The following is a 144,179-nucleotide window of genomic DNA, read 5'->3' on the forward strand; positions in this document are numbered from 1 at the left end:
GTAGCCGCTGGGGACAACACAATGCGTGAGCCGTTATCGGACTTAGCAAAGTATCGAAATCCATTGGTACTGCTGATGGAAGTGAAAGACAGATATCCAACACGCACTCATCTCCGCATAGCATACATCGTAGTACAGGTAAGGTGCAATTTTGCCATATCGGTCTGAATGAAAGGAACCAGGTCATGTTTAAATCTCTCAGCCTGGCCAATCCAAGGACTCTAGTTATTCTGTCCCGGTAGCGGATTGCTAGGATTGTCTCTTCCATTCCCATAGGAGTCATGTCTGAGCTGTGGCTTGCCATAACGAAGCAGGAGGGTCAAAAATAAAATCCCTGCTACAAGTCCCAAAAATAGGGGTATGCCGCCAAAAACAGAGTGGACAAAATTTGGAACGATTCCCAGAATTGCTTGAAACGGTGTTAGCAGTCCCGTAAAAATCATCTTAAATATGCCTGGGATGCCTGTGGCACTACACATGTTAAGGAGTTGGCTCAACATTTCTATGAAATGCACGGGGCAATTTGTTGATAAAAGGTCATGAACCTCCGTAGCTGTCCTTGCAACTAGGAGATCATATGTCTCTTTTGATGACGTTATGGGCACTGTTGTCTGCAAAAGCACAGACTTCATTTTGTTTAAAGTATCAATTCGTATAGAATAGAGATTCAGACGAGGCCAGATGGGAGTCTCTATGTCTCCAGGCCCGCTCGGGAACAATGCTTCCATACAGCATTTGACCATGGAAGTCACGCTTACGAGATAACTTTTCCCTTGAACAAGGCCACAACATCTGTGATCCGTTCTAAGAATGTAACTCCCATTCGCAAGTTGCATAAAGAAAGGCTCTATTTGAGTTGCAGGTGTGACAAGCTGGTGGCATGAAAGGTTGTTAGAATTACCTTCACAGGCGCCGTGTAAATTAATACCCTGACACAAAAGTATACCGCTCAGTGAACGTTTACAGTTTTCACCACTAAGAAATAAATTTTTGTCGCTGTCACTATAGCATGAATGTGTGTATGGTAATTTCCATGCTGATTTTACATATCCTTTACCCAATCGTTCATACTGGCCAGTCGGTATGTATTCAAGGCACTTTTTAAATCGGAAAGTTGTTATCGGAATAGTGATAATTCCGTGTATTATCCATTCAATGACAGGACTTTCTGAAATTGTCAATGGTAATCTCTCAAGTTTTTCGATGCTCAGGATTGTATAGTCTGCTCCTTTCTGTGCCAAACTGATTTGTTTATCAGTAAGGTTAAAAATGGAAAATAATGACGTTGTGTTGATTAAACGCCAAGGCACATAGCCTGAACGAAGATTTTGCAGCGTCCAGCCTAATTGTACATTAGAACGTAATTGAGATTGGCCATGCTGTAACATTAGCAAGTCTCTGTCTATTATGTCAAAGGCAGAAGATACAATATTGTCCAACGAATATATTCTGGAGGACAGAGTCATTAACCCATTGTCCACTACAGAAAGTGATTTTTCCAAATTAATACGATCAATTTCTCGTATTTTTTCTGCTGTTTCAATTTATGTGACTTTCCAAGCCTCGTTGTACGCAGCATAGATGCTGGCCCCTATGAAACGCTTTTGACGCTATTTGCGTGGTCCAAGAATGAAATCGCGCAAATCAGCACCCTCTTTTAGTAAAGACAAGTGTTGCTTAATTTCAGCCAGTGTGGATGATCCTAGCCATTCGAGGCAGAGTTTCCCTACACTGTATGTTGTTACTATCCCTGGATGTTGTCTCTGGGAGTATCTAGGGTCTTGTCTGGACATTTTTAACCCCTGTGTTTTGTTCAGGAATCTATCTTGACAGTTGTTTGTGTCAGTAGGCCAGATTAACCAATTTTTCCAATCAGGATGTGTTCTGTTAAAATGTAACATTTTAGTTACGTCTATCTCAATATCTGTTGTTGCATTATCAGGTATTGGCTTCGGAATAGACGGTTTGTTAAGGTCTTTGATCTTAGCTAGGCCAAGACAGGATGTTTGGTGAATTGTGTCATTTAAAAACATCATTTGTTCTGGTATCATGCAGGTTCTGAATAGTGCTTCAAGACCTTGTACCTGCCAATCTTTTGTACCCCAAATGGTTGTTGTTTCAATGTTATTTTTCCAATAATCAAAACCAAATGTCATCATTTTTTCATAAAATGCTTCTGAATATATTAATTTAGTGTTTGTCAGCATTGTTTTCATTCCTGTTTTATCTAACAGTTTGTAATAAAACGTTTCTGCATCACTGGTGTTAAACCCTGAGAAGTACTTGAATTTCTCAAAGAATGTTTTAGAACTGCTTTTTGGTGGTGTAGCACAATGTTCCCATTGATTATACTTAAAAACATTTCTAGGCTGTGCAGATTTATGCAAATAATGATCGCCATAATGTGTAAAACAGAATAACTCTTCATAACTAGACGAACCTTGTAAATAATCATGTTCTGTAAATCTAGCTGACATTACTAAATCAGACATCATGTCATTAATACTGTTAAAGTCCCAATCATCAGAGAATGTACTAGGTTTTACAAAGTCACTTAAGGAAACCTTCAGTTGATGAGGATACTTCAGGATCTCGACCGGACCATAGATCTCATAGTCAGTTTTCTCCCATACTACCCCACCAGGTATTGGAATGGCTGTGACATTTACTGTTGACAGTTCTCTTTTCTTCACGTGGGATGATTTGTGTGGTTTGAGGACTAGGTTGATGTTCTGACTTGCTGTGTCCATTGTACTATATTTTCCCTCAATGAATTTTCCCAAACAAAGTACCATGATGAGCCAAAGCAGGAGGAAAAATACACCTAGACCGAACCAGAACTCTAACCAAGGGGATATAAGGTAGATTTCCTTCAGTTGATGAAAGAGTACCGTTGCTTTTTCTTTAAAAGTCATTTTTGTTTCTGGCATCACTTCGGGGTTACTTTGATCCTCGGAAAAGTTGTCGAAGTCGATGAAATAACCAGAGGCAGTTCTGTCAATTGTTGGGATTGTTCTTTCAATCTGTCTTTCGGTAGCACTTTCTGATGCCACATTATTGTAGACTGGTGTTTCTTGACGAACTGTTTCAATCTGTGTCTCAAGAGGCACGAGTTCCATGGCATTATTGCATAGTCCTTCTCTGTGCACTGCAGGCTGATCGAATGTGATTAGTCTTTCAGTTTGAACCTCTTGGATTGTTGCAAGTTTGGGTATTCTGTTGTTTCTTGGGAGTCCACTGGGCCTACTGTTGATTATAGGCCACATGTTTGTGGTTTTACCAGGTCGATAGACACAACTCTGTTCTCCTTTTTACCAGCAAGGGGCGGTAGTACAACTGATCTTGTTCTGGTGACTGCCAAGACAGGTACTGCTTTTCTGTAAGAAGGCCCAAATTCCTTCTTCACCGCGATTTTTTCTCTGACTAGATCTCCAATCTTTGGAATCCAGACAGGCCTTGCTGGGGCTGTTGCTTGTGGTGCCTCGTCAGTGGTATCTGGCTGTTGCTTTAACTTTATGTTGCTTAAGGATTTTCTTGTTTCATTCAGTTCCTGTAAAACAGCCAAACGATCTTTGATGTCAAATTCTGTTTTCTTATCTTGGACCACCGATACCTGACTGTCTAAGTCCTGAATTCTCATTCTAATTCCGAACAATAGTTCGTATAGGCTGAAACCTTTTAGAGAATTTCTTGGCAAATTGTTAAGACTGGTCTGGACACTTATTAAATGTTTGACCCACCCAGCGCCTGAACCTAATACCTTCGCTGTTATAGATCGCTTTATGTCCCGGTTTTTTCTTTCTACCACACTATTCCCTTCGGGGTGCGACGGACTAGAATACCGCAACCCAATTCCCATGCTGGCCATGGCCTCCTTATAAGCTCGAGAGCTGAAAGCAGGACCCTGGTCAGAATGGAACGTGGTAATTGCGTATGTGCCGATAAAGACTCGCAGATCTTTTATAACCGCTCTAGCGTCAGCCGAGCGCTGGGGGCCACATTTTTTAAGTGTGTTTAGCCTTAACGATGTACAATGGGACGCGTTTCTCTTTTTTGATAGCGCGGATAGATTGCCTGATGCTTTCTATCATGGTTCTGACACTAGGTATGGGCGGAAAATCCGTTTCGCTCGCGGATTTTGCGGATTTTCGGGAAATTCGCAATCCGCGAGATTCGCGAATCTCCCGCAAAATCCGCAAATCCGCGAGCAGCGGATTTTGCTCGCACTGCTCGCACTGTTCGCTTGAGTTCGCGGCTTCCCAGTACAACTTCGCGCCCCGCGAATAAGTGCTAAATTGCAGAAATACGATCTTAGCAAAACTGAAACTACTTGCCAGGTTCAAAAGTTCAGGCTCATCATTAGTAGCCATTTCCTGTAGTGCTTCCTGAGGGGCCCCTCCAGAGTTCAGTTGCCAGTTGCAACTATTATGTGACCCTGCTCTGAGCCTCAGAATAGTTACACATATGCCACAAAGGTCCTGAATTACAGCTAAGGGAGACAAGCAGGAGCCAGGCTGGAAGTTAAAATCCATTAATCAGCCCCTAATTCATTATTGTCAGTTGGGGCAGGGCAGGTGTTGTAACTAATTTTGCAACAATGAAAGCACTTAGCAAGTGCAAAAGATCACTAATCAGGGCGCACTAAGGAAGCAGGTGCCAGCTAAAAAAATATTCTGTGACACATTAATCAGCCCCAAATTAATTCAGGTCACTTGAGGCAGGGAAGGTGTGCTTTGCTTTGCCGAAAATAATGTACACTGGACAACCAGAGGGTGTGGTGATGAAACAGAGGGTGACATGGGTGGGCCAGAGGGTGGCATGAGTAGTCAGAGAGTGGCAGTGGTGACAGAGAGTGGCAGTGATGAAGAAGAGTGTCCCAAACAGGCTGGACACGTAGAAACAACAAGTTCGCAAAACTTGCGACCCGACAGGTAAGTTCGCAAATTGCGAAATTGTAAAAACCCTCGCGAACTGGCAGAAACACTGGCGAACACAAAAAAAAAAATCCGCAAATTCGCGGGAATTCGCAGATATTGCGGATTGCGAGTTCGCAAATCCGCAAAATTCGCGAACGCGAGATCCGCAAAATTCGCCCATGCTTATCTGACACTACACTGGCCGGTTCTCCACTGCGATCTCTGTTGCAGTCTTCACAGTTTTTTGTAAACTCATGAATGCCTTCACTCATTTCCGGCCACCAGTACTCTGATTCCAATTCTCTCAGAGATTCCCTGATTGTTTGGTGTCTCAGACCCAACCCTATATGTGCTTCCTGTAATAGGAAGCCCCTCCGGTCCCTGTTTGGAATTACCCTATCCCCCACTCCATGGATTCGAGCAAAAGGAACGGAGTTTGCATCAATTACGTATGCATAATTGAGTGAATAGTTCACGGGTAGTGCTTGACAGTCGCCTTTTACGGTCGTTTTTACTGCCAGCATTGTTTCCCCGTCTATGTATTTTTCTGTACGCTTTTTTGTAGCTACGGAAGCCGGTTTAGTTGCTTCCGCTATGGCTGTATTAGCCAATGAATTCCCTGTAACGTGAACACCATCACTTTGAAGACTCTGTGCGTGTGTCACGTGAGTCTTTTGTAGTTCTTGTAATGCTTTATTGTGGCACCTGTGTCATCTTTGTAATCGTTTTTAATCCAACTCTGCAGTTTATAATTGTAAGAGTTGACGCATAAATGAGAATCGCACACGATAAGTGTGGGGAATTCACGTTCTGCATTTTCAAGCGCCATCTTTAAACATCTGATTTCAGCTCTCTGAGCCGAACAGTTTCTTACTGAATCAGTTTTTGTTACTTTCGGTCTGAATTTACCGCACAGCCAACGACCTTTAACAATCGCACAGGTTGCATCATAGGATTTGCTCTCTACATTGAAATGCTGTACAAATCTATCTGTATAGATTATACAGGGGTATTGTGGGAGAGGCAGAAGTTCGATTGGCAGAGGATATTCTTCTTCATATTCTAAATCATTCAGTTCTATGATTTGCGGGGCGAAATAGTATTTCACATCTTCCGCTCCTAGAGAATCTACACACTGTATCCATTTTGGATTCAGTGACACTGTAGGCAGGTTTACTGGGCTGAATAGCGTCTCGAAGGCGGATTCCGCTGTGAGGATATTAATCCTTTTACCATGTGCTAATTCTCGTTCATTTGCTAATGCAATTTGCACTGCTTTCACAGTTCTTTCTGTGTGACTGAATGTTTTTTCTACTTGTGTATACAAGTGAGATTTAATTGAAATTGGTACCTTTTCTCCCTCATTGGAGGTCAGGTACGTGAATCCGCATCCTCCTGGGATGACTCGGATTACAAGATTGCGTGTGTTGTCACGTGTATCTAATTTTGTTTTAGCTAACATGTCTGTTTGCAGTGATCTCAAAATTTCTGTGTGTTTTTGAGTCCAATTGATTTGTTTAAAATCAGGTTTAATTAGTTCGTAGAGAGGTTTAACCCTCTCTGCGTAATTTAGAATGTATGTTCTTCCGAAATTCAGAAAACCTAGTATGGATTGTAAATTCTTCAGCGTTTTTGGAGATTGGAGTACAGCCCACTTCTCTAAGAAGTTGTCCGCTAGGCTTTTTCCTTCACTTGATAATTCGTATCCTAAGAATAGTACTGTCAGATGGGCAATTCGGGACTTTTTAAAGTTGAATTTGTAACCCTCTGCTGCGAACCCAAGTATAATGGTGTTCACTCTTTTCAAGTGAGTATCCAAGTCGTTGTCTGTGAGATAGATATCATCTGCGTAAGATAATGCCTCATCATCATACATTTGTAGTAACTCTGGGGCATATTATCAAGGGGGTTTATCTCCGCTTTTTTGGCTTTAAAAGCCAAGAAAGCGGAGATAAAATTATCTCCCTATTACCTAGCTGCCGCTAACACCAGTTAGCGACAGCTAGTAGGAGATAGCAACCATCTTGGGCCCCACTTTGCATGTCAGTGATATTTATCACTAATGAGATGCAAAGTGGGCGTGCCAAGATGTTAGAGACTGAAAACAGTCGCTAACATCGCTATCTCCTATTACCAACTTTTGGAGATATTCGCGCTAAGCGGGAATATCTCCAAAAGCTAACACCTGCCCTGAGCAGTTCTTAGCCATGTTATCCAATGGGAGGTGGATAACATGGCTAAGAGCATTAGCTCGCTAATGCATGAATATCGCTGACTTTTCAGCGATATTCATGCTTTGCGGCGATTTGTACCGCATTTGCGTTAAACCTTGGTAATACCAAGGTTTATTTGCGGTAAAAATCGCCGCAGCGCTGCGGTAAATTTTTGTCTCTAAACAAGCAATAGCGATAATTATCGCTATTGCTTGGTAATATGCCCCTCTGTTACCCTAGGTGAGAATAGTCCTGGGCTGTTCTTGAACCCCTGTGGGAGTCGACAGAATTTTTTCTGCGACCCAAATGCTGAGAAAGCGGTCAAATATCTGCTTTCTGGTGCAATGTTTTGACAAAAGAAACCATTAGATATGTCTAATGTCGTTTTTATATTTTTTCCTAACTATGTTATTCATTAGGGCTGCACTATGCGAGTTTTGTACTGCAAAAGTTTTGCAACATGCATTAAGATGTCTGTAGTCCAAAACTAGACGATATGAATTGTCTGGCTTGGAGACAGGAAACAAAGGATTGTTCATTTGAGAGGTGCATGTTTCAATCACCCCCTGGTACTCAAGTTGATCTAAGATCTCCCTGACTTGTTTTTTAGCTTCTTGCTTAATGGGATACTGCCGTTGGGCAGTTGGTTCACTTTTTAACTGGATTTTGTGAGGAGGTGAATCCTCATCCCATCCTACATGATTTTTATATAATGCCGGTGCCTGGGCTACTGCCCATTTCCTTGCATAAGTATATTTTTTGTGAATCGGAATGTGATTCTAGAAGGCAGGCATAATCATTTCTTCGCCACGAGGGCACTCCCTGACAAAATCTGGGGGCCAATCCTTTAAAGCTAACAGAATATCATAGCCTTTTGAGAGTTTATCCCAAAATAGACCCTTTATTTTCCTAGTCTTATCACCCTCTATACGCAATGTTATTTCGTATATTTTATGGGGCTCGCTAAGTCTGGTGTCGGCAGTTTCAACCTGAATTAATTCATTCGTGTCCACTGTCTCCAGATGACTCATCAAGATCTTGCGGGCTATAGTGATTTCTGCTGCACTGTCTAGCATTGTCTGTGCCCACTCCCCGTTTTTCAACTGTGTCCTCAGTATTCTCGGCATGGTTGATTACTCTAATACTGGCTACCTTCTTTTTTGGAAATTGAGATTTTTTACTCTGAGCAGGTTCCTTGTCTTTGGACTTGGTGTGCTCTCCTGGGTCTGACCGTCCTCTTCTTTCCGATTTCTGCGAAAAAGATCGAGAGGGACGTGTATCAATACTTTGATATCTATCAGTTTTTTTCAAATTATCCCTATTTCTAAGGTTATATCTTTTCTCAGAGGGCTCCCTCTGGGGAGACTGGTGTTCTCGAGTCGGAGTTCTTTCCCTCCGTCAAGGAGACCTTCCTCTGGACTGGAAAACTTTTTCCTTGGGAGTGGATTGTTTATTTCCATCCCAGCTCTTTTTAGGAGTGTTTAAATTATTTTTAATAAATAATTTTTCAGGATTTTTCGAGCAGTTGGGGCTTTACTGGTTTTCCACCCAAGCTGTCTCTACCTAATTCTTCATAGCACTTTTCTATGATTCTGGCAAGCTCAACTGGCTGATCTGTTATATCTGTTTCCTTCAACTTCTGGCGGATCGCCCCAGATGCTGCTTCTCCCTTTATGTTGGCTAATAATATAGCCGAGACCTGCTTGAAGTCTTTCAGTAATTTCATACCAAGAGTTAAAGCAGGTTCTGGACCGTATTCATTTTGAATCTGTCTTAGTACATCTGGTATTACCGCCATAGACGGAACACCGTGTGTTTTGTGTAAATGGAAGCAAAGACTGTACCCCAAGTGTCACAGTCCTCTATGTGTGGTGCGATTCCCATAGGAAGGCAAATGGTCAAGATTCTGTGTTTCTCAATAGGGGTAGTATCCGGAAATACTGCCTCTATTTGAGTGATTTTCTGTGCTAACCAGAAAGGAATTTGTTCCCGTTTTACCGGTGTTTTACCAAGACATGACTGTATGTTCTGTGGTGTAATTTTATTAGTGTTCCCCTGATGAGGGGTCAGCTGTGGTACATTAACAGCTGGTTGGACTGTTGCAGTCCGCATTACATATTGCACTAATTGCCTATGTATTTTTATTAATGTTTTTAGCTGTACTAACAGCTCTTCTCTAGACATTTTTTCAATGTCCGGATGTGGTGTGTAGCTGGCTAGAACCGGCCACGTTGCTCCTGGTCTCCCTAGTGGACCGAGCCTGGTAATATGATCATTATGTTTTAGGGCGCCATTAAACCAGAGCAGGTGCTCTTGGAATTTTAGTGGGATTTCAGTCTCCTCGAAAGGAGCGTACTCATCCGGAGGTTTCTCTATTTTGTAATAGTGAAACTCTTTTGTTCTAGCGTTTGCCGCTGGAAAGTTTATCCATGAATAGAATACCTCTGTCTGCCGATATTCGTGTGCCTCTATCACGAAAATTTCTGTACCACCTTGTGGTGTCAATCCGTTTTCTATAAGTTTTAACGTTATAGACTTTCTTAAATGTTACAGGATGATAATTGCATCCGGGTCAATAGTCCCGTCGGGACCCTGCTGAGTCGCATCTGCTGCGGCATCAGCTTCGTTGTTTTCTACTGACATTTTATAAATGCAGGCTTTGCAGAGTAGGTCTCCAAGGAGACAAAGATTAGGTGCACAATATTTTGGAACACTGTATCCTTCAACGTTGAATAAACCAGAGCTTTACATAGGAATCTCTTCCTACTGAGTTCGGGCGGATTTTAACCTTTCACCCACTCCAGACGTCTATTGGAGTATTTACGGGAGAAAGGGGTCTGTGTGAAAAATGCACGACTGAGTTACTCTAACGTCTTGCGTTAGTTTATCGCCTTACCAAACGTTGGGCGCCATGTAGTGTAGTTCCTATTTTCCCAATAGGCCCTGCACATTGGAATAACATAAACAGTAGTATCGACGTAGAAGTGCGGATCTTCCAGGCCTCCACTGACTATGCTAAACTTAATTGGGTTTGTTACCAACTAGCTCAGAGGTCACTGGAAACTTTCTTGACTGAATAGGAAGTGATCAGCTTCCCTGGCACAGACAAGAAGGGATTCAGTTTTCCAACAACCGTGCAACATGACAACTTTGCTCCTCAGATCAAGACTCAATCTCTAGGGTCGTGTGAAACAATAGACAGTTATTTTACTCAGTCAGTGGTTGTGCAGTTTACTTTCACAATATGTAGAGAATAGAGAGACGGGCGTTGTCAATAAAAGGTAACATTTATTGAACAGTCTTTCTTCTCGTACAAGAGAAATGAATTGCCACAATTGCAAGACTTGTTATTATAAAAAGTACGTACAGTAAGATAAGTATTGCGAAATAATACTGTAAAAGCATTGATATGGTTTCTTAGCCATACAATGGTTTAAAAGGAATAAAACATATATACATTCATATATACATTAGGCTAAAATACTCAACTGGTGCTTCTAACTACGCCTACCCCAGTGTACCTGACCTAAGCCTAATACTTGGGAGGGGAGTAAGTAAGTAGCTTTAGTTTGAGTTGGTTTTGCCAAGGTTTGCTTCAAGAATTCTCTCTAAGGGTTTAGTCAACACCATACCTCTGGAATAGAATGATGGAGGTCTGGTATCTCCCTCAGGACTCGATATCCCAGTCACCCGCAAGGGTAGACTAGAAACGCCGGAGCTGGATTTCTCTGCAGGAGAAAGACAGCATCTCTTCTCAGTGCGTCGAGAAGGAGGAGGAGGGGCAGCGTCCGCGGGCAGCTTGCATCTGCTGGGCTCTTGCAGGGGACGGCTGTTCAGCTCCTAAGTTCACCACCCCATTGTTCGCTAGTTAGCAGCGATAGCAGTAGCGATAGCAGCTATGATATCATCAGCATGACAGCTTCTTCAGCAGCAGCGAGATAGCTGGCAGCATCAGCTTCAGCGATGGCATTAGCGTAAACAGCAGCAACATCAGCGTTTGCTTAAGGCAACGTTGGTAATATTTATACCTGAAAGGTGCCTTGTTTGACGTAAGTTTTTGGACATAAGATGTCAATAAAGATGTCACTAGGAAGTGATCGTTTATCACTTCCTAGTGATAAACGATCATTAGAGTTCTATTACTAATCAAAACACAGCAAGCGGGGATTTCCAGGTTGCTGAGTTTTTATCTTGTTGAAGAACTCGGGGTGTTAATCTAGGAATCTCAAATAGTAACTTCTGCTATGTCATTGCACTAATTGGTTGCAAAGGAAGTGGCAGAGAAAGCTATTCTGAAATGTGGCTCTGTTCGTGTGAGGCCAGAGACGAGTTTCTGAATATTGCACTTGAACGGTTATGCCAATATAGGGAATAAATGGATTTATAGCCGAATAGGGGCATAAGGTCACAGTATCGATCAGGGTCCTAGATTAGAACGCTACAATAGCCATGTCTGAACTGGGGTGGCAGAGTGGGCTAAAGAACGGTGATGGATTAAACCCGGATCTTTTGACTGGGTGTGAGTGTTTGATTGATTCAGATGCTCCGTCCATCACCACCCCCTTTTGTACCGCTGGCGGAGACTACAGCTGCTATGGAAGCGGCAGACATTTTGGCAGGAACAGCAGCGGCGGTGGGGCTGCAACCATTTCTTTACCGCTTACAGCTTCAGAGAAGTCTGAGCCACAGCTCGGTAAGAAAATATTTTGTGCCCCACTCTTTGTTGTCACAGATAAAGCCCTGAATGCGAGGGTCAGTGCCGGGAATAACGTGACTGCTGGAAACAACGTTGCTCTCTGCAAGAATCCTGGCAACAGTTTTGCACCATCTCTAAACAAAGGTGAATCTTGTAATAACACCTCTGACAATGCTAATATTGACAATGCTAATACTGACAAAGGGGTCAAGTCTAGTGGGACATGTTGTGACCCGATCTAACTTCTAATGGGCCGCCTAGTTATAGCAATATGGAACATATGGAACATGTGGAACCTGATCTTAACCTGTGTGCAGAGAAAAGTCTAGAAACTATTGGTGGAGTGATCATAAGTGATTTCTGCGCCCCTGAGAATGCAGCTATATCAGCCGAAAATGCTAGAGGAGCACCCGAGCTCTCACAAAGTGTCGATCAAGAGGTTTTTACAAATTCTAAGTCAAATTTAGAGAATTCTAGAAAGACTCTCCCACTGATACTGAGATGGTCATATTGGCAGGGAGCGCTGTAGTTAATAAGGTACCAGATGGCATGGGTGACACAACGAATAATAATGCTGTCATTATCGATGGGAGTGAAGAATGTTCTAATGATGAGTACAAGGAGCTTTTAGAAGAAGAACATCTAACTAGCTCTCCTGCAGACTCGGTCAAGTACTCCGGGCGTAAAAGGGGGAAAACAAAAGCAAAAAATAAATTAAAGAAAGGGAGGAACTCTAATGCTTCTATTCTTTCCACTTCGACTTTGACCTCGAGTACACGAGGGAAGCCTATCAGCGATGAGAGCCCTCTTCGAAAATGGATCCAGGCAAAGGGGGGGTTAAGAGCATGGCATTAAGTCTATCAGGCACTAGCCCTACGGAAGGTGAATCTTGTAAAGATTGTTCTGTAACGGCCGGTCGCAATATACCCCCACCCGTTCTACCTGCAGCTTCTCTATCACAAGCAGGTCTTAAACTAATCTCACCAGTTGAGGCTAAATCTCTTTCACAATCCAGCTGTGCTCTAACAACAACAACAACAACAGGTCCTGTCTCAGGGGCTATTCTGCCCATAACTTCAAGTACAGCTGCAGATAATATAACTAACATAATTGACAACCTGGCTCTAGCTGTCCCAGACGACCTAGAGGCCAATCTCTCCCCCTTCAATTTGATCTTAAAGACTTTAACTGACCATCGACAGGAAGCACAGCACCACTTCCTACAGCTGAGGGAGGATAACAGCAAAATGCAAAACTCCCGATTAGAGGTGACCAATAAGCTCGGAGGGATCACACAAGAATGGTGGTGGGTGTTGAAGAATCATCTGCTCGCACTGAGGTTTTAACCCAACAACATGATACACAGATCATGAGTCTTCAGAACAATCTAGAAGACATGGAGAACCGCCAAAGGAGGCAAAATCTTCGACTTTTTGGCATACCAAAGGATCAGAAGGATCAGAACCGAGGGCTTATGTAGTCAAATTATTTCAGAGGGCCTTTCCAAGCTTGTCAGACTGGGACTGGGACTCACAATTCCAAAGAGAACACAGTCTGCCAATAATTCAAAGAAACAGTGAGAGCAAATTTCCCGCCCCTTTCTGATTTAATTCAGGAATTTTGTACTTAGGCAAGCAGTATCTTTCAAAGCTAGGCCTAATTCCCCTTTCACAATATAGAATGTCAAATATTTTGTCATATCTGATTTGAATAAGGCCACAATGGAAAAACGGTGGAAGCTACGCCAGCTTATTGACCCTTTTAAATCTCTGGGGTGACAGGTGTTCCTCCAAGAACTGGCCAGTCTTAAAGTAATTAAGGGTGTTCGCACATATTTTTTCACTGATGTTAAGGAACCGGAGCTAGCACTTTCCAAATTTGGTTAAAGCCTATTAATGCTGCATTAAGATATGTGGCTTACATGAAAGGGGGTTATAAAATGTATGAGCTCTGGTTCTTTCGGAGTCTTTACTTAATGAGGGTTCACATGGTATTACTATCATAGGGGTCGCTGCTTGTTTTGTCTTTATACTATATATATATATTTTTTTTTTCTCCTATCCCCCTCTCTGCTTATAGCTTTTTGATTAGCATAAATCATAACTGATTGAAATCACCAGAGAAACTTTGTTTTTTTCTTCTTTCTTTATATTTTCCTTTTTGCATTTTTTCTTCTTCTCTTGTTTTTTAGTTAGTAGGTGGTTGTAGGGGCGGACCTCGAGGCTACCTCTCTGAAAGGGTTCCCCAAGAGCGGCAGCAGGAAATACAGGGGTGTTTCCCCCTAGGGGACAAATGGGTGGGGGGATGGGTGGTTGGGGGGAGGGGTGGTTGGTTTCGCGAGGTGGGTAAAAATGTTAAAAATGACTACACGAGAACGGGATTTGCGAAGATGACCATGGAGAGATTTCAATATTTGTGCTCAGAGCAGAAGGGGACAATGCACTTATGAGATGTATCGATTGAGATGCTTAGCCTGGAATGTTGCAGGCCTTAACAGTAGGAATAAGAGACGGTTAGTCCAGGAGGAACTCAAAATGTATAACCCCCATCTAGTGTTATTAACAGAGACTCATATTTGCTATAAAGATAGGAAACTACTAGGGCAACTGGGTTACGAGGTAATAGCCTGCTCAACATTAAATGCCTCTATTGGAGGGGTTGCCATTTTGAAGCAAAAGCAATTAAGTTTAGAAGGTACCAAAATAGCTGTGGACAAGGGGGGTAGATGGGCAATCGCTCAATTAGACTTAGAAAACTGTAAATATGTATTTTGTGTTGTATATGGACCTAATATTGATGATCCTTTTATTTTTGACTGATTAAGTATTGAGTTGCTGGATTGGGAAGGAGAACTTATAATTATGGGAGATTTCAATTGTATGATGAACTACGAGTTGGATACTACTAAGCGGGGTGCCTTCCAACGGATGCGCAAAACACGAGCTGCCATATTAGAATTAAGTCGCTTACATAATATAAAGGATGCCTGGCGAACTATTCACCCTAACTTAGCAGGTTACACTCACTACTCAGCACCCCATAAACTATGCTCGCATATAGATATGGCTTGGGTATCTGACAAGATTCTAGATTCGAGTGCTTGCGGCGAACTGGTGGAATGCTCTTCCTTTTCATATCCGGGCTATTGATGACCTTCTTCAGTTCAGACGCACCATCAAGACCTTCTTTTTTGCTTAGTTCTTATTTTGTTCCTGTGGCTTTCCTGTCTTTTATTGGCGTTGTGTTGTGTTTGCCTTGTCAAAGCGCCAGGACGCCCCTTCACTGGGGCAGCTGTGCGCGGTATAAGTAAAAATAACATAACATAACATAGCACTATAGAGATATGCCAAAGGGTCACTTCAGACCACAATCCTATCCTTCTTGTTTTTAACATCTTATCAAGGAAACAAGGCCTAAGGCTATTTTCATTTCCCAGATATTTACTATCAGAATCAGTATTTATCCTACAACTTAAAGAACACATCACAGAATTCATAAAATGCAATTTTAACTCTATCTTACCAATTTTTGTTTGGGATGCTTGTAAGGCCAGTTTAAGGGGATTTGCCCAACGGTTTATTTTGAGACAGAACTTAGAGCGTAGAAAAGAGATTAAAAGTATGACCTCCAATATTTTGTCACTAGAAAACCATCTGGCAGAAGCCCTTTGCAAAGGCTCACAAAATACAACTGAATTAGGATTAAAATTAGTGAGCCTCCGGTCTGCTATGACAAGCACTCTCAGAGAGAAAAGTAGTGTCAAACTTCATAAATACCGATTATCTCAGTACGAGAGTGGTGATAAAATTGGGAAAATCTTGGCTTACAAAGTTGCTGACGACAAGGCTAACACACGAATCAAGTCCATCAAGGGACCTAATAATACCATTTACAATCAACCTGCACAGATAATGGAACAATTAGTTAATTATTATAGAAATCTGTACACTCCTGAAAATTATCCTACCATGAATAGTATACAAACATACATTGATAATAATATGATAAATAATAGAGAAATAGAAGGAAGGGGGCAATTGGTCGAGAATATCACTACTACAGAGCTCAGACTCGCAATTGCTTCTCTTCCTTCTGGAAAGGCTGCGGGGGAGGATATGCTTCCTATAGAGCTTTATAAAATTTGCATTGGTGAATTACTCCCTCTTTTGTGTCTAGTGATTAACTCGATTGGTGAAAGTGGAAGGGTCCCTAACTCCCTAACCACAGCTAAGATAGTGTTTTTAAAAAAAAAAGAATAAACCTGCTAATGAGTGTGGGTCAAATAGGCCCATCTCACTCATTAACGCGGATGCAAAAGCATTCACGAAAGTTCTTGCCACTCGATTGGCTCCTCTTATGCCAAAATTAGTCAATCCACAACAACATGGATTTGTAATGGGCAGGGATATAACAGCCCATGTAAACATGGCGATAACCGCCTTTGATGTAGCGGCGAATATTTCCACTCACCCGGTATGATAATAGTGGACGCTAAAAAAACTTTTGACCGAGTAGGGTGGGATTATCTGTGGGCTGTGATGACGATGTATGGTTTTAAGGGCCAATATTTATGGCGGGTTCAGGCTTTACATGACTGTCCTACAGTGAATTACAAACCACAGGCCCCTGTTCAAGGAATATGCAGGGCTGGTACATATCTGGGTGTAAAAATCTTATCTAAAATAGGGGAAATAATAACACTTAATTATGATACTTTATCAAAGGAAGTGTCAGTTCTAGTAAAAAAATGGCATAAGGTTCCCCTAAGTCTTGTTGGTCGGATCAATCTAATAAAAATGAAGGTACTGCCAAAATTTCTTTATATATTTTGATCAAATCCTTTACGCGTTAATAACTCTTTTTTTTAAAAACTAGATGGGATTCTTAGTAGTTTCATTTGGGGGTATAACAAAAAGCCTGTAGATCGATTGCCTTACTTAAACTTCCATTCAATAAAGGTGGGCTCAATTTCCCCGACTTCAGATTATATTTTTTGGCAACCTTCTTTGGTCGCCTTCGTAGTTTGCTCAATTCCAATAATCCATTTTATTTTCATCAATTTATGCTGGGCATAGACTCTAATCAATTCCTAGCAAGAGTAAACGACCCCAACTACTTTAATAGGGTAAAGTTTAAGACCGCAAGGGAGACGGTTAGAATATGGAATTCCATACTGATTATCTGTAGGACTTCTTTTTTTCATTCTAAGTTACCATTGTGGGGCAACCCGGGACTCCCCGGAATTTGTAGTGATGGAGTAGGGACTACATGGGCTAACTCTGGTATTAATACTTTAGGGGATCTTCATGGTCCTGATGGATTTTAGGATTTTGCAACACTTAAACTTCTCTATAAATTGACTGAACCTATGCAGTTTAAATATATGCACATTCTGGACTTCTTTATGCGCAAGATGAAGCTGAGGGAAGTCTCTGACTCGAACATCTGGACTTGCCTTTAATCTGAAAGGATGAAATCTTTAATTAGTGAGGGCTACAAATGCCTTAATAATTATAAGGCTGATGATTGCCTGAAACTTGCTAGGAAATGGACCACAGGATTAGGTACTAACATAACTGCTAATAAGATCTCCACTGCACTTTGTAGCATCAATGATGTAGTACATTCATCAAGTTTAAGGCTTCAATTATATAAAACAATATGTTTTTTGTATTATACCACACAAAGAATATCAAAGTGGTCTCAAAATAGCCCATCAAGTGAACGCTCCAAGTGCCCCAAATGTGATCTAGCAGCGGTGGATCTTGAACACATGCTTTTTTCATGTCCAGCATTGTTTGAGTTCTGGTCTGGATTGGAAAATATTCTGAACCAAAAACAAGTCACTTTTGCTCCTTTGTCAGTAACAAGGTATTATTAGGCATACAACCATTGAACAGTCCACATAAAGATTTAATAACTATCTTACTCTTGTGTGCCAGACTGAGTATTGCTAGGGTATGGGTATCCTCGAAACCTCCACACATTATGGAATGGTGGTCTCTGGTGAATGAAATTTACACTATGGAGTCCGCATTAGCTAAAATAGGGGGAGTGCGATCAATGCTGAAATTAGATAGAATCTGGGGAACCTTTCTTTAATTTTATTCTAAACATGTTATGTGCCTAATGAATGTTAAGGCTTAATGAATGTGATTGCTAAAAGTCTATCTTTTTTTTTCATTTTGTCTAATGCTGTTTCATGATTGATTGCCTTCTTCTGATCTGGCTAAATTCTTATTTTTGTATGTTAATACTTTATCGCTTACCTCTCTGATTGTATATGTTACCAAAGCTACTTTTCTTGTATCGTGTTGTCAATAAAAATATTTAAAAAAAAAGCCAGGCTGTCCAGGAAAAAAAAAACATTAATTATTGTTAAATCAATGTAGAGTAAATAATAAACAAGACTTTTAATATCCGAAATCAGACACTGCTTTAGGTTGCGATAAGCAAATGTAAAAACCTACAGACTAACAACTCTACTGCTTGACCAACAAATACTATTCCCTCCTTTAACCTCCATCCTAAAAAGAGCTCTTTGTCCTACTAATATAGTATGGCTGCAAATGATATTGCCCTGGACAGTTTCGGACTTAGGAAAATTGGACGATCGTCTGTTGAAGCCATCTTGTCAGCTGGTGGTAAAAACCAACCCGTGGGCAATCAACATGGCCCTGAGCCCAGCCCCTGTTGCTGCGCTCAGCTGACTACGTCGTCTAACAATAGGAAGAGTATCAGGATGGCTCGTGCTGCTCATTTATTAAACCTTTCTTTTACCTAGGAAACCCACAATTTTTTCTAATGTTGGGTACCAAGACGAAGAGAGCACCAAGGTCCCTGTTGCCGCAGCAAGCTCTCCACCAGCACCCACACTAGAGCCAGTGGGAGCCAGCATTTTATGGGGCACCCACCCCACTATCTAGATAGTTGGGGGGCATGGGCAGAGGCCCAGTACCCCAAGCAACTCCTTCTGGCTCCTCAACCAATTCCATGACAGGAGGTGGGCTTTTAAAAAAAAATTTGAATGTGGGTGCCCCAGTACCCACCGAGTGCACCTACTACACTGCCTCATTGGGGACAACTGTGGTCCCCCACAGCCACTACCAGCTCCCCGTCCTGCACTCATTGGGGTGCTGGCTGAAGCTGGTACATTCTCCTTTGCTCCTTTCCTGGAGGGAGCAGCTGATTTCACTGTTCCCGCCTGGGCAGGATCAAAGATGTGTTTTCTACCAGAGGGAGTGTAGGGTCTTCAGGACACTTCTTAGAACTGGCTTTAGGTAACAGGGTCATTAGGCATAATCTGCATCACAGGGAGAGGGGTTGCACTCCCCCTCCCCTTATTTTAAACATACAGCCCTGGGTATGGGGTCCCTGGGGTCTCATGGAGGCACTGGGAGGGAGGGGGGGGGGGTCGCGTACCCCTTTCCAAAATTTTAAATATACAATGTGTTTTTTCACAAATGCATTTTTGATAGACTATTGTATTGGGCGTAGTTCAAAAACTGCTAAATAGATTTACATGAAATTTGTAAGGATTATACATTATAGTGCGCAGATGACCATTTTTGGGTACTGAAGAAAGAGATTTCCTAAAAAATACAATACGTACTAGGTACTAGAACAGTACCTGTAAGCATATCAACATGGCTACCTCTAAAAACAGACAGGCTTTACCCAATTAGATTCTGGCTTGTCATCTCCATGTACCACAGTATACCCAAAGTTACTGTGGTATACCGTGGCCAAAAATATAACTAAGTTCTAGCTGTATTATTATATTGCTGTAGCCTTGACACCATGCATGGTGTGGCATGGTCTGTGCAATATATAGAATTGGACACCAACGCAAGGCTACCATGCAATTTGCTGTTTGCATTACTCTGCACACCATAATCTACATTGCTGCTAAATTTCCCATACATTCATACACCACTCCACTGATTGTCACTACACCTTTCATCACTCCACTCTATGGTATTCCAGTATGCGCTACTTTAGGTGAACCACTCCACTCAATTCCACTCCACTGTACGCTACTCCATTATATGCTACTCCACTCTACGCCACTCTACGCCTCTCCAATGTACGAGACTCCACTCTATGCTACTCCTTTTTTTGCTCTTGAAGTGTACGCAACTCTATTCTATGCCAGTCATCTCTATGCTATTACACTGTGCGCAGCTGCACTCTACACCACTATAATGTATACCCACTCCACTGTTTAGCACTCTGCTATAAGCTACTTCACTATATGCTTTTCCGCTATACGTCATTACACTCTATTCTATCACACTGTATACCACTCCCCTGTATGTTATTTCACTGAACTCCACTGTATGCTACTCAACTCTACGCCACTCCAGTGTATGCCACTACACTCTTTGTCACTCCATTCCATGCTATTCCATTGGATACCAATCCACTGCATGCCACTCCACTGTATACTGTTATACTCTACCCCAGTCTAGTGTATGCCACTTCAGTCTACACTACTTCACTGTGCACCACAGCACTGTATGCTACTCTACTATGCACTATTCCACTGTACACCACTCCACTCTATGCCATTCCATTCTATACTACTCCATTGGACGCTACTCCACTCTACCCTACTCCACTGTCTGCTGTGCTGCTCTAACCTTCTCCACTGTACACTAGTCCACTGTGCGCCACTCCATTCTATGTTATTCCACTCTACGCCATTCTACTCTGCGCTATTCCACTCTACTCCACTCTGTGCTATTCCACTCTACTCCACTCTACTTATGCTACTGCACTGTATTCAACTTAAATCTTTTCCACTGTACTGGAGAAGTGTGGCTCAATTTTTAGAGGAGGCAGACCTGGAAGCAGAGGTCAGCCCGGGACCAGGGTTCAATTCCCGGCTCGGCGGGGTCTTGAGTCCTAAAATGTCCATGGACTCGACAATTCTCGCTCCGGTGACTACTCGATTCACGGGTTCACACTCTGCGACTCTGGGCAATAGCTTGCTTAATCTCCACAACGGCCCCTCGTGGCGGGATGCCTGGCTTTTACCTTGCGGATACCCTGCCGGGGTTATCTCACAGGGGAATACCAGGACGGGTTCCCTAAGCAAGCGCTTAGAAACCGCTCGGTGATTTGCGCTATATAAATTCCTGTACATTTACATTTACTGTATGGTTTTCAACTCTACCCTACTCCATTGTACACCACTTGTCTCCAACACTACACTGTACGCCACTCCACTGCATGCTACTACACTATAAACTATCACACTCTATGCAACTCCACTGTACAACACTCCACTCTACGCCACTCCACTCAACACCACTCCAGTCTATGCTACTCTACTGTATGGCACTCCACTGTTTGCTATTCCACTATATGCTAATCCACCTAATGCAACTCCATTCTACACTATTTTACTGTATGCTACTCCACTCTACACCACTCCAGTGTACTCTCCTCCACTATATATGACTTCACTCTCCACAACTCTACAACACTTTATGCAACTTTACTAGATTCTACTCTAACCCCGCACACTCCACTGTCCAAACTTGTTCTCGGCTCTATGTCGGTACAGTTTATTGTACAACACTGTACTCCACTCTACTGTATAAAATGCCACTCCAATTTACAACAGTTTCCTCAACTCTACGCTACACCACTTCAACATATGCCACTCCACGTCACTCCCCCCTTGTACACTCCACTGAATGGTATGCCACTGTATTTATTTATTTGTTCATTTATTAGGCATATGAATCATCCCTAAGGGGATCACAAGGTGGGGGAATATCACATTGTAAGAGAGTAAGATTATATGGGTGAATACAGAGGTTTTCAGGATTTTTTTTTAAAAGAGTGAAATTGGAGCATGCACGAATAGACAAGGGCAGCTGATTTCAGTGATGAGGGGCAAGGTATGAGAAGGAATGGCTCCCAAACCTGGTTGTTCTGATACGTTTGGGGTGTAAAAGTAGTAGATCTCTGGATCTAAGCTGACAAACTAAGATATATGGCTGAAGTATCTTCTTGAGGTAAAGTGGGATGTTTCCATCAAGAGATTTACAGACCAGACAGAGAACATTCAAGAGGGTGACTTTTTTTGATCAGCAGCCAGTGAAGGGAGCGAAAAGAGGGCTCTGAAACAAGGCATGCAGATGAATTCTGCACCACTTAGAGCCTAGCTTAGAGGCTTTCATTTGTTCCCACCAATAAGGCATTACCATAATCCATGAGACTTATTATCAGGGCTTGAACAAGGATAGGAGGTGGACCCAACTCCGATGGCCACCAGTCTGCTGACCAGACTGAATGGGATGTTCTGAATAAAAGGATCTCCAATGTATTTGTATGGAGCTGAAAAAAGTTGATGGTCATCCATGTGAAAATTCTTAATAAACAATCCTTGAATTTACCTTTGGTAAGCGTAGGGTTGTGGGCCATAGTGATGACCAATTGAGTGTCATCGTGATAAGAGATGGTTTCACACCCGCATGACCTGATAAGTTTTGCCAGTGGGGCCACATAAACATTAAACAGGGTAGTGCTCAACATTGAGCCTTGAGGCACCCTTTTGTCCAGGACCATAGATGCAGATGAACCAACTTGGTACCTTCAGACAGGAAGTTCTTCATCCATTCCAAGGCTTTACATGTGACACGAATCTCCCCCAATCTTTGTACTAAGATTTGATGGGAGATGGTGTTGAAAACCGCTGACAGATCGAAGAGAACGAGCATGGCTGAGGCTCCCTGGTCCAAAGTTACGTCTGGACTGTTGTATTAGAGGTCTCTGATGGACCGGAAACAAGCATCCTGAGACCGGTTTCGGGCTACCAGCCAGGCTATCTAGAATCCAGTGGAAAAGTGAGCAAGGGACCCACATTTGGGCATAACCTGCAAATTTAGGGCAAACAAAGCAAACACAAGGAGATGATGGATGAGTGCTGAAACTTTTCAGACACTCACCCCAAGTCACAGATCTGGGTTGAGTCCATCATCATTCTTTAGTTTACTTCTCCAACCCAGTTCAGACACAGCTATATGCAAATCAGTCTTGACCCTGTGCCTCATGGGAACAGTCCAACCCGAACTGCCAATCCATGTCTTTCATGGACCGGAAACAAGCATCCTGGGACTGGTTTTGGGCTAACAGCCCTCATCAGCCAGGCTAGCTAGAATCCTGTGAGTGAGTGTTTGGAAAGTTTCAACTTTTTCATGATTCATCATGAGGTCGGGCTGAAAGCTGTGGGCTACTTTATACGCCAAAGAAGCATTTAGGAACTAAGACACACTGAAATGTTGATGGAAATGATCGAGCTATGTTTATGGAATAACATCTTTCTCTTCAATCATCAAGTGTATACCAAAAAGTGCGGGACCGCCATGGGCGTTTTCATTTGCTAACCTTACGATGGGTTGGTGGGAGAAGTTTGTGGCATGGAATGAGGAAAATGAAAAATACACATCCGAAATGGAGCGATGGTTAAGATACATAGACAAACTTTTTCTGATCTGGAATGGAAGTATGAAGTATTTAACAAAATACTTAGAGATCTTAAACAACAACAATATGGGACTGAAATTTAGGTATAACATGAGTAAAAAACAAGTCCAATTTCTAGATGTATCGGTGTATATTGATGAAGATCAGATCCCCACGAAGATATATCATAAGCCCACTACCACAAACAGTATACTCCACAGTGCTAGCTTTCATCCGGCACAACTGAAAAAGAGCATCCCATAAGGGGAGTTTATCAGGATGAAGAGGAATTGCTCGGAGATAGAAGTTACAGAAAGACATCTAAAAGAAACAGAACAGAGATTCATAACGAGAGGCAACAAGTATAGAGATGTGAAAGACGGCTTGGAAAAGGCAAAGAAAATCCCCAGAGAAAAAACACTTGCAAAGACAGACAGAGAATCAACCACTGAAGCAGACAACACAACAAGATTAATAACAAGGAAAGCTACAAAATTATCAATATTCTCAAGACGTATTGGAATGTCCTGGTGAAAGATCCTGATATCGGACAAAAAATTGGAACAAAACCAATGGTTACATTTCGAAAAGTGCCATCCCTAAGGAATAAACTGGTGAAAAGCAATTTTTCCATGCAGAAACAAACAACATGGTTGCTGGAAGAACAAAAAGGCTTCACACATTGCAATAAATGCAAAGCGTGTACGATCGTCAAGAACACTAAAATGATCAAGGACTTCTGAGGAAATGCATTCCTAATCAATGAAAATTTAAAATGTGAGACAACATATGTTGAATATATGATTGAGTGCACGTGTGGCCTACTGTACATATAAGGTACGGTCTGTCCTCTGCAAAAATGGATCCTCGAGCACCTGAGAGCGATCCAACATGGAGACATGAACTACGCAATGTCGAAACATCTACATACTCAACACAAAATCAATTGGCAAGACATACAATATTTTGGAATTGCAACAGTCCCTTTTAATGAAAGAGGATGTAATCGGACACTAAAGCTGAGGAGACTAGAGTTGCGTCTGATCATCAGATTTAAGACCAAGACTCCACATGGTCTGAACGGAGACGAGGAGGTACACATTAATTTATATGGAGCACCCATTTACAATGCAAGAACAGTAAACCTTGTTCAGAAGCAAGAAAGACATGAGCGTAAGGGTACTAACCCTGAATTATTCATAAAGGAAGTGTATAATAATGTCCAGCTTGTATGCTAACATTAGAAACAGGTACCAACCCAAATAGGATTACCTATAGACAAATTGGGAGTAACATCAAACACAACTGATTACAAGCCAGTACAGCGAAATAACGATTACACTAAACTAAATTGTAATGAAAAGGACTCAATGATCAAAAATAATGGAAGAGACACTTGTGATCTGCATTTAAATACAAGTCCCATAATGCCTCATAATGGGCTAACATGGCCAAGCTATAAAGCAGAAAAGGGAGGATGGACTTATGTAAACCGTGAGAAAGACCATTTCTTGGTTGAAACATCAGTGATAGTGGTGGTGGAGATTTTGCTTTATTAAAAATAAAGCAGTTACTCAAGACTACTGGAGTGCGGTGCAATTCTTTGTTTGGGAACATATTGTGAGGTATTGTTCGACCTCGACATCTGGCACCTGCTGTGCGAGAGAGTCCATTGTTTGTGGATTGTTGAGTGAGAAGAATATATATATATATGTGTGTGTATATGCACTGTTTGTGGATTGTTTGGTGAGAAGAATATATATATATATATATATATATATATATATATATATATATATATATATATATATATATATATATATATATATATATATATATATATATATATATATATATATGTATATATGTGTATATGTGTATATATATATATATATGTATAACTGTATATATATATATATATATATATATAAGTCTTAAGTCTGGAAGAATTTAAATTTCTAAAGAAGGATTTTCCAAAAACACCGGTAATATACTTTATACCCAAAATTCACAAGAATAAGGAACAACCTCCAGGTCGCCCGATCATCGCGGCCTGTGATGGACCACTTGAAAATGTGTCGAGGTACATAGATTTCTTTCTTCAAGAACATGTACAAGGTCTTGAATCTTATGTGAAAGACACTGGAGATTTTCTGGGTAAAATTGGTAAAGTTAAATGGCAGGAGGGATACAAGTTGATTACTCTAGATGTAACGTCATTATATACTTGCATAAGAAACATTGATGGCATCAAAGCAGTAGATTATTTTTTGGCAAGGAGACCTATAGAATATACTATGCATAACAAAATGCTTATGGATATGTTGGTTTTCTGCCTTGAGTATAATTTCTTTCTCTTCAGAAAGCAAATGTTTCGACAGGTACAGTGTGTTGTGATGGGGGCCAGCTTCTCCCCCACCTATGCATGTTTGTTTATGGGTTGGTGGGAGGAGCTGGTCCTCAGGAGACATCATGGCAACACCTATAAGGACAAAGTTATATTGTGGCTACGGTATATAGATGATCTGATGATCATATGGAATGGGACTGAGGATGAAGCAGAGGAATTCATTACAAAATTAAATGACAATGACATAAATCTCAATTTTACTTCACAGATCAGTAGGGAGCAAATCCCGTTCCTAGATGTCCTCATTAAAATAGAGAATCTCACTATTAGCACTACGCTATATAGGAAGGAAACCTTTGGGAACACATTACTGCACGCAGCAAGTGCTCACCCAGCTCACCTAATCCAAAGTATCCCCTATGGGGAAATGCTTAGATTACGCAGGATATGCAGCAGTGAGGTAGAGCTATTTAAGAATCAGCAGGCAAGTAAATTGAGATTTATTGAACGGGGTTACAGTGCCAAAACAATCAAAAGCGCAATTCAGAAATCTAGGGCTAGACCTAGGGAGGATTTATTGGTACAAACTAACATAGAGTCAGAATCCCAGGAACCTAAGACATCAGAAGTAGATGGGAACCCTAGGCTCATATTAACGTACAATCGCCAACATAAATCTTTGCGCCAAATAATCAAGAATAATTGGCACATTGTAAAAGATGATCCTGTCATTGGTAATTCCCTATTATGAGTATCCTGCCATAACATTCAGAAAGTCAACATCGATGGCGGATATTCTAGTCACCAGTAGCCCAGAATGCAAAAATACCACAGACTGGCTTAGTGCAAGGAAAGGGTTTTACAAATGTATTAGCTGCAAGGCTCGTACATTTGGAACGAATAGAACATCGTATATGACAGCCTTCAGCCCAAAACCCCAGATGATCAAACAGCATCTAACATGTAGAAGCGAATACGTAGTATACATTTTAGAGTGTAGCTGCAATCTCAGATTTGTGGGAAGCACAAAGTTGCCCGGATACCAAAGAATATTGCAACATATCAGGGCAATAACTAATAGCGACCCTAGTTACCCAGTAGCCCGCCACTTCAAAGAACACCATGGTGGAAAACCCAAAGATCTAAAGTACTACCTGATAGATAGTGTCCCCATTCAAAGAAGGGGAGGTAACAGGGAAGGTGCATTGCGTCGCCTTGAGACCCATTACATACTGCTATTAGATAGCAAGCAACCCAATGGGTTGAATATGGGGGAAGACTTATACACATATCTGGATTAGAGGGCAGTATATGGTCTAATGAAATAACTATTTATTTATTTATTTATTTATTTATGGGCTTGTTACGCGCCGGCATCACACCCGAAGGTGTATCTCCGCGCGGTGCTGTGAGGTGGACAGGTCGAAAACTCCTCCTAGAATAGTACAGTCTTTAGACGTTTCCTGAAAACTGAGTGACTCTGGCAATCTCTGAGAGAGAGGGGGAGGCTGTTCCATAGACGAGGACCCATGATGGATAGGGCTCGGCCTCCCTGTCTGGTCTTATAATGTCTAGGGACTTGGAGCAGCTGTTGGTTGGAGGACCTAAGGATGCGGGATGGACGGTGGTAGACAAATTTGTCTGTGAAGTAATGTGGTCCCAGATTGTGTAAGCTTTTATGTATTAAACAGCTGATCTTGAATTCTATCCGTTTCCGGATAGGAAGCCAATGAAGGGCTTTAAGGAGGGGGAGGGACGGTGTTCTGGGGGGGGTATTGGTCACCAGCCGTGCTGCGGTATTCTGCACCACCTGTAGTCTATTGAGCACTCCCTCATTGGCTGCTAGGAGTAAGCCATTACAATAGTCCAGGCGGCTCAAAACGAGGGCCTGGACCAGGGTCTTCCGGGTATCGTCAGGTAGAAGGGGGAACACCTTCCGAAGGAGACCGATAATGTGGAAGCAGGACCCTGCAGTGGTGTTGGCGTGATGAAAAAGGGTGAGGTCCTGGTCTAGACGCACCCCCAGGTTCTTTACTACTTGTTTGGGGGGCGGGGCCTGTCCCAAGCTAGGAGGCCACCAGTCTGGGGTCCACAGGATTCTCGCCTCTCCGAATAACATGACCTCAGACTTTCCCACATTGCACTGTAGAAAGTTTTTGGCCATCCAGCTGGCGATTGCAGTCATGCCGTTAGAGAAAGTTTGTCTAATCTCAGGCGTAAAGGTCTTAAAAGTAAACAGCAGCTGCGTGTCGTCAGCGTAGGAGATAGGCATGAACCCAAAGGACCTTATCATGTCGGCCAGAGAGGAGACATATACGTTGAACAACGTAGGGCTAAGACATGAGCCCTGTGGGACTCCTCTAATGATGTTAGCCGAGGTGGAACTGAAGGAGCCCATGTTCACTGTCTGAGTCCGCTCTGACAGAAAGCTGGTAAACCATGCCAGGGCAGATTTGTCGATGCCTATCTCCTTTAATCTGGCAAGGAGAATGGCATGGGATATGGTGTCGAATGCTGCGGACAAGTCCAGCAGCACCAACACCACAGACAACCCTCTATCAAGGGACATGCGTATGGCATCCGTAACGGAGAGGAGGGCGGTCTCAGTACCATACCTGGGCCTGAACCCGGACTGAGAATGGTCTAAGCTGCCAGTCTGCTCAATAAAGGTGGAGAGATGGTGATTGACATGCTTCTCAGTCAATTTGCCGATGAATGGCAAGAGGGAGATAGGCCTCAGGTTGGTCATGTCTGACCAAGGGATGGCGGTGTTCTTTCTGATAGGTTTGACTATGGCCTCCTTCCACCTCCGAGGGACCAGTCCCTCAGATAGGGAACGGTTAATCACCGTCCGAATGCAGGGGCTGAGGACACTCCCAATGAGGTGCATGACCCGGGCAGGTACGAGGTCTACTGGGCTGCCTGATTTAATGGTCCCAATCAGAGAGTTGACCTAGTCTAAAGAGATCTCAGGTATGAATGATAGTGAGGCTGGGGCAGCACAGGCTGTTCCAGGCTGGGAACTGGAAGAAGGGGCATTCTCATCCACGGATGTGTTAGATTGGGAGATTTTTTGGTAAATGGCATCTATTTTATCACAGAAAAAACCGGCCGTGTCATCGCACAGTTTTTGGGTTAGTACTTCTGCACTGTCGCAAGCGACCGGCTTGGTAAATGTGCAGAGCACCTGGTACAACATTTTGGGGTCGTTCCCGGCCCCAGAGAGTTGGGAGATAATATGGGACTTACGGGCAGCTCTGATGTTTTTATGATAGAGTCTCATTGCTGAGCTATACCTGTCTCTATCGACAGTGCTGCGCGAGAGTCTCCAGGCTTTCTCCAGCTTTCTGCAAGCTCTTTTCTCCGTGCGTAGTAGGTCTGAGTACCACAGTTCTTGTTTACGGTCCGACCGCTGGTTACAGCGTCTTAGGGGGGCGATCATATTGACCGCTGTGCTTAAAGCATTGTTGAATTTGGACAAGGCCAGGTTGGGGGAGTCTGAGGGAAGGAAATCAGGAGGAATAAAGGCAGTTCTAAAAGAGTCAACGGACACCTTGTGCCACTGTCTGCGCCAAAGCGGCAGAGGGACAGGGTTGGGGCGTTCCTCCGAGAGCGTGGGGAGGAGGAAATGGATTATAAAATGATCAGTCCATTCCACCTGTAAAGGGGGGTGACAGGTCAAGGAATGGGAGTTAGATAGGATTAAGTCGAGGGTGTGCCCGGCCTGATGAGTCGGACCCTGGTTATACTGTTTGAAGCCTAGGGCAGATAGGTCAGTCAGCAAATTGCGAGTATCAGCGTTATCCGATAGTTCGCTGTGAACATTGAAGTCACCTAGGAGGACAAAATTAGTTCCAGCTCTAATATGGGGGGCTAGAGTCTCCAGGAGGATGGACGAAGCCTCAGTGTAGGGGCCCGGAGGACGGTACACTAATGCTCCCTTCCAATGAGATAGGGGTGAGCAACCAATTTTAAAAACCAGTATCTCAATGTCGTCAGTGCAGCATTGATCGAGAAGAGTGACAGTGAGAGTATCCTTGTAGATTACCGCAACCCCGCCGCCAGTTTTAACAGGGCGGTCAAGTCTAAGAATCTTATACCCTGAAGGGACCCCCAAGGTGATAGCAGGGACTGAATGGGGTTTAAGCCAGGTCTCGGTACAGAAACAGTAGTCGGGGCGGTTAGAGTGTATTAGGTCCCAAACTTCTGAGTGGTGCTTAGGGAGAGATCTGACATTACATAGTATGCTATTACCCCCGGGGGGCAGAGGGTTAAGGTCCACAGGGGTTGGAATGTCAACAATGGGAGGACCAAACAGTGACTGGAAATGGCAATGTTTGCAGGAAAAAGGGCCCCCGGGACATGGCCCAGAGTCCTGTGCGCAGCCTTTCGGTGGCGGATGCCACACATTACGTAGGTCTTTAGAGGAGTAACTTAGTCTATCCGCTACTCTACAGGTGGACGCAACAGATGTAGGGGTCATGGCCCCTGGCCCCGTTCGGTCACGGACGGGCACAGACGGGCTCCTCTCTGGCTCGTCTCAGGCGCGACTAAGGCGCCCCCTGCGCGCAACCGCTGCGCGCTTGGGCGACGAGAAGGCTTAAATGCCCTGCCTGAAGTGATAGCTAGAGCGCTAACAGCGCGAGAGTGTGGGTGGGGTCACTGGCTCTTCCTGTCCCGCCCTCCGCTCAAGCGGCACTGGCTGCCGTGTCGGACCGGGGCGGGGCAGGGGAAGAAATGAGCACAGGCCCGGAATCAGCGCGGTGATAGAAGTGAGTGTGCAAAAGGTATTTAAAAAGGATTATTACAATTAAAAGCACAAATTAAAATATTACTGAGCGCAAGAGCGCAAGCACAGCAAACAGGTACCGGCTAGCAGAAAAAGAGATAACATACTACGTAATCACTGCATTAGCCTACATACACAAGAAATTGTCCGTATACAAAAACGAATAAATGAATGTGAGACATATAGAAACTTGTTATATAAGGTGGATCTGCAAAATATGAAAATCTATGAAATTGTTTAAACATATTTTTAACATGTTGGGAATATTAATTGTTGAATTTTTTGTCTTATTTTATATGCTCTAAACATTAGGTTTTACAATTTTAAATGGACCGGAATTTTTACTGTTCAAACATGAAATTGGTTTTTTAAGCATTTTTTAACAAAGATGTTTTTTTTAAACTAATTGTGGGAATCATGTTTTATAATTCGAACCTAGTGAAGTCCTTGTCCATTTGTCCTGTATTCCTATTGGAGTGAAAACTGCTGACAGATACAAAATTTAATATGAAAAGAAAAAATATGCAACCGCACAATGGAAATAATGAAATATAATTTAGTCACACTTGCACTTTACTATTTTTAGCACTCGTAAGCACTTTTAGGTGTAATACACTGATAGGGCGATTCATGGGTTGTTCCTGGGGATAAGCACAATGCTACAAGGTTTAGAAGAGAATTCAACACATGTAAATATAATTATAATACAGTAGCTGCAATCCATAAGTGAAAATGTAAAATAGGGCAATAAGGATGTATATATCCATATATATAAAGCACTATTTTGGATGTATGTATTTATACAAATCATTGCAAAAGTAGAAAATTGTATTTTACATGTATTATTTCTAATTGCTTCCGAAGTATGAAATGTGTTTATTGCTGTAAATAACTATTTTAACATTACCTACCGTATGTATTTCTGGTAGTGTCTTCTAAGGATTGCACAATGTATTTTACATATAATTACTAAGTTGGAAAGGAGCGGTCAGAAAGACAGAGGAAAAAAGAGAGACTCCGATAATGTGTAAATAACTCTTCTATTTTTATTAATGGACACTTGAACTTTAAAAGGAAATGTGCTTCACTGACGTGTTGTCATGTGATCAAGGCAGGGATCTGCCGAAACGCGTCGTGAGGACTGGTGAAAATAAACTAAAACTGCACCGAGATGGGTCTGCCTCGTTTTCTTTTCTAACCCTGCTGGAGTTGGTGGCTGAAGCGAGCAACAGCCATCCTCTGACTTATCTCTGATCATTCTGGTGTTGAATCTGCCACTCAGTCTCAACTTCTATATACCACGTTTACACTCCTCTCGTTTCCTCCTTTTCTCCAAACCTGTCTCCTCGTTAGAATCATATGGGTACTATACCTCGATGCGTTTGTGCGCTATTTTTTCTGAGTTGTAAATTGATTGAGTATTATCAATGATTTAAAACCAAACATTTGGGAAATGTGCATTATTTGTAACTCTAAACCAGTTTTTTTTGCTTTAGAAATTGCACTTTTGAGTAAAGTTTCCGTGTGATGTCTGTAAACACGGAAAACTTTCTTCCCTTTCTATTATTTTTTCACTATTTAAATAAGGTTTAAAAAAATGGTGGTCATGTGACCAAGAGCCCGTGAGCTCGAAACGCGTCTTGTTTATGCCCTGAAATAAACAACTTTTCCGGTACCTGGTGGTGTGGCTTGTCATCCTTTTCCTGACTCGAAAGGAATCCGTGGATATATATATATATATATGTATGTATGTATGTATGTATGTATGTATGTACGTATGTATGTATATATATATATATATATATATATATATATATATATATATATATATATATATATATCCAACCTACTGGCAGTCGCCAGTAGGTAGTTATAGTTAGGATTGTTTTCCATAGGGAATCCGCAAGATTCTATTGGGAATAACTTTGGCGCCGGTTGAGGAATCTGCCTGACAATTTCCTGAAATTTTCCTCGCTGCGCTCCGCTCCTTTCCTGAAAGTTTGGGGGGGATTCGTCAAGCGGGGCCGAGATAAAAGGGGGGTCCCGAAACGTGTTTTCCCCATGTTAATTTCCATAGAGCGGTTGGACTCACCTTTAGCCCGAACGGCTGAATGGATTTCCACCAAACTTGGGAAAATTGTAGGGACTGGTAGCCCGATGTGCCTTTGCTATGTCTCAAGATATGTGCTCCAGTGGATTTTGAGTAATTTAGGTTCAAAAAAATATATATATCTATAAGCGCGCCCCGGTATGTGCACCGGGGCGCGTACCAGCGCGCTACACGAGTTCGCGCGCGGAAAGCTGATTGGCTCTCGGGTGTCTGTCAACATTCCAAACAGTCCAGAGCAGCCACCATCTTGTGTCTCGGTAGGATCGAGACACAAGAGGTGGCAAAAACAGTGGGGGAAATGACCAAAAAGCGGCAGGGAAGACCCCCGCTGACCCCCTAGGTTTGATGTGGGGGCCATAAAAGGGCCCCGCGGGGCACTTTTTTTTTTTTCGATTTGCGCGGGGGGAGCGCCCGGTACGCGCACCGGGGAGCGTACCGGGGAGCGTACCATGGGGAAAAAAGAATGACAGAGTTTTTTAAACATGTAGCATTTTTTTATAAATTGGAGGTAGTTCTAAAAAGAACTGTTTTTTTTATTCTTTTTGTTGTTTTATATTTTTTTATTGTTTTTTTGAACATTTAGTACTTTTTTTGGCTTTTATGAACAATGTTATATTTTTTTTTGAATTTTTATGGGGACAAACAAAAAACAGGGAATTGTAAACGGCTCAACTGGAGCAAATAAATCAGGAAAAAATTATGGTTTCTTTGGGCACTTGTGGTTGTCACCAGCACGGTTGATGAGTTTAACACTTTGCTCACCATGGCAAATTGTACGCCCACAAAATATGCACACTATTTCGAAATTTCCAAACTGGGTTTGGATGTTTGGGACCATCTCCCTTGTCTCTGGTCCCAATGGAGTGGGTTGGGTACTTTGGGAGGTGCTGGGAGAAGATTGGGGAGGGTTTCTGGTCAGTTCTCTGACCTCTGCGGCACTATAGTTGTTAGGGTGCCGGCGTTGCATGTGGCGAATCAAGGTGTTGTTGCCAAAAGAATATTTTTTGGCAGGGTTCCCCCTGAAAAGTACAGTGCCACAGATCAGACAAGTCACCTTTGGCGCATTTACTTTCTTGAGGCCCCTTGGGATTTAAAAAAATTCCCACACAATGTGCTCCTTTGGCTTGTAGGGGGTAGTATCTTCTGGCAGGTAGCGCCGCCTCTCCTCCTCCTCCTCCTCCTCCTCCTCTTCTTCATCTCCACCATTCTGGTGTTGTGGTGGTCCTTGTGGTGGTGGTGGTGGTGGCTGAGATGCTCCTGCTGCTGCTACTGTAGCCATTTCTCAGTACAAATAGGTACTAATAGCTCTGGAAACAGGTCTTCCTCACTCAAAGTACAAAGTGAGAATGAGGAAAAAAGGTGGGGGCTTTCATCATTAGGAAAACAAAACTGTCCTGAACCAATGAAAAGTGTTATTTTCAGGTCACATGACCCGGGCTTTCATCATTTGGAAACCAAAACTGTCCTGAACCAATAAAAAGTGTTATTTTTAGGTCACATGACCCGATGCGCTTACGCTACGCGCCCCGGGGCGCTTATGTAGCGCGATCGTATGCGCTCGGGTGCGCTCACGCTGTGCGTATCACGCGGACGCGGCTACGCGATACGTCACAATGATGTTTTCATTCGCGGCAATAGCACTAACGGGACGCTCACCGGTACGCGCACCGGGACGCGCCGCAAGACTGGGCTTACCGCTGCGCTCACAGGTACGCGCACCGGGAGCGCTCAAGGGCAAAAAAAAATATACATATAAAAAATAGTATTACATAAATATTTAATATAGGATTCATTATAAAAAATATTGTATTTGATAGCAATAGAAATTTGCTATTAAAAAAACTTTGAAATTCACTGAAAAAAACATAGGTTTGAGGCCCTATATATAGTTAGGAATTAGCATTTAAAAAACCTATGAAATTCACTGAAAAAACCATAGGTTTCACACCAGTTATAGTTAGGAATTTGCATTGAAAAAACCTATTAAATTCACTGAAAAAACCATGGGTTTGACACCAGTTATAGTTAGCTGGAAATTGTACTGACATAAAACCATTGAAATTCCCACGTTATAGTTAGTTGGACTCACTATAACTTGCGCGCCTGCAATTCACTGCTGATGACATCACATATTACATCACTCATGACATGGTCAGTGACAATTAATAATAATTTGATACCTCTAATGATCATTCAGTCATACTCATAACTGTTTTATCGTTGCTAAGCAGTGGAGGTTAGTACAGTAGGTATTAGGAAGATCAGAAGAAAGTGGCTCCTAATGATGGCTGTGGTGAAAAGTCCCGCTTCCTAATCGTAAGGAGAAAGTAGAGGAAAGAGATATTTGTTTGCTGGATATTCAGAGCGAAAAAAGATCTATCTCTAACATCTACATTCAATCATTTGAAAAACTATGCTAAAAAAAAACCCTGTGGTACGATGTGTAATTAATATGTGAGAAAAAGGGGGTGTGAGGGTGTGCGGGAAGGGAAAGATAAATACAATATGTATATAGTGAAGAGTCAGCTCTGTCTAAGTGGCAATTCTACTGGTCATGCCATCTATTTTATTCTTATAGATGGGAATGTAGTTCCTCGTCCATATTTAGACCGTCAGGAAACATGGTCCCCCGCCAACAGAATCAAACGTGATTCTAATTTGTGTAAAGCACCCACTCTATCTCCACCTCTGATGTTACTCTTAATCGTGCCATCCCTACGTAGCTCGCTTTGGATGGATCACGTTGATGGAATTGGCAAAAGTGCCACCCTGTGCTGTACGAGAAGTCTTGATTAGTGATCGCTCACAAATGTTCCAATATTCGTTTCTTCACTGGAAATGTAGTTGAGCCTATGTACCATAAGTTGCAAGGGCAACGAATGAGGTAAACTACAAATTCCGTGGTGCATGTGATCAGAGCGTTGATTTTCCATTTTATTTTCGTTTTAGGTAGGATGATGTCCTTCATATTCTGGCTAAACTTGCACGCCTTGCAATTACCACATTTCCTAAAACCCTTGGTAGTTTGTAACCAATTGTTTTCTTTTGGGGGTAAGTGACTCTGAACCAGAATGTCTTTTAAAGACTGGCCTCGTCTATATGAGATGCCCGGGACAGTATCAATGACATTCCTCAGTATAGGATCCTGTCTCAATATATCCTATCGATTTTTGAGAATTTTCTGTATGTGTTTCGACTGGCTACAATACGTAGTTATGAATCTCACTTTCCCATATTTTTATGATGTCTCTGGATTGATAGTGCTAGTTTTAGGAGTCAATATCTCTTCTCTTGTCAACCGGTCTACTCTAGACTCGGCTTCTAAGAGTGATTTGTTTAGATAGCCTCTAGCTCTAAATCTCTCCATCATCTTTGCCTTTGTTTTTTTGGAAATCTGACTCAATTGAACAGCTGCGTTTGGCCCTAAGAAACTCGCTGAAAGGAATTCCCCAACGGAAACTCCGATGGTGTGAGCTGGTGGAATGAAGTATGGAATTCCCTGCTGTTTCTTTTTGAAAAAGTTCTGAGGCCAGTTGATTATTTACATTGGTGACTTTAACGTCTAAAAAATCCACTGAATGTTGACTATAGTGTCTGGTAAATTTCAAATTTACATTATTCATATTTAGACAATCAACAAAGTCATTCAAATCGTTCTCAGACCCTCGCCAAATAAAAAAGACATTGTCAATATATCTAGTCCACTTTACCACATTTAAGGCCCATTTTTCAGTAAGATCGTTCCAGAGCACCTGCTTCTCTTACCAGCCAACCATCAGGTTGGCATAACTGGGGGCGAAGCAGGTACCCATTGAAATCCCCTGTTGTTGTTTGTAGTGTACATTGTTGAATACAAACACATTTTCATTCAGGCATAATCGGATCATTTCTAACAGCATAAGGGTATGCTCTAAAAATTCCAACTTTCTTTGTTTCAAAGAGAACTGGCATGCCTTGATGCCGTCGCCATGTCTAATGCTGGTATATAGAGACTCAACATCAAGACATACCAGCCAACAATGCTCATCCAATTTAATCTCTGAGATTTTATGAATAAAGTCGGTGGTGTCTTTCACATAGGATGATAGTCCCTTAACATAGGGGAATAGAAAATAGTCAATATAAATACTGGTATGTTCAAAAAGGCTGTCTATAGAGGAAACAATGGGCCTCCCTGGTGGTCTTGTCATACTCTTATGCACCTCTGGCAATAAGTAGAACGTTGGTGTCTTGGGATTTTCTTTGTGAAGATATCTCTCTTCGTCCCATGTCAGTAGCCCCTTATCTCGCCAGTGCTCAAGTTGTTTGTAATATGTTTCCTGGAGGTGTGTCAGGTAGCGTTTGTCTACTTTACAGTAACATTCTTCATTGGTAAGTTGTCTGTTTGCCTCCTCTATATATAGGTTCCTAGGCATGAGGACATTGTTTCCACCCTTATCTGAGGGTTTAATTATAATGTCCACGATTTGCTGAAGAGTCCTAATGGCACTCCATTGATCCTTGGTTACATTTCTACAGGGCGTCCGAGTTTCTAATAATTTGTCTAGGTCCCCTTTAACTAAGTCACTGAACACATCTATGTTGTCTTGAGGTGTAATGGGCACAAATTTGGATTTCTTGCAATTGCAGCTTGTTCTCCATTTCAGGCTTCGTGCGGGGCGGTCGGAGAGTCTCCTTCGACACTAGCGACTCCCATAACACTTGCGGAAGGGTACATCCTCGCGTGTTAGTGAGACACGCTTTTATTTCCAAGGCTTCCTCTTCCAATGAAGACGAATGAGGCGACACCAAGGGGCTCAGGAAACACCTTTCTTTATTAATAAAAACATTGGGCATGACGCGTTTTGGAGGGTTGCTTTTTCAAATGCCCTTCTGTTTAAAATTGCCGCTGTTGCTCGTAGTCCTTTTTTGTAGTCCTTTAACAGTTCCTATGCACTGAAGTAGTGCTGGTCGCCAGTAGGTAGTTATAGCTAAGACCTAGTTTCCTTAGGAAAATAGTTTTTTGTTTTCTCAATATCTTTGGTGCCAATTGAGGAATCTTTGCAAATTTTTCAAAATGAGTGGCCCGCTCTGGTCAGCTCCTGTCTTGAATGTTTTGGGGTGATTCGTCAAGCGGGGGCTGTTAAAAAAGGGGGGTCCCAAAACGTGTTTTCCCCATGTGATTTTCCGTAGGAAACTTTAGACACAGCTTCAGCCCGAACTGCTAAACGGAATTACACCAAGTTTGGCAAAAAAATTAGCCCTTGGTTCATAAAGAGACCTTTTTGTTAAATGGTGTAAATCCGTTCAGTAGTTCCTGAGAAATTAGAAAAAGAAAAAGTTTTGATATCTAGGGCAGCGGTGGGTCCGCGAACCCTCCGGAGCACGAGCTTCACTGTGATTGGCTGCAAATACTCCAATCCAGGAAGTGTTGGCAGCCATCTTATGACTTGGTAGAACTGAGTCACAAAAAAAAACAGTGAAAAGGGGCAGGGTAGAAACACCCTGACCCCCTAGGCCTACCCACAGATATTATTTTAAAACGGCCGAATTTGCGCTGGGGTTGCGAATCCAACTGAGAAAATTTTAAAAAATGAAGCGCGGGCTCCAGCGCTTCGTTGTATTTAAGCCCCCGGGTGGGCTAGGTCCTGGGGCACTGAAAAAAAAGCATGGGGGAACCTCCAGTGAGTGCCACAGAGCTGCGTCGCAGAGAGGTGTAAAAAGGGACGTGGCCTTGGACCACCTCTCTGCAACGCAGCTCTGTGGCTCTTACTGAAGGTACCTGCTGGGCTAGTTGGCCCCCAGGGACCCTCAGGATTCAAGGGGATTTAATCCCCCAACTTAAAACCTGCCAGGGGGTGTGTTTGCCCCCAGGAACCCTCAGGATTGAAGAGGAATTCATTCCCCAACTTAAAACGCACCACAGGCTGTGTTTGCACACATGTCACCTCAGGCCTGCACCCTTCCTTCACCTTTGTGCAAATGCGCCCCGTGGCGCGTTTTAAGTTGGGGGATTAAATGCCCTTGAATCCTGAGGGTCCCTGGGGTGCAACTAGCCGACCAGATACCTCCATTAAACACCACAGAGCTGTGTTGCAGAGAGGTGTATAAAAGAGCGAGGCCTCAGAACATCTCTCTGGAACGCAGCTCCCTGGTGCATACTGGAGGTTCCTGGTGGGCTAGTTGGCCCCCAGGGACCACCAGTATTCAAGGGGAATGTGTTCCCCATCTGCAAATGTGCCAGGGGGCACGTTTGCAGAGGGCTGCAGGGAGGAGGTGGGGCCTCTGGCGCGATGCTGACGTTACATTTTTTTTAAGAAGGGGGGCTGTGTGGCCCCCCTTTGTTTCCTAACTTATTGGCCCATCCCCCAGGACCTGACCCCAATTTTATGTTTTTTGTAAAAACAAATTAGGAAGGGGGTCATGTGGCCCCCCTTCCGAGGCCATAATCGCCATGGCCATTTTTTTATAATTGCGGCCCCCCTCCTCAGGCCATTTACGGGCCCGGGGACTCCATCCCGAGGGGCCGGCCTTTCCTTATTTTTTTTTAATAATGGGGGAGGGGGTCGCGTGGCCCCCCACCCGGGCCACTTAAGGCCCCGGGGACCCCATCCACCGGGCCAGCAATATTCGTTGTGGAACGTAAGGTGGGTCCCTAATCCCCCCACGGTCCCTCCGACTCCCCGCCTCTTGCGGGAGCAGGCATTGTTTTTCCACACGGGGAGGTGCTAAGATGCAGCTCTCCGTGTGGAAAAGCCATCTGCTTTGGAATTTGGAAGAGAGAGCAGATTTCCTGCTCTCTCTTCCAAATACCAAAGAAGAGTTTGCAATGGCAGGGCAGGAATCGCGAGGCTCCAGCTCTGCCATAGCAAACAGCAGTGTCCCGGGAATAGGCACCCCGGGACACTGCAGGAGCAGGCCCTGGGGTACGGCGGTCCCCAGGGCCATCAGAGGGCTCCAAGAGGGGGGCCGCATGCCCCCCTCCCAACATTAGCAAAGCCCCATGGAGGTGGTGGTCCCCGGGGCTGGGTGTCCATAACGGACACCCCAATTTGCATACTGGAGGTTCCTGGTGGGCTAGTTGGCCCCCCGGGACCCCCAATATTCAAGGGGAATTAGTTGCCCATGTGCAAACGTGCCAGGGGGTACGTTTGCACAGTGCTGCAGGGAGGGGGAGATGCCTCCGGTGCGATGCTGGTCTAAACATTTTTTTAAGAAGGGGGCTGTGTGGCCCCTATTCGTTTTCCTACTTTATTGGCCCTGGGGACCCCATCCCCCAGGGCATGACCCCAATTTTATGTTTTTTTTGTAAAAAAAAATGAGGAAGGGGGCCGTGTGGCCCCCCCTCCTGAGGCCATTATCGGCCCCAGGGACCCCATCCCTGGGGCATGGCCATTTTTTATAATTGATTTATAATTAGGAGGTGGGCTGCGTGGTCGCCTATCAGGCCATTTATGACCCCGGGGACTCCCTCCCCCGGGGCCGACCTTTCCATATTTTTTTAATAATGGGGAGGGGGGCCACGTGGCGCCCCTCAAGGGCCACCTATGGCCCAGGCACCCCATCCTCCAGGCTGGGCCTATCTGTTGGGGATTGTGGGGGGTACCCAATCCCCCTACGGTCCCGCCGGCCCCCCGTCTCCTGTGGGAGCCGGCATTGTTTTTCCACATGGGGAGCTGCTAAGATGCAGCTCCCCGTGTGGAGAAGCAACCAGCTTTGGTATTTGGAAGGGAGAGCAGGTTTCCTGCTCTCTCTTCCAAATACCAAAGCAGAGTTTTTTATGGCAGGATGGGAGCCGCGAGGCTCGTCCAAATTTTTTTTAAGAAAGGGTGCTGTGTGGCCCCCATTCGTTTCCTACTTTATTGGTCCTGGGAACCCCATCCCCCAGGGCCTGAACCCAATTTTATGTTTTTTGTAAAAAAAATGAGGAGGGGGCCATTTTTTATAACTGATTTAAAATTAGGAGGCAGGCTGTGTGGCCCCCCTTCTCAGGCCATTTATGGCCCTGGGGACTCCATCCCCCGGGCCGACCTTTCCTTATTTTTTTTAATAATGGGGAGGGGGACCACGTGGCCCCCCTCCCGGGCCACCTATGGCCCAGGGGACCCCACCCCCACGGTCCCGCGGGCTCCACCCTTTTGCAGGAACAGGCATTGTTTTATTGTTTTTCCTCACGGGGAGCTGCTAAGATGCAGCTCCCCGTGACAAAAAAAAAGCTTAGTAAAAAATTCACTGTGTTTTTCCAATTAAATGAAGATTATTGGATAATCTGGGCCCTGAGTGACTAGTAGCTTTTGTGTCTGTCAAAGTCATTCTAATAGTAATCAGTATTGGCACCTTCTGTTGTTCTGTTTTCTATGGGCTCAGCCTTACTGATTAGAGCCATACCCATTGTAGTTTGTTGCTCAGTTCTACCGAGGCACAAGATGGCTGCCAACACTTCCTGGTTTGGAAGTGATCATTGATGTCATTTGAGAAGTCATCAGTGATGTCACAGACCATGTCATGAATGATGTAATATTTGACATCATCAGCAGTGGATTGCGGGCGTGCGAGTTATAGTTACTACAACTAACTATAACGGAGGAATTTCAATGGTTTTGTACGAGTGAAATGTCCAGCTAACTATAACACCCCTAAAACCTATGGTTTTTTCAGTGAATTTGTAAGTGTTTTTAAATGATAATTCCTAACTATAACATGTCTGAAACCTATGGATTTTTCAGTGAATTTCAAAGGTTTTTTTAAATGCTAATTCCTAACTATAACATGTAAATGTAAATTGATACTTGTATAGCGCACTATGCACCCGCAAGGGTCTCAAGGCGCTTGTACGAATACGGCTGTGGAACTCGTCCTGGCTTTCCCTGTGGGGGCCATTGTGGAGATTAAGCAAGCTATTGCCCAGAGTTGCAGAGTGGGACTCTATGATTAGAATAGGCACCGAGGCGAGAATTATCAGGTCCGTGGAATTTTGAGCCCAAGACCCACCAAGGTGGGAATTGAACCCTGGTCCCGGGCTATACCTCTGCATCAGGGTCTGCCACTCTAACCATTGAGCCACACTTCTCCACATGTCTGAAACCTATGTTTTTTTAGTGAATTTCAAAGGTTTTTTCAATGACAATTTTTATATGTATTAATTGTTATATTTATTTTTTAGACTGATTTATTACATTTTTTCAAACTATTTCTTTTTATATATTTTATTTTTTAAATAACATTACATATTTTTAATATAAATTGAAAACAAGGTTATTAAAATTGAAATTCTAATATTGTCTTTTTATTTTATATGTTTTTTAAATATTTTTTTATATATTTTATATAGCAGGCAATGATATCTTATGGAAGGAAATTCAAGTTACTGGTAAGTACGGTTAAAATTACTTTTGAGGATCAGTACTGGGCTCAAAAATACAGCATGAGGTCTCTCCTGATAATAGGTGAGTAAATCGGAATTCGTTAGTTCAGATGATTTTAGAGGAATATTTGTAAGTTCCAAAACTCCACACTTAGAAGAATTTTCAAGTGAAACCAGTCAATGTTAGCCTATGGAAGGAAATTCAAGTTACTGGTAAGTACGGTTAGAATTACTTTTCAGGATCAGTACTGGGGGCTCAAAGATGCAGCATTGAGGTCTCTCCTGATAACAGGTGAGTAAATCGGAATTCGTAGTTCAGCTGATTTTAGAGGAATATTTTAAAGTTCCAAAACTCCACACTTGGAAAAATTTCTAAGCGAAACCAGTCAATGTTAGCCTATGGAAGGAAATTCAAGTTACTGATAAGTATGGTTAGAACTACTTTTCAGGATCAGTAGTGGGCTCAACGATACAGCACTGAGGTATTTCCTGATAACAGGTGAGTAAATCGGAATTCGTAGTTCGGCTGATTTTACTTCAGTCCAGTATATATAGAGCCACTTTTCTACACCATACCCTCCCTTCACCACTGTGCAAACACACCCTGTGGCACGTTTTAAGTTGGGGAAATAATTCCAGTTAAATCTTGAGGATCCCTATGGTCCAACTAGCCCACCAGGTACATCCAGTCAGCGCCACAGAGCTGTAAAAAGGAGCACGGCCTAGACCACCTCTCTGCAACGCAGCGCAGTGGTGCTTAATGGAAGCACCTAGTGGGCTAGTTGGCCCCCAGGGTCCCTCAGGATTGAAGGGGAATTATTTCCCAACTTAAAGCGCGCCACAAGGCGTGTTTGCACACGTCACCTCAGGTCCCGTCTCCTCCCTTCACCACTGTGTAAATGCTCCCTGTGCCCATTTTAAGTTGTCTGGTTAAGTCCCTTTGAATCCTGAGGGTCCCTAGGGTCCAACTAGACCACTATGTACCTCCAGTAAGCTCCAAATAGCTGCGTTACAGAGACGTGTAAAAAGGGTCACGGCCTAGACCACCTCTCTGCAACACAGCGCAGTGGTGCTTACTGGAAGCACCTGGTGGGCTAGTTGCCACCCCCCCGAGCCCTCATAATTGAAAGGGAATTTTTTCCCCAACTTAAAACGCGTCACCTCAGTCCGTCCACTCCCTTCACCACTGTGTAAATACGCCCTGTGGCCATTTTAATTTGGGAGATTAAGTTCATTTGAATCCTGGGTCCCTAGGGTCCAACTAGCCGAAGGTACCTCCAGTAAGCACCAAAGAGCTGCGTTGCAAAGAGGTGTAAAAAGTGCCACGGCCTGGACCACCTCTCTGCAACGCAGCACAGTGGCGCTTACTAGAAGCACCTGGTAGGCTGGTTATCCCCCAGGGACTCGGGATTGAAGGGGATTTCCCCAACTTAAAACGTGCTATAGGGCGTGTTTGCAGGCCATTTATGGCTCCGGGGACCTCATACCCGGAGCCGGCCTTTTTTAATTTGATTTTTTTAAAGATTTTTTTTTCAATTTTACATTTTGGGGAGGGGGTGTTTGGCCCCCCTCCCGGGCCACTTGTTGCCCTGGGGGCCTATTCCCCCAGGGCTGGACGTCTCTGTTGGGGACCTTGGGGGGTCCCCAATCCCCCCACGGCCCCTCTGGCTCCCTGCCTCCTGTGGGAGCCGACATTGCTTTTACACACGAGAGAGCTGCTAAGATGCTGCTCCCCCTGTGGAAAAGCAATTTGCTTTGCTATTTGGAAGAGAGAGTAGGTTTCCTGCTCTCTCTTCCAAATAGCAAAGCAGTTTGCTATGACTCGCGGCTCCTGCCCTGCCATAGAAAACTACAGTGTCCCACGGTGGGGGCCCCAGGACACTGCAGGAGCCGGACCTGGGGGGTGGCAGTCTCCAGGGCTTGGGGGTGTTAGAGCCCCCCAACATTTTACTAACCAGCCCCCGGGGTGCCAGTACTCGGGGCTGTGGGGGTCAGTGTGCCCCCGCAATCAAAAATTAAATCAAGCCCTGGGGGGGTGGTGGTCCACGGGGCTTGAGGGGGCATTAGAGCCCCCCCCAACATTTTATCTACCAGCCCCGGGGGGTGGCAGTCTCCAGGGCTGCAGGGGGGTAGTGTGCCCCCACAACTATAAATGCTTTGCCCTGGGGGGTGGCGGTTCCCGAGGCAGTGTGGGGGAAATTGGGCCCCGTCCACACTTTTTTTTAACATGCCCACGGGACTTGGCATCCCCGGGGGCATTGGCTAATTACCAATGATGATTAAAATTGTGGCCGAAATTCGCGCTTGGTGTGCGAATCTCGCAGATTTTTTAAAAATCCTTGTGGGACCCCCTGAGCAGGCCTAGGGAGTCAGGTTGTTTCTACCCTGCCCCCTTTTTGCATTCTGTGCGTTTATTTTTCTGCTTTCTTGTGCCTTGGTTCAACCGAGGCACAAGATGGCTGCCAGCACTTCCTGGTTTGGAGTGTTGACAGCCAATTAGCATATTTATTTATTTATTTATTTATGTGTTTTTATATAGCGCGGACTTTACCCGAAGGCGTCAGAGCGCTTCACACAAGGAACAGAACTGTTACATGAGGAGAACATTACACATGAACAAATTACAAAAGCAGACGTTAAGTTACACGAGGCAAAAGTGACAATTGTGAGCAAACAAAATACATGAGATAGCAAAGGTGCCATGAGGAAAAAGTGACAAGTGTGCAGGTTATAAAAGAAAACAAAGTACAAATAGAGGTATAATACTGCAAAATATGCTAGACACTCAGGCACAAGAATAAACATAACGTAGGCAATGGTGGCACTTGTGCAAGTATCAAAGGTAAACAAAATGTGAGAGTTAGAATACTGTGTGTTACAAGGGAAGGTGGTGTGTGCAAGTTACAAAAAGGTACCAAACACAAGTACAAGGATAATACAGCAGTGAATGTTAAACACTCCAACCACAAGAACACACTGGGAAGGCACTTCCATAGTCAAGGAGAATATAATTTTCAGTAAATGGAGGTCTTCCTTCAGATAATAAAGTGGGCGTGGACTACTTTAGGAGGTGTTTTTGGAGGAGGACTTTGAGGTCCATTTTGAAGCCCTGAGAGGAGGCGGTGGTCCAGAGCTGCGGTGGAAGGGAGTTCCAGATTCTCACCGCATTGCCTGAAAAGGATTGTGCCATCGTTCTTTCCTTCTTGAAAGTGGGAGGTTCGAGCAGAAGATTTTCCGCATTACGTGATGGTCTAGAGCCTCCAGAGAGTTTCAGTTTATTCGCCAAGTAGCGAGGAGAGGAGGAGTGCAAGGCAAGGCTTTGTGGGTGATACAAGCAGTCTTGTAGATAGCTCTAGCCTCAATTGGAAGCCAGTGGAGGGAGGATAACATCGGTGTGATGTGGTCGCTTCTTTTGGCCCCATAAATGAAACGAGATGCTGAATGGAAAACAGATTTAAGGGGGTACAAGTGCCCGGCAGGGTGTGCGGATCCTGCGCTGCCATAAATATAACCAAGGGCTACCTCTTTGCCAAATTTGGTGTAATTCCGTTCAGCAGTTCGGGCAGTAGATACAGTTAAAGGCTCCTATGGGAAATTGCATGGGGGATACATGTTTTGGGATCCCCTTTTTTCTCGGCCCCTGCTTGACGAATCACCCCGAGACTTTCAGGATAGGAGCGGACCAAAGCGCCCCACCAGTTTTGAAGATTCGTCAACCGGCTCCAAAGTTATTCCAAATAGAATGTTGCGGATTTCCTATGCAAAATAGGTCCTAAATATAACTACCTACTGGTGACCGCCAGTAGGTAATATATTTCCCAATGGCTATTGCCACTGGTTAGTTATAGTTAGGTCAATGTTTCCGTAGATAATTCCTTCATTGTTTTACTTATAACTTTGCAAAAAGAACAATTAATGGACAGAATGCAGAACAACGTCATACATTAACCCCAGTACAGAGATCTGGGCCTTAATCCCTCATTTTGTGCTCACCGTGCAATTCCAGTTTGGACCCAGCCATATGGGCTCACTGTGCCACTGGAATCAAGCTATCCTGGCTGAAGAGGGGTGAAACCTCGAAACCGGTCTTAGGTTGCTTGTTTCCGGTCCAGTGAGGACCTGGCTTGGCAGTTCGGGCTGGACTGTTCCCATGAGGCACAGGGTCAAGACTGATTTGCATATGGCCAGGTCTAAACTTTGGTGGCATGTTGAGCATAAGAATGATGGGTTTAACCCAGATCTCTTGCTGGGGGTGATTGTTTTAAAATAAACTTTCCCCAAAATGTACTCTTGTTTGCCTATTTTGTGCATGGAAAGTTTCAAATTTTATACAAGCATCCAATAGTACTAACAGCCAGATTCATCATCCAAAATTGCGATCGCAATAGTTGCGAATTAGCTATTGCGATCGCAACCAAAAGAAAAGCAATTCATGATTGGAAAAAGTACAAAATTGCGAATTTGCAAAAAAAATTCTGCGAAATCGCAAAATAATTCGCTGAATCTAGGAGGAACCCCTATAGCGATTCGGATTTAGCAAGAATCCATCGATTCTGCGAAATATTTTGCAAACTCGCTAAATAATCGCTAACGCAATTCATGAAAAGTCGCAAATTGCGAACAATCAGAAAATCGCTATTTGCGACGCGCATTTTAAGGAGAACCCAAACCAGGTGGTAACCATGAAGAAAATAAATAAATAAATAAACTAGCCACAGGTGCAGGCCTGACCAAACACATTTAAGGAGACACAGTAGGAGCAGGAAGACTCTCACAATGCCAGGACTTTACATGGTGGTCAAGTGGCGAAGGCTCCCGGCTGCAGCAAGGAACAGACGCAGAATCCAGGAGCGAATATTCCGCCAGCGGATCACTCTTCTGGGCCAAACTGCGGAGCAAATCTACATCAAGTACCGCCTGAATGGGGCAATGATCACTAAACTGATCCGTGACCTAGACCCCCTGATGCAGCACCCAACAAGGAGGACCAATGCCGTGCCCACCCATGTCCATGTTTTGTGCAGCCTGCACCTCCTGGCCTCCTGAAGCTTCCAGGGGGTAGATGCCGTTGCAGGGGGGGATCTCCCAGAGCACCATGTCCCGCTGCCTAAGGAGTTTCCTGGAGGCAATGCTGACCCGGCTACACCATTACATCACATTCCCGACCACCCAACAGGGCTTGAATGAAACCAAGCTTCATTTTTACAACATTTTGGAATAGGATGCATTGACTGTACCCACATCCACATCTGCCCACCTGAACAAAGAGAATACATGTACCGGAACCACAAGTCCTACCACTCTTTGAATATCCAGATGGTGTGCAACGCTAAGACAATCATCACGGACATAGTGGCACAATACCCGGGGAGCACACATGACTCCTTCATATTCCGGCACAGCGGCATGCACACACGACTGGCCAGGGGAGACTTTGGCGAAGGACACCTACTAGGTAAGTACACATGCCACCAAATACTACATTGTGACCATGTATCTGCGCATCACAGGCACTCATCCTCTGCTCCTTTCATTCAGGGGACAGCGCCTTCTGTCTCCGTGAGTACCTCCTCACCCCATACCTCAACCCTGAAACACCAACGGCTTTACAATGCTGCACACATACGCACAAGAAATTGCATTGAGAGGACATTTGGCGTTTTGAAGAGCCGATTCCGCATACTTCACAAGACTGTTGGGGCCCTCAAATACGAGCCTGAGGTCTGTTGCCGTATCGTGGCCGTGTGTGCAATACTCCACAACATTGCTACAAAGTACAGGATACCTGTAGAGATCTCTGGCAGTGAGTCGGAAGGGGACAACCGCCAACCTGCACATGTGCGTCAATGCACGCGGGGAGAATCCTGCTGAAGGACACAGGCGCCGCAACCAAATCACAATTAACTGTTTCTAGTGCACCCATTCTCCTCACCCAACACTTCACTTATGCATGACAATTGAAATAATGACATGAGTCAGATGAACTGGTACTGAAAATATATTATTGTTTTCTTCACAATAATGTTGCATTGTTTCTTACAGTGACATCAGAGTCGTATTGAGTCATATATCGCCATGTATGTGTGGAGGGCATGCTTGTCTCATCAGCATGGCCCTGCATGGTACAAAATAAATTGTCGATGGCGCCTCCGGGCGGACGCCCCAAGTCGCCTTTCCACCTCTTCCTCAGCATTTGCCCGTGAGACAGCAGTGGGCCTGGTGTTGCGGCAGGGTACTGTCACCAGTGGCAACGATTGGCTGCTGTGGCTTGAATTGGCCTCACTTCTGTCATCCCCCCCACCTGCCTGGCCATGGCCAGTCACCTGCCGACCCTGCACTGCAGTGGTGACTTGCTCCAGTGCCCTAGCGACATCCTGGCAGCATTGCACCATTTGAATTTGCATGGCCAAGGAGCGTCGTGTGAGTTGGGAGGTGGCATTCCCTATGATGTGGTTCGAGTGCGTGTACGCAGACAGGCGGGTCAGCAGCTGGCGGTGGCGCCGCGGGTTGACGTCCCACTGGGTCAACATGGCCTGGGTGTTTGCCTCCACTGCAGCGGTCATCTCTCCATTCTGTCAGACAGCTGTCCCACATTGCTTGCAGTCTTGTGCAGCTGTAGGAGAATGGCTGCAAGATGACGTGCCTGCTTCTGTTATATGCGGAGCATACGGCGCTCAATTGACGGGCCAGGTACCCGCACATTCACCCCCCTGCCTGCGAGTGGTGGTGTTGTCTTGCACGGCTCCCTCACCAGTCCGCTGGACTGTGTTCTCACAGTGGCTGTGCGCCGTGTTTGTTTCCGTGCTGCAGCTGTTGTTGCCACTGCCACTGGCATGGGTGTCACACAGTGCCGTTGTGGCGCGCCTGTTGTTGCTGAGGTGGCCCTGTCCACAGGGGCAGGTGGTGGTACTACTGATGGTGCTGCTGCTTGCCCTGATGGTCCTGGTTGAGGGGCAGGATGGACGTCTCCCTCGGTGTCCTCAGGATTGTTATCTATTTGCCGGGCCTCACTATCAGTGCTGGGTTCTTCAGCGCCACCTGTGATGTAAAGTGGACATTGAGTAATGACATGTATCTTGAACATGTAAGGTTGCTACATGCATGCAGGCTAGCATTCCCTGACTGGCTGTAGGATTGACTCTCAATGGACAGGTCTGGCTGTATGGGGCTAGATTTGAATTTGTGGTCAGTCTACATGTCCCACAATGCAATAGGGCTTTTCTGGTGTGCATTGCCTGCATGACTGGGGTTTCTAATGGGTAGTTCTGGGTTCATGGCCATTGTTAGGGGACAGGGTCGCAGTCGCATGGCACTTACCTTGGGATTCTTGGGTGAGTCGGGAGGAGTCCAGCCGGGTTACCCCCAAGCATGCCTCTGGATTCAGGGTGTCCTCCACGAGGTCCTCCCGTGGGGTGTTGGGTGGTACAGTGGGCTCTCCTCCTCCTGTTGCGACACGCTCCCCCAGCCTCTCTGCAATCCTCTCCTTGGCACGCCCTCTGAGTTCGTACCACCTCTTCATCATCTGTGGAGCGCTGGGTAACTCCCACGGAATTTTTTTGGGAGCGGATGCGCAGCCAAATGCGTCTTTTGTCCGCCTCAGGCACCCTCCTTGAGTCCTTCCAAAAGAGCCAGTCATGGTCTTTGCTCACTCCCTCAATTAGGTATTCCGATTCTTGCTCTGAGAATTTGATTTTTCGTTTCCTTCCTTACGAACTGCTGCCTGCTGCTTCCTTGGACATTTTTTGCAGTTGGGTGTCTCCTGATTTTCAGCTGGAGGTGGTCTGGAGTGGAGCTCTGTACAGTGCTGCTTCCACTTCAGGCTCAGTATGCAGAATGAGGGAGGGAACTGCCTGTTTCCTGGTTGTGATGTCATCACTGTGCTCAAAATGCAACTTCCCATTTTTGCGCAATTTCAACATGGGAAGCGGCTGATTCTGCGAATTTTATTGAGATTCACATTTTTTATTCGCATTTGTTCATGAGTCCCATTCTGCGATTTCTAAATTGCGATTCGGTATTTCTCGCAATTTAGAAATCGCAGAATTTGGGTTTGATGAATCACGGGGTAAGGCTCTATTCAAGATCGTTAAGGACCTCTCCACTCTGACCTGTATGAGCAATATAGTGATGGCATCACAGAAACTTTGTGATGAGATCTCCTCCTATTTTGAAGATAAAATCACCAAAATTGTTGGTGGCCTCCACCCCCACATTATTGACAATCAGTATACTCTCATGCAGGGGGTAGAAGAGGAGCTGCGGGTGACAACCTCTCTGGACAGTTTTCAAACTCTCCCCAATACTTCTTTTAACAACCTGGCTCATAGTGTTTCCACTGGCTCTCCTCTTGATCCTATCCTACACAAAATTTGGAAGACATATGGTCAAGACACCTTCACTTGGTTGCGACTGATCTGTAATCAATCCTTGGAAGAAGGCACGGTCCCAGAATGTTGGAAGCAAGCTGTGGTGACACCTCTTATTAAGAAGCCCTCATTTGACCCGACAACCCCAGCAAGCTTTAGACCTATCTCCCTCCTGCAATATCCAATTAAAATCTTGGAAAGGGCAGTAAGCAAGACTTTGTCTTGCTTTTTAGAGGATAATCAACTGTTGGATAGGGACTAATTTGGGTTCTGCCCATGTCATGGGACCGAGACAGCGTTGGCAACTATGCTGGATAATCTTCACCTGCGAGCCGACCACGGGAATGCTACTATTTTAGTGCTTCTCGATATTTCGGCTGCATTCAACACGGTGAGCCGTTCGAAACTGGTGGAGAGATTGAGGAAAATAGGGGTGGAGGGACGGGCTCTGCAGTGGCTACGGTCCTATTTATCAGGGAGACAGCAGATGGTGACCATGACACCGTTCACCTCTAGCAAATCCCTGGTAACTTGTGGGTGACTGCAGGGCTCTGCGATTAGCCCTATCCTTTTTAATATCTATCTGCAGCCCCTGTTCCCCATCATTAAGTCGTTTGGAGTTGACTTAGTCAACTACGCTGATGATACCCAACTGGCCTTTTCCCTGAAAGGGAAACACGTAGTCTCCATGGACACGTTCCAGGAGTGCATGCGTCAGACCGCTGGCTGGCTGAGGAGCAACTCTCTGCACTTTAATGGTGATAAAACAGAGGTGGTGTACTGCTCCTTGGTTAAAATGTCTAAGCACTTCCCACTGGAGTTTAGGCTCACTCCTGAAGAAGAACCTCTGGTCCCTGTCAACACGGTGCGTAATCTGGGGGTTCTGATGGACGATAACCTACAAATGGAGTAACAGGCAAACAAAACCGCCAGGGTGTGCTTCTCTTTGATGCGCATGCTTCGCCAGAAACTCCCATTGTTACCAAAGGACTCGTGCTCTCTTGTAGTGAGAAGCAAAGTGCTAAGCAGGCTGGATTACTGCAACTCCCTGTACTTGGGAGCACCTCAATACATCTTTCAGGGGTTTGCAGAGAGTCCAGTCTGCAGCAGCAAAGCTGGTGCTAAATATGCAACGTAGGTCTTCCACCACCGTGGCGTTAAGAGACTTACACTGGCTGCCTATCAAGGAAAGGGTCTACTTTAAATCGCTCTGTATGGTGCATAGAGCGGTACATGATCGGGGCCCAGTTCCACTGCAGCATAAATTCACCTGGTACCTCCCCAAGAGCCAGCTCCACTCCTCTAGTGCTAATTTGGTGACAATTCCTAGATTTAAGCGTTCTAGGATAGGGGGAGGGCCTTTAGTGTGGCTGCTGCACATCTATGGAACGAACTACCACAGAGCATCAAACAAATTGATTGTCTGACCGAGTTCAGAAAGAGCCTGAAAACCTGGCTCTTTCCCAAGGACTGATCTTCCTTTTCACCAGCGACACTCTAGATCTGCTCACCTCAAATGTCTGCTTTTCTATCAAAGTCTTTAGGCATAGGATTAGCACAGTGCTATCCACGCCGAGATAGAAATGGACAAAGTCTTTTGCCATTTCTACAGCAAAGTTTTTAAGCATAGGACTAGCACAGTGCTGCCCTTGCCGAGCTATAAAATGACAAAAGCCGTTTATCACTCCAGGCAAGTATTACAGCTTTGAATTGGTAAAATACCAACCAAACCAACCTGAAATGAATAAAAGCAACCCCTGACACAGTGTTTCGCTCTAATTAGAGCTCTTCAGAGAGGTATAGCTTTGTCCAGACACAAGGGAGCACCCAGTATAAGTAAAAAAAATACCCTTTCAGGCATAGAGTAACGAATAAATTATGCAAAAAAGAAGCAGAGAACTCTGAGTAGTTCTCAAGTTTAGGTGGAAAGCAGCTCCTGTATAGAGCACTCTCAATACCAGCGACACTCTAGATCTGCTCACCTCAAATGTCTGCTTTTCTATCAAAGTCTTTTAGCATAGGATTAGCACAGGGCTATCCACGCCGAGATAGAAATGGACAAAGTCTTTTCCCATTTCTACAGCAAAGTTTTAAGAATAGGACTAGCACAGTGCTGTCCTTGCCGAGCTTTAAAAAATGTATTTATATATATTACCGACTGGCAGTTGTCAGTAGGTAGTTATCGCTAGAACCTAGTTTCCATAGGAAAAGCATTTTTTGTTTTGCCAATAACTTTGGCGCTTTTTGATAATGTTCGCGAAATTTTAAAACAGATGGCCCGCTCCGATCAGCTCATGTCTTGAAAGTTTCAGGGTGATTCGTCAAGCGGGGGGGGAGGGGGGAGGGGGGAGAGTGAGAAAAAAGGGGGGTCCCAAAACTTCCCCATGTTAATTTCCATAGGAACTTTAGACAAAGCTACAGTCCGAACTGCTGAACGGAATTACATCAAATTTGGCAAAAAGGTAGGTCTTGGTTCCAAACCATGAAATATTGGCAGTCATCTTGTGACTTTGTTCCTGAGTCCCAAGTAAACAGTGAAAAAAACATTAGAGAACAAGAAAAGGGGGCAGGGTAGAAATACCCTGACGCCCTAGGCCTGCTGAGCCAAAAAAAGAATGTTTTTTTAAACTGCAAAAAATTTGCTCTGGGTGTGCGAATCCTGCAGATAATTTTTTTAAAAAGTAAGTAACTTCGGCATTGTAAAAAGGGGGCGTGGCTTAAGACCACCTCTCTGTAAACCAGCTATGTGGCGCTTACTGGAGGTACCTGGTGGGCTAGTTGGCCCCCATGGGCCCTCAGTATTCACAGGGACACTTCTCGCAATCTAGGTGTGTGGCACTTACTGTCAGTACCTGGTGGGCTAGTTGGTTCCCAGGGACCCTCAGAAATGAAAGGCACTTAATAGCCCAACTTAGAACGCGCTAGGAGGCACGTTTGCAGAGTGGTTGGCAAAGGGGGCATGGCCTTTGTCCACCTCTCAGCGATTCCACTGTGTGGGGTTTACTGGAGGTAAGACTTAGGCTAGTTGGCCCCAAAAGGATCCCCAGCAGCGAAGGGGACTTCAATCCCCATCCAAGAGCGCGTCAGGGAGCGTGTTTCCAGAGTGGTGGGCAAAGGGGGCATGGCCTGCTGTGAGAACTTAGCAATACTGCTGTGTGTGACTTACTGGAGGTAATAGGAGGGGTAGATGGCCCCCAAGGTTGTCGTTGGGGCCAACTACTCTCTTGTTACCTGCAGTAAGTCCCACACTGTGGGACTGCTAATACGTCTAAGGAGGACATGCCCCCTTTCTCTACCATGCTGCAAACGCGCCTCCCGGCCGACTACGGGATGGGGCATGAAGTCTAATTTACTCCAGAGGGACTTTGGGGCGAAGAAGCCCTCTTGGTACCTCCTCTAAGTCCTATGCCTCAGAATTCATGAGGGCTGGTCGGAGGCCCAGTGCCCTTTCTCCACCACTCTTCAAACGTGACTACTACTTAGAGAAGCATCTTTCTGCATCTCTGACTTAAAGGTAGTTTTAATCCCCCTGTTCTATTAGGTACAGGGTCCTTATAACGTAGGTCATGCCAATCCCAGGGGTACCCCAATGCATAGTGTTCCCTAGTGTATGTAGGTGTTTTCACTGTATTCTAAGTGTCTTTCAGCATAGCACTGACTCTAGGCCTGGTTATTCAGAGTCAGTTAACAGTACCCATTAGCAAAAGGTTGGGGAGACAGGATGACTTTGCAACAAGGCCTCTGTCTGCTCCTCTGCTGGTTCTTTGTGCACATCTTTTGCGTCTTTCTGCACCTTTCTTCGTCTTTCTGGTCTTCTGTTGCCTCTTTCTGCATTTTTCTTGCTTCTTTCTGCACCTCTCTTCCTCTTTCTGCATATATCCTACCTCTGTAGGCACAGTTAGTAATAAGTATTTAAAAAAAGTTTGAAATTCACTGAAAAAACCAAAAGTTTCAGGGATGTTATAGTTAGAAATAAGCATTTAAAAAACCTTTGAAATTCTCTGAAAGAAACATAGGTTTCAGGGACGCTCTAGTTAGAGATTAGCATTTAAAAAAACATCGACATTTTCTGAAAAAATCACAGGTGTTAAATAGCATCTACATGAGCACCACCTGCGATTTAGCACTGAACAGCAGACAGTTTAAAGGACTGAAGCATGGAAGCAGCTGTTAAGCCCCCTTACCCAACACTGCAGCCAGTGTGTGAGACAAGGCTCAAGGTGCTCGCCACAGTCTTGTGAGAAATACTGATTCACGAGTGTGATTAGCAGGCACTGGTGAACGGAGCCTGTCCCTGCTTGCCAGAAATTCAAGGTACTATGGAGCGGGGCTCTGCATGAAGCAGTGAAGTGGAGGGTCAGTGGCACCTCAAACAAGGAGGAACAGAAGATCTGGTGCATTGTTTTTCACTTTAGAACTGTCAACATGTTTGTTTGAGCACTACGTTGATATCGACTGTACGCACTGTTCAGGCTAGGACACTTTTCGTTCACCACAATGCCAGCCTGATGCAAGGAGTTTCAAAACAATGTGTGCAGTTCTCATTTTTACTGAAATTAACTCTTACTTGTAAGAACCTTGAAACAATCACGTTTTTCAGATTGATTAAGGCAACATAGATCAATAAAGTTGTTTTTAAAAAGCCCAACCATCACTGGAGTGACAGTACTCATTTTTTGAATTGCAGAGGTTGGAGGATATATATATTTTGCAATGTAGAGATGATGCATGTCAGGTGCTTCATTTTCCGGCACTTGCTATGATTGGCCTTACCTTAGTGATTATGTACTGGGTTCGGTACCTTTGAAATTGTGATTGTGAAAGTGATATTATTTGCACTTTGTAATTATTGAATTTACCAGCTGCTAACTGCACTTTGCACTTTATTTATCAGTTACTGTATTGCTTATACTAATGACCGCTAGAATTGCCTGAGTCTGTTGTCTATGTTCATTGTAAAGAAAACGATTAGCTCATTTTTTATGGCTGATTGTGCACATACTTCACTTTAAATACTTCATGTTAATGGAGACGCATCATGTGATCAAGCTCCCAGGAGGAGCGAAACCCGTCATGGAGGACGCTGGTCCATGTTGAACTTTGCCACAATAAAAATTGTACTGCTTACCCACTAATCCTGTGTGGGAGTTTGTGAATTTTTCTTGAGGAGTTGGGAGGTCCATGCCTGTGTTTTCTCACCTTTGCTACTTGGGCAGACAGAACGTCTTCAGTATTGATTGTTATGGGAGCTGGCTGTTTCCGATTTCTCGGACCCTCCCGTTTGCTGAGGCACAGCTGCAGTACAGCCATCTGCGTTTTGGCACATTGCTACTTCATCTCTGAAGAGATCGGCGTTTGCTGTGCCCCCGCCGTACCTGTGAAATTATCACTGGTACCCGTAGAGCTGCCCGACGGTGGGAGGCTGCGGAGTCCGTGCGGTCGGAGGACCGAGATGAGCTGCAGCGTCAGACCCGTTAAGGCGTCCTACGGCTTTGGTGATCTGAATTGTGGATTAGCGGGTTACGGGATCAACTCCAGCATTTACATCCAACGGACTGTTTGTAAGCAGTGACACGGTGGTTTGACTCACCGGGATATACTCGTTAAAAGGCATTATGTTTTCCAACGATGCAATCCGTGACAGAGAAACAGCGGCAGAAGCCCTCTTTCAAAATCTTCCCACAGTCACAAATGAGCTACGTAATTTTAACAATGAAATACACAGTAATGTTGTCAAAACTCATCTAAAGACACTAGAAGAACTACTAAAAAATAAACTTTCAAAATGGTGGGAGAAAAAATCCCTGGAAATATATAGAGACGCCAATCGAGTGCCGAGAGGGCTACGAGTGTTAATTGCTCCTACCTTCGAAAATCCAAACCCTTTAATGTTACAGGAGTGGGTGGAAAACAATCTGCAGGCATCCATGAACATGATAATTGACCGCAATGCTTTGCTGATTGAAATTAAACGCATCAATGGTCTATTAGATGCTACAGTGATTTTATCATTAAAAGTAAAAAAAAAATTGATCTGTGCATTAAAAAACATGAGGAGGTCATTAAAGAACGTAAAATATACAAGTTTGCACGCGACCAATACGATGATGCTACCGGAAGGATATTCACATTCGCCCGCAAGTATGACAATTACAAGCGACAGGCACCAACCCGGGGGCAAACCGCAGAGCAAACAAGCAATCAGTGGAATTGAGACGAGGACATTAGAAGGTGATTCTGACTCTACCTCTTTGACATCCAACAGTGATTCAGAAGACAATAGACCTGGCACTTCAGCCACGAGCACATCAAGTATGATGAGCTTTTCCCTTGCAGAGGAATTTAATTTTGTGAGCGAGGACCGGTGGTATACCTTGCGCCCCCGCAAACCTCAAGATGTGCAAGGAGATCAGCAAACAAATGAAGGAGGGAGAGGAGGGTCAGGCACCGACAAACCTTCATCAAGAGGCAATACAAGAAGGACCTGGAAAAAACAATAAAGACGATGGAAAATACTGTCATCAACCTGACTGACACAGTGCTATCTAAAACTGAGGAACAACTTCTCTCACTGGGGTTGTCACTTTGCCCCAAAAAAACATTTTTCATACAATCAGGCACGAATCAGCGTGTTCAAATTCATTCGAAAGATCAAACTTATCAAACATTTTCAGTTGAACACGTTCACATGGAAATCAACAGAAAATACATCTGGTGTCATCAATACTGAAGGTGCCATGCAAGTTAAAGACATTCCTGACTTACAAACGATGTATGATGTGGTACATGAGAATAATTCTGAGGAAGCACCTACGGTCAGTCAAGTCATTTGTGTGAACAAATCAGCTCCTAGTCCTTTTCGCCCAGTTTCTACTTTTTTGCCTCTAATGCCAAAAGACGCAATAGATGTTTTTAGTGACAGAATCATTACTGAGCTCTAAACCCTCAATAGAACTGTGATGTCGTAGACACGTCAACAAGATTTCAGGAATAGTCAATACCATCTACTGATTAAAAAACTTCAAGGGAACTCCGACTTCATAATCAATAAATCAGATAAAGGCGGGAACACAGTCTTATGGTCAAGGGTGGACTATTTGGCAGAATCAGAACTACATCTCTCGGACATATCATGTTACAGGAAATTATCTAAATTTGAAATGAGAACAGCAGAGGATAGAACCCGCAAAAAAATACACCATTGGCGGTGGAATGGGTTAGTGACCAGAGAGCATTTCTGCTCAGGGAAGCATAAACTAAAAGCTGTCTAAATATGTTGATTTCTTTTTTGCAGCCGCATGTGGTCATTCTACCTTCCTACTTAAAAGATACTACAGACTTTCTGAATACAATCAGTAATGTCACTTGGTTCTCAGACTTTATGCTAGTTGTAATGGATATCGAATCCTTGTACACTAGTATCAATCACTGTCATGGAATCAATGCTACCAAACACTTCCTAGACAATCGGGACTTAAATATGAGAGAACATAACAACATGCTATTAGAGATTATTGAACTGTGCCTTTCAAACAACTTCTTCCAATTCCAGAATGAGATTTACCAGCTGGTGCTTTGTGGTGGAGATGGTTCATGCTTCTCCCCCAGCTATTCATGTTTACATGTTGGCTGGTGGGAGAAGCATGTCCTCAGAACCACTCACCACCTCTGGTGGAGCCATATAGTACACTACTGGCGGTATATTGACGATGTTTGTCTCATCTGGAATGAGTCCAAGGATGAGGCTTTGAAGTTTGTAGAGGACATCAACGTTAATGATTTAAATTTAAGGTTTACTGCCTCCATTGATGACTCTATGGTTGCATTTCCTGATGTTTTATTGTATGTTGATGGAGGTATCCTTCACACCAAGTTACACAGAAAATCCACCGCTGGTAACTCGATCCTTCATGCCAACAGTACACATCCCGCACCTTATTAATAGCATACTGTATGGGGTGTTCATTCGTATCCGGAGAATTTGTAGTTCCGAGTCAGTCTAAAGAATGTCAGATGGAAGCCTTTCAGAGATTCCTTAACAGGGGTTATAACAAACAGCAACTAACTTCAGCCCTAAACAAAGCTAATGATATGCAAAGGGAGATTTTACTTCAGTTTCATTCTAGTAAGGAGAGTGATATGGCTATATCAGAGAAAGATGTGCACCCAATTCGACTTCTAACTACCTTTAGTACACGAAAACAGGATATTCACAGGATTATTTATTCGGAATGGCCAATCATTCAGACCGATAACATTCTTGGTCCTATCCTGCTGAATCTGCCGGCCATCACCTTTAGACGGTCACCTCTATGAGGGATGCTCTCGTCAACCTATTCCAGAGGTGAAACCTAAAAATACCTTGCTTACTAAAACCTTTTGTTTAAGTATAGTTCCTGTTCATGCTTGCACGTTTGCTAAAAATAGCACCCACTATAAAACTGCTTTTAGTGATAAGAAGATTGCTATCCAGGAACATCTAACATGCCAATCTGAATATGCTATTTATAAGTTAAAGAGCACATGTAATCTAGAGTACATTGGCAGCACTAAGCTCCCAGTGCATAATCCAGACGAAAAAATGAAAAAAACGATGGGGCGTATTCTCACGGACTTATCATTGAGTTATCGCACTTTAGCGCAGCAAAAGTGGCGAAATATTTATTGTCCCATTCTCAACCTGGTGCAAACTGCTGATACCGGCAGTTTTACAGCGATAGCTTCCGCAAAAAACATCGCCACGGATGAGAGTGACAGCTAATGCTAATGATATGCAGAGGTGGCGTTCCCATGAAAAAAAACATGAAAACACCACTTCCCGATATATTCAATGACCAGCCAAATCTGGGATGCGATCCAAAAACGCAATAAGCTGCGTTAGCAGTAGGAATTTAACACCTGCCTTTTACTGGTGTAAAGCAGGACGATTACCTACAGTAGGAAAGGGAACCCAGCCCAGAGCCACATCTGAAGACCAACACATGTCATGGTGCTACTGATCATGCAGCTCCGACACCCAAGAGGGCCACAACCCTCACCGCTACCACACCCAGGACCCCCCTGACTCCCACCGAGGCAGCGCAGAACAGGACAGCGGACGTTCTGAAAATGGCATGGCCCCTCAGCCAGGCAATAGCTGAATGTGGGAGAGGTGGGAACTAAATATGTGTGCAGGAGGCAAGTCACCCATGAATAAGAATGCACGCAATGCCAAGTGTGGCGGTGATGTGCGGGACAAACCTTACTATTCAGAGCACAGACCTCTCCATGTCGACATATACTGCTGGTGCTTGTAGTGTTGTGGACAGTGGATGCAACCATGTTACCTCAGGCAGTGGAGAAGATCTCGGTCATGTAGTTGTGTCGTTCCTCCCTGTAAGCATAAGCGGAGTGGGCTGGCCGACGTATGCCACTCCAGTGTAGGAGTGTGAATAAATAGGCCGGGGCTCTGGGCATGGTTCACTTCCGGGAAGACCAACACATCTGCCAGGGTGGCGGCCCTCACCCTCCCACGAGGCCACCACCATGACCGTCGGCCTCCTCGACGCAGGCCCCCTGTGAACCCAGCGGCACAGCAGCACGCAGTTATGTCTGTGCTAACTACTGCCTTCGAAATACACTGCAGATAGCAGGGGTCACAATTCAGATCGGGTCCCGATTGCAGATGATGCAGTCCAATAGGCAACAGACATTGCTCCCAGTGCGTCCTAGCCGGACCATGCATCATCGGGGGGCGTGTCTAAAGATATAGGCTATGGGCGGCAGTGGGAGGAGCACAGGTGATGGTGGTTGTGGGGCTCCTGGTCGTTGGAGTCCCGCTTCGCTCCCTCTCTCCCTCAATGGCCAGGCAAAGCAGGTAGGAATCCCAAAGTCAAAGCAACTGCTGCGAGCGGCTCCCGCGAAGCGGGGGCCTAGAGCAGTTTTGAAGGCGGCAGGTGAGGAGCACAAGTGATGGTGGTTGCGGGGCTACTGGTCGATGGAGTCCCGCTTCGCTCCCTCTCTCCCTCAATGGCCAGGCAAAGCAGTTAGGAATCCCAATGTGACAGCAACTGCTGCGAGCGGCACCCCAGTGGTATTTACGGCAAGGTGAAATTATACAAACATAAAATGATATTACCCTGGAGAACATGGATTGGAGTAAATGGGTTCACAACTGCTGGTCACCTCCTGTGGATACCTAAAAGATGTAAATCCACGCGCTTTAAATCATAAAAGTACATATACGACCGAACATAGCTTTGTGAATAACGGCCTTTGGTTTTTGCTCTGCCTTGGTAGCCAACAAACAATTTCCTGTTAGGATTGTTCTTTAACTGAGACAGATTATCCAAGTAAAGTTTATTCTAGGCCATTGACATCAGCCAAGAACTCCGACAAGAGAGCGCGGGCCAATACTTCGAAAAATGTATTTCTGCACGTCAGCCATACGAGGTGAAACCAGACAAAGCACGTCTGCGTGTCTGCTGCAAATCATGTCTGAGTGTGCTTTTGCAAGTGGGCTTGTAGAAAGTAGTTTAGATTTGGACTGAGCCATGACACCCCACGAAGGGAAGACAGGCAGCTCCAAAGAAGGAGCTTCATGGTCACAACAAAAGCCTAGAACTCCATACACAGCAATCTATCACAACGTACAAAATATCGTAACTACTCATGATTTCATTCATTCAGCACACTTTAGTGCACTTGCATTAACCCACTTGTATAATAATCACACCCAACGCCTATTAAGTTAATACACCAACACTTACAAATTTGGTGGAAATTACTCCGTTTCCTTAGAGCACAAGACAAACCTAATAATATACGAATGTAAAACAATAACCAATTAATAACAGGATTGAGCACTAATTTGGGGCTATGGATTATGGTTCTATCTCTCATATAGCGCGCTTCGACGCCTTGTTAGGGTGGTAAATGCTATATGCAATACCTTACTGGCAAGACAATGTTTCAGTGCAAAAGTCCTGTAGATAAATGCAATGAGCGCAAATTGTTTGGCTGGTGTGCAGCCGCATATGTGCATCAAGTAAAGAAGAGTACGAGTTCAGGTTTGTTGTATCCATCATTGCCAGAAAAGAAAATCAGAAAGGCCCGGTCAAACGTTATGACTTTTGGTATTCACAAAGACGACTTTTGGTATTCGCAAAGGGCATTTACTAGTAGTAAATGCTCTTTGTGAATACCGAAAGTCGTAAAGTTAGACTTTTGTCTCACTTTACCTTTGTGAATCCGGCCCAAAGTCTTTACTGGTCTTTTTACTACACCTAACGCAAATTAGTGACATTTTGACAAACTAATTCAAAAGGTTTTTTTCAGTACTGCAAAAAAGCGAAACACCCAAGAATGTTGGAGCTTAAATTGTTCACTAATCTGAATTTACAAAGGTCCCAGGTAAAATAATAATAATGAATGAATTGGCTGGTTTTAACGAACATTTCTGAGCCATCAAAGTAAAATTTAAGCTGCACATCTTTCAAAAAATCTTGATCCTCATCTGTGCCGAGAAATAAGAATGTTAATATAAAGGGGTGAATAAAAAAGTGAATTTTCGGCAAAATAATCTAATGAGTACGTTCTGATTTATTGAAACCATCCTTTGATCCGCAGTCAACTTTAATTTGCTGCATTCAGTGCGGATTTTCCCATCGTGTCGCTATGGTAAAGCATCATCTTGAATGGAAACCGGCAGCCTCATTACCTGGGTCCTGGATTAATATATTTCTTTGTCATCTGTTCCCTGTTTAAATCCTTTTTGTCTCGGATTATTTGGTTTCAGACTCCTTGAGAACAAAACTAGAAGTGAAACAAACTGACTGAATAGACGTATTCTTTATTGTATATAAAGCTCATTCATATATCTTGTCTGAGATTTACAAGATTAATTAGCTGGAGTTTTTTTTTATTCCTTACATAAATATATACATTTCTTAAGCGTGTTTTATGTTTTTCCTCAGTGTATTTTATAATTGATTCTACAAGTGAACTTGGGTTGTTGTTATAATTGATGGCCTGTGATAATCACAGCAATAACTGAGAAACACATGAGCTGCTGCCTTCAAGATGATCCAATGTATATGTTTGGAGTTAATATACAGCAGCCGTATCTGTATAATTCAGGAATGTTGCAGGCAAACTGAGATTAACACTCCTCTGTCTGGCTGAGAATAAAAAACATACATTTCTGGTAAAGAAAGACTATTCATTTCAGATGTGAAACTAAATCTCCGTGCATAAAAGATCAAACAGTGAGGGGCCTACAGCAGACGTTTAAGGAATCCGAAGCTTCTGTATAAATCTAAAGGTTATGACATTACAGCGAGACTTTGCCTGGGTCAATTAAACTGAGACCAAGAGGAGGAGAGGGAGAACTAGTCACACCACTTGAGTTCTAAAAAGTAAAGCATTCTAACTTCAAATTTTATAACTGACTTCAGAAAGCTGCACTAAAATAAAAACCTTAACCAAAGGCTTAAGTTGCCATTTTCAAAATGCAGAAAATCTTACTGAGGAGCAATTTCCCCCAGTGTCTTGCAGCCACTGTGCCACAGTCAGCTTTTAATCAGTGGGAGACACCAGCATGATATTAGTGTTACTACAATCATGAGTCTTTTGCAGCCAGGAACCCTACAGTCCCACCAGTGGAATGTGTGTATGGTGGTGGCCTGCCACAGTGTGTTCAGCTCACCTCATGTCTTAGGGATGCCTGGGAATTCCTCCTGTGCATGCCCAGTTGTACATGACAACTGGCACTGAGCTCATGAGTTTCCCTTGAGTGTTGTAGACCAAGAGGAATCTTTTGACATCCTACTGGCCATCGTGCACCATGTCTTAGAAAATGGAATTTAAGAGATTGCCTGCACACTCAGGGGCTTATTTACAAGCCCCTTGCACCACAAGTGTGTCACTGTTTTTGACACACCTGCAGTGCAATGGGATTGCCCATATTCACAAGGCCATGTAAAGTCAACCTGCATGACTTTTCATGGCCTAGCAAATATGGGCCAGTTTCACGCATTACTCTGCGTGAAAGGGGCATTCCATGGGTGTTGCTGGGGTGTTCCCATACAACATCTATGGAACTCGATGAATTACCAGATCCACAAAATTTTGTAAAACTGGGAATGCATCAGAATCCCACACCTACCCAGGGGAAGTATAGAAATGGTGCAACAAGGAGAAAACCCCATGTGTTAGGGATGCCTGGGAATGTCTTCTGTGCTTCTGTGCATGCCCAGTTGTACATGCCAAGCGGGATTCCAGGTATTCTCCTGGCCCTGAGCTCATGAGTTTTCCCTTGTGTGTTGTAGGCCCAGAGAAATCTAACCGGTCCCCGTGCACCTTGGCTTAGGAAATGGATTCTAAGAGATTGGCTGCACACCCAGGTGCTTATTTACAAGCCCATTGTGCCTCAGGTGCGTGACTTTTGTTTGACACACCAGCGGTGCAATGGGCTTGACCATATTCAAATAGCCACATAATTTCAGCCTGCTTGACTTTTCATGGGCTTGTAAATATGGGCTACTTTCACACATTACTCTGCGTGAAAGGGTCATTCGACGGGTGTTGCTGTGGGTGTTTCCACGCAACATCTATGGAACTTGATGCATTTCCAGATCAACAGCATTTTGTAAAACTAGGAATGCGCCAGAATCCTACACCTTACCAGGGAAAGCTTAGGAATGATGCAACGAGGAGAAAAACTTTTATTTCTTCTCGTTTTTTTTTCTTTCCATGGAAAGAGGAAAATACAATTAATGATTGTTTTTGTGATTCCTGCACAAAAACAATCATCCCAGCAATGCAGGCACCCATTCAAAATGATGCAAGGTTGCCTGCGCTGGTGCATGGCAGCCAATTGTGCACCAGTGCAGGAGAAATCATAGGGATGCGTTGTATTGTTGTTAATACAACACATCCCTGTGCTTTGAAAACGACGCAGCAAGGCACAGCTAAATGGCTTGTGGCGCAATGCTGTGTCATTTTCTTGTAGATGAGGCCCCCTGGATTCAGAGAAGATGGAGTTACTGTAATACTATACTGACCCTAGAGAGTTCAGGTCCTCCCCTGTGCATGCACAGGCCCATCCACACATGCAGCGCATGAAATGGGGGCCATCCTAGGTCTTTCTGAAGCCTATTCCATAATACAAATGGGCTACTGCCTGCTCGAAACACACTAGCCATGGCACCATTTGCCTGATCCTTTCCTTGTAACTCACTGTGTTAGAATAAGCTTATGATGATGACTGCCCAAACCTAACATAGCAAGCAGGCTACCAGCAGTCCACAGGTAGTAGCCGAGGTAGCGACTGCACTATGAATATAGCAAGAGCCTTATTCCTGCTTCTAAATCATGTGTGTGTGTGTGTGTGGGTGAAGGATGTTTCAGAAGTTTAAATGAAGGTATATTTGACAAATCTTTCCATTTTCATTCATTCATCCATTTGGGTGTTGTAACACAACCTACCACTGTGCATGCTATGTCACCTGTGCATGCTAAGTCACTTGTGTATTTGTTGCCATCTGTGCATTCTATGTCACCGGTGCATTAATCAATCCATACTTGCAAAGTGTGACTTATCACCTGTGAGGGTATCCAGACGCTGGGTTGCTGGGCTTAGTCAAAGAGCCAGGTCTTGAGTCTCTTCCTGAAGTTTGTCAGATAGGGTGATGTTCAGAGGTGGAGGGGGAGGGCGTTTCAGGACTTAGCAGCAAGGTGGGAGAAGGAGCGGCCCCTTCTGTGGCTACGGTGGATGCATAGTATCTGTTTGAGTGCGAAGGAAGTGGAGCGGAGGTTTCTGAATCATTGGTGGAAGTTCAGGTGGTGGTTCATGTATGTTGGTCCTTGGACATGGAGGGCTTTTTTTTTTAGTCATGTGTCAGCAACTTGAATTGGAATATTTTCTAGACGGGGAGCCAGTGGAGGTTTCTCAGGTGTTGGGTGCTGTGAGTCAGTTTGGGCAGGTTGAGGATCAGTCTGGCCGCTGAGTTCTGTATTATCTGGAGCTTCTCATCAGTTTGGGGGTGGTTCCTGAGTACAGTTCATTGCCTTAGTCCAACTGACTGGTGAGGCTTGCGTGTCTGTTTTCCTTTTGCTGATGAGGATCCATTTGAACATTTTTCAGAGCAAGGGGAGAGTGTGGAACCAGGTGGAGGAGACTGAGTCATTTTATGGTGAGTTTGCTGTCGAGGATAATACAGAGGCTGCGGGTGTGGTCTTTTGGTGTGAGACAAGTTTCAGAGAAACACACAATTTAATTAAAATGAGGCACGCATTACACTGGATATGAGGTTGCTTGTCAGCTGTGCCTGCATTTAGTACCTCGGTTGGGGTGTCCAGAATCAAGATGTCTAAGTCACTATCAGTTGTCATTCTTGAATCCCAATGGGCTAGAGATTTCCTAGTTGGCCTAGTACACTTAACACCCCACTGTTTACAATGGGGGTGACTCACACAGGAGGGTGGAGGCATACTGCAGGGATGGGGAGAAGCGTGGGACAATGAAGCAAGCGAGCCATAGGTCTGACAGGATCAAAACTACACAGAATAGAAGTAGAAAGCACTGTGTCACAATGGAGAAAAGGAACTACCAGAAGGGAGTGAGAAACCAGCAAAACTACAAGTCCCAGCATACTTGGAGTGTTTATGTAGGTATTGGTATTGCTATTGGCATTTGAATAGACATGGGAGAGGAAGACAAGAAAGATAAGATATGGGGAATGAGCATCATTAGAGTTCTTACAACTAAGAGTTGGCAAATGCCATAATTAGTAGGGCAGTAGCAGAAACTCATGTGAAAGGAGAAAGGCATGGGAAGCAATGAACAATGAACAGTAAAGATGTCATGGATGAGATCTCGGTACTATGGTGTCAGAACCCTTTTCATGGGGCCACGGTACACGCAGGGGTTACTGGGCCCAACTGTGGTGGTTGAAGCAGTAAACATCTATTACAACGTAGGCATTACATCATAGTACCTTTACAACGTAGTCAGTACCATGACTGCAACCTTACCTCGAGTTCCATTACAACGCAAATCAATACAACAACTTGCTTTATGGAATGCAGCGTTGGACTGGTGTTGGATTTTAAATCCAACACCTGCCCTACTGATACTCTGACTGGAGTTGGAATAGTAATTTAAACGATTCCAAAGTCCAGCTCTTCCCTGAAACAAGTCTTTGTAATGACTTGCGTTATAATGGAACTTGTGGTAACGAAACAGTTGTTGTGTTGACTACATTGTTAAGCCATGTGTCGTTTTGGCATGAGTGGTAACAGATGCTATTCGGTTGAAGCCTTTTACCCCTGATGTCCCGGGACCTGACCTACTATGGATCTTGCTTAACTGGGCCACGTACCCTTTCTGCGATTTACTCTCAGTCGTAGATGTGGTTGAGCAGTCAAGGTTCCCTCGGGGGTATGTAGATACAGGTCACTGAACACGACTCATAATTCAAAGTGCAGACAGTTCTAATCTGCCCAGCCAAATACTTGCTTTAATAAGGAAAAGTAGTATTTTATTCCTAACTCTGCACATGCAAAGGAATATGACATTCAGATGCAATAATACAACCTCCCTTGAGGTCAGGCTAGAGTGTTTGTCAGGCAAATCCCTGTCCCACCCTCCTTCGTGTAACGTCATCAGTGTTATGCCCTGTTCACTGGTGGTCGCATCAGCAAATTCAAACTGTTAGGACGTACTCAAGAGTTTCCTTTTGACTCTTCAAGATTTCAGTCAAAAGTGTCTATGGTGTTTCTGCAGCTTCAGCAGTGAACCCCCTGGGGACCCAAAGGGCAGGTTTCAGTTGAACCTGCTTGTGCATTATGGCAGTGTTTATCGGTGCAGTGAGTGCCCTCTCCTAGGGTGCTCCCAAGTTCGAATCCTGTACGGCGAAGTCGGGCTGCTTGCAATGGATGCGACACCACCCGACGGTGAAAGCTCTTTCTGTCGAGCAGGCCTCCTGGTTGGTTTCCAGGGATCAAAGCTCCCACTCGGTGGACTCAAAAGGTAGGACGCTCTTACCCTAACAAAGGGGTGAGGGGAAGTCTCTGGCTCCTGACTGGAGCTCTGGGAAGGATGCAACTTCCTGTGATTCTTGGAGAAACAGTCAGGTGCAGTTGGTGGCCTAGACCCGCTGGTCATGGGAGTAATACTCTTGTCCGGGCCATGACCTCAACATTTGGCAACAATGATACCGGCAGCCCCTTCTGGAATACGGGGTTGCTGCATTGCTCACTATTGAGTGCAGACTCTTTGGTGTAATCACCCTCAATACAGCTGACAAATGTGTCACACTTTCGGCCAATTAAGTTCACCAGTTTGCCTCTTCTGGCATTTGGGTTCACTGTGGCACAGCACCGCAATCCTAGTGCTTCCAGCACAGTGCACTTCACATGGCTAAGATCACAGCAGCCCTCTCCTGGTATACAGGAGTCATCCAGCTGTACCTGCTCATGGGCAATGACCCGATTGATTCGCAATTACTCTCTTCACATCTCGCTCAGGTATTCTTTTAGGTAGGACTCCCCACTGGACCTTTCTCCCTCCAATGTTCTACTCTTCCCCACAGGACACAGTGGTTTTGGCAAGCAAGCAGGCGATGGTGCTCCATAATCCAGGACAGTTGATCTTGGTTTCCCTGGGTGATGTTCCCTCACCCAGCAGGGTGAATAGCATACCTTGGCTACCAATCCTGCTCATAGTCAGACATCTTATAGAGCTTCTGGCTGCTTGGCAGATGAAAAATCTTTGGAGACTCAACCTCCCCTTCTTATAGTCTTTTTTCAGACACCAAATGTGATTTACGGCCTGGGACTTTGAAGTTTTATGATGAAATTCCACCTATTTTGAAGTGGTCACTTCTCCTTTTCATCTTTCCTTATAAAAGAGATCTCTCACATCAGGCATGATTCTGATGATGATTGTCCGCAACAGAATTCATGAGAGTGACCAGAGTTTACACCTGGATGTCAGCCACAGTAATATGTGCATCAAAGTGCTAATTCCAGAACCTCAACCCTACTCTTTATGACCATCCTATCAGCCCAATCACCCTTCCTGAGATGTTTCCAAACCCCTTCCTTGTGATTGATCTATGAATCAAAGAGCAGTTTTTTAAATGTAAAGAGTCTCTTCCTTTTTCCCTCCAGTGTGTCTCCACCCAGCTCACTGGAATGCAGAAATACATAAATCTGTCTGGGGGAATTCCTCTCCTACTGAAGTATTTACCAGACAAGCCTGGGTTTCCCAAAATGGAACCCAGAGTCAATACAATGTACCATTACAGGTACATTTACTCAGTGTACACTCACATTACACTTACTTTCCTGCACTAATATCTCTATGCATTGTATACTTACATTTTCACATGCATTTAGTACACACACTCAATATGGGCACACTATTCAGTACTGAAGCTCTCCTATATTCAACCAGGATATGCTTATTTTATCACACATGCACTGCCAGCTCACACACTATGAGCGCTGCACAACTCTTCACCCCTCATGTATTTTACTTCATGTATGTACATATACAACCTGCACAAGCACTGCACAGCAATACATCTCTCATTTAGTATATTCCTCTCAGGAGTAGATACACCCAACACATGTACTAACCACACTTGTACCGCACAGTACTTTATCTCTCATCTAATGTATTCCTCTCAGCATGCATACACCCAGTACATGTACTAACTACACATGCACTGTACAGTACTGCTCTAGCCTTGTACTCTACCCTTCCCAGGCACACAAACAACTAACGCAGAGTCACTAATCCTGTGCTTCGCAGCACTCCATAACTTGCCTGATGTAGACCAAGAGTGGCTTAAGCACAAAGCAGCAGAACATTTAATAAGGCGAGTGAGCTTGTAGGCCTCACTCCAGTGACAAGGGCAAAATGGTCTTGTTCACTCCTACTGATCACTACACAGTATGCAGCTACCACTACGCTCATGCTGATTAACTCCTGAAGAAGGTGGTAGCCTTCTACTGATAGGAGGGAAGTGCCTTTCCCACCCCTCCAACCCCGGTTCAACAAGACCGCAAACCGTCAGGCAGGCCTATGTAATGGCACACATGTACGATCCATCTTAATATATTACAAAATAAAATCAGCATTAGGATCCAGGCAACAGTACAGCTGGGCACTCAGGGTAGGGCTGCACGTCTTTACCATGCAAAGGACTTTTCCATCCCAACATGTTGTAAATGTCTGGCTACATTTCACCTTCGCCTCATATATCCTTGCTTCTACCTCATTTTTATGGACTTCATTTGGCTGTGGTTCACCCAGTAGATGCTTTTGAAACAATAGTTTCAGGTTTTTTTCTCTTCCTTCCCCTATGCCCCAGCTCAACTGAATATTTTTTCTGACTCATGTATTAGGAGAAAGGGTGGAAATGAGTATGCGACTGATGAGATTAATCTCTGAATAGTAAATGTGAAATGTGTAAGCTGATGGGAGCCCTGGGAGGCACTGGGTAACACTCTGAGATATGGACTGAGAGCCTGAACACTGAGAGCGATGACTCTGGTGATCATCTGGAAAGCAGCTGTGATGATTAAGAAGGTCCACACATTCACAATAAATGTAGGTAATTCTTGACTAGACAGCGCTTCTTTTCACCTAGCACCTAGTGGGCAAAGACAGGCTGGATGGAGAAGGACTAGGATACTTCTGGTTGCAGTCTGTCCAGTGATATAGCCAAAGAAGAACATAGACTTTAGCTGATTTCTGACATCTGTATTTGCTTTTGCAACTGAGGGATACCCTAAGGAGTCAATTGACTTGAACAAAACAAAGTAAAAATTCATTAGCAGAACAACACACCTTGGAAATATCGGGCTTGTTATTTTTTTCAATGTATGCATGTCATCTAAAAAATAAAAGAAAGGATAAAGCTCTCCAGACTATGGTCAACATTTACTATATTTCCTACAATGGGGCACTGCATAAAAAATACAAAAGGAAAGTGTGACAATTCAGATTTATAGAATCTGCAGCGAATGCTATCATGGGTGGCACTTACGCTAAAAACAGCTGTTTTGCATGATGGTCAGTCTTATTCTATGCCGAGGTCGAAGTGGGCAGGATTGGAGGGGCACTACATGTTCATACTTTTTTAATTTATGAAAACCATTCCCCTACTTTTTGTGAAAGGACAACTGTCTTGGTGTGGGTAATTCAGGTACTTTAAATGCTTCAGTTGAAGTCTAATTCAGGGAATCTCCTGTGCTGTGAAACTGAAGGCAACTGATATCTAAACAATAAACAAGCCTTCTTGCCAGATTGCCTGCTTCTCTGAAAGAATGCAAATGTGAGCAACTGGTTAATTTGCAACTGTAAAGGTTGCTTGGGACTGTACTGACTTTAATCACTGGAATCAATTGAAACTTTGTGATGGCAAAGATTTATCATTTTTGAGTGGTATTGCAAGGGAGTTACCAGCTGAGCTGTGAAGTGCTGCTTTTAAGAGGCAGTTGTATACAAAAAAATAGCGTTCTGTGGCTCTCTAGTTACACAAAGATCTCTGCAGTAGACTAATTAACAGAGGGTTCATAATGTACGATAGTGCATTTCCCACCGATTTAACTTTTTTATTTATTTTTCATTAAAAATGTGCCTTTATTTTACACGTAGCTATCTGAAGGTGAAAGACAAAAAAAAAGGCAAAATATTTGTTTTTTAAGTCCCCCTCCCCCACCCTGTCGTATGCCGCATCACAGTTTCCATACTGTTTTTTAATGTTCTTTGACCGTTGATTATATGGCCCAATGGAAAGCTAGCAGCGTCTAGCATAGGATTTGTACTTGAAGTTTATCTTCAAGTACAACTTTCTATGCTAAGACAACTGCATAGGTGCCGGCCTTGTAAGGTTACGTAAAGTACACATTACACAGAGGTATATTAGGTGATAGACCACTTTTAAACTGCCTTGCAACTGATTTAATTTGGAGAAAAGATTTGGCTCAAAGCCAAGTGAAGCTATTTTAGTTGATAAATTCTACTGGTGTTTTATCTGTTCTACTTCAGACACGATCTCTCTGCATGAATTAAAAGAGGGTGGGCACAAACCGATTTCATGTCTGCATGAGGATCAACTTTTGTCAGGAAAAACATAGGGGCATATTATCAAGAACGGCTTTAATATTTTCGCCGCTTTAGCGGCAGAAAACTGCTGCTAAAGCGGCGATAATGGGCTTGATAATATGCCCTGGAGAATTCCAATAGAAGCCCATGTTCAAACCAGACCATTGACTTCTATTGGAATTCTAAAGGGCATATTATCAAGCCCATTATTGCCGCTTTAGCAGCAGTTTTCTGCCGCTAAAGCGGCAATCATTTTTAACGCCGTTCTTGATAATATGCCCCATAGCGCCTTCATCCAAAGGGCTATCAATAGCACCACCATATGGAATATGCTGAGGGGCCCTCACGTATTATACAGGGGCCCATCATTGTGCCTTACAACATTGCATCAGGCCACTGATTACACCCGCCTTGTAAGCCATCAAAAGATTCAAAATCAGGAAAAAGCTCAGAGAAATCAGGAAAAACAGCTCATGTTCAGATTGGCTATTTCTGGTCTTACCTGATATGTTTTTTTGAGAGAGTCATTGGGTGTCTCGGTGAGACCAGTCTGCGTGGGGTTATTATTGACCTCTGAAGGAAGAAAGACTGTGTTTGTCCTGTTGGAATCAGGGCCTGCAGGTTACCCAGAGATCTCTAAAGTGCCTGTTCACTTAAGTTAAACTCAGCACACGATTTATTAAAAACTGTAGTCATTGAATTGCTTTTTCTTTAATAGGTGCTTGTAAAATAAAAATAAAAAAAGCATTTTGTGTTCAGAAAGTAAACGTAGAAAGGAACTTGCTAAGTGGAAGTGACGTCCTCACCTTAATGTGACGCATTAGGCCTAGTTCATCGTGTTCTCGTGGGTATTTCGTTTTGTGCGGGGCTCTTGCCTTAATTAAAAGCCTAGTTGGACTTTTTAGCATTGAAGTGGAGCTGAAGTGCTTCATGGGCAGGAAGGAATGCAAGGCTTCAAATGTACTTAATGCTGAAAGGACCTTGAAAGTGCTTTCATCTTCACAGGCGGTCTATCCATAGTAGGAAAGTGGATCGTTATATCGCAACCCTGCAAAATAGCACGTCTACTGCCCAAATCCGTGAAGAAAATTGACGAAAAACATATCCACTTATCTTGAAACTCACGCATACCTTATATTCTGTTGTGTCCCATTTAATACAAATAGAAAAAGCGTATGTAAGATATTCTTTCAATAAATATATACCAAAGAATAATGCACTATTCTTTCTTCGTGTTGTTTTTATTTTAATATTTTGGTCAAGAACAAACTCTCCAGAAATGGGTGAAATGTAAATTTCGTCTGCATTGTTTTAGGGCATGCTACCAGAATATAATATCAGATATCATTTGACATAAATATCCTGTCGTAAATATGATCTACAAGAACATCACCCAACTCCAGTTATTAACAGAAAATATAAACCCATTGGCGCCGTATTTTTGTAAATGACATTTAAGATACAGAGGCCCTAATTTACAATATTTTGGCGTAGGGCAGTGCTGCAAACCTTCGAGCGGTGCTTCCCTATGCCAAAAAAAAGGGCTGGAATGTGCCGTATCTATGAGATATGGCTCATGCCTGTCCTCTTTTCTCGCACTGGCACACAAATGGCTGCCAAGTGTCAATGATGTCTGAAAATTACATCAGGTTGTTTTGGTGGGGGAAACAACACCTTCCCACACCGAATAAACCCTTATGCCACACCTGAGAGGGCGTAGGCTTTTGACCCATTCTTAGGTTTACAGCTTGTTATAAATCTAGGAAATTGTCAAATGCCATTGGTATAACGTGAGAACACCCACAGCATGCCTCCCCATTGTAGTGTCATGCAACGCAGCGACTTGCGCTGTGTGGGCTAACACCATATCTACGAGGGTATGGAAATCCGCGCACGGTGGCCTTCAGTGTCCTCATAGATATGATTGAGAGGACTCCGCCAACGGAACATCTTTAAAAGTGAAGCTCCGGTGGCGCAGGCCTTTTGTAAATGAGGCCAAGTATTTATGTCAGACAATATTTCTGTATACAGTATTGTGAGATACATTCATTTAGGGAAGCTTAATAAGCACCTCACCTTACTATCAACTCCAGGATGTCAAGCTATCAGACTATTATGACATTAATTTTATTTCTTCCCATTTTACTATGTGTATTTGCAAAGTACACTAACACTCACAAGGGTATTCTGCCACTGGGAGTTTTTTTGGGAAAAAAGAAAAATTTGGAGCGCAGCCACCTGAAAGACTGCAGATGTGCACCAAACTTGCTTTGACTTCATAGGAACACCCATTACAGCAGTTCCTCTGAAGGGACTGTGATCGCTTATGCTGGTGGACTTAATGTCCTCTGCTACCTCGATAGACAGGTAGCCACCTGTCAATCTTTGAAACAGGCTATAAGTAACAAGTAAAAAGTTAGAATGATGCTTATTACCCACCTGCTTTATAGCGAGCTTATCTGCTTTCATCCCCTCAATGATTTTAAATTAGAGTCATCTGATGTATCGCAAAATTCTACATACGTTTTTCTACCAATAGCTTAAGGTTCTGATGTATAATAAAAATGTCATAGATATTATTTTCAAGAGCAAATACTCCCATCTCAGGCCCCACCCCCTACCTTCACCACTGTGCAAACGTGACCCGTGGCGGTATTAAGTTGGGGGATTAAGTCCCCTTGAATCCTGAGGTCCCCTGGTGGCCAACTAGCCGACCAGGTACCTCCGTTATGCGCTAGAGAGCTGCGTTGCAGAGAGGTGTTCTGAGGCCATCCCCCTTTTTACACCTCTCTGCAATCGATAAATACCGATTCGGTAAATATCGAACCTTAACGATTCGGTAATACTTATCAAATTTTTCCCTACATAGCATTTACCGATTCTAAAATACTGTATCGGTAAAATTTGGTATTTTAGAATCGGTAAATGTACTTTATCTATATCTAGCCTTTAGTGTCTATTTTCACAAACTAAAAATATTCCTTTAAAACTGCCTGTATGACCTAAACGCATTCTTTTGACTGTTTACAGGAGATGCACCCTATGCTGGATCCAGGATTCACCGCTGAGTAAGAAAAAGTAACATACACACCACTTACCTGATAAGTGCATTTCCTCCCACAGGATAATATTGGTGATTCTATGTGAAAAAGTTTCTAAGTGTCAACTGTTAAAATACAATAATATTCCTTAAAAAGCACTACTGTAACCAAAGCGTTTTTACTCAACTGTTTACAGGAGATATTCCAGGACTGAATCTAGGATCTAATCTTGTGGTTGGAAAAGTAATCCAAAAAGTAACTAATTGCATTTAACTAGAAATTCACATTGAGCTCAATGTTGCATTGTGTCTGAAATTGTGTTGCACATTACAACAACTGTAACTACTGTACTTAAAAGTTTATTGCCTATTTGCAAAGTATTTAAACTAAAGTAATTCATTCTGAGAAAGTATATATTGTAATGTAATCTATAATGTAATTATAATATAATTTAAAAGATAAAATATCTAAAAATAAATAGTTTAACATTTTTTATTAAATAAGTATCAAAAAAATAAATATAACAATTATTACATTTAAACATTGTAATTTACAAAACCTTTGAAATTCACTGAAAAAACCATAGGTTTCAGACATGTTATAGTTAGGAATTAGCATTTAAAACAACCTTTGAAGTGCACTGAAAAAACCATAAGTTTCAGACAAGTTATAGTTAGGAATTAGCATTTAAAAAAACCTGAGAAATTCACTAGAAAAACCATAGGTTTTAGGGGTGTTATAATTAGTTGGATATTTCACTCATACAAAACCATTGAAATTCCCCCGTTATAGTTGTACTAACTATAACTCGCGAGCTCACAATCCACTGCTGAGGATGTCACATATTACATCATTCATGACATGGTCAGTGACATCACTGATGACATTTCAAATGACATCACTGATGACATCACTGTTGACATCATCCACGTGAAAATCAGATACATCTTATCATGCACTAGTATAACCTTTCAACACTCATTATAAAATTTTGGAGTACCATATTTGGAACCATTGACACACCAATACAAGTTTCTAAAAACCCACTCAGTGATTCCTACATCTGCACACACATCTAAACACTTACCTATAGATTCACTCATACATGCTAACAAAGATCAATAGAACACTGTTAAATATACTTATACACCTACATCAACATTACACACTAGCACACCTCCTATTCACTTATGCAGTCATTCTACTCACTTATGCAAACAGTTGATCATACTTATGTTTACTAAGCTACACACTGATACAAACACGACTATTTTATTGATATTGATAGTAACTCATACTTAGTATGTTATAAAATCACTATTACAAGTATACAGTTATCCATACGTCACTCATACAATCACTGATACTTATGTATAGTTATTTATATAAAACAACTGTCACATACACTGCTTTTTATATTTCTAGTTTCTTGGATATGTATCATTGAGAAATATATCTACTCATCACCACACCCATAAAGAGATTCACTCGCCCAAACAACTGTTTCCACCTACAGTCTTAACCTTATATACCTACTAAATCAACTGTTTACACATCTTTGGACACTCACACATCTTCCACCCAACCAAACACACATTCATTCACTATCCCATCCAAATACTCACATAACTAATTAATAACTAATATAGACTTTCACATAGCTAGTAACCAACTTATGTAGTAGTTTACCCAACAATATATATATATATATATATATATATTACCTACTGGCGTTCGCCAGTAGGTAGTTATAGTTAGGATTTTTTTTCAATGCAAAATCTCAAAATTCTATTGTGAATAACTTTGGCGCCGGTTGACGAATCTGCCTGAAAATGTCCTCAAATTTGCCTCGCGGAGCTCCGGTCCTTCCTTGAAAGTTTGGGGGGATTCGTCAAGCGGGGTCCGAGATAAAAGGGGGGTCCCAAAACGTGTTTTCTCCATGTTAATTTCCAAAGGGCGGTCAAACTCACTTTTAGCCCGAACCGCTGAATGGATTTCCACAAAACTTGGCAAAATTGTAGGGACTGGTAGCCCGATGTGCCTTTGCTATGTCTCAAGATATGTGCTCCAGTGGATTTTGAGTAATTTAGGTTCAAAAAAATATATATATCTATGGCAGCGCCCCGGTACGCGCACCGGGGAGCGCAGCGGGCACGACACGCGAGGTGAGCACAAAAAGCTGATTGGCTCTCGGGTGTCTGTAAACATTCGAAACAGTCCAGACCGGCCGCCATCCTGTGTCTCGGTAGGATAGAGACACAAGAGGTGGAAAAAAAAGGGCGGAAAATGACCATAAGGGGGCAGGGTAGACCCCCCCTGACCCCCTAGGTTTGATGTGGGGGCTATAAAAGGGCCCCGCGGTGCAAAATAATTTTTTTTTTATTGATTTGCGTGGGGGGAGCGCCCGGTACGCGCACCGGGGAGCGGACCGGGGAGCGGCCCATGGGGAAAGAAGAATGACAGAGTTTTTACAAAATGTAGCCTTTTTTTATAAATTGGAGGTAGTTCTAAAAAGAACAGTTTTTTTTCTTCTTTTTGTTGTTTTAGATTTTTTTAGTGTTTTTGGAAAATTTTGTACTTTTTTTGGCTTTTATGAATTATTTTATATTTTTTTTTGTTATTTTTATGGGGAGAAACGAAAAAAACAGGGAATTGAAAATGGCTTAACTAGAGCAAAAAAAAATAAGAAAAAATAAGGGTTTTTTTGGGGCATTTGTGGTTGTCCCCAGCAAGGACGATGAGCTTTATGCTCAGTTCACCATAGGAGATGGTCTTACCACAATGAATACATGTTATTCGGAAATCCGCAAACCGTGGCTGAATGCAAGGGATCGTCTCCCTTGCCTCTGGTCCCGATGGAGTGGGTTGCTTTCTTTTGGAGGAGGTGCTTGAAGATTGTGGAGGGTTACTGGCCAGTTCCCTCATCTCTGCAGCAGAATAGTTGATTGGATGCCTGCGTTGCATCTGGCGAATCATGGTGTTGTTTCCAAAAGAGTATTTTTTATTAGGGTTCCCCCTTGAAAGTTCCATGCCACAGATTAGGCAAGTCACCTTGGCCGCATTGACTTTTTTCTTGCCCTCTGGGATCGAAAAAAACTCCCATTCAATGTGTGGTCTTGGCTGGTATGGGGTATTGTGTTCTTGCAGCCACCTTCTCCTCCCCTCCTCCTCCTCCTCCTCCTCCTCCTCCTCCTCCTCCTCCTCTTCCTCCTCCTCTTGTTGATCACCAATGTAATCTTGTGGTGGTCCTCTTGGTGGTTGTGGTGGTGGTGGTGGTGCAGATGCTCCAGCTGCTACTGCTACTGAAGCCATTTCAAAGTACAAAATATACCTCAAAGATTGCAAAACAGGTCTTCCTAAGTCAAAGGACAAAGTCAGAATAAGGAAAAAAGGTGGGGTCTTCCATCATTTGGAGAAAAAAAAGGCCTGAACCAATGAGAAGTGTTATTTTCAGGTCACAAGACCAGGGATTTCATCATTATGAAACCAAAACTGTTCTGCACCAATAAAAAGTGTTATTTTCAGGTCACATGACCGACGCGCTTACACGGCGTGCCCCTGGGCGCGTCGCGTAAGCGTGTCGGATGTTTACGTTGCGTGATCGTATTCGCTCGAGTGCTTCCGGGTGCTCTTACGCGGTGTGTATCACGTGGACACGGCTACGCGATACGTCACGATGATGTTTTCGTTCGCGGCAATTGCGCGAACGGGACGCTCTCCGGAGCGCGCCCTGGGGCGCTTCAAAAGACTATGCTTTCCGGGGTGCTCACCGGGGCGCGCCCCGGGAGTGCTCCAGGGTAAAAAAAATAATAAAAAAAATATATATATACATTAAAAAATTGTTTTAAATAGAAATAAAATATAGGATTCATTCATTTTCAAAAATATTACATTTCATAGCTATAGACATTTGCTATTAACAAAATTTTGAAATTCAAAGAAAAAAACATCGGTTTGGGGCCTTGTATAAAGTTAGGATTTAGCATTTAAAAAACCTATGAAATTCACTGAAAAAACCATAGGTTTCACACCAGTTATAGTTAGGAATTAGCATTTAAAAAACCTATGAAATTCACTGAGAAAACCATAGGTTTCACATCCGTTATAGTTAGGAATTAGCATTTAAAAAACCTATTAAATTCACTGAAAAAACCATAGGTTTCACACAAGTTATAGTTAGCTGGAAATTTTACTGACATAAAACCATTGAAATTCCCACGTTATAGTTAGTTGGACTCACTATAACTTGCGCGCCTGCAATGCACTGCTGATGACGTCACATATTACATCACTCATGACATGGTCAGTGACATCACTCATGACATCACTGATGACACCATCCTTGTGACAGAGTGAGAGACCTCCTTTCAGTGTAATGTAACCCTTGAAACACATATTCAAAAATAGAAACTAACATTTTCATAAAAATGGAGATACCCATACCAGTTACAACAACCAATTCAGTAATTCCACCATCTAGATACACATCCACTCATTCACCAACAGTTCTATATAGTCACTCATACATATACTCACTCATCATATGGAGTGATACACCTATACATCCTGTTACACACCGACAGTCATCCAAAAGTTACTCACACACATAATCACATATGCAAATAAACTATTGAACATCCATTTATTTGCATATACAGCTATACACACACTACCACCTTACTTCTAAGGAAACTTACACATACTTACTCTCTTAAACAATCACTTATAGAAACACATACTTATTTAAACAGGAACTATTACAATCTCTCACTCTCACATATACTCACTTATATACATCAATACTCACATATACTAGATTAAAACATATATACTGATAAAGACACTAGTGAGACAGTCATTCACTCACTAACACACACATATACACACACATCCACCCATACAGTCCTGCACATATGCTGTCTTCAAAAGACATAGAAACAGTGAGTCAATTATTGATGCATCTATGTGTTAAGTAACACCCCCACCAAACCATACAGACACTCATACTGATACTAAAAAAAAACCTAATAACCCATATACACACACATGTAGCTACTCACCAACCCATGCAGCCACTTATACACAAAGTGAAACACTGATACAAACATTTAAATATTTAAACAATACTCGCTAACAATAAGCCAGTTAACCAATCAATTTTTTTTAAAACATCCATTAAGACACTTATTTAAACATTTATTCTTCCATCGTCCTTTTTCATACACATATATAAAACATATTTATTTTTCAGAAAGACACACATTCACTGGATGGTGTCATGAGTGATGTCATGAGTGATGTCACTGACCATGTCATGAGTGATGTAATATGTGATGTCATCAGCAGTGCATTGCAGGCGCGCAAGTTATAGTGAGTCCAACTAACTATAACGTGGGAATTTCAATGGTTTTATGTCAGTAAAATTTCCAGCTAACTATAACTGGTGTGAAACCTATGGTTTTTTCAGTGAATTTAATAGGTTTTTTTAAATACTAATTCCTAACTATAACTGGTGTGAAACCTATGGTTTATTCAGTGAATATATATATATATATATTTATATATATATATATATATTCACTGAAAAACCATAGGTTTCACACATGATATAGTTAGCTCGACATTTCACTCATTCAAAACCATTGAAATTCCCACGTTATAGTTAGTTCAGCTAAATATAACTCGCGCGCCCGCAATGCACTGTTGATGACGTCACATATTACATCACTCATGACATGGTCAGTGACTTCACTCGTGACATCACTGATGACATCTCAAATTTTAACTCTCTCAGAAATATTTGTGCTTTCTCTTCAGGAATATCTATGGAACAATTAAAAATGGGTCTGAACTCAGGAACGTCTTAGGTGAAGTGCGCACTCGTTAGGGAGCGCGCGCCTCACCAAGAATTCCCCACAGGTGTGTGGTGAATGACTAGACCGCCACTGCGTCTTTCCTCAAGACGGCCATCTTAGAATTCCTCTGTTGCACTAAAGCACTCTAAGTCTGTTTCCTTGCGGATTCTTCATCTGTCCTTCGCCAACTAGGGTTTAGATACGTCCTTATCGTATCCACTGATTGATTAGGGGTTCTGAAAGGTACACTCAGTATGTCCTTTTTTGAAATGTCTTTAAAAGATACAAACCATCTTTACACACTTATGTTCTCCATCCATGTTTTGTTAGTTCAGCTCGGTCGAAGAACAGTCCATCGACCATTTTTAACAGTTACTTGTACTAACCTTAACCATAATAAATAAAATAAAAATTATATATTATAAAATTACCATCTGTGGAAGACACAAAGAAAATACAGTTACAACACAAAATAATTTGTAAAGTATTACATTTGCTTTTTTTGCTGTTCTCAGAATATATTGAATTTCACTAGAAACAGTGAGTTCAATAGTACTCATCACATAACAGCGGGCAAAAAAAAGACAATCAATAAGATTATCTTAAAAAATCCCATTCAACATTCTCAATAACAATCTAAAAAATAGAAATAAAACATATCTTAAATGTTTTTTTCTAAGAGCAATTTCTTACATATATATGACACATCTCAAACAATCATAACATAACAATGATTAATTTTCATACACTGTAAATAATGTTACTTACAAATATATGCTGACAAAATATACAACAAAAACTCGTTATTGGTTTCACATACTTTTCCGCATGGCCAAATAGTATGCATCAAATTCTTACTTTGGAAATTGTTCAATAGTAGTCCTGAGCATCTGCCTCCGAGCCTTCTGATCCAAAACCACCGACATCATTTGCTCCGTCCCCCAGTGCTCATCCCTCAACACGACACAATTCAAAATCTACATGGACACCCTCACACAAGTAGCCCACCATCACAACCTCAACAACATCTCCTACACCAACAACACCCAGCTCATCCTCTTCCTCACCAAGAAGCCACATACCACCAAAAGCAACCTCCACGACACAATGAAGGACGTCACCAACAACATAAAGAGCAGCTCTCTAAACATGAACTCGCACAAAATGGAAGTACCAACCTCCTCAGCCTCTGATGACTCCTGCTAGCTGACTACCTTGTGGACAGTACCAACACCTACCAACCATGTCCACAACCTAGGATTCATGCTCAACTCCTCCCTCTCCATGTGTACGCTAGTCTACACCGTCTCCTCCTACTGCTATAACACCCTCCACATGCTCCGCAACCTTTACAAGTGGATGCTAACCAAAAGAAGAACAACAGTGACACAGGCCCTCATCAGCAGCAGACTACACTGTGGCAAAACACTCTACACAGGAATTCCAGCCAAACACCTACAACAACTACAACAAATGCAAAAGACCTCCCCCTGAGTGATCATCAATGTCCCCTGATGCAGCCACACCACCCACCACCTGATACACCTACACTGCCTCAATATCAACAAGAGGATCACCTTCAAGCTCCTCACCCTCACTTACAAAATACTCTACAACACCAGACTAATCTACCTTAACAGCAGTAATCCTGAAAGGCCAAATTTTTATCTTAAAATTTTGGCTTTAAAAATATTAGGTAAGAATTTGGTAACTCTTTATGCAACCGTTGCTTAAAAACGAATTGACTATCATTACAATGTATCCAACCTTTCAGACATTTTAAATAAACAATGTAATGTCCAGATGTTGTAGAAGGTCCATCATGAAAAATAATTGCAACAGCTACAAAAGTTCTTCCTGATATGGAAACTTGACCAGCTATAACATTTTTAATTAAAGTTTCCAATTTTCTTCCATCAGCTCTACAACGTTGCAGCATTAAAATTACATACTGTCCATATCTTTGTATAAATAATGTTGATGAGATTTCTGATTTACATTGGCTACACTCATGTTTTGACTTGCTCCTCTAATTAGATTGTTAAAAGACACTGATTCACAGTCAGGTAAAGTCAAATATATGAATCTTTCAGTGTCTATGTTAGTGCTACATGTAAACAAACAATTTTGACAGTCATGTTGCCATTTATAAGAAAAGCCAAAAAGGTTTTCAATATCTATACCTTCATCTTCCAGTACACCAAGCATAAACATTAAAAATTCCTGACAATCTTGCTGAATATTCTGCGTAAATTGACTAGAACCAGAACATATGTCCAAAACATTTCGAATATCAGAAACACTTTGTATTTTACTTTTATCACTACCACATTTCTCATAAACAGAATACAACAATGAACAGAATCTTTCGTCCCGATTTTCAACAATTTGCTGTTCCAAACTTTCAAGAACAAAAACAACATTAACAACTACATTAGCATAGCAGTTGACACCACAACCATTTTCAAACCGATAACCAACATTCTCTTCAACACTGTCCTTTTTCTTTTTTCTTGCAGGCACAACTTCATCTTGTGTTTTTTTCTTTGTCTACAGTTTCACTACAGATATTCTCAAATCTTCTTTTTCTACCTACCACACACTTTTCAAATACTGGATATTGACCTAAATTGGGTGCATATTCTCTTCTTAACCTATTATACTCTTTCACACAATTTGCATCTGCAATAACCTTTGTCTCATAAAAAGCAATCAAGTACAATCCAGATAAAGTTCTGACTCGATACAAAGCAACATATGCCATACCCTCTTTAAACACGGTACTTCCTATATTAACTAAAGCACTATCTACACTTAAACCTTGAGATTTACGAATGGTTACCGCATATGCCAAACAAATAGGAAACTGTTTTCTGTGTACTGAGGAAATATAAATTTTATGGTCAAGAAATGTTCCCTAACGTGTACCCCACCGTCTCCATGTACCAGCTTAAAGTGCATGTAACTTCCCTCCTGTACCAGCTATGAAGACGCAAATACATTTGCGTCCAACATTAACATGTCCTCTTTCGAATCCACCCTGAACGGGCTGAATATTCCGTTCCTAAGTATGCCTTGCCAACGTCTTTTTGTGGTATACTTTACACGTTTCCCAGCCCAGGCGAAGTAGGCCCTGAATTCTGCCATCAAGCCTTTCCTGCCTTCTGAATCTGAATGCCTCAGCCTGGGGCTGCCTCTGTACCCGTGACCTCTGCCTTACTCCCTGCGCGGCTCACGGCGCTTAGCTCAGCCTGTTGTCTGCCAAGACTGTATTCAACCTTCGAATTATCTGTTCCGCTCCTCAAAAAATACATTCCTGCCTACTAGTTCATGTAAACATCCTTCCAGCTGCAGAGCAAAGGGCCCGGCCTCACTGTCTCCGTGCAAGTAATTCATAGCTCCTGTTACCATGGTAGGCCCATGCCCCCTCGCATCTCATGCAGACACTTAGACGCTTATACACGCACTCACAGTCAGTATAGAATAGCCTCTGCTCAAGAGACCTTTCCTCCCAGATAGCATGGTTCCCAAACATCAGATATCAGATATGATATAGGTACGAGTTGATCTGACGTGCCAGACTTCTGTCTCTTTCCTCTAGTGTAAATGTCAAGTCCCCTGCACCCTCCAGTTCCACATCAATCACACGTCATGCAGCTGCGCGAGCATCCAGACCTTAGATTTCTGCTGACATTGCAAGATTCTGCTATGAACCCACCTACTTGTGACACTTACATATGACGTTTCTAGCACACACCTCTATGTTCACGCCTAGTTCACGCCTTCTGATTACGTATTGCTAACACGTGTGTACTCTTATCTTGTTTCTCTCAGCTGTTACGCCTACTGTATTGGTTTCCAGTATATGATTTAAGTATAAAAGCTATGTATTGTCAATAAAGTATGGCTCTATCCCTTCCTGCACCCCAGTGGTGTCAGGAACCCGATATCCGGTTCAAGAACCATTCCTTTTTAAGGAATAAAACCCCTAAGAACTCTAACACCACGGACTCTGCGTCTTTCTTTCCGATTGAGTTATTTTTGTTTAAGTACTTACCTGCATAGAAATTAGGACGGTAAATCAAATATTTACCACATTATTTTGGCGCCCGAACAGGGACCCCCAGTATGCATTTCTAGCTAAACCACTCATTCAGTTGACAACACAGGAGGCAGCGACTTTGACTGCCCTTCCTTGGACTCAGGAACATACACAGGCTTTTGAGGAATTAAAGAAAGCTTTATGTCAAGCACCAGTTTTAGCGACACCATGTTACAGCAAACCTTTTACACTTTTTGTTACAGAACGTGATGGTACAGCGTTGTCTGTCCTCACACAAGATCAAGCAGGTTCAAATAAGCCCTGTGCTTATTTTTCAAGTACATTGGATTCAGTAGCCCAGGCACTCCCTGCGTGCTTGAAGTCAGTTGCAGCGACAGCCCTAGCAATCAGACAGAGCGACTCAATTGTATTAGGACATCCATTGACAGTACAAGTTCCACATTCTGTAGAGGTCCTTCTAAACCGAACCCAGACTCAACACTTGACTATAGCACGACTGACAGGTTATGAATTGACGCTATTCCAGCCACACATAGAAATCAGACGCTGTAACATTCTAAACTCTGCAACATTGTTACCCTCGATTATGACAGATTCAGCCCCGCATGACTGGGTAGAGATCATCAATGCAGTAACAAAGCCCCGACGAGACTTAACAGATGTTCCACTGACAAATCCAGACCTGACACTTTACGTGGACGGTTCATGTATGAGAACAAGTACAGGAGAATTAGTGGCCGCGTACGCAGTGACCACTGAAACCGAAGTCAAAGAAACACATCGTATTGATACACTGTCCGCTCAAGCAGCAGAGCTCATCGCTCTGACCCGAGCCTGTATACTAGCCAAGAACAGAAATGTTAACATATACACTGATTCACGTTATGCTTTTGGAGTCGTACACGACTTCGGAGTGTTATGGCAAGAACGAGGTTTCTTGACCTCTCATGGTGCCAAGATTCAACACGGTCCCCTCATTCAAGCACTGTTAGAAGCAATACATCTGCCTTCGGGCATATCCATCATGAAGTGTAAAGCACATACTAAAGTTACAGACTCTGTTTCCCAGGGTAACGACCTGGCAGACCAAACAGCAAAACATACAGCATTGACTCACACCCAGACAACTGATGTAACAAAGATTATAGTGCCGACACATTGTATGACTGTTAAGGATCCCACACTAGATGTAATCGATATTCAGACACATGCCACTCCAGATGAAATCAAGAAATGGACTGAACTAGGAGGGATCCAGACAGATCAGGGATGGGTGACGAAGGGAAAATCTACATGGTTTCTCCCCGATTCCATGGTTCAAGTCATAATAAATACCGCACATAGTCCGGCGCATCTAGGGGAAAAAGCCATGTTAGACAGTTTACAGAATCTCTGGTACAACAAACATTTACGAGCAGCAGCAAAACAGAAAGTGCGTACTTGCATGATCTGTTGTCAGTTCAATCCAGGTAAAAGCGTCCCTGTAGAGCAAGGTGGATTTCATCCTCCCGATCACCCTTTTGAAGTCCTCCAGATGGATTATATCCAGATGGACAGATGTCGAGGATTCAAGTATGTCCTCGTAGTTGTTTGTGCACTTTCCCGTTGGACCGAAGCATATCCAGTCCCAGATTACAATGCTCCGACCACTGCCAGGCAGCTGGTTCGAGAATTCTTCCCACGGTACGGTTTGCCTCGTATCGTGTACTCAGATAACGGACAGCCATTCTCGTCCGAGCTCATGAAGCAGGTTTCACTTCTGCTAGGATACCAGTGGAAATTCCATTGCGTCCGACATCCCGAGGCAGCTGGCCTTGTAGAAAGACATAATCAGACACTGAAAACACGTCTTGCCAAAATATGTAAAGAGAAAGGGGTCGACTGGATAGTCGCCCTGCCAGTTGCACTGTTCTACATGAGAATGGTCCCACATTCGAGATCAGGACTATCCCCGTATGAGGTGGTCTTTGGCAGACCACCAAATATGTGGGGGACGCCCATGCCTAAGAAAATAACCGATGTTGATTGTAATATGCTGACAGATTACCTTGCCTCCTTGATGTCTGCACTCCAATTATGTCGTTCACAGGTTGCCGCAGCCTTTCCCGACAACACTGATGTAAAGCCACACGATGTCCGTCCAGGTGACACTGTACTGATCCGCAACTTCGATAGGAGGAGCCCGCTGGAGCCCCGTTGGCAGGAGCCGAAGCTCGTCCTTCTAACCACGAGGACTGCAATCAAGGTTGAGGGCCGAAAGGGGTGGATCCATACGAGTCATATAAAGAAGTGTAATGAACTGCTGCCAGAAACTGACTCTTCCACCCCCTCAAAGGACTGCCCCGATTCTAGTGACTTTAAAGTTCCCAAGAGAGAGAAAACTCCGCAAGAGGAGTATAAAACAAAATTACGGTCTAGCAAGTCAGACAGTTTAATTGTTTAAGTCCTCCCCTAGGTGAATCGGTTAAATTAGTTTCTGACATGTATCCCCTAGATCGAGATAGAGAGAGAGAGAGACAACTCAAGAAACGTGCATATTGTAAATCACTTCGTAGTCACTGTATAGTGACATTTTCGGTTATGTTTTTTCTAAGCCTTCTGATTATTGCTGCCAGTATATTGTTGCATGTATATTACCCTATCTTCAAGCATACACAATCTGCTTACAATGTCTCTGTCGAACATTCTTTTAGTGAATTACCCCTACATGAGTTATCTTACAGACTTGCGCTGCGCAACAACACATTCATTAGTATGTTACATCACTCCCATCAGACTAACAATGCTACTAACTGTTGGATATGTGGCCGACTCCCTCCCTACCAGAAATACAAGGGAGTTCTGCCTCTCTTTCCGTACCCGTTCACTCACAATGGCTCCTGTGGTGCATGGTTTAGATTAATGAATTCTTTAGATTCTGATATTGCTGTTTTCGAAGGAAATTGGGTTTGGGGAAACCTGAACTTAGTTTTGCTTAAGGCCTGTTACCCTGACAAGAAGGGACTTCCCACTAGGACAGGAACTGATCTAGAAAATGAAGTATATGGATTAGGCAATTACACAATTAATCTCATGATTCTTACTGTTGAATCTGAAGCTGCACCAGTTCTCCCTGCTATGTCAGTATTACCAGTCACTGGTGATTTATGTGTCAGAAAGAATGGTTCAGTACACTTAGGTCATAGTAAATGTACTACTGTGGTCGAATTCAGTGATCAGGGCAAGTCTACCTTTAGAGCTACTCGTCACTCCTACTTTGTTTGTGGCCATACCGCATACATACGCTTACCTCCAGATTGGGATGGTACCTGTTACATTGCATTCCTTCTGCCCCCTGTTTTCCTAGCCCCTCCTGACTATCACAGAAATACAAATCTAGTAAACAATAGACTCCGAAGAGATCTCCCGATTGTCGACTATACTGAAACGGCATGGGAGCAATATACAGATTTCAATAAAGGTTTCTTCCCCTACTTAGGTACTGTCTTTAATAGTAAACTGATATGCAAATTAACTAGAACCCTCGAAGCAGTAGTGAATGAAACTACTTCCGCTCTAGGTAACTTAACAGAGGAGCAATCTGCCATGCGGGTTGTTGTTCTTCAAAATCGTCTTGTTATTGATGTCATCCTGGCAGATAGGGGCGGAGCCTGTAAGGTCATCGGGTCAAGCTGCTGTGTTTTCATTCCAGAAAACGCGCCAACTGTATATAAAGCTATCACACGTCTTCATAAAATTGCAAGTTTGATACATCAGAATCCAGGCACCTGGACTTGGTCCGGTTGGTTCTGGACAACGTTGACCGCTTGGGGATGGAAGATCCTATCCTTCCTAGGCATTGCCCTTGTCATAGTATTCAGTTGCTGCCTGTGCCTACAGTGCGGGCCAGCGATTTGTGGTCTGTGCGCCACATCATGTATTCCGCATTCCAGTTTCCATTCAAAACGCGAAATGGAGAAAGAAGAGCAAATGATGTTACGTGAACTGACTGATCGATTCATGAGGATCGATATATCATGAAGGGTCCGTAGGGAACAAGGAGGGAATGAGGAAATATAAATTTTATGGTCAAGAAATGTTCCCTAACGTGTACCCCACCGTCTCCATGTACCAGCTTAAAGTGCATGTAACTTCCCTCCTGTACCAGCTATGAAGACGCAAATACATTTGCGTCCAACGTTAACATGTCCTCTTTCGAATCCACCCTGAACGGGTTGAATATTCCGTTCCTAAGTATGCCTTGCCAACGTCTTTTTGTGGTATACTTTACACGTTTCCCAGCCCAGGCGAAGTAGGCCCTGAATTCTGCCATCAAGCCTTTCCTGCCTTCTGAATCTGAATGCCTCAGCCTGGGGCTGCCTCTGTACCCGTGACCTCTGCCTTACTCCCTGCGCGGCTCACGGCGCTTAGCTCAGCCTGTTGTCTGCCAAGACTGTATTCAACCTTCGAATTATCTGTTCCGCTCCTCAAAAAATACATTCCTGCCTACTAGTTAATGTAAACATCCTTCCAGCTGCAGAGCAAAGGGCCCGGCCTCACTGTCTCCGTGCAAGTAATTCATAGCTCCTGTTACCATGGTAGGCCCATGCCCCCTCGCATCTCATGCAGACACTTAGACGCTTATACACGCACTCACAGTCAGTATAGAATAGCCTCTGCTCAAGAGACCTTTCCTCCCAGATAGCATGGTTCCCAAACATCAGATATCAGATATGATATAGGTACGAGTTGATCTGACATGCCAGACTTCTGTCTCTTTCCTCTAGTGTAAATGTCAAGTCCCCTGCACCCTCCAGTTCCACGTCAATCACACGTCATGCAGCTGCGCGAGCATCCAGACCTTAGATTTCTGCTGACATTGCAAGATTCTGCTATGAACCCACCTACTTGTGACACTTACATATGACGTTTCTAGCACACACCTCTATGTTCACGCCTAGTTCACGCCTTCTGATTACGTATTGCTAACACGTGTGTACTCTTATCTTGTTTCTCTCAGCTGTTACGCCTACTGTATTGGTTTCCAGTATATGATTTAAGTATAAAAGCTATGTATTGTCAATAAAGTATGGCTCTATCCCTTCCTGCACCCCAGTGGTGTCAGGAACCCGATATCCGGTTCAAGAACCATTCCTTTTTAAGGAATAAAACCCCTAAGAACTCTAACACCACGGACTCTGCGTCTTTCTTTCCGATTGAGTTATTTTTGTTTAAGTACTTACCTGCATAGAAATTAGGACGGTAAATCAAATATTTACCACAGTACATACAAATCTTTTACAAGCAAAAACTGAGATGAACAACGACTAAATTGTTGTACTTCAGCAATTTCATCAAATTTGATTTTCAAAAATTCAATCCCATCTCTATTTACATTATTAACAAAATCAACAATTTTACCCATTGCTCCATTTACTAAACCTTTTTCCACATTCAAATTAAGTCATAAAATTACCCTACAGTTTACACATGCATACAATTCTTTTCTAAACCAGCAGTTTTACTTATCGATTTCTCTAAAGAATCCAGGGGCATAATATCAAGGGGGTTCATCTCTGCTTTTTTTGCTTTAAAAGCCAAAAAAGCTGAGATAAAATTATCTCCCTATTATCTAGCTGTCGCTAACACCAGTTAGAGACAGCTAGTAGGAGATAGCGACCATCTTGGGCCCCACTTTGCATGTCAGTGATATTTATCACTAATGACATGCAAAGTGGGCGTGCCAAGATGTTAGCGACTGGAAACAGTCGCTAACATCGCTATCTCCTATTACCAACTTTTGGAGATATTCGCACCTGCCCTGAGCAGTTCTTAGCCATGTTATCCAATGGGAGGTGGATAACATGGCTAAGAGCATTAGCTCAGTAATGCATGAATATCGCTGACTTTTCAGCGATATTCATGCATTGCGGCCGATTTTTATCACATTTGCGATAAACCTTGATAATACCAAGGTTTATCTGCGATAATCACTGCAGCTCAGCGGTATATTTTTGTCTCTAACCAAGCAATAGCGATAATTATCGCTATTGCTTGGTAATATGCCCCCCAATTTCCTCTTCAACTTTTCAGTCAAAATAGTGATTCCTTCATGTTCTATATTATCAATAGCTTCCAATTTTATAATTTCTTCATTTTCCAACTTTAACATTTCTTCATTGAATATAGAACATTCACGTAGTGTTGGCATTAGGCAGATTACAGATTTGTTTTCTGCAATTCTCATGTATATTTTCTCTGGGACAATATTTTCATTTGGAAACAAATTGAAAAGTAATCGTCTCTGTAAAGCTTGTTTGCCATGTTCAGTAATTTTTCCAATTCTTATATCTTGAAGAATAGTTCCATAATCAGCATAATTTTCCTGTCACATATTTGTAAAAAGTTCCTTATACTCAAAATATGACCAAATGTTTACATTTTGAATGCTACCCAAAGACTTTCTGGTATCTTCATGTGCCAGTGTTTTAAACACTGGTTGTCCTTTTACAGGAGTAAGTTGTAGAAGATCTCCAAAAACTATGACGTGTTTTTCTCCGAATAATACGTCATACTCTGTTTTAAGAATTTGCTGCATTCTTAAATGCACAAAAGCAAGCATTAAGTTTGATACCATGCTTAGCTCATAAATAATGAGAAGTTTCATTTTCCTCAAGACTCTTGAAACTTCACAACAAGCTTCTCCAGATAGCTTGTGGTATTCTGTTTTGTTTTCATGCTCTACTGGTAGCATTAATAAACAATGTAAAGTAATTCCTTTAATATTGTGGGCTGCTGATACAGTTGGAGCAGTGACAACACAAGACAAATGCGACTCGGTTGTTTTCTGTAGAAAAGTTGTGATTACCTTAATTAAAAAACTTTTGCCTGTTCCAGCTTGTCCACTCACATACATTCGGATAGGTTCACATGATGAGTAAGAGCACTCTTTCTTCTCAATAAGTAATCCATGGTCAATCTGTTCTCTCACTTGCTCATATATTTCTTTCTGCTCAAGATTTATTTGTTCTTCCAAGTTTCCTAAGTTTGTTACATCTTCTTGAGCTTGATACATTGCTGTTTCCACCTCTTCCATAGCAGTTGCTGCTTCATTTTGAACAATTGGTTCTCCTAGTGGGTCCTGACTGGATGGAGCAGAAGTTTAACTCTCTTGAGAATTGTCTCTAGCAATTTCAGCTGCAACTGTAGCTTCTTGCTCAATTTTGTCATTCAACATTTTCACAATATTAGCAAAAACAGGGCATTCTATAGTATCTTTAGTTGCATTGAAGGAGTCTTCATAGCTCTCGAAATCTCCACGTAATTCCAATTCTGAATACCATGGCTTGAAAAGTTGCAAAAGAGCTAAATAGTAAAATTCCCTTTTGTCAGGTGTTTCGCAACTCAGTTTTTGGTGATTAATCAAATTTCCTTTTCTTTGTTTCACCAGACATCCTTCAGAACCAATCACAGCATATATACCATTATTGATGTTTTCTGTAATATTCCATTTAAAAATATAGTTTTGCAGCACTTCATAGAGACAAATGTTCTCAAGATGATGACTTCTATTTGGATAATATGTATCTAACATATTTGTTTTCATAATATCTGTACTTTATGTCTCTTAAGAACTCGGTTTCGTGTTGCAGCAAGACCTAGACTCACCCAAATGATTCTTCTACATTTGGAGTATAGACTTGCAGATGATAAGCGATCCGAGCATTCATACGCTCCAATTTCTCGATGAGATAACATCTTCAATTTGTAAGTATATAATTTCTTACTTAGACTCTTCTCACATTTCCTTTAATTCCGTCTTTTCTTATTTTGTTATGTACTATGTTACATATCAAGCAACAGCAATGGAATAAAAAATGTCTGGGTTATAGTCATTTATGTATTTTGACTCTTCATTTCTTCTTAAGTTGTAGGTATTTTTTGGAGACTTTCTTGTGATAGTATGTCGCATAGATGACATACAACTGTTCACTCTTCCTTTCGATATTCCTGGACCTGGAAATGCAAAACGGCATTTGGTGTAGAATTTGTCCTTAGATTTGTACTTTCGACAACAGTATTTCCCACAACGATGGCTTTGGAATTGTAAGACTTGTTGTCTTAAGTTCTTATCTTGTGTACCTTTGTGTATGTCACATATAGCATATTCTTCAATAAAAGACAACACAGGATCATCTGAGTCTGTTCCAAATGTGGGAGCCTCTTTGATCCATATTAGCATGTGTATGTGAGGAGCACCTCTTGCTTGATACTCCTTTCTCCAAAAGAAGTCCAGAACCTCTCCAAGAGGAGGATTTTTTTATTGGTGATAAAAGACATCATAGCTTCAAATCTATGATTGAAATACCTGCATTCAATACCAGGATCCAAAGAGTACAATTCTCCAGGTGTCTTGTATTCGATATTAAAGAGTAAGGAACAACGTAGGAGTTCCTAATTTCTTTAGCATACATTTCAGTTCTCCATGATGATGGTACCAGTACTCATTAGTACCACACTGACATGCCATGAGATTAATTAGCTGAGATTCCAAAACATTATCTTTCTGCAGTACTTTATCCATATATTCCTTTGCTGAAACATTTTGCAGATCTACACCTGTTTTCAATATATGGTTTACTGCATAAGAAAGTCCAAACGAATCACTCTCAAACAAAAGATGAAACAAACACGGATACATTGTCGAAAGTTTGGATCTTCTGCATATAATCTTGATGTCCGGTATTCAGATGCAGGAATCTGCACAGGTTGGTCATCATATCGTCCTCCTTTTCCTGTGGGAAACAATTGAGGGAAACAACGAGCTTCCAAGCTTTTTTCCAATATAGTAATGGGATTTCCTTTTGCTTCTTTCATTTGGAATAACTCTATAGTATTCCCCATCACTTCTTTAGAATGCAGTGGATGAACACTGTGTTCATAGATTTCTTCAGTTCTGGACACATCCACTTTTTCAATTTGTCCAGATGGAAAGTCACTATCTTCTTCTACAGTTATTTCTTCTTCTCTCACATACACGTTTCTATAATATTGATTATTTTTTACAAGATACAACGTTGCCTTTTTCACTTTCCTAACATCCACTAATTCTTGCCAGCTTTTCTTACTCTTAGTAGGAACGCCATTAACAAGAATAACTAAAGGTTCATTCTCTACATTTTATACACCAATTGTTTCAATATTTTTCTTTAAATCTAGAGGGGGCAATTTTCCTGTCTTAGGCTCCATACGAACAATAGCCTGAAATGGATGCATACATTGAATAAGAATAGACTCATAGGTATTTAAATCCATCAGTCCAGAAGGAATATTTACCAACTCAAGATTGTTATGCACAGCTCTAGCAGGCATTTTGTTCTAGTCTAATTTGTTATAACAATATTTACAAATACGCTGATCAGAACCCAAATTAAAACAATTCTCTACCAACAAATTAGTTGCAAAATCCTTCCACTCATTATTATTTTCCTTTTCACTTTTTAAATACAAATCAACAGTCCTGGTCTGATTTTTATAATGAGTTCCTCAACAACAGACACAACAATAATTTGGCCATTCACCTGAAATCGCCTTAAACTTTGTAATTTCTTGCTCAAAATTTTCTGTACCACAATGTTGTACATTCTCTTCTACATTTCCTTCTATTAATATTTCAATTTCTACACTGTCTTCCTTAGGACCAAAATAACTAACCTCAATTTCATCACAAACGTTCTTTGCATTTGATACAGATCCATGCAAAAGAGCACTGTTCAGCTTTTTTAACAGTAGAGCTGGACTTTTTGCATAATACAATCTTCTGACTAATTTCCTCATTTCAGAATAATGTACTGCTAACATCCTGAAAAGGTGAAAAACACTTCGACATACTTTTTTAGAAACACATGCCAGACAATGACCTTGCAAACCAGTATTTTCCCTCACTCTGCAAGGGCCTAGTCCTTGCACTATCTTAATCTTGGGCCCGATTCACAGAACTAACTTAAGACAAAATCCTAAACGTACTACCACAGAAGTTAGGATTTTGTCTTAAGACAAATTTAAGACAAAATCCTAACTTAAGTCTGTCTTAAGTCTGTCTTAAGTTTGTCTTAAGACAAACTTAAGACAAAATCCTAACTTCTGTGAATACCAAAAGTAGTAAGTTTAGGATTTTGTCTTAAGTTAGTTCTGTGAATCGGGCCCCTTTTGTTTAACACTTTTCTTAGTATAGTTACGTAAGAAATTGCGTAAAAAGTCAATAGATTCTTGCCGTACACTACAAATACTACTACAATTCCAAGTGTACACTGGAGCTTTAGGACGTTTCCCTAAAACTTCATCGGCTAACACCTATTCTGCATTTCTAGGAGCAATTTTCTCTTTCTCAATAGGACAACCATTTCTAACCTCATGAGCACGACCACTAGTGTCAACTGCATGCAACAAATCATTACTCACTAGATTTCTTTCTTCATTAAAAAAAGGTTCAGAACTTGAACTATGTTTCCATTCACCCAAAAAAAACTCACAAAAATTACTTCTGTTAATTACTCTTCTCCACTTACTTTTAGCCTTCATTAAATGGATTGGCTTATCTAGTGATCGAATTCTATTGACTACTAAAATAAACAATTTTGTTTTCAATTCGGAAGCTTTCTCAACTACATTTTCTATACCTTTCTTCTTCTTATAAAATGCTGTTTTTTTTACATCCCTTAATTTCTTTAATTAAATTTAACACAACTCTTTTATAAAACATTTTTTTCCTAATTTCCATAAATTGAGTTTTCGTCCCTTTACTATACACTATTTTTTCTGCAGTTGACTTTCCATGATTGTTCTCTTTATTCTTCTTTTTCGTTGCAGATACACTAATACCATTTTTCGCTTTGTGCACACTACTCTTAGTCTTTAATATTTTCCTCAGAAAAGTGTTCCTCCTCTTACCAGGACTTTTTTCTTTTTGTTAAAACATGGTTCTTCATGTAAATCTTGTGGATGACCTCTCTTCAAATAAACACCTTTCTTTCGTTGTTTCCTCTTTTGAGATTTCGTCGGCATGATACAGTTTTTCTGTATTGATAAACAGAATCTATTATACAAAAATATATATAACATTACAAAAAGAAATATATGACATTCTATAATATTACTTATCAGAACAGAGGGAGGATTATAAGGACAAACGTGAGACTATGAAAATAAAAGTACTTACAACAAGAGAGGAAGGAGTATGAAACAAGGGAAAATATAATGAAAAAGGGGAGTATAAACAGACACTGCAATATAACGGGATAAAGGAAGTATGAATAAACTAGAAAGTATGAATAGGTAATCTAGAGTATGAAGAGAAAGATGGAAATATGAGGAGAGAAGAAAGTGTATAAGAAGAAAAAAAGAGAGTAAGAGAACAGATGGGGGCACTATAAGAAGAGAGAGAAAGACTCTAAAGAAGGAACATGTGAAAAGACGCGCAACTATAAGAACAAAAAAAGAATACTAGCAAAGGACAGTGTGTATAAGGACAGAGAGAACAGTACCAGAAGAGAGCACAGAGAATGTGAGGAAAAGTGAAGCATAAGGAAACAAGGGGTGAACAAGAACAGAGGATACAGTCTGAGGAGAAAAGAAGGAGTATAAACAGATGGAGGATTATGAAGAGTGAAAAGTGTATGACGAAAGAGGCAGAAGTATGACAAGAGAAACAAATATAAAGAGAGAGGTCAGTATGAGAAGACGGAGAATATGAGGAAAGTGCTGCAGAGTGTATGCAGGGAGTCAAGGAGGAGTAAGAGAAGAGAGCAAACAATATGAACAGATTTAAGAAGTATAAACAGTGAGGACAGAAAATGAAAATAGAAAAGAAATATGAAGAAAAATAGGAAAATATGAACACAGAGAGAAGGAGTATAGGACAAAAGGAAATATAAGAAAAACTCAGTAGTATGAGGAGACATGGAGAAGTAAGAGAAGAGAGAGGAGAATATTTAAACAGGGGGAGTATAAGAACAGGGGAGAAAATGAGGAGAGGAATATGACAATAAGAAAAGACGGCAATATTAGTAGAGAGTGCAAAGTATAAGAAATGTGAGTACAGAGAGAAGAGTATTAGAAGAAAAAGAAAAGTATGAGAAAACAATAGGGAGTATCTGCAAAGAACAGCAGGAATAAGAAGTTAAACAGAGAATATAAGAATAGAAGAGTATATATGAAGAAAGAGGAAGGAATGTAAAAAGACACAGAGACAAAAATGTGGAGAAAAGACAAATATAAAGGAAGACTGACCGTATAAGGAGAGAGGGAGTACTATGAGAAGACAGTAAGAACTATGACAGCAGTGGTGAATATAAAGACAAGAGAGAATATAAAGAGGAGGAAAATATGCAAAAAGAGGAGCAAGCATGAAAAAAAAATATAAAAAGAGAGCAGAGTATAAGAAAAAGAAGATAGTACAATGAGAGAGGAAGGAGTAAGACGAGAGAGGAGGGAGTATGACAAGAGAGTGTAGAAAATATGCAAAAAGGGGCAAATATACTTCCTTAATGTACACAGATGCACAGTGTGATATTACTCAAAAAATTATAAGAGCATGCATTTTACCAAAACACATTTACTACTGTAAAACGTTTAAAAAGGGGCGAATATAATTCCTTAATGTACACACATGCACATTTTGATATTAGGCAAAAAAAATTAGACCATGCATTTTACAATTTACTACTGAAAAACCTTTAAGTGACTATACGTATTCAATGTATATAATTACGACATTTCAGTGAACACCACTGACTCATTTTCCAAATACATAGGCAATTTTACATTATTTCTGCCACTATTACATCAAAACAACTAACACAATAAAACAACAAAGATGCACAGGGGGCTTGTAAATCGACCCAGACTATATACAGAGGGAGAGAAACGAGAAAGAGAACAGAACAGGGAGTATCAAGAAAAAAATGAAATATGAAGAGAAAGGGAAGAAAATGAGGAGACAGAAGGAATAAGAGGAGAAACAGGAAAATATAAAGACAAAGAAGGGCAATATGACCACAGAGGACAATATAAGAAAAAGACAAAAGTACCGAGAGAGAGAAAGGAGTAAGAGGAGAGAGAGGGAAGTATAAAAAGAGAGGCTATAAATTATGGAAAAAGGGACAAATATAGGGCCATATTATGAAGAAAGGGTGACACATATTCGCCGTTTTTATTGGCAGGAAACTGCCGCTAAAGAGGCGATAATGGGCTGGATAATATGGCCTTGTGAATTCCCATAGAAGCCCAGGTTAACACCATAACCTGGGCTTCTATGGGAATTCACAAGGGCATTTTATCAAGTCCATGATCGCTGCTTTAGCTGCAGTTTCCTGCCGATAAAAGCGGCGATAATGTATTGCCCTTTCGTGGTAATATGGCCCATAATTCCTTAATGTACACAGACGCACAATGTGATATTAAAAAAAAAACATAACAGCATGCATTATAGCAAAACACATTTACTACTATAAAACATTTAACAAGGGACGAATATAGGGGCATATTATCAAGACAGGCGATAAAATTATCCCCGCTTTATTGGCAGAAAACTGCCAATAAAGTGGCGATAATGGGCTTGATAATATGCTCTATGGAATTCCAATCGAAGCCCATGTTAGATGTCCTTCACATCTAACATGGGCTTCGATTGGAATTCCATAGACCATATTATCAAGCCCATTATCGCTGCTCTATCGGCAGTTTTATGCCGATAAAGCAGCGATAATTTTATCACCTGTCTTGATAATATGCCCCATAATTCCTTAATGTACAAAGATGCATCACATACATTCCCATACAACTTATCAACTCACCTTTCAAATTGATTTGTAGATTAAGAAGAATGCCCCTCACACAGTAGATATTCTAATACAGAATCACTCTAGTTCAGTGTTTACAGCAGAACCACGAAATGAACATTTTCCCTCTCATTTAACATATACATACATATAAACAACCAATTAAAATCCTTCACACATTAATTCAAAACGAAACACACATTTCTTTTGCTTTAACATTTCAAACCTTTCCAACTGATATAACTTTCCACCCTACCCCCAACAGATCATGCAAAGTCAACTGTCAACAGAGGTCAAAAGTTCAGCACTGTATAAAAAAACTGCTCCTCAACAATTTTAGACTATTCATAAGCACTTACTTATAAGTACCAATAAAGAGAAACTGTCTTATTACAAGCAACCAAAATATAAATACATAAACTTGATAGATATCTGTAAAATATATATTTTTAATTGATTTTTTCTTGCTTACGTACGCTTATGAAACGACTTTCAGAATTCGCACAGTTCGTGTACACTAAATATACCGTAAAAAAAAGAATGTAGCATCTATCACTCATTTTTTTACAATCCTCGGGGACCCCATCCCCCCGGGTTCAAATATAACGTTCAGCACCATGGGGGGAGCCCTAAAAACCCCCACGGTCCCAGCCGGCTCCCTGCGTCCTTCGGCAGCAGGCATTGCTTTTTGTCAGAGAGACCAGTTTACATGCTGCTCTCTCAGACAAAAAGCAATCTGCTTTCCTACTTGAAAGAGAACTCTCACCCTACCATAGCAAACAGCAGTATCCCAGGGATAGGCACCCCGTAACACTACAGGAGCTGGCTCTGGGAGGTGGTGGTCCCCAGGGCCATCAAAGGCTCAACAAAGGCCATCAAAGATTTTGACCTTGGGGATCATTGTAAACCCCCCTAAGCAGTCCGAGGGGGACAGGAAGTCCTATAGCAAATAGCAAAATTTCCCTGTCAATCTACACACTCAATCTACACATATACAAATAAATAAAAAATCACATTTATTCCCATATTAAATCAAAACGAAACACACTTTTATAATGCTTGAACTTTTGCATCCTTTCCAACTGACAAAACATTCAACCCTTCCCCCATTCCACAATCTACCAGTTACCATAGAAACACTTCAGGGAACACCTAACTCAGCACACAGGTAAAAAGTTCATCAGACATTGTTGCAAATTAAAACAGCAAGTGTGCTTGACTTTAGAATATACCAGCTTATCTTATGTAACATTATTTTCTATCAGTTTTTCTTAACCAATAAAAATCAGGCTTTTAAAAAACAGAAACATGCAACCTAGCTTAGTGTAGAATGTTGTCGAACAACCAATCATTTCTTTTCTTTTTATCAAAACTGCATGTTGTCCGCCATTTTAGAAAAATCTTACTTTTCAAACTGCCATTTAATTTACAGAGACCTTCAGAGTGCATCCAGACCTCTGTTCAAGATGCTTGCAGTGTGGATTGTGGAACACAGCTATATATTCTGGAGCCAAAGGTACGCACAAAAGAAAAGAATTCCCAAAGACCTAGGTTTACCAAATTTAGACATTAAATGGATTGGACAGAGAGGATTCAAGTGGCACCAATTGATGCCATTGGTGAAATCCTTTTTACATCTCTAACACCCTGACCTCATAATTGTGCACTGTGGTGGCAATGGCCTAGGCTTTGACAGTGGTAGGTCTGGAAATGCTTATGAAGGACACCTTTGCACAATTCATCACACTTTTCCCCAAAACTGCCTTTGTCTATTCTAATATATGCCAAAGTCAGAAATGGAAGCGGTCCAACCACTATTGTCCACAGATTGAAAAAGCTAGGAAACATGTGAATAAATCTGTTTCTGCCTTTCTCCGAGACTATAGAATGGGGTCCATCTACCACAACAATCTGAGTTTCAATATCCATGACATCTATAGGAGAGACGGTGTACATATTATAGATGAGGGAAACAGAGTCTTTCTCTTGAACTTTAGACTCTGCATTGGCACTTACTTGTAGGTACTAAAATCTCCCAATAAACACAAGGTCTCTTTTTAGAGCCACCCAACATCTAAACACATACATAAATATCTGAAAAATATTCTTCTTTTTCTTCCTTCAGTACGCTTATGGGATGACTTCCAATCTTCGCACCCTACGTTGTCCATACGTGCTTGTTACACGTACGATAAATCTACCATTAAAAAATTGCAAACACGAGATATGGAATCAGCACCCATCAAAAAGTATCTTTCACAGTCTTTATTGTCTTTCAGCCAATCAGCAAAATAAATTCCAAATGAGCAGGTCCAGACTTGAATGAAGTTGGCTTTCAATTCTTTATTGTGGTATTCAAAAGTAGATAAAAAGATCCAATTTTACAACAGATTTTTTCTTTTTTTGCCGAATTCTCATGAATGAGACTCCTTCAGAGCTTATAAAACTGTCTTTACGAAACTATTGTAAAACAGGATGGTTCCTTGGTGCAATCAAATATTTAGCTGATCTATCAATTCAGATCTGTATCCTGAAGAGATGGAAAACGGCATGGTAGCCTGAAGTTACTCGATCACTGAACGTAGAGCAGCACCGTAGGGGGACAGGAATTTACAAAATAGGCTACATATATGGTGACTGTATCGTAACGTCACATAGAAAAAAGAAAGCCACTCTTACGCTACCAGGAAAACACAACAACAGTACAAGGCCCAAATTTCCATTGTAGTGATTTCTTAGTTGCAAGTCTAGTTGTCAGATAGACACACACACTTCCTCATGGCTGGTATATACCCACACCACACCCATTCAGCGTATCCGTCACTACACACGTGACTCTATGTATAAAAAAGAAGGAGCGCACGTGTTGTACGCCATTTTAGAGTTGTTACCAAAGCACCGAACAAGGGGCCCACTACTACATGCGTGGCCTCTTTGGTCACTGAGTTAGTGGGTTCCGAAACACTGAGCGGGTGAAGAACCTGCGATGATGATGATGGAAGCATGAGTATGTAGTTAGCCATAGAGATATCAAGACTCGGCACCATATATGAGACTTCTTTGTTGGAGATCAGGACTACATCATGAAGAAGGTGTCTTTTCCACGAAAAGGTGAGCAGTGAGACTTGAGTACGCATCGGAAGGAATCAAAGCTGTCTACATACAAAAATGTGACTTAGTATTTTAGACAAACGCACTCCTACATAATGTATTAAGTTACATGTTTAATTTTTTTTCCCAATAGCAGTAACATTTTTGTAATCGCTGACATGTCCGGAATATATTCACAATACAAACAGTTCGTAGAAATGTGACAATGAACGTCTATAAAAGCGCAATATTATCTAACTCCAAATTAATACAGCAACAATTACCAATCATAACATCTTTCTTTTAATATCTTTTAGATGTACAGCTTCAGGATGAATTATGTAACAAGGACGATGGCAATAGCACAAGGTGAGCAAAGAACCTTATTTCTGAAACAACGACAAGTTATCTGTGAAAGGAGAGAATCTGTAGTATGCAGCAGGCACGCAAAACACACATTGGGCTAACGGGGCTTCAGCTAGGATGAGATAGCTTCTTGGGCCCACACACAGTCATACCAGAGTACGTCACAGGTCTTTTAAAGACATTTTGCTTGTTAATGAGGCTTTGATATCCCCCGCTAACAGCCCCTGCAGCTCCACTCTTCTTTTTGCTTGAACTTAAGCACCCCCCCCGAATTTTTTTCGAGCCCCCCTCCCCCGATATTTTTGACTGTGGTTGCGCCTCTGGCTTCAGGTACCCCCTCTCCTGTCGTGTGTGTCTCTCCCATGTTTTAAGGTCCTTTTTTCTCTTTCTCTTTCTTACTCTCTCACATAGTTTCTTTCTTTTTTAAAGTTTTAACGCTGCTATCTCCACTCTGCTGTATACAACCTTATCTGAATTGAATTGATGAACTCTCTTGATTACAGTGAAGACTTCTTCCGCACGAAGAGCACCATCTTTCAATCACGTAAATGGCACGAGGTGACAAAGAATTTTTGTTTCCGAAACAACAACAAATTATCTGTGAAAGGAGAGAGTGGGTAGTGTGCAGCAGCTTGACTGTGCAGAAATGTATAATTACCTCCGAGCAGTGACAACAGATGGGTTATAACAGTCTGAGAAACAGATCTACAAGCTTATTGCGCCACTTTTGTGTCACTTTTAACATGGGAAAAGTGGCGCAACCAGCTGGTAAATCTGCGTCTCACTTTTCAAGAAAAAATCTCAACTCCAGACTCTGCCAGACACTTTTAATGTTCTTTTCTCTCTCTCTCACTCTCTGTGACATCAATTCTCTTTCTCTTTTAAAGTTATAGACACTGCTGTCTGGTTTGACGTGTAGAACAACAGTTGAACTCAAGTTGTGAATTCCACTGGCCGCAGTGTTTAAAGAAGGGTAAGCACAGAGGCCTAAATATACAATGCCTTCATTCCATTGCATTAGAAATAAGTCGGCATATTTACAATCCTGTTGTGCCACGTTTGTGTCAGTAACGTAGTAGGCACTTCCATATACACACCACTTGAATGCGGGACTATAACAGAACTAAAATCTACTAGGCACACTGCACACAAAGAACCGTAGTTTTACCTTTATTTGTGAAAGGAGAGAGTGGGTAGTGTGCAGCAGCTTCACTGTGTAAAATGTATAATTACCTCCGAGCAGTCACAAGAGATAGGTTACAACAGTCTGACAAACAGATCTACAAGCTTATTACGCCACTTTTGTGTCACTTTTAACATGGGAAAAGTGACGCAAGGCACTTGTAAATCTACATCTGACTTTTCAAGAAAAAATCTCAACTCCAGACTCTGCAAGACAATTTTAATGTTGTTTTCTCTCTCTTTCTTTCTCTCTCTCACTCTCTGTGACATCATTTCTCATTCTCTTTTAAACTTATAGACACCGCTGTCTGCTTTGACGTGTTGAACAACAGCTAAAGTGAAGTTGTGAATTCCACTGGCCGCAGTGTTTGGCCGCAGTGTTTATACAACGGTAAGCACAGAGGCCTAGATATACACTACCTTCATTACAATGCATTGGAAATAAGTCGGCATATTTACAATCCCGTTGTGCCACTTTTGTGTCAGTAACGTAGTAGGGACTTCCATATACACACCACTTGAACGCGGGACTATTACAGAACTAAAATGTACTAGGCACACTGCACACGTAAAACCGTAGTTTAACCTTTATTTGTGAAAGGAGAGAGTGGGTAGTGTGCAGCAGCTTCACTGTGTAAAATGTATAATTACCTCAGAGCAGTGACAACAGATAGGTTACAACAGTCTGACAAACAGATTTACAAGCTTATTACTCCACTTTTGTGTCACTTTTAACATGGGAAAAGTGATGCAAGGAGCTTGTAAATCTACGTCTGACTTTTCAAGAAAAAATCTCAACTCCAGACTCTGCGAGACAGTTTTAATGTTTTTTTCTCTCTCTTTCTTTCTCTCTCTCACTCTCTGTGACATCAATTCTCTTTCTCTTTTAAACTTATAGACATTGCTGTCTGCTTTGACGTGTAGAACAACAGCTAAAGTGAAGTTGTGAATTCCACTGGCCGCAGTGTTTTGCCGCAGTGTTTATACAATGGTAAGCACAGAGGCCTAGATATACAATGCCTTCATTACAGTGCTTTGGAAATAAGTCGGCATATTTACAATTCCGTTGTGCCACTTTTGTGTCAGTAACGCAGTAAGCACTTCCATATAGACACCACTTGAACGCGGCACAATAACAGAAGTGAAATGTACCATGCACACTGCACACTTAAAACCGTAGTGTTACCTTGACTTGTAATGCTTCAGCTCATTTACTCACATCTACATAATTATAAACTCTAATTTTTTGTTTTTGTTTTGCAGATTACCAATCGTATGTCTTTTGGAGTCCACTTCACAATTTGTTTATAATATTGTTTTTTTAAAGATATTTTTCTAGTTGTTTATAATATAGTTATCATTAAGTTTCGTTTAGAGTTAATGTTTTAATAAAAGTTAATAAAAAAAACAACGCACTTCTTTTTGTTTGTGGGAGGGTGACGGTCCACAATAAAAATAATATTTATAATGTTGAAGTACTATAGTAAGATGTTCAAGAGTAGGATTGAAAAGTACTGAGTTATATTTTCTCTGTTATATTTTCTCTGGATAGACTAAAGTAATACGAATATTTTCTCTGTTATATTTTCTCTGGATAGACTAAAGTAATACGAAACAATGTGTACCACATTTACAAACCTCTTGCGACATTTTCCCATGCAAACCAACCCCCCTACAAAATTAAGTGTGTGGGCCTCAATGACGCCTCTCAAACCACGGAAACAATCACCTCCACCTGGTGCCCTGGAGTCCGCCACACCCAGACCCGGTTGCTGCAGTGTCCTGAGGGAAACAGCCATTACAACGTGGTCATAACCACGCGTGATCGTCACCACGAAGCATTAGCATGCATATGCTTTACCATGCATGCCTCTACCACGCATGCTTTTACAACTAGTAAACATTTACCACGCATGATAAACGCATAATCATAATAATGTCTTTGTGTTGACAAACACGCGTTGTAATGGCTGTGGCTTAAGTGCTTCAAATTCGTTTTTAGGTATACGTGTGACCAAGTCTGATAACATCAGAGGCCAAGGACAAACACCGTGGTGTCAGTGGCAGGAAATCTCATCGATCACAGAGAAGATAAGCGGAGGGTAAAATGGCAGTGAACAGAGTATGAAATCAACGTTTGGCGCCTCAACACTACATTTCAAATAAATATAGATACAATATGTTTATTAATATATTACAAAAGTATATCAGCGGATGACACACACGGCCCGGTAAAAGAAAGCTACAAATGTAATACCTAAAATGAGGGGAGGTTTGCTTGGCGAACTTGAAGAAAAAGAAAAAAACGTGGGCTTGGAAATGAGGCTGCGCATGCATAGAGAGTACAACTGGTGCACAAAAAAAACCTGGAAAGTTTTAAATACTATCATAGAAATATAGCTCTTTTTTTGACCAGTAAAGTTATTTCTCAAAAAGAACTCTTTTTTTTTTTTAGCCCCAATGCCCCCATGATCCTAGATGGCACCCCGCGTCCTTCGAGAGCCTGCATTGCTTTATCAGAGACAGCAGCTTACATGCTGCTCTCTCTGATGAAAAACAATCTGCTTTCTTACTTGAAAGAGAGAGCAGATTAACTTGCTCTCTATTTCAACTAGGAAAGCGGTTTGCTATGGTACAGTGGGAGAGGCGACAGTAACGCCCTACCATAGCAAACAGCAGTGTCCCGGGAGTACGCACCCGAGACACTGCAAGAGCCAGCCCTGGGACATGGAGGTCTCCAGGGCCATCAAAGGTTCTAGTAGGGTGACCGCTTGACCCCCTGCCAACATTAAAAAACCCTGGGGAGTGCAGGTACCCGGGGCTGGAAGGTCATTTTCAATATTACTGCCCCAGGAAGGTGGCGGTCCCCGCGACGTGTACTGGGAGAGAGGCAGGGAGAGCTGAAAACATACTTAAAAAAAATAATATTTAAAAAAGAAAGCCCCGACGGGGTGCCGGTCCCCGAGACTGAGGGGAGGAGGACTGTAACCCCCCCCCGCATACTTCAAAATAAAACCACAGAGGGGTGGCGTTCCCCAGTTATGGAAAAAAATTGCCCCCGGAATTTGCCCCCCCCCCGGACCTAATTATTCAAACGGACTTCTAGTTTTTTTCCCTTTTCCACTGCGTAGGAGTACCATACATGTACACCGCAATTTTTTATTTAAAAAAAATACAAATTGAGCCTAAAGATCCAAGTACGATCCCCTGAGCAAGCCTAGAGGGTCAGGCTGTTTCTACCCTGCCCACTTTCCTTATTTCTCAACTTTGTTTTACTGTTTTCTTGTGACTTGGTTCTAGCGACGAACAAGATGGCTGCCAACACTTCCTGGTTTGGAGTGTTGACAGACAGTTGACAGCCAATCAACATGCATCTCGTACCCGTAATTGTATGAATTTCCGTACCCGTGCTGTACGTGTCTCTAGATATCGCTATGATTTTACTTTTAATTTTCTCAGAAACTGCTAAACGGATTTGCACCATTTAACAAAAAGCACATTCTGCGAACCGAACTCTACCACTCTGACAAATTTTGTGTAATTCCGTTCAGCCGTTCGGGCAGTAGCCCTGGCAAAAGGTACCTATGGAAAATTGCATGGGGAAAACACATTTTGGGACCCCCTTTTTTCTCGGCCCCCAACCTTTCAGGGAACGAGCGGAACCAAGCAGGCCATTTTCTTGGAGAAATTCGCAAAGATTTATCCACCAGCGCCAAAGTTATTCCAAATTGTTGTGGATTTCCTATGGAAACTAGGTCCTAACTATAACGACCTACTGGCGACCGCCAGTAGGTAATAATACTTATTTAAATATCGAACCAACCCACATTCAATGGATGATGCCATCAGTGATGTCATTTGAGGTGTCATCAGTGATGTCATCAGTGATGTCAGTGACCATGTCATGAATGATGTAATATGTGACATCATCAGCAGTGGATTGCGGGCGTGCGAGTTATAGTTAGTACAACTAACTATAACATGGAAATTTTAATGGTTTTGTACTAGTGAAATGTCCAACTAACTATAACACTCCTAAAACCTATTTTTTTAAGTGAATTTCTAAGGTTTTTTAAATACTAATTCCAATCAGCATTTAAAAAACCTTAACCCATGTGGAAAAGCAATTTGGTTTGCATTTTGAAAGAGAGAGCCGGTTTCCCAGGTTTTCAAAATCCAAACCAAGTTTGCTATGGCACCCCGGGACACTGCAGGAACCGGCCCAGGGGGGTGGCAGTGCCCAGGGCCATCTAGGGTTCCAGGAGGGGGACTGCACGGCCCCCCTCCCAACATTATCAAAGCCCTATGGGGTGAGGGTCCCCAGGGCTTGGGGGTCATTAATGGAACCCCAAATTTAAAGAGTTAGTGCCCTGGGGAGGTGGCGGTCCCCGGAGCATGTGGGGGGGGGTCTCAAGTCCCTCACAAAGGAATATTTAATTTAAGAAAACCCAGGGGGGTGGCTGTAACCGCGGCAGCAGGGGCCATGTGCCTCACGCTACAGAATAATTTATTTTAAGCCCTGGGGGTGGCGGTCCCCGGGGCTTGGGGGGAGCTTGTATGCCCCCACGTTAAACTTTTAGGCCCCGGGGGTTGGTGGTCCTCAGGGCTGTGGAGGGGCGTTACCCCCCATATACTGTCATAAAGCCCCACGGTGGCGGTACCCGAGGCTGAGGGGGCTTTGAGCCGTCCCACCCATTTCTATTTGAAGCCCCGGGGGTGGAGGTTCATGGGGCTGGGGGGCTGAGAGCCCACCGCACATATGTACAAAAAGCCCCAGGGGGTGGCGGTCCCCTCTGGGCCCCCTTTACATTTAAAAATGTTGCCGGGACTTGGCCCCCGGGGGCTAAATACTAATGAAGCACGGGAGCTCACGCTATGTCGTTTTTTTTCACAGCCAGATCCACTGATCTTCCGTGGATTTACTGGTTTAAAAACAGGAAAAAAATGGGGGGCCCTGGGGGTCCTTGTGGGACCCCCTAGGCAGCCTAGGGGGTCAGAGTGTTTCTACCCTGCCCCCTTTTTGCGTTTTGCTCCTCAGTTTGACTTATTTCTTGTGCGTCGGTTCTACCGAGGCACAAGATGACTGCCAACACTTCCTGGTTTGGAGTGTTGACAGCCAATTACCATAAAGCTTGTGATCGGGAGGGTGTGCGGATCCAGCGCGGCCATATATATCACTATCTTTATTCCTTAATTTCTCAAAAACTACTGAACGGATTTACACCATTTTTAAAAAGGTCACTTTCTGAGCCAAGCAGTACCTTTTTGCTAAATTTGGTGTAACTCAGTTCAGCAGTTTTTATTATAACAGTGTCCTACGGGAAAATTATATTTTCACCACTATTTTTTACATTTCTCAGGAACTACTGAACGGAGTTACACCATTTTAAAAAAAGGGCGCTTTCTGAACCAAGGGCTACCTTTTTGCTAAATTTGTGTAATTTCGTTCAGCAGTTCGGGCTGTAGCTGTGTCTAAAACTTCCTATGGTAAATAACATGGGAAAAGCGCGTTTTGGGAGCCCCCTTTTTTCTCGGCCCCCGCTTGATGAATCACCTTCCAAACTTTGACGATTGGAGCGGACCGGATGACCCACGACTTTTTAAATTTCGCGAAGATTCATCAATCCGTGCCAAAGATATTGTGTTGCGTGTTTATCTAGGTTCCTGATCGATACTGCGACTTTATGCCCCTATTCGGCTATAAATCCATTTATTCCCTATATTGGCATAACCGTTCAAGTGCGATATTCAGAAAGTCATCTCTGGCCTCACACGAACAGAGCCACATTCCAGAATAGTTTCTGCCACTTCCTTTGCAACCAATTAGTGCAATGACAGAGCAGAAGTCACTATCTGATATTCCTAGATTAACACTCTGAGTTCTTCAACAAGATCAAAACTCAGAAAACCTGGAAATCCCCGCTTGCTGTGTTTTGATTAGTAATGGAACTCTAATGAGCAACTGATAGCTATCACTTCCTAGTGACATCTTTAATTGACGTCTTATGTCCAGCAAACTTGCGTCAAACCAGGCACCTGTCAGGTATAAATATTACCAACGTTGCCTTAAGCAATAGCCTGTTGCTGCAGCCTGCTACCCTGTTGCTAGCTGTTGTATGCTGTATGCAGACTGCTGGTGCAGCCTGCTGCCCCGCTGCTGTTGGTGAAGCTACTGATACCATTATCGCTGCTAAAGTGCGAACGATGGTGTGGTGAGCTTAGGAGCTGAACAGCCGTCCCTCTGCGAAGAGCCCAGCAGATGCCAAGCTGCCCGCGGACGCTGTCCCCCCTCCTCCTCCTCGACGCGCTGAACAGAGAAATCCAGCTCCAGCGCTTCTAGTCTGCCCTCGCGGGTGACTGGGATACCGAGTTCCTCCTGAAGGAGATACCAGACCTCCATCATTCTATTCAGAGGTATGGTGTTGACTAAGCCCTTAGATGAGAATTCTTGAAGCAAACCTTGGCAAAACCAACTTAACTTAAAGCTACTTACTTACTCCCCTTCCACGTGTTAGGCTTAGGTCAGGCACACCGGGGTAGGCTTAGTTAGAAGCACCAGTTGAGTATTTTAGCCTAATGTATATATGACTGTATATATGTTTTATTACTTTTAAACCATTGTATGGCTAAGAAACCATATCAATGCTTTTACCGTATTATTTCGCAATACTTATCTTACTGTACGTACTTTTTATAATAACAAGTCTTGCCATTGTGGCAATACATTTCTCTTGTACGAGAAGAAAGACTGTTCAATAAATGTTAACCCTTTATTGACAAACGCCCGTCTCTCTATTCTCTACATATCGTGAAAGTAAACTGCACTAATCTGACTGAGTGAAATACATGTCTATTGTTTCACACAACCCTAGAGATTGACTCTTAATCTGAGGAGCAAAGTTGTCATGTTGCACGGTTGTTGGAAAGCTGAATCCCTTCTTGTCTGTGCCAGGGAAGCTGATCACTTCCTATGCAGAGAAGAAAGTTTCCAGTGACCTCTGAGCTAGTTGGTAACAAACCCAATTAAGTTTAGCATAGTCAGTAGAGGCCTGGAAGATCCGCACTTCTACGTCGATACTACTGTTTATGTTATTCCAATGCGCAGGGCCTAGTGGGAAACTAGGAACTACACTACAATTGGGAATAGAATGTTGTAGATTTCCTATGGAAAATAGACCTAACTATAACTATCTACTGGCGACCTCCAGTAGGTAACATATAGATATATATATATGTATATGTGTGTGTGTGACCAACACCCAGACAGGGTCGAAACGCATAGTTTGTGCCATTAAACCATCACCTGTTTGTGAGAGAAAACTGTTGCAAATCATGAAAGGCAATATTGGCAGCTGATTAACAAATTAAAAGACAATGACCAAATAATAATAAGAAACTCAGATAAAGGAGGTAATTTGGTGTTGTTGCCACGTAAGGGCTATATAGAAGAGGCTTACAGCCAGTTGAACAACATCGAATGCTACCGGAAGGTTGCGTATACAAAGTTTAAAGATACACAGTAAACCTTGTTTGCACAATTGTTAGCTTTAAAAGTTTTGGGGTATTAAATATGAATGAATTCAAATATTTTAAGAAAGAACACCCTATGGTCCCGGTCATGTATTTCATACCACAAATACATAAAAATCCAGATAAGCCTCCGGGAGATCCGATTATAGCAGCATGTGATGGCCTGTTAGAAAACTTATCAAGATACATAGATTTTTTTCTGCAGGACTTTGTTAAAAGCCTTAAATCATTTGTGCAGGACACAAGCGACTTTCTAAGCAAAATACAGCAATAAAATGGAAGCCTTCCTTTTTAATGTTGGCACTCGATGTTTCTAGTCTGTACACTTGTATTAAGAACCAAGTTGGTATGAGAGCCATTGAGTACTTCCTGGTTAACAGGCCAATATCCTATTTTCAACACTCCAGGATGATACTTAAAATGCTTCAATTCTGCTTAGAAAATAATTTCAGTACAAAAGGGGGTGGTGATGGACAGAGCATCTGAATCAATCAAACACTCACACCCAGTCAAAAGATCTGGATTTAATCCATCACCGTTCTTTAGCCCACTCTGCCACCCCAGTTCAGACATGGCTATATGCAAATCAGTCTGACCCTGTGCCTCATGGGAACAGTCCAGCCTGAACTGCCAAGCCATGTCTTCCCTGGACCGGAAACAAGCTTCCGAGGACCGGTTTCTGTCATTCCAGTCGTCTTCAGCCCGGCTTGCTTGAATCCAGTGGCAAAGGGAGCAAGGGACTCACGTCTGAGCATACCCTGCCACACTTATGGCGGTCAAAAGTAGTACAAAAGGGGGTGGTGAGGGACGGAGCATCTGAATCAATCAAACACTCAGACCCAGTCAAAAGATCTGGATTTAATCCATCACCGTTCTTTAGCCCACTCTGCCACCCCAGTTCAGACAAGGCTATATGCAAATCAGTCTGACCCTGTGCCTCATGGGAACAGTCCAGCCTGAACTGCCAAGCCATGTCTTCCCTGGACCGGAAACAAGCTTCCCAGGACCGGTTTCTGTCATTCCAGCCGTCTTCAGCCCGGCTTGCTTGAATCCAGTGGCAAAGGGAGCAAGGGACTCACGTCTGAGCATACCCTGCCACACTTATGGCGGTCAAAAGCAGTACAAAAGGGGGTGGTGAGGGACGGAGCATCTGAATCAATCAAACACTCACATCCAGTCAAAAGATCTGGATTCAATCCATCACCGTTCTTTAGCCCACTCTGCAACCCCAGTTCAGACATGGCTATATGCAAATCAGTCTGACCCTGTGCCTCATGGGAACAGTCCAGCCCGAACTGCCAAGCCATGTCTTCCCTGGACCGGAAACAAGCTTCCGAGGACCAGTTTCTGGCATTCCAGCCGTCTTCAGCCCGGCTTGCTTGAATCCAGTGGCAAACTGAGCAAGGGACTCACGTCTTAGCATACCCTGCCACACTTATGGCGATCAAAAGCGGTACAAAAGGGGGTGGTTATGGACAGAGCATCTGAATCAATCAAACACTCACACCCAATAAAACGATCTGGATTTAATCCATCACCGTTCTTTAGCCCACTCTGCCACCCCAGTTCAGACATGGCTATATGCAAATCAGTCTGACCCTGTGCCTCATGGGAACAGTCCAGCCCGAACTGCCAAGCCATGTCTGCCCTGGACGGGAAACAAGCTTCCGAGGACCGGTTTCTGGCATTCCAGCCGTCTTCAGCCCGGCTTGCTTGAATCCAGTGGCAAAGTGAGCAAGTGAGTATACCCTGCCACACTTATGGCGGTCAAAAGAGGTACAAAAGGGGGTGGTGATGGACGGAGCATCTCAATCAATCAAGCACTCGCACCCAGTCAAAAGATCTGGATTTAATCCATCACCGTTCTTTAGCCCACTCTGCCACCCCAGTTCAGACATGGCTATATGCAAATCAGTCTGACCCTGTGCCTCAAGGAAACAGTCCAGCCCGAACTGCCAAGCCATGTCTTCCCTGGACCGGAAACAAGCTTCCAAGGACCGGTTTCTGGCATTATATCCGTCTTCAGCCCGGCTTGCTTGAATCCAGTGGAAAAGTGAGCAAGGGACTCACGTCTGAGTATACCCTGCCACACTTATGGCGGTTAAAAGCGGTACAAAAGGGGGTGGTGATGAACCGAGCATCTGAATCAATCAAAGACTCACACCCAGTAAAAAGATCTGGATTTAATCCATCACCGTTCTTTAGCCCACTATGCCACCCCAGTTCAGACATGGCTATATGCAAATCAGTCTGACCCTGTGCCTCATGGGAGCAGTCCAGCCCAAACTGCCAAGCCATCTCTTCCCTGGACCGGAAACAAGCTTCCGAGGACCGGTTTCTGACATTCCAGACGTCTTCAGCCCGGCTTGCTTGAATCCAGTGGCAAAGTGAGTAAGAGACTCACGTCTGAGCATACCCTGCCACACTTATGATGGTCAAAAGCGGTACAAAAGGGGGTGGTGATGGACGGAGCATCTGAATCAATCAAACACTCACACCCAGTCAAAAGATCTGGATTTAATCCATCACAGTTCTTTAGCCCACTCTGCCACCCCAGTTCAGACATGGCTATATGCAAATCAGTCTGACCCTGTGCCTCATGGGAACAGTCCAGCCCGAACTGCCAAGCCATGTCTTCCCTGGACCGGAAACAAGCTTCCGAGGACCAGTTTCTGGCATTCCAGCCAACTTCAGCCCGGCTTGCTTGAATCCAGTGGCAAAGTGAGCAAGGGACTCACGTTTGAGCATACCCTGCCACGCTTATGGCGGTCAAAAGCAGTACAAAAGGGGGTGGTGATTGACAGAGCATCTGAATCAATCAAACACTCACACCCAGTCAAAAGATCTGGATTTAATCCATCATCGTTCTTTAGCCCACTCTGCCACCCCAGTTCAGACATGGCTATATGCAAATCAGTCTGACCCTGTGCCTCATGGGAACAGTCCAGCCCGAACTGCCAAGCCATGTCTTCCCTGGACCAGAAACAAGCTTCCGAGGACCGGTTCCTGGCATTCCATCCGTCTTCAGCCCGGCTTCCTTGAATCCAGTGGAAAAGTGAGCAAGGACTCACGTCTGAGTATACCCTGCCACACTTATGGCGGTCAAAAGGGGTACAAAAGGGGGTGGTGATGGACCGAGCATCTGAATCAATCAAACACTCACAGCCAGTCAAAAGATCTGGATTTAATCCATCACAGTTCTTTAGCCCACTCTGCCACCCCAGTTCAGACATGGCTATATGCAAATCAGTCTGACCCTGTGCCTCATGGGAAACGTCCAGCTCGAACTGCCAAGCCATGTCTTCCCTGGACTGGAAACAAGCTTCCGAGGACCGGTTTCTGGCATTCCAGTCATCTTCAGCCCGGCTTGCTCGAATCCAGTGGCAAAGTGAGCAAGGGACTCACGTCTGATCATACCCTGCCACACTTATGGCGGTCAAAAGCGGTACAAAAGGGGGTGGTGATGGACGGAGCATCTGAATCAATCAAACACTCACACCCAGTCAAAAGATCTGCATTTAATCCATCACCGTTCTTTAGCCCACTCTGCCACCCCAGTTCAGACATGGCTATATGCAAATCAGTCTGACCCTGTGCCTCATGGGAACAGTCCAGCCTGAACTGCCAAGCCATGTCTTCCCTGGACTGGAAACAAGCTTCCGAGGACCGGTTTCTGGCATTCCATCCGTCTTCAGCCCGGCTTGCTTGAATCCAGTGGAAAAGTGAGCAAGGGACTCACGTCTGAGTATACCCTCCCACACTTATGGCGGTCAAAAGCGGTACAAAAGGGGGTGGTGATGGACCGAGCATCTAAATCAATCAAAGACTCACACCCAGTAAAAAGATCTGGATTTAATTCATCACCGTTCTTTAGCCCACTCTGCCACCCCAGTTCAGACATGGCTATATGCAAATCAGTCTGACCCTGTGCCTCATGGGAACAGTCTAGCCCGAACTGCCAAGCCATGTCTTCCCTGGGCCGGAAACAAGCTTCCGAGGACCGGTTTCCGGCATTCCAGCCGTCTTCAGCCCGGCTTGCTTGAATCCAGTGGCAAAGTGAGCAAGGTACTCACGTCTGAGCATACCCTGCCACACTTATGGCGGTCAAAAGCGGTACAAAAGGGGGTGGTGATGGACGGAGCATCTGAATCAATCAAACACTCACACCCAATCAAACGATCTGGATTTAATCCATCACCGTTCTTTAGCCCACTCTGCCACCCGAGTTCAGACATGGCTATATGCAAATCAGTCTGACCCTGTGCCTCATGGGAACAGTCCAGCCCGAACCGCCAAGCGTTGTCTGCCCTGGACCGGAAACAAGCTTCCGAGGACCGGTTTCTGGCATTCCAGCCATCTTCAGCCTGGCTTGCTTGAATCCAGTGGCAAAGTGAGCAAGGGACTCACGTCTGAGCATTCCCTGCCACACTTATGGCAGTCAAAAGTGGTACAAAAGGGGGTGGTGGTGGACGGAGCATCTGAATCAATCAAACACTCACACCCAGTCAAAAGATCTGGATGTAATCCATCACCGTTCTTTAGCCCACTCTGCCACCCCAGTTCAGACATGGCTATATGCAAATCAGTCTGACAATGTGCCTCATGGGAACAGTCCAGCCCGAACGGCCAAGCCATGTCTTCCCTGGACCGGAAACAAGCTTCAGAGGACCGGTTTCTGGCATTCCAGCCATCTTCAGCCCAGCTTGCTTGAATCCAGTGGCAAAGTGAGCAAGGGACCCACGTCTGAGCATACCCTGCCACACTTATGGCAGTCAAAAGCGGTACAAAAGGGGGTGGTGATGGACGGAGCATCTGAATCAATCAAACACTCACACCCAGTCAAAAGATCTGGATTTAATCCATCACCGTTCTTTAGCCCACTCTGCCATCCCAGTTCAGACATGGCTATATGCAAATCAGTCTGACCCTGTGCCTCATGGGAAGAGTCCAGCCCGAACTGCCAAGCCATGTCTTCCCTGGACCGGAAACAAGCTTCCGAGGACCGGTTTCTGGCATTCCAGCTGTCTTCAGCCCGGCTTGCTTGAATCCAGTGGCAAAGTGAGCAAGGGACTCACTTCTGAGCATACCCTGCCACACTTATGGCGGTCTAAAGCGGTACAAAAGGGGGTGGTGATGGACGGAACATCTCAATCAATAAAACACTCACACCCATTCAAAAGATCTGGATTTAATCCATCACCGTTCTTTAGCCCACTCTGCCACCCCAGTTCAGACATGGCTATATGCAAATCAGTCTGACACTGTGCCTCATGGGAACAGTCCAGCCCGAACGGCCAAGCCATGTCTTCCCTGGACCAGAAACAAGCTTCAGAGGACCGGTTTCTGGCATTCCAGCTGTCTTCAGCCCAGCTTGCTTTAATCCAGTGGCAAAGTGAGCAAGGGACTCACGTCTGAGCATACCCTGCCACACTTATGGCGGTCAAAAGCGGTACAAAATGGGGTGGTGATGGACCGAGCATCTGAATCAATCAAAGACTCACACCCAGTAAAAAGATCTGGATTTAATCCATCACCGTTCTTTAGCCCACTCTACCACCCCAGTTCAGACATGGCTATATGCAAATCAGTCTGACCCTGTGCCTCATGGGAACAGTCCAGCCCGAACTGCCAAGCCATCTCTTCCCTGGACCGGAGACAAGCTTCCGAGGACCGGTTTCTGGCATTCCAGCCGTCTTCAGCCCGGCTTGTTTGAATCCAGTGGCAAAGTGAGCAAGGGACTCACGTCTGAGCATACCCTGCCACACGTATGGTGGTCAAAAGCGGTACAAAAGGGGGTGGTGATGGACGGAGCATCTGAATCAATCAAACACTCACACCCAGTCAAAAGATCTGGATTTGATCCATCACATTTCTTTAGCCCACTCTGCCACCCCAGTTCAGACATGGCTATATGCAAATCAGTCTGACCCTGTGCCTCATGGGAACAGTCAAGCCCGAACTGCCAAGCCATGTCTTCCCTGGACCTGAAACAAGCTTCCGAGGACCGGTTTCTGGCATTCCAGCCGTCTTCAGCCCGGCTTGCTTGAATCCAGTGGCAAAGTGAGCAAGGGACCCACGTCTGAGCCTACCCTGCCACACTTATGGCGGTCAAAAGCGGTACAAAAGGGGGTGGTGATGGATGGATCATCTGAATCAATCAAACACTCACACCCAGTCAAAAGATCTGGATGTAATCCATCACCGTTCTTTAGCTCACTCTGCCACCCCAGTTCAGACATGGCTATATGCAAATCAGTCTGACCCTGTGCCTCATGGGAACAGTCCAGCCCGAACTGCCAAGCCATGTCTTCCCTGGACCGGAAACAAGCTTCTGAGGACTGGTTTCTGGCATTCCATCCGTCTTCAGCCCGGCTTGCTTGAATCCACTGGAAAAGTGAGCAAGGGACTCACGTCTGAGTAGACCCTGCCACACTTATGGCGGTCAAAAGCGGTTCAAAAGGGGGTGGCAATGGACTGAGCATCTGAATCAATAAAACACTCACAGCCAGTCAAAAGGTCTGGATTTAATCCATCACAGTTCTTTAGCCCACTCTGCCACCCCAGTTCAGACATGGCAATATGCAAATCAGTCTAACCCTGTGCCTCATGGGAACAGTCCAGCCCGAACTGCCAAGCCATGTCTTCCCTGGACCGGAAACAAGCTTCCGAGGACCGGTTTCTGGCATTCCAGTCGTCTTCAGCCCGGCTTGCTCGAATCCAGTGGCAAAGTGAGCAAGGGACTCACGTCTGAGCATACCCTGCCACACTTATGGCGGTCAAAAGCGGTACAAAAGGGGGTGGTGATGGACGGAGCATCTGAATCAATCAAACACTCACACCCAGTCAAAAGATCTGCATTTAATCCATCACCGTTCTTTAGCCCACTCTGCCATCCCAGTTCAGACATGGCTATATGCAAATCAGTCTGACCCTGTGCATCATGGGAACAGTCCAGCCTGAACTGCCAAGCCATGTCTTCCCTGGACCGGAAACAAGCTTCCGAGGACCGGTTTCTGGCATTCCATCCGTCTTCAGCCCGGCTTGCTTGAATCCAGTGGAAAAGTGAGCAAGGGACTCACGTCTGAGTATACCCTGCCACACTTATGGCGGTCAAAAGCGGTACAAAAGGGGGTGGTGATGGACCGAGCATCTGAATCAATCAAAGACTCACACCCAGTAAAAAGATCTGGATTTAATTCATCACCGTTCTTTAGCCCACTCTGCCACCCCAGTTCAGACATGGCTATATGCAAATCAGTCTGACCCTGTGCCTCATGGGAACAGTCTAGCCCGAACTGCCAAGCCATGTCTTCCCTGGACTGGAAACAAGCTTCCGAGGACCGGTTTCCGGCATTCCAGCCGTCTTCAGCCCGGCTTGCTTGAATCCAGTGGCAAAGAGAGCAAGGGACTCACGTCTGAGCATACCCTGCCACACTTATGGCGGTCAAAAGCGGTACAAAAAGGGGTGGTGATGGCCGGAGCATCTGAATCAATCAAACACTCACACCCAATCAAACGATCTGGATTTAATCCATCACCGTTCTTTAGCCCACTCTGCCACCCCAGTTCAGACATGGCTATATGCAAATCAGTCTGACCCTGTGCCTCATGGGAACAGTCCAGCCCGAACTGCTAAGCCATGTCTTCCCTGGACCAGAAACAAGCTTCAGAGGACCGGTTTCTGGCATTCCAGCCATCTTCAGCCCAGCTTGCTTGAATCCAGTGGCAAAGTGAGCAAGGGACCCACGTCTGAGCATACCCTGCCACACTTATGGCAGTCAAAAGCGGTACAAAAGGGGGTGGTGATGGACGGAGCATCTGAATCAATCAAACACTCACATCCAGTCAAAAGATCTGGATTTAATCCATCACCGTTCTTTAGCCCACTCTGCCATCCCAGTTCAGACATGGCTATATGCAAATCAGTCTGACCATGTGCCTCATGGGAAGAGTCCAGCCCCAACTGCCAAGCCATGTCTTCCCTGGACCGGAAACAAGCTTCCGAGGACCGGTTTCTGGCATTCCAGCCGTCTTCAGCCCGGCTTGCTTGAATCCAGTGGCAAAGTGAGCAAGGGACTCACTTCTGAGCATGCCCTGCCACACTTATGGCGGTCAAAAGCGGTACAAAAGGGGGTGGTGATGGACGAAACATCTCAATCAATCAAACACTCACACCCAGTCAAAAGATCTGGATTTAATCCATCACCGTTCTTTAGCCCACTCTGCCACCCCAGTTCAGACATGGCTATATGCAAATCAGTCTGACCCTGTGCCGCATGGGAACAGTCCAGCCCGAACTGCCAAGCCATGTCTTCCCTGGACCGGAAAAAAACTTCTGAGGACCGGTTTCTGGCATTCCAGCCGTCTTCAGCCCAGCTTGCTTGAATCCAGTGGCAAAGTGAGCAAGGGACTCATGTCTGAGCATACCCTGCCACACTTATGGCGGTCAAAAGCGGTACAAAATGGGGTGGTGATGGACCGAGCACCTGAATCAATCAAAGACTCACACCCAGTCAAAAGATCTGGATTTGATCCATCACATTTCTTTAGCCCACTCTGCCACCCCAGTTCAGACATGGCTATATGCAAATCAGTCTGACCCTGTGCCTCATGGGAACAGTCCAGCCCGAACTGCCAAGCCATGTCTTCCCTGGACCGGAAACAAGCTTCCGAGGACCAGTTTCTGGCATTCCAGCCGTCTTCAGCCCGGCTTGCTTGAATCCAGTGGCAAACTGAGCAAGGGACTCACGTCTTAGCATACCCTGCCACACTTATGGCGATCAAAAGCGGTACAAAAGGGGGTGGTGATGGACAGAGCATCTGAATCAATCAAACACTCACACCCAATAAAACGATCTGGATTTAATCCATCACCGTTCTTTAGCCCACTCTGCCACCCCAGTTCAGACATGGCTATATGCAAATCAGTCTGACCCTGTGCCTCATGGGAACAGTCCAGCCCGAACTGCCAAGCCATGTCTGCCCTGGACGGGAAACAGGCTTCCGAGGACCGATTTCTGGCATTCCAGCCGTCTTCAGCCCGGCTTGCTTGAATCCAGTGGCAAAGTGAGCAAGTGAGTATACCCTGCCACACTTATGGCGGTCAAAAGAGGTACAAAAGGGGGTGGTGATGGACGGAGCATCTCAATCAATCAAGCACTCGCACCCAGTCAAAAGATCTGGATTTAATCCATCACCGTTCTTTAGCCCACTCTGCCACCCCAGTTCAGACATGGCTATATGCAAATCAGTCTGACCCTGTGCCTCAAGGAAACAGTCCAGCCCGAACTGCCAAGCCATGTCTTCCCTGGACCGGAAACAAGCTTCCAAGGACCGGTTTCTGGCATTATATCCGTCTTCAGCCCGGCTTGCTTGAATCCAGTGGAAAAGTGAGCAAGGGACTCACGTCTGAGTATACCCTGCCACACTTATGGCGGTTAAAAGCGGTACAAAAGGGGGTGGTGATGAACCGAGCATCTGAATCAATCAAAGACTCACACCCAGTAAAAAGATCTGGATTTAATCCATCACCGTTCTTTAGCCCACTATGCCACCCCAGTTCAGACATGGCTATATGCAAATCAGTCTGACCCTGTGCCTCATGGGAGCAGTCCAGCCCAAACTGCCAAGCCATCTCTTCCCTGGACCGGAAACAAGCTTCCGAGGACCGGTTTCTGACATTCCAGACGTCTTCAGCCCGGCTTGCTTGAATCCAGTGGCAAAGTGAGTAAGAGACTCACGTCTGAGCATACCCTGCCACACTTATGATGGTCAAAAGCGGTACAAAAGGGGGTGGTGATGGACGGAGCATCTGAATCAATCAAACACTCACACCCAGTCAAAAGATCTGGATTTAATCCATCACAGTTCTTTAGCCCACTCTGCCACCCCAGTTCAGACATGGCTATATGCAAATCAGTCTGACCCTGTGCCTCATGGGAACAGTCCAGCCCGAACTGCCAAGCCATGTCTTCCCTGGACCGGAAACAAGCTTCCGAGGACCAGTTTCTGGCATTCCAGCCAACTTCAGCCCGGCTTGCTTGAATCCAGTGGCAAAGTGAGCAAGGGACTCACGTTTGAGCATACCCTGCCACGCTTATGGCGGTCAAAAGCAGTACAAAAGGGGGTGGTGATTGACAGAGCATCTGAATCAATCAAACACTCACACCCAGTCAAAAGATCTGGATTTAATCCATCATCGTTCTTTAGCCCACTCTGCCACCCCAGTTCAGACATGGCTATATGCAAATCAGTCTGACCCTGTGCCTCATGGGAACAGTCCAGCCCGAACTGCCAAGCCATGTCTTCCCTGGACCAGAAACAAGCTTCCGAGGACCGGTTCCTGGCATTCCATCCGTCTTCAGCCCGGCTTCCTTGAATCCAGTGGAAAAGTGAGCAAGGACTCACGTCTGAGTATACCCTGCCACACTTATGGCGGTCAAAAGGGGTACAAAAGGGGGTGGTGATGGACCGAGCATCTGAATCAATCAAACACTCACAGCCAGTCAAAAGATCTGGATTTAATCCATCACAGTTCTTTAGCCCACTCTGCCACCCCAGTTCAGACATGGCTATATGCAAATCAGTCTGACCCTGTGCCTCATGGGAAACGTCCAGCTCGAACTGCCAAGCCATGTCTTCCCTGGACTGGAAACAAGCTTCCGAGGACCGGTTTCTGGCATTCCAGTCATCTTCAGCCCGGCTTGCTCGAATCCAGTGGCAAAGTGAGCAAGGGACTCACGTCTGATCATACCCTGCCACACTTATGGCGGTCAAAAGCGGTACGAAAGGGGGTGGTGATGGACGGAGCATCTGAATCAATCAAACACTCACACCCAGTCAAAAGATCTGCATTTAATCCATCACCGTTCTTTAGCCCACTCTGCCACCCCAGTTCAGACATGGCTATATGCAAATCAGTCTGACCCTGTGCCTCATGGGAACAGTCCAGCCTGAACTGCCAAGCCATGTCTTCCCTGGACTGGAAACAAGCTTCCGAGGACCGGTTTCTGGCATTCCATCCGTCTTCAGCCCGGCTTGCTTGAATCCAGTGGAAAAGTGAGCAAGGGACTCACGTCTGAGTATACCCTCCCACACTTATGGCGGTCAAAAGCGGTACAAAAGGGGGTGGTGATGGACCGAGCATCTAAATCAATCAAAGACTCACACCCAGTAAAAAGATCTGGATTTAATTCATCACCGTTCTTTAGCCCACTCTGCCACCCCAGTTCAGACATGGCTATATGCAAATCAGTCTGACCCTGTGCCTCATGGGAACAGTCTAGCCCGAACTGCCAAGCCATGTCTTCCCTGGGCCGGAAACAAGCTTCCGAGGACCGGTTTCCGGCATTCCAGCCGTCTTCAGCCCGGCTTGCTTGAATCCAGTGGCAAAGTGAGCAAGGTACTCACGTCTGAGCATACCCTGCCACACTTATGGCGGTCAAAAGCGGTACAAAAGGGGGTGGTGATGGACGGAGCATCTGAATCAATCAAACACTCACACCCAATCAAACGATCTGGATTTAATCCATCACCGTTCTTTAGCCCACTCTGCCACCCGAGTTCAGACATGGCTATATGCAAATCAGTCTGACCCTGTGCCTCATGGGAACAGTCCAGCCCGAACCGCCAAGCGTTGTCTGCCCTGGACCGGAAACAAGCTTCCGAGGACCGGTTTCTGGCATTCCAGCCATCTTCAGCCTGGCTTGCTTGAATCCAGTGGCAAAGTGAGCAAGGGACTCACGTCTGAGCATTCCCTGCCACACTTATGGCAGTCAAAAGTGGTACAAAAGGGGGTGGTGGTGGACGGAGCATCTGAATCAATCAAACACTCACACCCAGTCAAAAGATCTGGATGTAATCCATCACCGTTCTTTAGCCCACTCTGCCACCCCAGTTCAGACATGGCTATATGCAAATCAGTCTGACAATGTGCCTCATGGGAACAGTCCAGCCCGAACGGCCAAGCCATGTCTTCCCTGGACCGGAAACAAGCTTCAGAGGACCGGTTTCTGGCATTCCAGCCATCTTCAGCCCAGCTTGCTTGAATCCAGTGGCAAAGTGAGCAAGGGACCCACGTCTGAGCATACCCTGCCACACTTATGGCAGTCAAAAGCGGTACAAAAGGGGGTGGTGATGGACGGAGCATCTGAATCAATCAAACACTCACACCCAGTCAAAAGATCTGGATTTAATCCATCACCGTTCTTTAGCCCACTCTGCCATCCCAGTTCAGACATGGCTATATGCAAATCAGTCTGACCCTGTGCCTCATGGGAAGAGTCCAGCCCGAACTGCCAAGCCATGTCTTCCCTGGACCGGAAACAAGCTTCCGAGGACCGGTTTCTGGCATTCCAGCTGTCTTCAGCCCGGCTTGCTTGAATCCAGTGGCAAAGTGAGCAAGGGACTCACTTCTGAGCATACCCTGCCACACTTATGGCGGTCTAAAGCGGTACAAAAGGGGGTGGTGATGGACGGAACATCTCAATCAATAAAACACTCACACCCATTCAAAAGATCTGGATTTAATCCATCACCGTTCTTTAGCCCACTCTGCCACCCCAGTTCAGACATGGCTATATGCAAATCAGTCTGACACTGTGCCTCATGGGAACAGTCCAGCCCGAACGGCCAAGCCATGTCTTCCCTGGACCAGAAACAAGCTTCAGAGGACCGGTTTCTGGCATTCCAGCTGTCTTCAGCCCAGCTTGCTTTAATCCAGTGGCAAAGTGAGCAAGGGACTCACGTCTGAGCATACCCTGCCACACTTATGGCGGTCAAAAGCGGTACAAAATGGGGTGGTGATGGACCGAGCATCTGAATCAATCAAAGACTCACACCCAGTAAAAAGATCTGGATTTAATCCATCACCGTTCTTTAGCCCACTCTACCACCCCAGTTCAGACATGGCTATATGCAAATCAGTCTGACCCTGTGCCTCATGGGAACAGTCCAGCCCGAACTGCCAAGCCATCTCTTCCCTGGACCGGAGACAAGCTTCCGAGGACCGGTTTCTGGCATTCCAGCCGTCTTCAGCCCGGCTTGTTTGAATCCAGTGGCAAAGTGAGCAAGGGACTCACGTCTGAGCATACCCTGCCACACGTATGGTGGTCAAAAGCGGTACAAAAGAGGGTGGTGATGGACGGAGCATCTGAATCAATCAAACACTCACACCCAGTCAAAAGATCTGGATTTGATCCATCACATTTCTTTAGCCCACTCTGCCACCCCAGTTCAGACATGGCTATATGCAAATCAGTCTGACCCTGTGCCTCATGGGAACAGTCAAGCCCGAACTGCCAAGCCATGTCTTCCCTGGACCTGAAACAAGCTTCCGAGGACCGGTTTCTGGCATTCCAGCCGTCTTCAGCCCGGCTTGCTTGAATCCAGTGGCAAAGTGAGCAAGGGACCCACGTCTGAGCCTACCCTGCCACACTTATGGCGGTCAAAAGCGGTACAAAAGGGGGTGGTGATGGATGGATCATCTGAATCAATCAAACACTCACACCCAGTCAAAAGATCTGGATGTAATCCATCACCGTTCTTTAGCTCACTCTGCCACCCCAGTTCAGACATGGCTATATGCAAATCAGTCTGACCCTGTGCCTCATGGGAACAGTCCAGCCCGAACTGCCAAGCCATGTCTTCCCTGGACCGGAAACAAGCTTCTGAGGACTGGTTTCTGGCATTCCATCCGTCTTCAGCCCGGCTTGCTTGAATCCACTGGAAAAGTGAGCAAGGGACTCACGTCTGAGTAGACCCTGCCACACTTATGGCGGTCAAAAGCGGTTCAAAAGGGGGTGGCAATGGACTGAGCATCTGAATCAATAAAACACTCACAGCCAGTCAAAAGGTCTGGATTTAATCCATCACAGTTCTTTAGCCCACTCTGCCACCCCAGTTCAGACATGGCTATATGCAAATCAGTCTAACCCTGTGCCTCATGGGAACAGTCCAGCCCGAACTGCCAAGCCATGTCTTCCCTGGACCGGAAACAAGCTTCCGAGGACCGGTTTCTGGCATTCCAGTCGTCTTCAGCCCGGCTTGCTCGAATCCAGTGGCAAAGTGAGCAAGGGACTCACGTCTGAGCATACCCTGCCACACTTATGGCGGTCAAAAGCGGTACAAAAGGGGGTGGTGATGGACGGAGCATCTGAATCAATCAAACACTCACACCCAGTCAAAAGATCTGCATTTAATCCATCACCGTTCTTTAGCCCACTCTGCCATCCCAGTTCAGACATGGCTATATGCAAATCAGTCTGACCCTGTGCATCATGGGAACAGTCCAGCCTGAACTGCCAAGCCATGTCTTCCCTGGACCGGAAACAAGCTTCCGAGGACCGGTTTCTGGCATTCCATCCGTCTTCAGCCCGGCTTGCTTGAATCCAGTGGAAAAGTGAGCAAGGGACTCACGTCTGAGTATACCCTGCCACACTTATGGCGGTCAAAAGCGGTACAAAAGGGGGTGGTGATGGACCGAGCATCTGAATCAATCAAAGACTCACACCCAGTAAAAAGATCTGGATTTAATTCATCACCGTTCTTTAGCCCACTCTGCCACCCCAGTTCAGACATGGCTATATGCAAATCAGTCTGACCCTGTGCCTCATGGGAACAGTCTAGCCCGAACTGCCAAGCCATGTCTTCCCTGGACTGGAAACAAGCTTCCGAGGACCGGTTTCCGGCATTCCAGCCGTCTTCAGCCCGGCTTGCTTGAATCCAGTGGCAAAGAGAGCAAGGGACTCACGTCTGAGCATACCCTGCCACACTTATGGCGGTCAAAAGCGGTACAAAAAGGGGTGGTGATGGACGGAGCATCTGAATCAATCAAACACTCACACCCAATCAAACGATCTGGATTTAATCCATCACCGTTCTTTAGCCCACTCTGCCACCCCAGTTCAGACATGGCTATATGCAAATCAGTCTGACCCTGTGCCTCATGGGAACAGTCCAGCCCGAACTGCTAAGCCATGTCTTCCCTGGACCAGAAACAAGCTTCAGAGGACCGGTTTCTGGCATTCCAGCCATCTTCAGCCCAGCTTGCTTGAATCCAGTGGCAAAGTGAGCAAGGGACTCACTTCTGAGCATGCCCTGCCACACTTATGGCGGTCAAAAGCGGTACAAAAGGGGGTGGTGATGGACGAAACATCTCAATCAATCAAACACTCACACCCAGTCAAAAGATCTGGATTTAATCCATCACCGTTCTTTAGCCCACTCTGCCACCCCAGTTCAGACATGGCTATATGCAAATCAGTCTGACCCTGTGCCGCATGGGAACAGTCCAGCCCGAACTGCCAAGCCATGTCTTCCCTGGACCGGAAAAAAACTTCTGAGGACCGGTTTCTGGCATTCCAGCCGTCTTCAGCCCAGCTTGCTTGAATCCAGTGGCAAAGTGAGCAAGGGACTCATGTCTGAGCATACCCTGCCACACTTATGGCGGTCAAAAGCGGTACAAAATGGGGTGGTGATGGACCGAGCACCTGAATCAATCAAAGACTCACACCCAGTAAAAAGATCTGGATTTAATCCATCACCGTTCTTTAGCCCACTCTGCCACCCCAGTTCAGACATGGCTATATGCAAATCAGTCTGACCATGTGCCGCATGGGAACAGTCCAGCCCGAACTGCCAAGCCATGTCTTCCCTGGACCGGAAACAAGCTTCCGAGGACCGGTTTCTGGCATTCCAGCCGTCTTCAGCCCGGCTTGCTTGAATCCAGTGGCAAACTGAGCAAGGGACTCACGTCTTAGCATACCCTGCCACATTTATGGCGATCAAAAGCGGTACAAAAGGGGGTGGTCATGGACGGAGCATCTGAATCAATCAAACACTCACACCCAATCAAACGATCTGGATTTAATCCATCACCGTTCTTTAGCCTACTCTGCCACCCCAGTTCAGACATGGCTATATGCAAATCAGTCTGACCCTGTGCCTCATGGGAACAGTCCAGCCCGAACTGCCAAGCCATGTCTGCCCTGGACGGGAAACAAGCTTCCGAGGACCGGTTTCTGGCATTCCAGCCGTCTTCAGCCCGGCTTGCTTGAATCCAGTGGCAAAGTGAGCAAGTGAGTATACCCTGCCACACTTATGGCGGTCAAAAGAGGTACAAAAGGGGGTGGTGATGGACGGAGCATCTCAATCAATCAAGCACTCGCACCCAGTCAAAAGATCTGGATTTAATCCATCACCGTTCTTTAGCCCACTCTGCCACCCCAGTTCAGACATGGCTATATGCAAATCAGTCTGACCCTGTGCCTCATGGAAACAGTCCAGCCCGAACTGCCAAGCCATGTCTTCCCTGGACCGGAAACAAGCTTCCAAGGACCGGTTTCTGGCATTCCATCCGTCTTCAGCCCGGCTTGCTTGAATCCAGTGGAAAAGTGAGCAAGGGTCTCACGTCTGAGTATACCCTGCCACACTTATGGCGGTCAAAAGCGGTACAAAAGGGGGTGGTGATGGACCGAGCATCTGAATCAATCAAAGACTCACACCCAGTAAAAAGATCTGGATTTAGTCCATCACCGTTCTTTAGCCCACTCTGCCACCCCAGTTCAGACATGGCTATATGCAAATTAGTCTGACCCTGTGCCTTATGGGAGCAGTCCAGCCCGAACTGCCAAGCCATCTCTTCCCTGGACCGGAAACAAGCTTCCGAGGACCGGTTTCTGACATTCCAGCCGTCTTCAGCCCGGCTTGCTTGAATCCAGTGGCAAAGTGAGTAAGGGACTCACGTCTGAGCATACCCTGCCACACTTATGATGGTCAAAAGCGGTACAAAAGGGGGTGGTGATGGACGGAGCATCTGAATCAATCAAACACTCACACCCAGTCAAAAGATCTGGATTTAATCCATCACAGTTCTTTAGCCCACTCTGCCACCCCAGTTCAGACATGGCTATATGCAAATCAGTCTGACCCTGTGCTTCATGGGAACAGTCCAGCCCGAACTGCCAAGCCATGTCTTCCCTGGACCGGAAACAAGCTTCCGAGGACCAGTTTCTGACATTCCAGCCGTCTTCAGCCCGGCTTGCTTGAATCCAGTGGCAAAGTGAGTAAGGGACTCACGTCTGAGCATACCCTGCCACACTTATGATGGTCAAAAGCGGTACAAAAGGGGGTGGTGATGGACGGAGCATCTGAATCAATCAAACACTCACACCCAGTCAAAAGATCTGGATTTAATCCATCACAGTTCTTTAGCCCACTCTGCCACCCCAGTTCAGACATGGCTATATGCAAATCAGTCTGACCCTGTGCCTCATGGGAACAGTCCAGCCCGAACTGCCAAGCCATGTCTTCCCTGGACCGGAAACAAGCTTCCGAAGACCAGTTTCTGGCATTCCAGCCAACTTCAGCCCGGCTTGCTTGAATCCAGTGGCAAAGTGAGCAAGGGACTCACGTTTGAGCATACCCTGCCACACTTATGGCGGTCAAAAGCAGTACAAAAGGGGGTGGTGTTTGACGGAGCATCTGAATCAATCAAACACTCACACCCAGTCAAAAGATCTGGATTTAATCCATCATCGTTCTTTAGCCCACTCTGCCACCCCAGTTCAGACATGGCTATATGCAAATCAGTCTGACCCTGTGCCTCATGGGAACAGTCCAGCCCAAACTGCCAAGCCATGTCTTCCCTGGACCAGAAACAAGCTTCAGAGGACCAGTTCCTGGCATTCCATCCGTCTTCAGCCCGGCTTCCTTGAATCCAGTGGAAAAGTGAGCAAGGGACTCACGTCTGAGTATACCCTGCCACACTTATGGCGGTCAAAAGGGGTACAAAAGGGGGTGGTGATGGACCGAGCATCTGAATCAATCAAACACTCACAGCCAGTCAAAAGATCTGCATTTAATCCATCACCGTTCTCTAGCCCACTCTGCCACCCAGTTCAGACATGGCTATATGCAAATCAGTCTGACCCTGTGCCTCATGGGAACAGTCCAGCCCAAACTGCCAAGCCATGTCTTCCCTGGACCGGAAACAAGCTTCCGAGGACCGGTTTCTGGCATTCCAGTCATCTTCAGCCCGGCTTGCTCGAATCCAGTGGCAAAGTGAGCAAGGGACTCATGTCTGAGCATAACCTGCCACACTTATGGCGGTCAAAAGCGGTACAAAAGGGGGTGTTGATGGACGGAGCATCTGAATCAATCAAACACTCACACCCAGTCAAAAGATCTGCATTTAATCCATCACCGTTCTCTAGCCCACTCTGCCACCCCAGTTCAGACATGGCTATATGCAAATCAGTCTGACCCTGTGCCTCATGGGAACAGTCCAGCCCGAACTGCCAAGCCATCTCTTCCCTGGACCGGAGACAAGCTTCCAAGGACCGGTTTCTGGCATTCCAGCCGTTTTCAGCCCGGCTTGTTTGAATCCCGTGGCAAAGTGAGCAAGGGACTCGCGTCTGAGCATATCCTGCCACACGTATGGTGGTCAAAAGCAGTACAAAAGGGGGTGGTGATGGACAGAGCATCTGAATCAATCAAACACTCACACCCAGTCAAAAGATCTGGATTTGATCCATCACCTTTCTTTAGCCCACTCTGCCACCCCAGTTCAGACATGGCTATATGCAAATCAGTCTGACCCTGTGCCTCATGGGAACAGTCAAGCCCGAACTGCCAAGCCATGTCTTCCCTGGACCTGAAACAAGCTTCCGAGGACCGGTTTCTGGCATTCCAGCCGTCTTCAGCCCGGCTTGCTTGAATCCAGTGGCAAAGTGAGCAAGGGACCCACGTCTGAGCCTACCCTGCCACACTTATGGCGGTCAAAAGCGGTACAAAAGGGGGTGGTGATGGACGGATCATCTGAATCAATCAAACACTCACACCCAGTCAAAAGATCTGGATGTAATCCATCACCATTCTTTAGCCCACTCTGCCACCCCAGTTCAGACATGGCTATATGCAAATCAGTCTGACCCTGTGCCTCATGGGACCAGTCCAGCCCGAACTGCCAAGCCATGTCTTCCCTGGACCGGAAACAAGCTTCTGAGGACTGGTTTCTGGCATTCCATCCGTCTTCAGCCCGGCTTGCTTGAATCCACTGGAAAAGTGAGCAAGGGACTCACGTCTGAGTATACCCTGCCACACTTATGGCGGTCAAAAGCGGTTCAAAAGGGGGTTGCGATGGACTGAGCATCTGAATCAATAGAACACTCACAGCCAGTCAAAAGATCTGGATTTAATCCATCACAGTTCTTTAGCCCACTCTGCCACCCCAGTTCAGACATGGCTATATGCAAATCAGTCTGGCCCTGTGCCTCATGGGAACAGTCCAGCCCGAACTGCCAAGCCATGTCTTCCCTGGACCGGAAACAAGCTTCCGAGGACCGGTTTCTGGCATTCCAGTCGTCTTCAGCCCGGCTTGCTCGAATCCAGTGGCAAAGTGATTAAGGGACTCACGTCTGAGCATACCCTGCCACACTTATGGCGGTCAAAAGCGGTACAAAAGGGGGTGGTGATGGAAGGAGCATCTGAATCAATCAAACACTCACACCCAGTCAAAAGATCTGGATTTAATCCATCACCGTTCTTTAGCCCACTCTGCCACCCCAGTTCACACATGGCTATATGCAAATCAGTCTGACCCTGTGCCTCATGGTAACAATCCAGCCCGAACTGCCAAGCCATGTCTTCCCTGGACCAGAAACAAGCTTCCGAGGACCGGTTTCTGGCATTCCAGCCGTCTTCAGCCCGGCTTGCTTGTATCCAGTGACAAAGTGAGCAAGGGACTCACGTCTGAGCATACCCTGCCACACTTATGGCGGTCAAAAGCGGTACAAAAGGCGGTGGTGATGGACGGAGCATCTGAATCAATCAAACACTCACACCCAGTCAAAAGATCTGGATTTAATCCATCACCGTTCTTCAGCCCACTCTGCCACCCCAGTTCAGACATGGCTATATGCAAATCAGTCTGACCCTGTGCCTCATGGGAACAGTCAAGCCCGAACTGAAAATAATTTCTTCTTATTTGATGGAAGAATGTATCAGCAGATTCATGGTGTTGCTATGGGGGCCAGCTTCTTCCCCAGTTACGCCTGTTCGTTTATGGGTTGGTGGGAGGAGCTGGTCCTCAGGCAGCAACATGAACAAGCATACAATAGGGGGGCGGAGCTTGCCAGCATCGATGGCGGGCGCTTGAGAGCGTAGCTCCGCCACTTTACCTCCAAAATCCTGCATTCATCCTCTCCTCCACAGCGCAAAAAGTCTGGCGGGATCGTCGCCTAACCCCCGCATGCCGCTGACACCCCCGGCACCAACGTCGGGGTCCGGGCGAGGTTGCTGTTCACCGGAGACCGCGAGCGAAGGAGACGGGACAGAGGGCCACGGAGCCGCGCCTTGAGTATTTTTGCCCCCGAGTTACGTGGCGGGACGTGCGGCGCGGGCGCTGCCTGATGCCCGGGTAACGTCACGGGCCCGCTTCCTGGCCCCGAGTGATCGGCTGGTGACGCCGTGGAAGGCCACACGCAGGAGCGCCGGGGGGCTGCGGAGGGCCAATATAGAAATCCCCTAAACTGCTGGACGTTCTTGCCTCGAAGGAGGTAGTGTGCTGCATTCGGCGTTCGCGCCACCATCCTGAAGCCGCAGGGGCAAAGCCTGCCCCCCGGGGGGACGGGAATCAGCGGGGCTGCCCCAGTGAGCCCGATAGACCAACGGAGGCCGACGGACACAGAGAGGGTGCCCTTGACGGTGAGTCGATCTCCGAGCACGTGGCTGGGCCCAGCGCTATACAGGCCCTCAGACACCTCTCCTCGCAACTGCCTGCACTCACCAGCCAAGACGCGCTTTCTACCCCCCCACCCACGAGCCATCGGGAGTGTATTTACGGAATCGAGGTGGGCACCCCACGGCGCGGGCCAGGTCAACGGCCCAGTTTACACTGCAGAACCCCCCCCTAGGTGGCGGTTAAGTAGGGGGCACAGAGACTGTAACGATCCCGCGGAGTCCGGAGGGGATTGATTTGCGACTTCCCCCCCTTGCCCAGCAGGAGTTTCGGACACGTGGAGAGTCGCGCTGGGGAGTCCTAGAGACCTCCCCACAGAAAGGGTGTTGCGGCCACCACGAAAGCTAGCCTCCCCCAGGGCTTGCGGGGCAAGAGGAGGTCCGACGGAACAGCAGCGAGGCAAGATGGGGAAAGGGGACGCGAAGCAGTCAAAACTCCCATTCGAGCAGCGTCGCACCAGGCCTTTGGACTCGGGAGAAGCAGACAGTAGGGTGGCCTCTGCGGCGCAGGAAGGCTCTATCTACGCCGGCATAAAGGACCTGCTGGTCACCATGGAAAAGGGCCTGCAGGAAAGTATGGCATCGATAGGGACCAAGATCGATGCCCTCACCTACCGCATGGACAGGATGTCGGAAAGGGTCGATAAACACGCAGAACACCTCGACATGTCCGAAAGACGGCTTACGGAAGTGGAAGAAGGGCAGATGGAACTTGATAAGGACCGCAAACACATGGCGAAGTTACTACAGGTCATTCAGGACAAGTCTGAGGATTTGGAAGAGCGCTCCAGGAGGTCCAACATACGGATCACGGGGATGCCGGAGACGACCCAAACGGGCAAAATGGAGCTATTTGTGGAGAAGTTGTTGACCAACCTGCTGGGGGAAGGTGTATTCTCCAACATGTTTATAGTGGAAAGGGCGCACCGCTTTTTGGGCCAGAGACCACCACCGGGAGCCTCCCCCAGGCCCATAATAGTTAAACTCCTGAATTACCGTGACAGGGACTCAGCTCTAAGAGTCGCCAGGGAGAAAGGCCAGCTACAATTTGAGGGATCCAACATATCCTTATACCATGACTTCACTGCTCGAGAACAGGAGGATCGGAGACGTTTTCCCCCTTACAAACAACAGATGAGAGATCTTGGTCTGGACTACGCAATGCTGTATCCGGGAAAGCTGCGGATAAATCAGGGTGGTCACTCCCATTTCTTCACGGACCCGAAAGAGCTTCAGAAGGCGCTGAAATCCTGGGTGAAAGAGCGGCGAAACAGCCCGAGGGGTGGACCAGTGGACCCAGGACCCTCCAGTGGTCTGGAGGATCAAGAGTGACAGCTCAGCTTCTTGGGACTCGTCCAGCTGGTATCCGGCCAGTGCTCTGCCCCTGAGAGGTAACAGGCAACCAGTTTTGATCGGGGGCTCACACGACGAGGCGAACTGCGCCGAAGGGGTGAGCTGTCGACACATTGGGAGCGAGCACGGACTTCGACATATGGTGAGATTGTTCCTACATATGAGGGCCTGCTTGAACTTGTTGCCACCTGAGTACACTACTCTCTTACTCTGATGTAGGGGATTACACGGGACTGTATGCACTGGCAGTTTTTCCCCCTGGTCTGCATTGATCTTCCGGGGAGAGAGGGGTGTTGGGGTGGCAGGGCAGGTGGGCGTTGAATTCCGACTGACAAGGTCACTGGTCATGGTTAGATCTTTAGTCATAGAATGCTGTGGTAGGATTACAGATAGAGGTGATTGGGCGGGGAGCCAGATAGAGAACGTTGGTTTAGGTTCAATGCTTTCTGCAGTACTTTTGGTAACCTCTGCCCTAGAGCTGATCACACACAGGGTTCCGGCTGGGCCCTATGGTTCTGGATTGGGGGAGACGGGGAGGTGGGGGTCTTTCGTATCATACTAGGCCAAGTTGGGGTTGGTCTGCTGTGGGAATCACGACCGCGTATCCTCAGGATCAGGGCGATGCTATATAGGGGTCCACCTCCAGACTGCCCTATACTCTGAAATCACAATACACAGAGCATAGAGTAATCAGGTGAGGGAAAAAAAAGACCAGGAAGGAACAGGAACTGGACGGGAGGCTGAAATGAGAAAAGATCAAGAATACAACAGTATTAGTAATACTTCACTGCTAACTACTCTCGGTTATTCTCGCTAGGACACCACCTACCACGGGCACTAGCTATAAATTCCTCTTCTCCCTCTTGGTTAGTGGTGTAAAAAACCTTCTTCCACTGTAACACTCAAATCTGTAATGCAATAAACAGGGTCAGCCTTCAACCTGGCATTTTCACACTCCCCACACTTTTCCTATATTAAGTACACCCACACACACCTTCCAGCCTTCCTGGGTAGCACCAAAATAAATCCCCTAATAGTGTACTTCTTAATTCCAAATGAAAAAGATGAAAAGTGCGCAAAAAATAACTTGATTATTCTTTAAATGTCTCGCGAATGATACTAAGCAGGACACAGTCTTGTAACCACAATGTTCAGCAATCCTTCATTTTTTGCGTTATCATCCCAGGATATTTTGCCATCAAACTCCAAAGCGCTAACCTTTTTTCTTGTTCAGAACAAAGCGCCAATGCTCACTAGGCCATTCACTAAACATAACTCACGGAATCCTTCCACTTCAGGTAGAGTCTTGTCAGGATCTGCTTTGAAGGAATCTACTAATACCAGCCGGTGCTAGAGCCGTTGAACGCTCCAAAGGGAAGCCGTCACTCCCCACTCGTTTGTTCTTTCAACCAGGAAACAAGGGCAGTCCAAAAAAAACGCCGCCTTGCATCACCGCCGCCTCACCCCTCCTGAAACGCCTGGTAATTTCCTGCCGGGATAGAGGGAAAAACTCCGAACTGCAGATCAGCTGATGCAAACGGCAGCCGCCGCCCGCCCTCTCTCGTTGATTTCACTGGCTCTCAAACCATCTCGGGCAAACTCGGGTCCAGTAGCAAAATGCTCTCCGGCTTCCAACAACGGCAAAAAAGCTGCTACAGTACTTCAAAGACTCCGCTTTGGCCGACTCTCTGCCAAACGCGGAACCAACACGGGTACTAACACGAAACAGGTTCAGGATCCAAAATCACGTACACAGCGCCCCCGCAGGCAGGGACCTATATAGATAACAACCCCTCCTTGCTTACTAAGCATTCTGGTCTTGGTAGTGCATGACTTCAATCAAACCAGAACTAACTCAACAGGCGCTCCAAAAATCAGATCATGACAGTATATCCCTCCTTACCAGCGCCATCCTGCCCCAGGCTTACCCGGATGACTAGCAAAAAAGCGGCATATTGCAATGGGAGCATAAACCTCAGAACTCTGCTCCCATGAATCTTCATCGGTGGCATACCCCCGCCTGGAAACCAGAAACCATAGCTTCCTCTGTCGGAATCGTGAATTCAATATTCGAAGTACCTCATTCGCCCTATGTGAGGGTAGCATATCCTCCTCTCCCTTCCTGCTCAGGTTATAACAACAAGCAACCTCCTCTGGCAACCCATCCTTTACTTCTACTACAGGGACTGGGATGCCCCCTTGTGCTAAAGAAGACACACAGGGTTCAGCGGTAAGCAAGCAACCAGTCATACACTCTTCAGATTCAAATCTCACTGTTCTCGCTCTCCAATCGACAGAGGGGTTGTGTTGCCTCAACCACGGCATCCCAAGTATGATCTCATGATGGGGAGCCTCGATGATGTTATACACAATCCTTTCTCTATGATTACATTCCCCCCCAGGTATGACTAATTCTACCTCCTTAGTCTGGGCAGTAACCGGGCCGGACATTGATTGTGTGCCATCTACTGCCCTAACCAACTCTGGTTTCCCGATAGGCACCCTCACCAAACCCCATCTCTCTACCAACCCCTGATCTATAAAATTACCTGTAGCCCCAGAATCAATCATGGACATCACAGGGTGGCTTTTGTGGTCAGTATTCAAAATCATGGACAACTCCAGGTGTGTTTCGGTGTGCTTACACGTGGACATCTCCAATATAGATACCTTCCACTCAAGGGGGGGTTTAAACTCAAATACAGTATCACCATCACTAGGAAGTCTCACATGACTAGCTCCTACGTTGGTGACTGCTACCTGTTTAGCCGGGAAAAAACTATTCGTCTTATTAGGCCTTATACTGCATTCCCGGACATAATGCCCCTTTTTTCCGCAATACATGCAGAGACCTAAGAACTTCCTACTCTCTCTTTCTGCCTTCGTTAAAGGAGGTCGAATCGCCCCTATTTCCATAGGTTCTGGGTCCATATCCTTCCCACTAGAATGCTCCACTAGAGGCCGCCCGTTCTCAAATCTATCACCTCTCTTGCATTCACCTCCTCTATCTGTCATACGGTGATCTAACCGTAGGGTGAGATTGATTAAATCAATACAGGTTTTGGGTTGGGGGTCTATCTGGGCAATCACGTCTTTTAGATCCTCATTCAAGCCCTGATAATATAAGGCCATCCTTTTTGCCTCCGGCCAAGATGTCTCTACCACCAATCTATTGAAGGCAGTCATATAGGTGACGAGTTCCTTCTTACCCTGACGTAACCCCAATAACTCCTTGTCTGCACTCAGGGTAGTGACCCGTCGATCAAAGACCCTTTCAAACTCAGTACGGAATGCTTCCCAGTTAGACAACAAAACATCATCCGATCTCACTAAAGGCACTGCCCAACTGGCCGCGTCCCCCGTTAAATAGGAGATTGCAAACGCCACCCGGGATATGTGGGTGGGAAAGGAAGCAGGTCTACAAGAGAAATGTAAGGCAACCTGGGTCAGAAAGGTCTGTATTGTAGCTGGATCCCCTGAATATCTCCACGGACTTGCCAACGGTATAGGTGGAGATACCGTAACTTGTATAGGAGAACCCCCCGTAGTAGCATCAAATGGGTTGCGTGTTTGTTTATCCAAACGCTCTTTCAAAGCTGCTGTTTCAGCTCTAGAAGCCTCTTGTTCATGTTGTACCACCCCCAATGCCTGTAACACATCGTCCAGAGTGGCCATCCTTACAGAACCCCCTGACCAGGAGGATATTAATACGTGGGTACGTGATTCTGTCACGACCGCGTATCCTCAGGATCAGGGCGATGCTATATAGGGGTCCACCTCCAGACTGCCCTATACTCTGAAATCACAATACACAGAGCATAGAGTAATCAGGTGAGGGAAAAAAAGACCAGGAAGGAACAGGAACTGGACGGAAGGCTGAAATGAGAAAAGATCAAGAATACAACAGTATTAGTAATACTTCACTGCTAACTACTCTCGGTTATTCTCGCTAGGACACCACCTGGCACTAGCTATAAATTCCTCTTCTCCCTCTTGGTTGGTAGTGTAAAAAGCCTTCTTCCACTGTAACACTCAAATCTGTAATGCAATAAACAGGGTCAGCCTTCAACCTGGCATTTTCACACTCCCCACACTTTTCCTATATTAAGTACACCACACACACCTTCCAGCCTTCCTGGGTAGCACCAAAATAAATCCCCTAATAGTGTACTTCTAAATTCCAAATGAAAAAGATGAAAAGTGCGCAAAAAATAACTTGATTATTCTTTAAATGTCTCGCGAATGATACTAAGCAGGACACAGTCTTGTAACCACAATGTTCAGCAATCCTTAATTATTTGCGTTATCATCCCAGGATATTTTTCCATCAAACTCCAAAGCGCTAACCATTATTTCTTGTTCAGAACAAAGCGCCAATGCTCACTAGGTCATTCACTAAACATAACTCACGGAATCCTTCCACTTCAGGTAGAGTCTTGTCAGGATCTGCTTTGAAGGAATCTGCTAACACCAGCCGGTGCTAGAGCCGCGCTCAACCGCCGTTGAACGCTCCAAAGGGAAGCCGTCACTCCCCACTCAATTGTTCTTTCAACCAGGAAACAAAGGCAGTCCAAAAAAAACGTCGCCTTGCATCTCCGCCGCCTTACCCCTCCTGAAACGCCTGGTAATTTCCTGCCGGGATAGAGGGAAAAACTCCGAACTGCAGATCAGCTGATGCAAACGGCAGCCGCTGCCCGCCCTCTCTCGTTGATAGAGAGCTCCGATTTCACTGGCTCTCAAACCATCTCGGGCAAACTCGGGTCAAGTAGCAAAACGCTCTCCGGCTTCCAACAACGGCAAAAAAGCTGCTACAGTACTTCAAAGACTCCGCTTTGGCCGACTCTCTGCCAAACGCGGAACCAACACGGGTACTAACATGAAACAGGTTCAGGATCCAAAATCACGTACACAGCGCCTCCGCAGGCAGGGACCTATATAGATAACAACCCCTTCCTGCCTACTAAGCATTCTGGTCTTGGTAGTGCATGACTTCAATCAAACCAGAACTAACTCAACAGGCGCTCCAAAAATCAGATCATGACAGTGGGTGGTGGGGGGGAAGGCATTGATGCCATTAAGAGACAATGGGAGAGTTGCGGTTGTCATGTTTTGTTTCTATGTGCCTTGCCTCAAAGAAATCAATGTCCTTGCTTCGACTGTCTGATTGCTTGTAATTTGGTCTGCCCAAGACGCTTGACTACGACGATATTCCCCGGGCGGCGCCCTGATGGCTGAGAGGGAGGTTGGAAGGGCTGATGAGCGCCCTGGGTTGGTACACGCTCTAACATGGAATATGAGAGGGCTGAACGACCACAGGAAACTTAGAAAGGTGCTCTGCTACCTTAGACGCCACAATATTGATATCGCACTACTACAAGAAACACATCTTCTGCCCACCAGCAACATGCTACACACCAGGAGTGTAGCGGGTAACATAGCAGTTGCGGGGTTCACCACTCACGCGCGAGGCGTCCTGACCTGGATAAACCCGAAATCGGGATTCCTCCTACAGACCCTACGGGCCGACCCTGAGGGGAGGTATGTCATGGCGTCCTGCACAGGGAGGGGGATGGAATTGTTAGTGGTTAACACCTATGGCCCCAACTTTGACTCTCCCACATTCTTTGACTCCCTGGCCACTGAGATCTCCAAACACGACAAGTCACACATACTGTGGGGTGGGGACTTTAACCTGATGCTAAACCCTGATTTAGATAGGTCTTCGGGTACCCCTCCGGCGGCCCTCCGCAGCCGCACAGTCACTCTCCGCGAAGCTGGTAATGCTGAATATGATAGACGTGTGGAGGAGCAGAAACGACGGTAAGAGTGGTTTTACTCATTACTCTGCGTTCCACGACATACATACAAGGATAGATTACTGGTTTGCCACAGCGAGTACTGACCGCTTAATTAAGTGCTGCAAGGTTCTCCCCTGCACCCCCTCGGACCACTCCCCCATTCTGTTAACCCTGGAAACCCCAGTGAAAGGTTACGCTCCGTTCACCTGGCGCTTCCCGCCATATTCCTTGTTGTATCCGATTTTCCGCGGAGAGTTGGCGGAGGCGATCGAGGTGTTTTTTGAGAAAAATGTGGGCTCGGTGGAGGACTTCCAAACGGTGTGGGAAACATTCAAAGTCTATATTAGAGGGATAGCGATGTCCAAGCACTCTAGTGTCCTGAAGACTACCAGAGCCACTCTGGCTGACCTTGAGCGGCAATTGCACGCTCTCGAAACGAGAACCCGATCCCACCCGGGCGATTCCACGGAGGATGAAACTAAGCGCCTCCTGATACCACGAGGCTGCCAACAGAGAGGTACTGCACTTGGCCCGCACTTACGGAGAGGGAGAGAGACCGGGCGCAGTCCTAGCTAACATTGTCAAAGGCCAGAGGAGAAAGGCACATTTTCCGGATTTAAAGACCGCAATTGGGGATAGAGTGTCGGATGAAGCGGAAATGGCGGCAGTCTTTAGGGACTACTATGCGGAGCTATATTCCTCCAAAAGTGGAGATTTAACGGCTGAAATATGTGATTATTTAGAACATATACAGCTAGCATTTCTCCCTCAATCAGACAGGGAATTCCTGATGCGTCCCATTCAGCTGGACGAAATCAGAGAAGCTCTAGCCTCTATGAGGTCGGGTAGTGCGCCGGGCATGGATGGCCTCTCCGTCGATTTCTACAAAGCGTTCCAAGAACAACTACTGCCGCACATCCACACCCTCCTGGAGGACATAGGTGTACAAGGCACCATGCCCAGCTCTATCAGGGAGGCAATGATAGTTACCATTCTTAAGCCGGGTAAACCACACGTTGACTGTAGCTCATATCGCCCGATTTCGCTGCTAAATGTCGACACCAAACTATACGCGAAAGTACTTGCGAACAGACTAGCACTCCTAGCCCCTGATTTGGTAGCACCCAGAACAGACGGGATTCATCCCATCCAGAAATTTGACCTATATTATCAGAACTGTCTTGGGTACCATTCAACACGTAAAGCAAGACACACCAGTGGTAGCGCTCTTTTTAGACATGGAGAAGGCGTTCGACTCCGTAGAGTGGCCATTCCTTCTACAGGTCCTACGCCGAATGGGCCTGGGCGAACCCTTTATCCAAATGATTGGCGCGTTATATGATGGCCCGGCGGCTAGGGTCCGGGTAGGTAATGCGGTATCCCCCCCCTTGTTCATAGGGAGAGGCGCCCGTCAGGGATGCCCATTGTACCCTTTACTATACGCGCTGGCTGCTGAACCCCTCGCCTGTGCCCTAAGAGAGTATCATAGTCACAAGGGAGTTAGGTTCCCCACATACAAGCTGGTCGTATCTATGTATGCGGACGACACCTTGCTATATGCCCACGACCCGGCTGTCTCGCTTCCCCCACTCCTGAGAGAGGTGGTCCGGTTCGGCGCGCTCTCTGGACTCAGGGTTAACTGGGCAAAATCGGTGGTACTGCCCCTGACTCCTGTGACGACTCGGGTGGAGACGGAGTTCCCTGTACAATGGACGGAGGACCCAATTAGATATCTGGGGATCCAGATACACACGGATCTGGATCTACTCCTTGGGCAGAATTACGGACGAGCGGTCAGTAAGCTAGAGGACGAGATAGAAATATGGTGTAAACTACCTCTTATGCTGATGGGTCGCATAGCCCTACTGAAGATGATAGTGCTACCGCGGTTTCTATTCCTGTTTAACGCACTACCGATAGTGCTCTCTAAATCCTTCTTCCATCGTCTAACTAGTCTGATGATCAAACTGGCATGGGCGGGCAAACAGCCGCGAGTCAAATGGACCACGCTCACCCTCCCATACAAATTAGGGGGGCTGGCGGCGCCAGATCATGAATTGTACTACAGGGCTGCCCAGGCGTCTCATCTACATACCTGGATCCATGGTGATAAGCTAATCCCGCATGTCCGGCTCGAACGATTATTTGCACACCCTATACCGCTTCCGGCAATGATCTGCCAACCGCAGGATCGCCGGACGGGGATATTGGATTCCATATCCTCCACCAACCACGCATGGCACTCACTCCTATTTCGCCAAGGAGGGGCATTGCTGTTTTCGCCGGAGATGCCGATTGAGTGGATGCTTTGGCTTCCTCCCATGGTGGACAAAGCGACCACACGGGAACTCGCAAAACTGGGGCTGAGCAAGGCGGAAGACCTCTTCCACGACGGCACGGCCAAGACCTGGGACCAGGCGCGGGGAGACGGAGTTGACCCTCCGCTACTCCAGAGATTCCACTTCCACAGAACTCGGAGCGCCCTCGCTGAACTCCTGGGTCCGGATATGTCGGAGCCCCCGGACATGCCTGAATTAACATATGTGATCACACATAAGGACCCCAAGAAACTTTTTACAAACCTCTACGGGATAGCGAAATCTCAGGGGGAAAATCAACTTATGAAAGCTCGCTTGGAGTGGCAGAGGGACTTAGGAACCTCGCTAGATGATGCGACGTGGAGCTACTGCTGCGAAAGCAGGAAGCGTATTTCCCTAAATGGAAAGCACCGGCTCATACACTTTAAGTTCCTTCAAAGAGTGTACTACACCCCAGCACGGCTTCACAGATATGGGCTGCGTCCGGAGGCGCACTGCGAGCGTTGCCGAGCGGCAGACGCTGACTTCTTGCACTTGTCACGGGGTTGCCTGGGGATACAAAGATTTTGGCGAGACATTTTTTCCGAGATGAGCAGGATTCTGGAAGTCAACTTAGACATAGACCCGGGATTAGCACTCATAGGTAACTCAAAAAGACTTCGGGGGGCGATACGCAGACTCACAGACATGGGGATGCTGATGGCGCGGAGAGTGGTAGCTCAGTGCTGGATACGGGGCCCTCTTCCTACTAAGGCTAGATGGACGTGAGACATGCTATATTGCTGCACGCAGACGGAGGCGTATAGCGAGCTGTTCCCCCCAAAAAATCGCCCGAAGAACTTCTGGGCCCTTTATAGGACCTACTTGCAGGGACAGCAGACTGAGAACGAGGACGCCACCGACGGCACCCCTTCAGGGGCAGCCGCAGATCCCACACACGACCCGGACTAGGACACTGATGCCCACAGGGGACAACGGGTGCGGATCAGGGGGGAGGGTAACAGGGGAGTACAGAGCACAAGGTGGGAGGGGAGGGGGGGGTGGGGCTCCTTGGAGGGGGGACCTACAGGGTAGACCACACACTGTTCGATTTCCCCACTAGTTGAGGTACAGACTGCGAGGGGTAGGCTCACACCACCTTCAGGGCCCCTTTGCTAGCAATGGGTTGGGCACTATCGGATAGAGGAGTTGGGTGCAGACATGGTCATTGCAGAGCTGGCTAGGTTAGAAGGAGCAGGGTACATTGGTAAGGATATAGGCAAGGGTAGAGGGGGGGTGTTGTTTTGAGGGAGTTCAGGGGTTGTTGAGAAGGGCGAAAATTCAAAAACGCACAGAAAGACGGGCAGCCGCCCACATGTAAGATCTGCACTACACAATGGAACACTGATGTACCCATGCGCCGCCGGACCCCCGGATTGTCAGCCCCAAGGCTGTGTACTGCATGTAAAGAACTTAACACGAATAACTGTGTTGCGGCCGGCCCCGGAGGGGTTGTGGGCCAGAAGCTGTGAAACTGAGATTCCTTACTCTGTGCAATAAATAAATTAAAAAAAAAAACAAGCATACAATAGGAGTGTAGTTACTTGGCTGCGCTACATTGATGATTGGTTTATAATTTGGGATGGAGATTTTGGCAATGCATCAGATTTCATTGAAAAATTAAACGACAATACAGTCAACCTGCACTTTGCAGCAGATATTAGTAGGACTATGGTAACCTTCATGGATGTTAAAATTGAAGTGAAGGGAGATGAATTGACAACTACTCTATATCGGAAACCCACGGCGGGCAATACTTTATTGCATGCCTCAAGTGCTCATCCGTCCTATTTAATTAGGAGTATTCCATATGGAGAAATGCTCCGTATTAGACAGATTTGCAGGAGAGATGAAGATTGTAACAAAAATGCAAAATTAACGTAAAGATCGGTTTCTGAATAGGGGATATAGTTCTGAAGTGATTGAGACCGCAATTATCAAATCCAAATCATTGTGTAGAGAGGATCTGCTGAAGTATAAGAACAGACAGAGCAGGAAAGAGGGACCGGATGAACCTGTAAGGCTGATTCTCAACTTTTCCAGGCAAGAGAAACAGATCAGGGGAATAGTGATAAAAAATTGGCCTATCATAAAAAGTGACCCAGTAATTGGAGGTATTTTGCCTATTAATCCATCGGTCTCTTTTAGAAAAATAAACAGTATGGGGACCTCACTAGTAAGGAGTAGCATAGAAGCAAGACCAAAAAACTCCTGGTTGAAAGCTAGAAAGGGGTTCTTTAAATGCTCTGTCTGTAAAGCATGTCAATATGGCATAAATACTACTTGCTATAAAATGGCATTTGGTCCTGGGGTTGGCAAGATCAATTTGCACTTGATGTGCAAATCGGATCATGCAGTATATGTGCTCACCTGTAGCTGTGATCTGAAATATATAGGGAGCACGAAATTGCCAGCTCATAAGAGGAATTTACAGCACATCCGTGCCATTTGCAACAATGATGAAAGTTATCGGGTTGCTAGGCACTTCAAGCTCAGCCATAATAGTGATCCCAAACATCTCAAATATTATGTGATAGAAGCCATACTACCTACTAAAAGGGGCGGGCATATGGAGGCAAGATGGAAGAGTCTAGAAACATCATACATTCTGAGATTCGACTCCAAACACCCAAATGGGTTAAACAATACTGAAGATCTATATACCTTCCTATAAAAAATACCATTTGACTGTGTCCAACATGTATATAGAATATTTATATTTATTTATATAGACATGTTTATATGATTAGATGGATTTTATTTGAGTGCCAGCCTGAAAACATGAACTGTATATACAATCAGATAGGAAACGTTTTCCACTTTTTTCACTGTTTATGATTCTTTTAACTTGAGAAATGGATTTTAGGGTAATACTATTTATATATTTATTACATTAGGGATTGATTTTAGAGATCATTGAATAGAAAGTATATATATTGGTAAATACTTCTTGATATTAGAAAGGTTTTCTACTGGATCAACCCTTGATGAATTAATATTATGTATATTCTATGTCCTAATGCCCCGCTTTCATGCACTTTAAAAGAGTCTAGGATTCAAAAGCACATTAGTCACTTTATTAGGAATAGTCAATTTGAGACTTTGGTTAGATTTGATGATTTTAGACTCACAAACACACACATTTACACCGAGTATTCTTATACATTTCACTAACTAAATTTGGTGTTTATTGACATAGTTGAAAATGAATGGTCTTACTATGCATTTATGCTGTTATGAGTTTTTATATGTGATATTTATTCCATGCATTAGGTTAAAAAATTATTAATCATTTAAGCTGTTTTTATTTTCCCCAAAGGCATATAAGTGAAAAGTATTCCTACTATGTCTATAAGAGGTTGCACTGCACTGGCACTTTAAAAGCGATGTGAAAAATCAATGAGATGTCATGTGATCAAGGGAGGGATCTCCCGAAACGCGTCATGGCGGCATTGGTGAAATAAAATAATGCACTAACGAAATCTGGGTCTACGCTTGTCTGTTCAAGTCTGGAGTTGAAGTAGAAGGCGAGTTGGAGTAATATATATGTAATATATATATATATATATATATATATATATATATATTCACTGAAAAAACCATAGGTTATAGACCATATATAGTTAGGAA

Source organism: Lissotriton vulgaris, chromosome 3_1 (genome assembly GCF_964263255.1).
Source record: "Lissotriton vulgaris chromosome 3_1, aLisVul1.2, whole genome shotgun sequence".
Taxonomy (NCBI): Eukaryota; Metazoa; Chordata; class Amphibia; order Caudata; family Salamandridae; genus Lissotriton; species Lissotriton vulgaris.